Source organism: Carassius auratus, chromosome 30 (genome assembly GCF_003368295.1).
Source record: "Carassius auratus strain Wakin chromosome 30, ASM336829v1, whole genome shotgun sequence".
Lineage (NCBI taxonomy): Eukaryota > Metazoa > Chordata > Actinopteri > Cypriniformes > Cyprinidae > Carassius > Carassius auratus.
In genome coordinates this window covers 16,815,991-16,921,000 of record NC_039272.1, presented here as the reverse complement: position 1 = coordinate 16,921,000, position 105,010 = coordinate 16,815,991, and the positions used below count along the sequence as shown (strand labels likewise).

The 105,010-nt window shown below is 36.3% G+C and overlaps 1 protein-coding gene across 1 annotated transcript; it reads right to left on the bottom strand.

The window, feature by feature from the left end:
* Window positions 1–37,218: 37,218 nt before the first annotated feature.
* Window positions 37,219–104,764, bottom strand: zmat4a (zinc finger, matrin-type 4a). The gene is made up of 7 exons (XM_026211784.1): window positions 104,657–104,764; window positions 93,918–94,019; window positions 82,839–82,928; window positions 72,661–72,817; window positions 60,851–61,075; window positions 50,558–50,654; window positions 37,219–38,757 (listed from the first exon to the last, which is right to left on the bottom strand). Exons 1-7 carry the CDS (start codon window positions 104,741–104,743, stop codon window positions 38,730–38,732), a joined length of 786 nt encoding a protein of 261 aa, XP_026067569.1. The 5' UTR covers window positions 104,744–104,764; the 3' UTR covers window positions 37,219–38,729.
* Between the last annotated feature and the right edge of the window lie 246 nt (window positions 104,765–105,010).

Genomic DNA, 105,010 nt, shown 5'->3' with positions numbered 1-105,010 from the left:
TTTAATGTATAGTAATGCATTAAATAGTGTTAACAAATTAGACCTATTTTTAAAAACTACCAAAACTTGTAACTATTTAAAAACATTATTTAAATTATTTTAATGATCTAGTAGTGCAGAAATAATAGTATACTTACAGTACATACTAATAATAAATTAATAAATACAAATAATGTGTTGAAAAAAAAAACTACTGAAAGTTAATGAATATAACTAAATAAAAATTTCTGTCGTATGTTAAAGTATGTTTTGATCAACCAGTATTTTGAATCAAAACTGTTGAAGAAAAGTCATTAAGGGGTAAAAATAAAAGGATGTGAAAAATGTCCACTGTCCCCCTCTATTGATTGACAACTGGTTTCATGTCTGTGTCTCCTGCTGTAGAAAGTTATTACAAAAAAGAAGGTTAATTTTGGACATGCAATTCCCTTTCTACCAGTAGGGGTAAAAAAAAAGGTTGTGAAAAATGTCACTGTCCCCCTCTATTGACTTGACAGTGGTTTTCATGTCTCTGTCTCCCTGCTGTAGAAAGTTATTACAAAAGGAAAGTTAGTTTTGGACATGTAATTCCCCTTTCTACCAGTAGGGGTAAAAAGAAAGGTTGTGAAAAATGTCCACTGTCCCCCTCCATTGATTGACACGTGTTTCATGTCTCTGTCTCACTGCTATAGAAAGTTATTACAAAAAGAAGGTTAATTTGGACATGCCATTTCCTTTTTTACCAGTAGGGGTAAAAAGAAAGGTTGTGAAAAATGTCCACTGTCCCCCTCTAATTGATGGACAGTGGTTTCATGTCTCTGTCTCCCTGCTGTAGAAAGTTATTTCAAAAAGAAGGTTCATTTTGGACATGCAATTCCCTTTTTTTACCAGTAGGGGTAAAAAGAAAGGTTGTGAAAAATGTCAACTCTCCCCCTCTATTGATTGACAGTGGTTTTATGTCTCTGTCTCCCTGCTGTAGAAAGTTATTACAAAAAGAATGATAATTTGGACATGCAGTTCCCTAATCAGCCACTTGGGGTAAAATGAAAGGTTGTGAAAAATGTCCACTCTCTCCCTCTATTGATTGACACTGGTTTCATGTCTCTGTCTCCCTGCTGTAGAAAGTTATTACAAAAAGAAGGTTAATTTTTGGACATGCAATTCCCTTTTTTACCAGTAGGGGGTAAAAAAAAAAGGTTGTGAAAAATCTCTACTCTCTCCCTCTACTGATTGACACTGGTTTCATGTGTCTGTCTCACTGCTGTAGAAAGTTATTACAAAAAGAAGGTTAATTTTGGACATGCAATTCCCTTTTTTACTAGTAGGGGGTAAAAAAAAAGGTTGTGAAAAATGTCCACTGTCCCCCTCTATGGATTGACAGTGGTTTCATGTCTCTGTCTCCCTGCTGTAGAAAGTTATTTCATAAAGAAGGTTCATTTTGGACATGCAATTCCCTTTTTTACCAGTAGGGGTAAAATGAAAGGTTGTGAATAATGACAACTGTCGCCCTCTATTGATTGACACTGGATTCGTGTCTATGTCTCCCTGCTGTAGAAAGTTATTACAAAAAGAATGTCAATTTTGGACATGCAATTCCCTTTTCTACCAGTAGGGGTAAAAACAAAGGTTGTGAAAAATGTCCACTGTCCCCTTCTATTGATAGAAAGTGGTTGCATGTCTCTGTCTCCTTGCTGTAGAAAGTTATTACAAAAAGAAGGTTAATTTGGGACATGCAGTTCCCTAATCTGCCACTTGGGGTAAAATGAAAGGTTGTGAAAAATGTCCACTTTCTCCCTCTATTGATTGACACTGGTTTCATGTCTATGTCTCCCTGCTGTAGAAAGTTATTACAAAAAGAAGGTTAATTTTGGACATGCAATTCCCTTTTCTACCAGTAGGGGTAAAAAGAAAGGTTATGAAAAATGTCCACTGTCCCCCTCTATTGATTGACACTGGTTTCATGTCTCTGTCTCACTGCTGTAGAAAGTTATTACAAACAGAAGGTTAATTTTGGACATGCAGTTCCCTAATCAGCCACTTGGGGTAAAATTAAAGGTTGTGAAAAATGTCCACTTTCTCCCTCTATTGATTGACACTGGTTTCATGTCGATGGGCCCTATCTTGCACCCAGCGCAATTGACTTTGTTACACCGACGCATGTGTCATTCCTATTTTGCACCCGCGCAAAGCGCGCTTTTCCCTCCACAGAAGCACGTCGCTAAACTAGTGAATGAACTTGCGCTCCCTGGGCGGTTCAGCGCAAAAAAGGAGGCGTGTTCCGGCGCAAACAATCCCTGGTGCTATTTTGCTGTTCCATTAAACAATTGCGCCACTGACCAGAAAAAACCTAGTCTAAAGTCAGTGGCGCGTTGCGCGTTGTTCATTATGCTATTTTAAGGGCGCATGCTTGACCATAATGTATAGCGTGCACAACGCGCATACACTTTGCTCATGTAATCTACACAGATGCAACAGTTATTTTTGCAAATCATAAATTGTTACACTAAAAAAATATTAACACATGAGATGACGGAAATCATTGTGGTGTGACACGAAGATGTGAAAAAAATAGGCATAAATCTAGCTTACAAATTATTCAGGCTAATTATTTTCCCATCCCCATACAACACAACTTCTCTGTCTTTCACTGCTCTTACAAGAACATCAGTCTCCTCGGCTGTGAACCGCTCCTGGCGTGCGCCTGGTAAATACGCCATAATAATAGCAATCCATAATGGAACTTGCGCACCTGCTTTTAAAGGGAATGTTGGATGACGCTCTGATTGGTTTATTTCACGTTACGCCCAAACCACACCTATGAATAATGAAGCTACTACAGACCAACCCATTTTAGATTTGCGCCGGGCGCAAGAGCCATTTATCCCGCCGGGAAAATAGCAACAGCGCCGAGACCCGCCCACAAACTTACTTGCGCTTTGCGCTTTGACACTTGCGTTTCAGATCGTTAAAATAGGGCCCTATGTCTCCCTGCTGTAGAAAGTTTTTACAAAAAGAATGTCAATTTTGGACATGCAATTCCCTTTTCTACCAGTAGGGGTTAAAAGAAAGGTTGTGAAAAATGTCCACTGTCTCCTTCTATTGATTGACACTGGTTTCATGTCTCTGTCTCCCTGCTGTAGAAAGTTATTACAAAAAGAAGGATAATTTTGGACATGCAATTCCCTAATAAGCCACTTGGGGTAAAACAAAAGGTTGTGAAAAATGTCCACTCTCCCCCTCTATTGATTGACACTGGTTTCGTGTCTATGTCTCCCTGCTGTAGATAGTTATTACAAAAAGAATGTCAATTTTGGACATGCAATTCACTTTTCTACCAGTAGGGGTAAAAAGAAAGGTTGTGAAAAATGTCCACTGTCCCACCTCTATTGATTGACAGTGGTTTCATGTCTCTGTCTCACTGCTGTAGAAAGTTATTACAAATACAAGGTTAATTTTGGACATGCAGTTCCCTAATCAGCCACTTGGGGTAAAATGAAAGGTTGTGAAAAATGTCCACTCTCTCCCTCTATTGATTGACACTGGTTTCATGTCTCTGTCTCCCTGCTGTAGAAAGTTATTACAAAAAGAAGGTTCATTTTGGACATGCAATTCCCTTCTCTACCAGTAGGGGTAAAAAAAGGGGTTGTGAAAAATGTCCACTCTCTCCCTCTACTGATTGACACTGGTTTCATGTCTATGTCTCCCTGCTGTAGAAAGTTATTACAAAAAGAATGTCAATTTTGGACATGCATTTCCCTTTTCTACAAGTAGGGGTAAAAAGAAAGGTTGTAAAAAATGTCCACTGTCCCCTTCTATTGATTGACAGTGGTTTCATGTCTCTGTCTCCCTGCTGTAGAAAGTTATTACAAAAAGAAGGTTAATTTTGGACATGCAATTCCCTTTTCTACCAGTAGGGGTAAAATTCAGGGTTGTGAAAAATGTCCACTCTCTCCCTCTACTGATTGACACTGGTTTCATGTACCTGTCTCACTGCTGTAGAAAGTTATTACAAAAAGAATGTCAATTTTGGACATGCAATTCCCTTTTCTACCAGTAGGGGTAAAAAGAAAGGTTGTGAAAAATGTCCACTGTCCCCTTCTATTGATTGACAGTGGTTTCATGTCTCTGTCTCCCTGCTGTAGAAAGTTATTACAAAAAGAAGGTTCATTTTGGACATGCAATTCCCTTCTCTACCAGTAGGGGTAAAAAAAGGGGTTGTGAAAAATGTCCACTCTCTCCCTCTACTGATTGACACTGGTTTCATGTCTATGTCTCCCTGCTGTAGAAAGTTATTACAAAAAGAATGTCAATTTTGGACATGCATTTCCCTTTTCTACCAGTAGGGGTAAAAAGAAAGGTTGTGAAAAATGTCCACTGTCCCCTTCTATTGATTGACAGTGGTTTCATGTCTCTGTCTCCCTGCTGTAGAAAGTTATTACAAAAAGAAGGTTAATTTTGGACATGCAATTCCCTTTTCTACCAGTAGGGGTAAAATTCAGGGTTGTGAAAAATGTCCACTCTCTCCCTCTACTGATTGACACTGGTTTCATGTACCTGTCTCACTGCTGTAGAAAGTTATTACAAAAAGAATGTCAATTTTGGACATGCAATTCCCTTTTCTACCAGTAGGGGTAAAAAGAAAGGTTGTGAAAAATGTCCACTGTCCCCTTCTATTGATTGACAGTGGTTTCATGTCTCTGTCTCCCTGCTGTAGAAAGTTATTACAAAAAGAAGGTTCATTTTGGACATGCAATTCCCTAATAAGCCACTTGGGGTAAAACGAAAGGTTGTGAAAAATGTCCACTCTCTCCCTCTACTGATTGACACTGGTTTCATGTGTCTGTCTCCCTGCTGTAGAAAGTTATTACAAAAAGAATGATAATTTTGGACATGCAGTTCCCTAATCAGCCACTTGGGGTAAAATGAAAGGTTGTGAAAAATGTCCACTCTCCCCCTCTATTGATTGACAGTGGTTTTATGTCTCTGTCTCCCTGCTGTAGAAAGTTATTACAAAAAGAAGGTTAATTTTGGACATGCAATTCCCTTTTCTACCAGTAGGGGTAAGAAGAAAGGTTGTGAAAAATGTCCACTGTCCCCTTCTATTGATTGACAGTGGTTTCATGTCTCTGTCTCCCTGCTGTAGAAAGTTATTACAAAAAGAAGGTTAATTTTGGACATGCAATTCCCTTTTCTACCAGTAGGGGTAAAATTCAGGGTTGTGAAAAATGTCCACTCTCTCCCTCTACTGATTGACACTGGTTTCATGTACCTGTCTCCCTGCTGTAGAAAGTTATTACAAAAAGAATGTCAATTTTGGACATGCAATTCCCTTTTATACCAGTAGAGGTAAAAAGAAAGGTTGTGAAAAATGTCTACTGTCCCCTTCTATTGATTGACAGTGGTTTCATGTCTCTGTCTCCCTGGTGTAGAAAGTTATTACAAAAAGAAGGTTCATTTTGGACATGCAATTCCCTTTTCTACCAGTAGGGGTAAAAAGAAAGGTTGTGAAAAATGTCCACTGTCTCCCAATATTGATTGAACCTGGTTTCATGTGTCTGTCTCTTTGCTGTAGAAAGTTATTACAAAACGAAGGTTAATTTTGGACATTCAATTACTGTTTTTACCAGTAGGGGTAAAATGAAAGGTTGTGAAAAATGACAACTGTCGCCCTCTATTCATTGACAGTGGTTTCATGTCTCTGTGTCCCTGCTGTAGAACGTTATTACAAAAAGGTGGTTAAATTTGGACATGCAATTCCCTTATTAGCCACTTGGGGTAAAATGAAAAGATGTGAAAAATGTCCACTCTCTCCCTTTATTGATTGACACTGGTTTCATCTCTCTATCTTCCTTCTGTAGAAAGTTATTACAAAAAGAAGGTTAATTTTGGACATGCAATTCCCTTTTCTACCAGTAGTGTTAAAAATAAAGGTTGTTAAAAATGTCCACTGTCCCCCACTATTGATTGACACTGGTTTCATGTCTATATGCCCTTTATCTAAAAAGCTATTACAAAAACACCTACTGAGCTATAGCAAAAAACGAAGAAAGTTTGCACTTTCCCCACGGTCCCTAACTGAAGGCTCTGCTGAGAGCGTTCTCTCCCGGCTTTTTGCACATTGCCACGGCTTGCACGGGGCCGTGCTTATTATATCGAGGGAAAATATAGAAAAAGAAGGATGTGAAACATGATCAGCTTTGCCCTTTTGGCGGTCACACTGCTTAGATTTTTTTAGGGCAATTCGTTTTGGAGTTATTGGCGTTTACCGCTGAATGTGTCACGAATATGGAAAACAAAACCAACTTGACCCCGCTTGAGACTCTTCCAGAAAACTGGGGACATGAAAGCCGAGGAGAGAGTGAGAAGCATCTTCTCCTTCGCACACGACCCCGAAGAGACGGCCAAAGCTCTGATGGCTCTCAAGCAGAGGAAGAAGGACAAGTTCCTGCGCATCGCGGGGATGGTGCGACACTTTCTGAAACTGCGTTGAGCGACTTCTCGCGTTGACCTGCGTTTGCATGGTCGTTTATTTCAGACTGCCGGTTACATTTACAAGCTGGCGATAACGGACACGTCCAGAGTAGTCGAGAAGGAACCTCACGAGATGAAGGAAAGCCTCGTGAACGACACGAGTCCTTTCATGAAGGATGGGATGCACGAGATCTGGAGCCGTGGATGCGCTCGGTCTGAAGGAATCCCGCGGCGCGAGCTCGCAGAGCCCCTCGTGCATCATAACGTGAAATAAATGTCTCGTGAACTCTATGCATTTTAAAAATGGACATTATCACGAAATTCTTCGCCTTATAGGTGTATTTGTTGGTGCACAAGAACTATGACTGGAGACGGAAGTTATATTGCCTGAAAACTGCCTATGCATTGTCTCTATGCCAGTTTAATATTGTGATGTGTTAACACTCAACGGCCACTTATTTATTTGTCACAATGTTATAACACCAGTTATGCATTTTTCACAATATCATTTTCCATTGTTTATATAATAAATTATTAACTAAACATTTGGACTCTCTTCTCTTTCTTGACTTCATATTTTAAAAAATAAATTGTGGGTTCTCCTGGACCCATTGGTCCATAGAACTGATCCCATGTTTCACACTCAAAAGGGTAAAAGCTGTCACTGGGGTGGTAGTCTACTCTTTAAAAAGGTACTATTTTGTACCATTAAGTTATGAACCATTAGGGCTAAATTAGGTACAACATTGACACTGCCTTGCTTACAGTAGAAATGTTAAGGTACAGTATTTAAGCAGAGTTTAACATTGCTGTTGTGTTTAATCTAAAAACTAGTCATGGCATAGTGTAACCCACAAACCCAGCAGTCATCCTGAGAGATGTAAAAGATATTATCTTCAACAATACATTTTTTATTAGCTCTCAGGTGTATTTGTTTTTTAGCTTTCACTTTTTGGGCTGTTTTGCAGGATGGTCGCACCTGTCACTCACCACAAGGTCTGGTTAACGTTCATTCAGGCTTGTCTCCTTTGCTTTGCAGATTAGTAGACCGGCGAGAACCAGTTTCTGGTTGATTCAGCCGTGTTTGTTAAAGGTGTATTACATTACCATGGTGTGTAGATAAGAAGCTTTACCAATCTCTTTAGATCCTCCTCTGTGTTAGTTTTTTGATATATAGCGATAAGTAATTTAACAAATTCAGGTGTTTTGTCAGACTTTTGGCATGGTTTAGGATTAGGGATGGCAGAGGGGAAGATCAGTGGATGCTAATCTTAATGCTCTGATAGGTCACTGTACTGGCTCAAACCAGTTCTGATGCTGGGAATGCGTCATCTGACATCTGACTACCTGGCGGTCATGTAAGGTAACAGAGCCCAACACCTTACCTCTTCGTCTTCGCTGCCAAGAGGGAATTTCCTGTGTAAACATTCACCTGCAAAAGGTGACTGTTGGAGAGACACACATACATGTACATAAAACTTGATTGTTACAGGTTGTGTGAAGTGTGACCTATTATTATAACCTTCGAACTAGAGCAGCTGTGGGAGTTCAGTAACACAATGAACTGCAACATGATATTTTTATAAGACAGATAAATGTTTGAGTTATTCACTGTCAGCTTGCATCCAATTTTCCATTCAAGCAAACCACAATTTATGATTATTATTTATTGTTTTTAATTCGTCTGTCAGCTTTGATTTTCATGGTTTTTTTTTTCACCCTTTTACGGTAACATGCTTGTTTAGGTCTACTATGGCTAAATATTTAAGCCAATTGTCCTGTCTATTTCGTGTGCTGTATGAAATGCTTGACTCATGATTGTCTTCTCTCTCCCACCCATTTCCTTTCTTTCACTGTGTTCAGGGCAGGGGACTTTGAAGTGAACAGACTGTGTGGAAGCAATATGTGCGTGTGTGTAAGTTTATAGTGACAGGAGGAGCAAGGTACTGACAGCAAAGCTGCTTTTATCAGTTTACAGAGGAGTCAGGCCTCTCCGGTACAAACCAGTTCAGAGACTGACAACTGATAAAGGAACCAAAACTGCTTGTGGTGTTGCATCAGAGTTAGTGAGGAGGAAAAGTTCATTTAGACGAACAAGAAAATACATTCTAGTAGCATGTGGTGGTCTTCTGAAATGGAGCAGTTTTTTTCTTTTTTTTCTGTCCAATATAAAATTATTCTACACGTTCATTTGGTGTTACCTTGTTTTCCATATTAAATCCATGTGGATCATACTTTTGTTTAAATTAACACTACTGAATGGATTTAAACCAATCACATAACATTTTAAAGTTTACATATAGAGTATAAACCATTTAAAAAACCTTTTAATTAATAGCTGTTTAATTTTACTATTAATATTAATACAAATTTGGTGCAGGTGTATTTCATTTTTATGCCATTAGGCCAAAAAAATAAATATATCATATATATATATCTGGCTGTAACATTAAAATTCATTCGTAGCTTGGCATCCTATTGGTTATTTTTTGGTTCACAATCCAAAAAATGAGGTGTTAAAATTTTCACTAATTTTAATTACAATAATTTTGGTTTATTTTACCTAAAAAAAATGATCAATATAAAAGTGCTAACACTTTATGTCTGTGGTTGTCACATAAGCAGAACCAGGCAGCTTTTCAACGTCATCACTCAAATGCCTCCGTAAACAAGTTTTCCTCTGCTGACTGGTTAGAAGTCTAGTTTCTCTACCGGTCATGTCACCAGCCCAATCCAGCTGCTGACAGACTCATTTCTCTACACGCGAGTGCCCATTTACGCCCATTGTGACCAGGTTCCTCTATTTGCATCAAATAGCCTATAATGACAGTGATAGGGAAACATCCACCACACTGCGGGAGTTCAACAGACGTCAGTCAGGATGAGAAATGGCTGTTTTACAGGAAAGAAGGGCTTACAAGTGGGGCAGGCGATAAATGGTGTGTTCAGACTGCTTTCCGCTATGCACGCAGACATAAGTCTCTGTTTCCTAAACCACATACTTTATTTGTAAGTCACTCCAAGCCTAGATGGCACTGGGTGAGAGATGGCTCACATAGTGATGAAAAGCCCTTTGTTACCAATGGATGAATCAATTCTTTGTGTTTGTTTTTTTATGTTTATGTTTACATTTGTGTGTATTCATGATACGTCAGTGTGGTACATTGCATCTGACCCCTACAGCCCCGGTGTCACTCGAGACCAGCTATGCTGACTTACTGACGCAAAGTCCACATCCCAAACAAAATATCTGGGACATTTCAGCCATATTTCTGCAATTTCCTGCACACTGAATTTCCATCACTAGTGATGATTTTGATTTTTGCTGTGGATAAATGAAAAAAAAAAGTGAAAATGAAAATAAAAAATTGCATACAAGACAATTTTTTTAAGAATGAAAGTTAAGTAATTAAGTACATTTAAATTACACATTTTTACTACACAGAGTTCATCATTAATCAGTACGAATTCTTGTACATGCATCTACACCATACTTCTCAAAACTGGAGTCAGTAGGATTCTTAGAAAGAGAAAGATTTGTACTTTCATTAAAAAAGAATGCCTTGAATTGATCAGAAGTAAAGACTTAATTTTTCTACCAAAATTTTTATAAATGAAATAAATTCAGTAGGTGAAAATGAGAGACTTCTTTTAAAAACATAAAAGAGTTAAAGCTGCAAGCAGCATTGAAAAGGCCCACGCACACGTGCTCACCACCTCTTAGGAAAACAGAAAATGGTCAGCAATATGCATTTTAATTGATAAATATAGGGGGGATATATCGAAGTATGATTTTGCATGATTTTTTTAACAAAGTGCCTAAGGCCCTAACAATCATGGATCCCATATTTTTGAATTATAGTGTCTACAATTTATTTTATTGCATGAGGCATAGATAATGGTATCTATCTATCTATCTATCTATCTATCTATCTATCTATCTATCTATCTATCTATCTATCTATCTATCTATCTATCTATCTATCTATCTATCTATCTATCTATCTATCTATCTATCTATCTATCTATCTATCTATCTATCTATCTATTTACATTTACATTTACATTTATTCATTTAGCAGAAGCTTTTATCCAAAGCGACTTACATATGAGGACAGTGGAAGCAATCAAAAACAACAAAAGAGTAAGGATATATAAGTGCTATAACAAGTCTCAGTTACAGTAGGTTAACACAGTACACGTAGCATGGGATTTTAAATACTATAATATAAAAAAAAACAGATAGAATAAAAAAAGAATAGAGCAAGCTAGTGTTAGAGGTCTTTACACACACACACACATACAATTGCATAATTAATGAAAAGAAAATAGAATACAAAAAGATTAGAAAAGTAGTTAGATTTTTTTTAAAGAATAGAATTAGAATAGTGAGTGCTAAAGTTAGAGGGTCAAATAAAGATGGAAGAGATGTGTTTTAAGCCGATTCTTGAAGATGGCTAAGGACTCAGCTGCTCGGATTGAGTTGGGCAGGTCATTCCACCAGGAGGGAACATTTAATTTAAAAGTCCGTAAAAGTGACTTTGTGCTTCTTTGGGATGGCACAATCAAGCGATGTTCACGTGCAGAACGCAAGCTTCTAGAGGGCACATAAGTCTGAAGTAATACATTTAGGTAAATGGGTGCAGAGCCAGGGGTAGTTTTGTAGGCAAACATCAATGCCTTGAATTTTATACGAGCAGCTATTGGTAGCCAGTGCAAATTGATAAACAGAGGTGTGACATGTATTCTTTTTGGCTCATTAAAAATTAATCTTGCTGCCGCTTTCTGAATTAATTGTAAAGGTTCGATAGAATTGGCTGGAAGACGTGCCAAGAGGGCATTGCAATAGTCCAGCCTGGACAGAACAAGAGCTTGAACAAGGAGTTGTGCAGCATGTTCCCAAAGAAAGGGCTTGACCATCTTGATGTTGAATAAAGCAAATCTGCAGGATCGGACAGTTTTAGCAATGTGGTCTGAGAAAGTCAGCTGATCATCAATTATAACTCCAAGGCTTCTAGCTGTTTTTGAAGGAGTTATGGTTGATGTGCCTAACTTGATGGTGAAATTGAAATTGAAAATTGAATGAAACGATGGGTTTGCTGGAATTACAAGCAGTTCTGTCATGGCAAAAAAAAATACATATAGAATATATCTCTATCTATCTATCTATCTATCTATCTATCTATCTATCTATCTATCTATCTATCTATCTCTATCTATCTATCTATCTATCTATCTATCTATCTATCTATCTATCTATCTATCTATCTATCTATCTATCTATCTATCTATCTATCTATCTATCTATCTATCTATCTATCTATCTATCTATCTATCTATATTGTTATTTTAGAAAGTATGTGCTTTACACACCTTTTGACCTGTTTTGTAAAATTAGTTTCCTAGTATTTTTTTATACCATCTGTTATTTAATCTGAATTGTTTTTAAAAATCCACTGGAGAAAATACCCATGTCACATCCTTACACAATGCCTCAGAAAATATGATCTGAGATAGAACATCTGACAAAAACATTGTTCTCCAGTCTTCTATTAGTTCCTATCATTTTAGTATAAGTTCAATGTTATATCTTTAGGTTGAGAAAAGTAAATCTGCATGCAACATTCAAATTCATTCTTATCTTTCAAAGTTGTTGCTTTTTTATATTATGCAATATAATATATACAACATATTAGACTATAAACAATATAAAATATAGAAGAGAATAACGACAGTTACCCAAAATAATGGATTAAACTCTTGCATTTAATTTCCGTCTGATTTTGCTTACACCCAAAATTCTAAATCTAAAACTGATCTAACATGATTTTATTTGTATGTTCCAGATCAATCTGAAAGAAGGCCATTATTTGCCGCGTGCAATTACATGCATTGTCCTGTATTGCACTTTGACCTTGTGTTTCTGTAGGACCTCGGATAGACTCATCAAATGTGTTCTCTCTGGAGGGGATCTCCTCTCTATTGTTCTTTGCCTGTGGTGTGTTCTGGACAGAGGAGTGAAGCCTCTTCCTGTGTGGATCTTTTGGCTGTCCCCGGGGCAGGGCGGTTGTCGCGGCCAGCAGACTCTCTGTCTCGCTACAGTTCCACTGACCGGCCTTGCCATTGTTCAAACCCTCCTCTCCTTTGTCCTGCTCCCCTCTCCACCTCTCTCCCAACTCCCAGCATCCTCCTTTTTCTCTGCAGGTGTTGAGAAGGAAGCCCCCTTGATACCACACAATGGCAGAGCAACCCTCCTATTTATATATCCATTTCTCCTCTTATTTATTTATTCTTCTATGTATTTTTGCTGAGTGCTCTTGATAGTGATTTACTTATAATGGGCTAAAACTATGTTTACTTAATATAGAGAGACAGGCATTTTTTTGTTTTATACAGCGAATCTTTTCTTTTTATAATCCTTTATTATCTTTTCATTCCTTTTCAACGTCTCTCCCTCATCTATTAGTTAATCTTCATGGAGAACTGGAGAAATCACCTGTGGTTAACAGCTCCTGATAATATTATTCATCTGTATGGGCTTTACTCTTATTACACAGAATGAGGGAGTGTAGTTAGACACGTCACAGAGTGTTTCATTGTTTCTTCAGGACAAATGAAGTAACAGTCTGTTTCAAAACCGATGACAGTTAAAACACCGTCAGACTGCTGTCGTGTTAATCTTTTAAAGACTTTTGTGCTTTAATTTTGTGTTTGTTGGCAAAGAGCACTTTGTCAAGCACACAGATTCTTAAGCCTATATTCTGTAGTGTCTCTCAGCTTAGTAACAGAGAAGGTGTGGACAGTGTTAAATGTAATGGATAGTTTAGGTTTGGACAGATTCATGGGAATTTCAGAGCTTCTTAGAGATCTCAGTAACTTGCAATATAGAATCCTGGTTAAATCATAGATGTCATCACTTTTACGTTATACAACTCAGAGAGGCTATCCTTTGGCCCTTGTTGCGTGGCTGTGTTCAGTGACTCATTGAGCGCTGTCTGAGGAACCTGGTACATGCTGTGCTACTTATTTATCCACAGTAAATGATTTCATAGTACATCCTGTCTGCAGTCATCTAAACGTCTGAGGATGCAGCTTCACAAATGACACTCACTTAGGTGACTTCTTGTGACCATATCAGATGGCATATCTACATTGTATAACATCTCATGCAAGTGGAAACCAAGACAAATGTACCTGCAAAATGAGGCGTATTTTTTTTATTTACATTTTTTATAAAGCAGTTATTAAATGAAAAATTAAATTTTTGTAAAACGATTTTGGTAACACTTTACAATAAGTTTTCATTTGTTAATTTACTTATACAACATTGGAATCAAATGTTGTATCTATAGACCTTAGCTAACTAAAGATCAACAGTTTTATTTCTATTAACTTACATCAACAAATATTACTTAATACTGTAAAAAATGAATTGATTATTGTCAGTTAATGCATTAATTGGCTCTTTTAATAAAACAGAAAATACTTTGTACAAAATACAAAATGATTCAGATAATTGAAAAACACATTCTCCTCCGCTCTTGATAGCTGCACACATACGTAATTTCAGTACAGGTATGTTTCCATGTAATGCCTTAACATGGAAAATATCAGTGTGTAACATTCAAATTCTTAACCTGGAATATGTAAAGGATTTCCCTTGATGTGCACCAGAATCAAGATCCAGGCTAATAAGAATTCTTTCATTATTTAAGGTGGACTTCGGGAGAACTACACAGCTGGTCTCTGAGTTTAATACAGGAAAACGATAAAGGAAGCCGATGCTGATAAGATCCTTATGTACAGCGTTTGAACCTCAACGACTGGACAGGAAGTGAAAGGAGCCTGGCGCTGTCACCTTATTCCAGTTAAGTTCTGCGCCACTCTGAGGCCCTGCAAATGCTCTTAACTTCCTATACGTGATGCTATCGCACAGACTCATTGTTGTAGACTCAGGTGAAGCCATTATGATAACATCACAAAGAAAAGCTTTCATAAATTGTCAGCTATTGTGATCCTGCCTTTGTGAAGTACTCGGCTGTTTCCTCAGTGCGACTTCGGAAAGATCTAATCAGCGTCGATACTGATTCTGAGTAACTCTTCTCTATAAACTCTCACTCCCTTCACTTTCCACAATCTTTTGTCTGAGTTTACAAGCTGTTTTTGTCATTTATATAACTTGTGATATATTTTAAGAAATATTATGATGTCTTTGTATTTTCTTTCTTTGACTCTTTTGCACATTTCATCCATCTGGGCTTTTTTATCGCTGTTGCTGTATCTATATTCATTTAAAAGAAAATGTCAGAAGAGAGTGGGAGGAAGGAAGAGAGAAATCAGCAAGTAGGAGAATGAATGCCAGAGATGAGATGGATGCTGTAGTAGTTTGGGTGATGATGGTGAGGCATCTGGCAGGACAGGGAGGGCACATGATGAGAGTATGACCACTGCAGTGGGGAGGATTAGACTGGGTGACCAATGGGAAGTGAACCAGGTCACATCAGGGGCACCTATAAAACAATGTGACCTAAATTGGCACCAGCTGACAAAATTCTTGTATTTATTACCGGAACATTTCGAAGCCCTCCCAGACAGGTCAAATTAGATTACAGTTTCAAACAGCACAGACCCATTGTTTGACATTACTGTGAAGGTTAACTTCTGGGAGAAAGTAGGAGAGATTAAAATGGTCATACTGTATGCATTTTATTCCTCGACTTTGTGTTCCTGTAGCTCAGACAGAAGAACAGTGCACTGAAAAATGCTGAAGTCATGGATTGATTCATCATGGAATGCAAGAACTGATCAAATGTGTGCTTTGAATACAGTCTGAGTTGCGCTGATTTACATGCATCTGTCAAATAAAAAAAATCTGTGCTGTTTGAAGGAATTTTCCATCTAGGTTTTTCACAAGCCGTTTTGACTATATTTTTAATTATATATTGTGTTGTGTTTTAGAGTAAAAGGAAATGGAAAATATATCTGTAAACTTAGCAGATAATGGCCAGGAAGAAAACAAATAGTATATTTCTGGGATTTCTAAGTTTTTTTTAGAAATGTGTAAATGTGTGAATGACTCAGAGAAGCTTTACTACTAGTTGTGGCGTTGTTACTGTTAACTAAATACATATACAATCTGAATTAAAAATAAATAATTATATATATATATATATATATAAATCTGATAATAATAGATAAAATAATAGATAAAAATAACAAATAAAAAACTGTACTAATCATGAAATAAAAATAAATTACAACTACTTGGATAGAGACAAAAGCACAAAACAAAATAGGTAAAATAAAACAAAAATGATAAACTACAATTAAAAAATATAAAAATAAAGGCTTATTCAAAATATTAATTAAAAACTATAGAAATAAAACTAACATTGTAATGGATGATATTAGTTAAAAATTAGTAGATGTACTAAAAGTCCTTAAGTGTAATAATGGAGTTTAGGATTTCACACATATCTTAAATTATCTTTATTTTTTTACTAAATAAACCAAGTGTTTCTCGCCTGTTATTCATAATAACAGCCCTGTTCTGATTACATAAGTCTTGAGTGCCTTGTTTCAGTAAGCTTTCTGTTTAGTGCCTGGGAGGGGTCCCAGCATAACAAAACCTTGACTTCTATTATTATACATAACATCAACAGAAAAGACCACACTGAAATGATCAAAACAACAGACGCAGCCCTAACCACCCAGTGAAGCTTCTTGAAGCCATCGGAGATCCAGGACATCTGGCTGTGTGTTTCTAAGCAGGAGTCATAGTATGAGTGAGTGCATGTGATCTGGGCCTGGCCTGCAAAAGAACCGGTTTCAAACCTGTTCAGCTTAACCGTAGCTATAAACCAGGTCAGTCCAGCGAGAGTAGAAGGGAGAGGACATGGGCTTAATGCTGCTGTCGTCTGGTATCTAAATCCATTAAGCAGCTGAGCTGTCCGAGCCGTGCACTGTCAACTCCACTTCACACCCAACCTGTGCTGCGCTGTGCACATGAAACACAGCTACACACACACCAGCGCCTCTTGATACATTTGACAAGCCTGTTTGATATTGCAAAATCTAAATTGTGAGACAGTCCAGCTTATAGATTTCCTCCAATCCCCTCTATGCTAGGGAAGTCTCCTCGTGACTGAAGCTTTAGGTCCTTACCTCAGGCTTTCTCCTCTTCCTACTGGAATCTGATTAGCTGGGTTGGAATAACCTCTCTGACTTTAAAAGACACTTAAGTAATAATTAGTATTATTATTACTTATCGGATGAGAACAAAACTTGAGATGCATAATGACATTAATGTCTTCTGTAGAGCTGCTTCATAGTTGAATCGACATTTTGATTTGGCGAACTGCAACATTGAACTGAAATGAACCAACGCTGAACTGACTAGAGCTGAATACTAACGCTTGTCTTGTTAGAGCTGCTTTACGGCAGAATTCGGATTTGTCTTATATATATGGCATCACTGATCATGTTCCTTTCCTATTTAATATTGTAAAGATGCTTTACAACAATCTCTACTGTATGAAACACTGTAAAAATAGGTGACTTGACTTTTACGCTGAGATTTTAGGATATAAATTTTACTGTAAACTCGACTAGAATTCGATTAGTGTAAACAAGTCTTATATCAAAAAGGCAAATTTGGTAGGTGTAATTGCACATTTGACAGAGTGGAAAATGGCTGTAAAGTAGAGCAAGGGTTACTTTGAATAAAATGTACTAATAAATTGAGATTTATAGTTGATAGAAATAATTTTTAATTAAAGTTAATTAAGTTAAAGTTGGATAGGAGGGACAGTCTTAACCCTGCCTTAACCCACATTAGTTCTTTCCTAAACATGCATTTGTCTCATACATCTCAGAATATGTTCGTCCACAGAACTTTAAGATCTTTCTTATCCATTACAAAAACAACAATAAAAATGTTAATACATAAACTGGACTCCACACAAACTTGAGCTAAGTGTAACTAAATCACCCCAAGGTCTATAGAGAGCAAGTAAAAAAAAGTTTGTTTAACAAAAGAGTGTGGCGGTGATCCAGCAGGGGCCAAAAATAGTGTCCTCAGATTATTTATCAAACTGTTCATCTGTTTTGTATAGTCTATTCAACTGAATGTGCCAAAATTACAAGTGCTATTTGTTTATGTAGACTTTGTAGAAGGTCAGCAGGCACGTGGCGTCTGCTAAGAACATCCAGAAAGCATGTCTTTCACTGTGTGTTTGTGTGTATGAAGAGGAGAAAGAAAGAATAAGCATGCATAGCTATAAGGTTAAGAATGTGCTCCCTAAATGTGTTTTTGTTGACCTGTAAAAGAGCATACACAAACAGAAAAGAAAGGAGGGAAGTCATTAATATTTTAGGCAGGCCGTCCAAAATAAGACTGATCTTTCATCTAATCGGCATGCATCTTTAGTCCTGAATGTTCATTAGTGTTTGTGTCAAAGTCAGTCAGTGCTGTTTCTGTTCTTTTGTTCTGCTATTCTTTTGACTGCAATCAAATGAAATAACACTTGCTGCTTCTTGACTCCTTTTGAGAAATGGTCAGGGGAGCCATCTAGTGGATGATCAGAACAATTTTGAATCAATAAGTACAGTATATGAAAATGTTTTACCTATTTGTTGTAAACTTTCAAAAATGATAAAAATGTTAACTGATAAAAATGCTGCAGTACTGCATCAGCAGTATTCTCCATTAGTATTTTACGAAGCTCTTTTATTGTATAAATTAGAGCAACTCCTTTTTTTGTGGTTGTAAAATAATGAAGTGTAAAGTTCCCTTTCACAAGATAATTTCTGACTAGAATTGATATCAATAAACAGGTGTTGATTATGTTTGTGATAGGCTAGTTTTGTCAGATCAAGGGTCATGTTTTATCTGGTAACCGTGCTCCAGCTAAATTAAGCTCTACGTTTAGATTATAACAAATATCTGTCCTAAGAAACAGAAAAGTAGATTTTAAATTGCCATTTCAAGGCAAAACAAAATAAAACTTTTCAAGGCACCATAGACATATACTATATTCTAAATGTAATGATGATCCCTGAAATAACTGGTTGCTAAAATAAATTGAAGGCTGACCTACAGTGTTGTTAAGGTTTGGCTTGTTAGCATTTATTTGTTAGCCCATGAAGATTTCTTGAGTGAAAAAAGTGAAAGGAATATAATTTTGCGTGTTATAGCGGCATCTAGTGTCTGGAGAATGTGACTGCACCCACTTGCTTAACAAAAGCTTGAGTATGGCATGGGATTTTGGGACCAACCTACTCAGTTTGCTTTAAATGCTGTGACGCCCTGAGTCATTTTTAGAGCAGAAAACAATAAGGAGATGAAGGTCAGTGGTCACTTAACATTAAATGTCAAAAATCCAGTCCACACGTCATAGTAACATAAACAGAAGTTTTATCCATCTTTGAATTTGACCTTAGCTCACTTCCAGCACTGCAGTAATGCAGTTCTTCAACCCCCACTCCATCTGTCTCCTACCATTAACCTCAGCTTCATTTTGCCCTCAGCAAACGAGACATAATTGTACATCCTCCCCCTGGTTCAGGTCACCTAATCAGGGCAGCACTCTAAAACCTCCCACATCTTCACATCTCTCTCTGCACAAAACAAGTGAGAAGACATGACTGCGTAAGTGGCCGGATTACAACAATCAATGACTGAACAGCAATGGAACAATTATGCAGTGACTTTTAAGGGTTGTCTTTTTAGTGCCTCTAGCTCAGACAACCGAAACCAATGGTTCTTGACAGTTTTGCTTCAGGACCCAGACTTTACATTTGACAAACTATGTTTATCCTTGTTGCACGTGAACCTGTATTTAGTTATCGGAGTTGTTATATTTATTTTTTTACATTGCTTATTTTTATTCATGGTTTTTAAGGATCAAGATGATGTCACATTAGTTTCTAAAAAAGTGATACATTTGATGATAGCTGATATGCCTATGTACATTTACATTGCATTAGAACTTCAAATTAGAAATTAGAAAACTATTAAAGCAGTACAACTGTCAACACTAGTTACAGAAAGAATTCAGCGTATTAGTAAAATTTCTGAAGCATCATGTGACCGAAGACTGAAATAATGGCTGCCAAAAACTCTACCAATTCAAACCTTTATATTATAAACATTATAGTAAACATTACAGCACAGTAATGCACATTTAACATTGTATTTTCCTGTCAGAACAGATCCACAACCTGTTTTTGACTGATATAAGAAATTTAAATTAAATTAAACTGAGTGCCACAAGGCAAATGTGTAATATCCAGGGCCTGATAACCATTAGCTATTAATCGTAAATTTTGGATAAAATTGTCTGCTCAATGCATACTGTAAGTTTAAGTCAGCCAGCATGGAGCATTCATACATCTAAGAATGGTATACATACAGCATGCATTCAGTATGTACTGTAAATGCAGTGTATTATTTATTTATTTATTCAATTTTTGTGGGGGAGCTTGCTTTAAATCATGAAACTCAATCAAACCTTGCACAGGGATGTGAGGTGAATGTAAAATGTGCTGCATTTAAAGCATCTGTACATGTATCCATTCACCTCTTCATTAATGTAACTTCCCTGATCATCACTTCTGCTGGTAAAAAGTGCCTAGGTGGGTAGAAGAATGAAGTTTGCACTTAGTTTTGAGGGGTAATTTTTCAGATAATAATCTAGTCTCCTGCTGATTAATTATAACAGTAATTCATCAGTACATTAGTTTCAGATTTTCCCTCTTGATCTTCAATTCGGCCTATTAAAATACCATTGCACAGGCAGGCAGATGAAGACTTTGTTCAGTTTGCATAGTGCTGGGGGATAATGTTTCAGATAATAATCTAGTCTCCTGTTGATTAATTATAAAAATAAGAGGATTTAATTTCAGACGCAGAATACCAGGATAAGTTCATGCCAGGAATAGAATTATTATTTATTTATTTTTTTTTACTGAGAATATGATTGCCTCAGGTTAGACTTAAGATTGTTGTTCATCATGCTTGAAACTCCTGTTTACCAGTAATAATTGAACAAGAATGTTTGATTTGTATTTTTCCCCAAACAAGTCCAAATTCAGATAGTATCTACTTGTAACCTCAGGACAGGAACTGGCTATTGGATTTCTGAGGGCTGAGGAAATGTCAGTTCAGTACATAGCTACTATAACAGTGTGTAACATTGTAGTTGTCTTCTCATTCCCTTCCTGTCTCACTACAGTACATGTTTCCAAAATGTCTGTGACAGTAGCTGCATTACCTCTAAGTCATCATCCTTTGAAAAGCAAACAATGTGTTGACAAAAAAATCATTACAGAAGCACTGTTTGCTTGTTCCTCTCCTGTGTATCAGTTTGTGGTAAAATCTGAGGCAGCCCAGAGGCAACAACAAACAGTCAAGACAGCAAATCTCAGAGGAAGAGAAAGTTGTTGACTCGAAATGTCTAAAATCATCACCTTTTGCTTGTACACTACTTTTACTAACTGTGTGACAGCCTTGTGCAATATATTATTCACGATCTGTCTGTCTGAGAGATGCCTTGTTTTGTGTGGCATTCATTGCTGTAGTTTTACAAACAAATCAGTACCCTACGATATCATTTATTACTCTTACTCAGCTTGTGACAATGAGACGCTTTGTTTAGCAGAGCAAATATTCATGCTTATATCAGAAGCATTGCAGACAGTTGTTAAATATAATATGCAGTTGCAACTGTTTTATCTTCTGATTTTCTAAAACAACACCGGTGCTGGCGCTGAGTTAATTTAGCACAGATGTCTCCCTTTAATAAAGATGACTATTTGATAGTAATATTATATGTGATGGCTGGGTGCCTTACATTAGCTTAAACTGACACAGTCTAAACATCTTTTAATATACTTGGGCATATTAACAAGCATATGCTTGCTCCTCTTTTGGGTTATAATGAAAGTTAAGATCAGTATTGCATTCTGTGAAGATCATGGTGCTTACACTGTATGTGGTGTTAAAACACCTCTGTGCCTGTCTTTCAGCTTTTGACATGCAACTTTTGATTTTCTGTGGTAAAACAGGCTACACTGATGAATAGCCTTAGCATGCTAGTATGGCAACATCAAAGGTTTTCTGTCATAGTTTCTTGACCTCTTGACTGACAGCAGAACTTTTCACCAGATCAATACTTTGTCATTGTATTTATCCTTGTCACTGCAGAAAATACATGCTGTGATGCAGTATATGAGTCAGCGACCCACTTTTATATTCAAGAGAATGATGTGCACATTATGGTCAATTCAAAATGCTATTAGAAATAAATGTGAGCATCCCAAAAGGATCATAAACTGTGGCAGAGAGAAGAAAGTAATTCAAATAGATTTGAATTCAAAATATATCTGAATAAATGAGCTTACTGAAGATGTGCTGAAACAGCCTGTACTGTACAAGATAGTTACAATTTAAAGGGTAGGCCACCCAAAAAAAGTTCCTTTCCTCTGCTGAACACAAAAGATGATATTTTATATTATTTTATATTATTTCTCTCTTCTGCTGAACACATAAAAATATATATTTGAAGATTGTGGGTCACCATACAGTTCTGGTCCCACATTCAAATCCAGGCCTAGCATTCATTTATTCATTCACATTTGATTTTTTCTGTTTGCTCTTATTTGATTCCATTTGATTTTATTTAGTAATCCAAGCAAAAGAGCAGCTTGACGTTTTGTTCCTTGGGTAAATATGAATTGAAAGTGACATTAGGATGGGTAAATTATGACAGAACAATTTGACCACCCCTCCCATAATAATAATAACAATTAATAATAATTTATATTTCATTATATATCCATCCCTCCTTCCTCCCTTCCCATTTATTCTATTCCATCTTTTTTATTCTATTCGGAATTATTTTATTTAATTTAATTCAATATTATTTTATTTTATTCAATATACAAGCAAAATGGCAACTAAACCTGACAGCCAGGGATCATAATGTATTCTTGTCACATTGGAAGGAGCAGCTTTGATATTTTTGTAACAAAAGATTAAAAAAATTATATGAATTGAGTATGACATGAAGGTGGGTGGGTGATGACAGAATTTTGAAGTGCAATAATGTTGTTGACTGATCAAATGTATGTTCTTTCTTTCTTTCTTTCTTTCTTTCTTTCTTTCTTTCTTTCTTTCTTTCTTTCTTTCTTTCTTTCTTTCTTTTTCTTTCTTTCTTTCTTTCTTTCTTTCCGTTATATTTTATAATGCCTATATATATATCTTATATATGTGGCCTAATGGTTAGAGAGTTGGACTTGTAACCTGAAGGTTGCAGGTTCGAGTCTCGGTGCTGGCAGGAGTTGTAGGTGGAGGGAGTGAATGAACAGCGCTCTCTTCCACCTTCAGTACCGATGGCTGAAGTGCCCTTGAGCAAGGCACTGAACCCCCAGTTGCTCCCTGGGTGCTGGAGCAAACAGCTGCCCACTGCTCCGTGTGTGTGTGCACGGTGTGTGTATTCCCTTCTCCCTGCTGTGTGTGTGCACTTGGATGGGTTAAATGCAGAGCACCAATTCCGAGTATTGGTTACCATACTTGGCAAATGTCATGGCCTATATCTTATATATTTTATTTTATATTATTTGATTATATTGCATTTTATTTAATTTTTTAAATTCCATTATATTTTATTTGACTAGATTTGATTTTATTCAGTAATTTAAGCAAAATTGCAACTAAACCATGGGTAAAAGTGATGAATTAAGTGTGACATGAGGGTGGGTAGACGATGACTTCATTTTTAGTGTAAAACAGAACAAATAAAGACTTTTTTTTACTGATAATTAATAATAACTTTAGCATAATAATATTACAATAATTATTCAACTTAACTTTGAAATATTTTAGGAAGTTGCATTTAAAATCCACTTCAAGTCGGTTTGAAAAGTCATGATGTTCTGGCCTGCTGCTGGCACTTTTGGAGTTAGTGTAAAATGCTCTGCTCAATGGGTTCCACTGAGAATAATGTGCAGAGCAGCCAGATGGGCCCCTACAGCACATAAATCAAGATTAATGGCCGTGCACTATTGACTGCCAGATCCATCCATTATTTAAATTTTGAAAAGCCACAAATCAATTGTCTCTATGTAGGGGGAGGGAAGATGCTTATACACCACACAAGCTTTTTATTCCTTTTGGATGTCTAACATTTCGACAAGATTTATTTACAGGATGCATAACATGACAGGAGTTCTGCTACTTTGCAGCAGAAAAAGGAAACACTTTCACTGCTTGTGAAAATGTGTGTCTCCCGCAAACTGTGCAATTGTGCAGGGGCTTTCTCTACTCTAATCTAATCTATAGGAATTTCATGACTGTACATTATATTGTAATTAGGTTTTACCTAGTAACTTTTAGATTACCTGACAAAAAATTTGTACATTATATACTTGCTGAAAATATTAAAATTTAAATGACCCTCAAAGGTACGGTACGTGCGTACACCCGTAAATCTCTAATGCTGTGTTTGAACCATAGTTAATCAATTATTTTAAAACCTGTATTATAGGTTTCATAGCCAAGCAAACTGCACTTTATTGCTCTCATGGTCATTTAAATCACTAATTCTGACTGTGGTGTGCTGTGTAAAACAGAACCATCTGAAGAGAGAATGTGCATGCAATCAAAGGCAGAAATTGCTATTCCAAGAACTATGAGTCAAGCAAAGGTGAAAAAAAGAGAAAAACCTGTGGACTAACACTTGTGTTTTTGCTTCACCATCTCATTTAGCACACTTGGTAGATTATGCTGAATCTTCAAAACTTGATTAGGATGCATGTGACACAACATTTCTCATCTTGATCTGCACTGCAGTCGCTCTGCTTTTCTTCTTCTCTCTCACTGCAACTATTAATTTCACAGTCTGTGTAGATAAAAAAAAAAACCTAATAAAATAAATAAAATGGAGTATCTCTCCTCTTCTCAGCAGTGCATGTGACTAGTTAGTGATCAAACACGTATGCTAGAAAGGAAACTGGACTGTTTCTCATTGAATATGCAGTCCTCAGGAATATATAATCGGGGGCTACTGGTCTCAAAGGGGGGTCTGACTGAACATTCTCTTTAATGTCTGTTTGTAATTCGCTTGTATGGACATTGAAGATTGACTCAATGTCATTAGCTGATGCATATTTCCTTTTTTTTTTTTTTTTTGGTGCATGGAGTTTCATCTAACATTAAGAACTGCACTCGCTTCAACTTCCTATTCATACTGCAGAAAATATTAACATTTAAACAGAAAGACACTTATTAAAGACTAGTTCAGACATATCTGGCATGTGCTGGTGTTGTGTTGGTCTAGTCATAGCTGGTTGACCAAGGAAGTCTTGCTAGTTAAGCTGATTAAATAGCTTGTGGAGGCAATCAGCACACCAGCATCCCGTACTGGTGTTTTTTCTCAGGGTCGTTGGTCTCCTTTCCCTTCATGTTCTCAGGGATTGAATTTAAATGCTGTTTTCTTTATAAATTTCCCCCTCAGCATGTATAATTGTATTTCAATTACTCAGGCCTTGAGATCAATGGAAAGGTGTTTTAAGTCGCAGCCTTTGAAGTGAGAGCTCAGATATGTGGGTATCAGCGCAGTCCCGTTAGAATTTAATAACCCCACCTTTCCTGGAAGAGAGAAATGAGAGAAACATCGGCCTAGAATAATGGAGCACTACTGCAGGGATCTTTGAGACTCAACATACAGTACTGTCCCCAAAGACTAACAGCACAGCAGAATATGACTTTACATTCAATCTCTCGCAGAAAAATGGATTGTATCTGCTTTGCCTTACTGGGAATACTGTTTTCTTGCATTTTATATGGGCTTTTGTATTAAATGCACTTCATTTAAATTAGATTTAGGCTATTTTTTTTTTTTTCAGTTTAGATGCAATCATTGTTTGTTTGTATCTTGCATTTCACGCTTTAACTTCCTTGTTCTTTTTTTTTAAGAAAAAGGCAATGCTTTATTTTATAACATTTGCATTATATGGTACGACTTTACAATTTTATTCTGTTCGTTAACATTAATGCATTAGGTCTCATGAACTGAAAATGAACAATACTTCTACTGCATTTATTAATCTTGATGTTAATTTTACATATATGTTTCATGTTGTATAAATTAGCATGTAACATATAGCATATAATTCATGAACATTATTGTAAAGTGCTACCCATTAACTTGCATGAAATCCTGATAGTGCCGGTTTAGTTTATAGTGTCACCGACATAAAACACTGTTGTAAAGCGACATTGTTTAAAATAAAGCATTTTAGGTTTACGATTAAAACTGGATGAGGAAGTGAGGGGTTGTAGGTAATGGAACTTTAACCGACCTCTTCAAGTGTGACATATTGAAGGTCAGCGCACATAAAATTTCTCAAGCACAATTTTTGAAGGGGACACAAATAATCCAGCTCAAATTTTACTTGTAAGGATATGTACTGTATACGCAGAGGAAAGCCTTACTATTAGAGTAGCATGGAGACCATGCCAAATTAGACAACTTTAAGCCGTTGTGGTCACGCCAACAGCGTGTCAGCGCTTGTGTCCGTTATAGAAATTACTATCCATCACAGTGTTTTCCAGTGCAATTGGGCTACTTTATCACTGTTGTCACGGGTTGTTTTTCATGTCAGCGGGTTAAAGCGACCCAAATAACGTTTATTTAACGTATAGTTCATGCTAGTTTTAGGTTTGTTTTGATTAGCAATTTGGATGGGTTTTGTTGTGAAAACCTGGCAACCCTTTCTGCCATGCAGGTTATGTTATTATTATTGCTAACATAGCGGAGTCATCGAAAAAATACATTGGCATCATGTATTAAAGAGAAAATAATCACTTAATTCGATGTTTAAGTGAATAAAATGTCCTTGACAGCCTTTACTTACTGGAGATCCACAACTATTGACTTCTCTCTCACCTGACTTGTGTGTGTAGGTAAAGTAAAAGAGGAAAGCAGGCATTTGGACCAAAGCACTTTGAGGCAAGGGAGGGGAGACTCAAAATGTTTCTAAACTTAAAACACGTTTGCCCCATTTGTGTTGTTTTACAACTTTGTTATTTACAATACACAGCGTGGTTTTTAATCATAGTTTTAGTCCGGACAACCCTCAGACAACCCACCCACCCCCCACCCCCCGGGATTTCCGCCTATGCCCCTGCTCCACCTCCCTTATTCACGTTTCCCAAAAGAAAACATTTCCCAAAGTTCACAGACAAAATTGCATTCACAGCAAACATTTACGTGAATCAATATAATTCCTTCATACTAATTTAAGAGTTTAGGAGGATTTTCTCACAGTTACCTCTCAGTTTAAGTGTGTGGATCAGCTGAGCCATGCCCTCCATACTTGTATAGGTCATCATGAATGTTTGATGCAATTATCTACTAGCAAGAAGGAATGGGAGTGCAAGGAATAGTCAAGTCCCAAATGTCGTGATTCCACTGTGAGAAGAGCCTGGACAGAGCTTCCATCTGAAGCCTGCTGAGAGAACCTGTCACCTTTCCAACAAGTTTTAATTCACACCACTGTGAATGTTACTGAGAGAAGGAAAACCAAAGCTAAGAAAGAAATAAAGATGTTTTTCTATTTACATCACCATATTTGCTTCCTGTGCCACATGGTGCTGCCAGTCAGTGAAATCTAGTACACAGACAAGATAAAAACATCCAGTTTGTTTCATAATGTGTTTTAAAGTGTGATTTATACTGTAGTAATTGCCGAATCACTCAGCTGCTGTCAGATCTCTGCACTGATTGATCTCAGATAGGATTAATGGAATTGTCTGCTTGCAAATAAAGTGTCTCTCTAGCTTCATCTCATTTATTATCACTCTGCACTGCTTCTTCTAAACTGCCAGAAGTTTCTTTGTCATAAATCAGTTTGTGTTTACATTGGCCAGATGAGTCATTTTAAATAAGTAGACATTTACTGGAAAATTAATAGGTTTCGGGTAACACCATCACTAGGTATAATCTGGTAAAAATGATCACGGAGGCATCTATAAAAACAACATTATCTTAATCACTGGCAATAAACTTTAGTACATGGGTGCACTGATGATGCAGGAATTATTTATATTATTTGACTCTTTCTAAATGTATATTATTTGACTCTTTCTTCACCTCTGTCTCATCACACACAAAAAAAGCTTCACATCTTTTAAACTGCAGTGAGGGAAAACCCCCACCAATGTCAGATCACCACCACAATGGCACATACAGTACTAGCTTCCTGGCATTATAACTCATTACAACACTGTCTTTTTCTGACACAAAACTGCCTGACAGGCTGTGCAAAGGAAAGGCTGACATAAATGTCATTCAGAACAATTACTGAAACAACCTTCACATCAAATAGAGCTAGGAGTGGCTGAGTGGCCCTGACCAGCTACGACCCATTGCATAACAGCATCCTAGGGCCTACAGCTCTTTTAATGTTAGGAAAAGAAAGAGAGACAAAAAGACAGAAGGAAAGATAAGGAAATTAGAAAACTTATATATATATATTTTTTTTTAAGCTAGATTTATACATTTTCTCTGTTTAGGAAATTAAATAGTAAATGGTTGATTGACTGCTAGAGAAAACTAGTATTTGCATTCTTCTGTATTCTTACATGCATTCTTATTTAAGGATCCCTGGCATCAAAGGATTTGAAAACCCGTCTTAATTGTTTCTGATCTCTTCTTAATATGTTTTGTTTTGTTTTTTAAAAACAAACAATACATTGTAACTTGACCATTTAGCTAAATCTGATATTTTGTTTCAACTGCAATAAGATCCACCAACAGGTTCTATATAGACCTGGGCCTCAGCTATGTAATGTAGCAAACTTAATAAGAGTCAGTGTTCATCTATTCTCCTCTCACATCTAAAGACCACCTGATACTTGACAGGGCCTGTTCAAAGGGTCCAATAGCTCATATCAGCTATCCAGCATGCCAGCCGGTCAACTAGAAGCATGTCGACATGTTCCTTCCACATCACTGCTGGGGACAGTAACACAGCACCAATGCTGAGAGGAATAACTGGGCTCTGGAGCCTTTGTCCTGTATTATCCAAAGGTTATGTTATGACCTCGTTCTCTTAAAGCACACGTGACTTTAAAATACATCTGAAACAAGCGAATAACAAGCAGTTGTAGGCTAAATGATACCAAAACTTTCAAACTGCTAAAGACAAGCTTGGTCATTAATCTATTATTTGTTCTATTATTTGTATTATTATTTAATAAATAATATTGTATATAAATAATAGTTTTTATTGATAGTATTTAGTTTTGAGAAACGTTCATGATGGTGATTTTAGTTACGTATTCCACCATTTTTTAGTTTTAATGCTGAGTGACATTGAAAGAGACTGATACAGGGTTGTAATCAAGGAAGTTATTTTTACTTTTAACAACATCTTGTAAGATGCAGCCAACAAATCCACCAAGCAGTGCTGTGATCAGAAATTACCATAAAAAGATGAAAGGATGGTATGAAAAAGATATCGCTTTTCTTAGCGGACCATTCGAGAGACACTCAGAGCTAATGGCAAATTTCCAAACATCTGGAAGATGGATCCAACTGAATTTCTTGTGGCTCTGTTTAGTGTCTTTTTTACGGGTTTAATTGCACAACCTATGTAACCCATTTAAACATATGTCAATGTCTTGATTATCACCATATGAAATTGTTTAGGTTTAGAAGTAAATTTGTTGTAGATTCTTTTGTTTTTGCCTCTTGACAGAATTAAAAAGAGTTAACATTAAAAACATTGTTGTCAACAGCTTAGCATCTTTGTGAAAATTAAGATAAGGAGAAAGCTCACTATACTGATAACCAGTCTGATTACATTTAACAGTATTGTCCTGGACTGTGATACATTTAGTCATAGACTAAATCAATCACAACTCCAAGTGAAACAAGCCATTATATTAGCCTCCGTTATTTGAACAGATAGAAGCTCCTTTCCCATAATGGTTCAATATTGCAGTGGAGGAAAGAGGGCTGATGTAAAGCTGCAGTCTGAAAAGAAAGTTGCAGGGAGGACTGAAGTGAGACATGAATGTGAATGGATGTGACCTAAATCCATTACAATAACACGCTGTAAAATAAATCTGTATCTCATAAATGTATTTCATGTATCTCATAATGTGGCTCCTTAATGGCCCATGTCCTCCCTCTTATTGCTGATGCTGGATCCTACTGAAAAAAAAAAAACAGAGACCGTGTACAGAGACACTCACTGCTGAGTGGAAAAGTAACAACCATTTGAGAGCAAACCCAGCCAAATGCAACCACCCTCTTTCAATCATAATGCAATTAGAGGAGATTTATTTCTTTTTGATATGAAACATGTTAATGGGGCCATTATTTGTTATGCATCAGTTAAATGGCTTTTAATAACTAAAGCATGAGCATATGGCATCTTAATTTCAGTGAAATTCAGTTTGTGGAATTCATAATCACCCGGCCAACATGACACACTATAATAACATATTTTTGTGTCACCATACATATTTACAGTATCTGTAGATTACTGGAGAGAATCCAGATGTGAATGAAGGGCTGTGAACCACGGTATGAGTCTGGTAGAGATGGAGCATCTGTTTTAAATTAATGGTAGATTTCATATTAATGAAAATTTCCTCTTTCTCTGAAGACATATGCAAATCTTGCCCTGATATGATGAGGCGCAGGTTTATTCACAGAATATTATATGCTGGTAGTGAAATTACAGCAGGTCAGGTGTAGCTGATGCTGACTACTTCTATTATTCATGAAAATGTTCAATTTTAAAATGTTAATCCCGGTGGGCATTTGAGTGTCCAGCTGGGATAATTTACAAAAACTGCAAATGTCCTTCACCAAGGTCAAAAGCCCTCTATAGAGAATGCTAAGCCAAATATAATTTTACATTATACATTTATATACTGTCTGTGTGTGTCCTATTAATGTATGTAAAAATACATCCCACACAAATGTTTCAAAGCTCTGCCTGGGCTGCCTGCAACCAACCTTTCCAAAGGAGCTGAAGTCAAACAAGTTACACACACTGTATCTAATTTAACTCAATAAACCAACATTATGCCATAATGTTTGGTAAAAATACTCCAAATTAGTCTTTAATAACGCTTCCTACAGTAGAAAAATCCATCCTTTGTAGTCCTCTCACATTCAAAATCCACTGACATACAGTATTTGTTTGTAACTGTTTGTAACTGTTTTTGCTTGTAAACTGTGTTTGATCTGTCCATATTTCTCTCCTGATTCAGATGAGACAACTTTTCATTGAACAAAGCAATATTAGAGGGCACGTATTCAAGCCAGAAGCAACTTTTTAAGTTAGGAATGTCCTAATGATTGATTTGTTTCTTACAAACACGCAGCTTTTCATTTTTCACAAGATGTTGTCACGTGGATTGCTTGTGAATTTTTGTGATGTTTTTATTAGACTCGTTTTGATGGTACCCATTCATTGCAGAGGATCCATTGGTGAGCAAGTGATGTAATGATGAATTTATCCAGATCTGTTCCAATGAACAAACAAACTCATCTACATCTTGGATGGCCTGAGAATGAGTAAATTTTTAGCAAATTATCATTTTTGGGTGAAGTACTCCTTTAAGGCTTTGTGACAGTATAACTAGATGGAGGTGTGATAGAGAAGATGCACTAGATATATATGTGCATGAGAAATTACAGTTTTTGCAGCATACACTATACTAGGATTTTTCTGATGTAAGTAGACCTTCATTTTGCTGAAAAATAATGATTTATTGTGTCTCAAAGATTCATGACTTAAGGAATATGAGTGAATTATTAAAGTCTACAAAACCTTTGTTCTGTTACCCAGTGCTCGATGTTCATCTAAGCACATACAGTAGATGCATTAAAGTATTGAAAAAAATACAGATAAAGTGAAGTGGAATTAAAAATATAGGCTATGCTTTTAGATATGTAAAGTTCTGAACACCAGCACAGCACAAGCAGCTCGAGCTGACAGCTGAAACTTGCACATAAATGATGCTGTGCAGAATTATGGCCTTCATAAATTGAAAAATTAAAGGTTGCGATTGTATTTTACCTTTAGGTGACTCTGTTCTTGAATGCTAAGAGTGGAATACTTAAGCAGACAGATAGCTTGACCTTGATTTGAGGCCTCTATTATACTCCTGCAATAACAGCTTGTGAAATGTCTTGTGCTCTTCTTCAATTAATCCTGATATAAACTGGGATATATTATACAGAGATCCACTGCAGCTTGAGTTTGTGTAAGACTGATCCAGCAGGGATGATGGAAAGGGCAATGAGGAGAAGGAAGAGCAGTTGCAGTCTGTAGTAGCTGCTGGCCTTCGAACTACTGAATAATGGATGAATGGATTTATTTATTCTCTAAAGCTTGAAGAAAAGTTTCATAGACTAAGCTGAATGTTTTTCACTAAGTGATTATGAGTGAGTAATGCGAGTTATGAAATCAGTGCAGAGGAAAGAATTCTGGATCATTTTAGGGTTTTGCACTCATGATTTATTTGGTAGCGCTGAACTTCTGTGGACTGCCAGTGTAGTATGGTCTGCACAGCAATTAAAACATTTTTCAACCAGAGTTAAAATATGGTCAACCATAGTTACTTCTTCCGTACGCTAAAATTCAAATGATGAAATCATGTTGACTATGTTAAAAACATTTCCATAAACTGCAATACTGTAATTAAAAGAAAGAATAACCGAAATAATAAAATAATCAGCAAAATACAGTAATTTTATTTACTATTTTAGTTAGCAACACATAGTGGTTTGTTCCAGAATTAGTGTTTTGAGTATATCTATTGCGTAAATGATTCACTCGTAAAGACTGGATATGCACACATCCCTACAACATAGAAGGTAAAAAAGGGGGTGTTTTGTATTTTTACAACACCATATGCAAACTGTACATGGATGACCAACTATCAGCAAAATTACAAAATGTGCATCCAGTGCATCACTTTACCATCCAATGAGGCCACAGGAGAGTTGTGAATGGCAGTAAACACCACAGGTCATGTAATAACGACAGCTTGATGGATTTCATCTGGATGTCATTTGTACCACATACACATTCATACTATAAAACATACATTTTATGGACGAATCGGTTTAATGAGTAACTCCTATTTAGGACCGAAACAAATTTATTACTAATATGTGAAGTAATTGTACAAATTTAACACAAATAGTTAAATCTTCATGTTTTTCAGACATGCTTTCTTGTTCTCCATCACAAGTAGCTAAAAGTGAACACATGATTGGTTCTTCATTTGCATAATTTAGCAATTCAGCTTCGTAATGTTGTTGTGCAGAGCATTTCATCCTGAATAAACTGTGGTCTGGTGGAGCATTAAAAAGATTATTAATGCATGTTAGAAAGCCACAGAACAAAATATCTGCTACTCAGGGCAATTTAGTTCCCTGTGCTTCCTCACATTACGAAATAACTACCTTGTTGATGGTTTTTGGAGTTACGGACAGTCATGGAAAACCTTGGGGGAACGGGGTTAAACTAAGTCTCCTGAAGGCGACCCTGAGCTGAGTATATTGGTGCCAGGGTGAACGTCTCTGGCTCTCAGGAGCTGTGTGATGCTGACTGGCACAACAGCAGCAGAAACATTGCTCCGGTTTAGCCTCTGACTGCCGGCTCTGGCTGGTGGTGGTGAACTAACATACACTGACAGACATTCCACCCCCTCTGCCCACAGCATAGTAATGTCAGAGATGAGAGAGAGAGAGAGAGATTGAGCTGTTTACAAACACACACTCTAAAAGCAAATAACCACTATACTGCCGCAAAGGATAGAACCGCACAGGGGCAATGTGGGAGACTGTCCGGATGGATGTACCTTGACAACCTGGACGTCTCCCACTGGCTAAAGCCGGGGCTTCAGACATGCTAGACCTAACTGGAACAGACAGCAGCTAATCTATTCCGCTCTTTCCTCTTTTATAAACCTACTCTATATGACTCATTCCATTTACGCTCTGTGATTACGTATGAGCATTATGGTTCGTTGTTAAGCATGATTTCCGTGTAGGAACAATCAAAACCAATTTTTCTGGATAAGATGTGGGCGTCAATAAGTATCAGGTGTCTTGTCGGAGTCTTAAGGCAGTTTACATGATTGGACCAATGAAGTTTCCTATTCTGTATGGAGATTATCTACAAATATGCTTTTTTGAAACTTTTTTTCTGAAATTGGTTAATGATCACGCAACACGGTTAATAAATATATATATATATATATATATATATATAGTTATATATAGTAATTTTTCATCATTTTAATAATTGTGTTATTTAGATGTTTTATTTTAAATCTAATAATTTTAATTTGACTTTTTTATGATTTCATTAAATATAAGCTCTTTTTATCTTTGCAACCCCCTGCAGTTCCCTCACAACCCCTCTGGGTTTTATTCATAATGAATTTATGCATAAAGGGAAAAAAATATTAATGAATAATTAAAAACTAGATTCATGTTCATTTCTGATGGCTTGGATTTTTCAGAAACTTTTTAGGGAAAAAAATGAATTTTAATAGCATTAAAGTTTTAAATGGAAATTGTAATTTACAGTGGAAACAAGATTCCAAAATTATTATTTTTAATTTATATTTACCGTTAGTTTTCACCTGACCAAAGAATGATCTTTTTCAAGTTTATTTTTCTATTTGCTAGAAATATTTTTATTTTACAATAAATAAAATAGCGCTTTTCACAGTACAAATGGTTGCAAAGCAGCGTTACAGAAAATAACGTTTATACAATATATTGAGTAGTAGCTTATCAGTGGTGACTGTCAGTTAATGTACATATGGCCGAAATTTATGGAAAAATCAATTAAAGACGTAATCTAACAGACAATCAACACTATTAACACCAATTATTATATGTTGCAATCAAACATAGCAAAATTAGGTATAATCATAAGTGACTTCCATCACCTGGTATCTCAGGCCATTCTTGTTGCTATGCACCAGCAGACACTTTGGGTCTTGTTTTCAAACTACCTGCTCACATGCAGTTATTTGGTAGTGAAAAACCATCTTATGGTTTTGGAAGATTGTTTACATTATGCACATCTACACAGTCACAGGCATTCACTGTTGACTTGCTTTGACTTCCTGTTATTTGTTAGCTCTACACAATGTGGATATCCTATGAAAACACATATGTGGAAAAACAGATACTCCGATTGATACAGGCCTCCTATGGATCTGCTTTTCCAGCACAAGTGCAAAGAAGAGGTTCTTGGAGCAATGGATTATTTATGGCTTTGGTGAAATGCGGTCTATGGGGTCTAAAAGGCACTTACAGTCTTGTTCAAAATAATAGCAGTACAATGTGACTAACCAGAATAATCAAGGTTTTTAGTATATTTTTTATTGCTACGTGGCAAACAAGTTACCAGTAGGTTCAGTAGATTGTCAGAAAACAAACAAGACCCAGCATTCATGATATGCACGCTCTTAAGGCTGTGCAATTGGGCAATTAGTTGAAAGGGGTGTGTTCAAAAAAATAGCAGTGTCTACCTTTGACTGTACAAACTCAAAACTATTTTGTACAAACATTTTTTTTTTTTCTGGGATTTAGCAATCCTGTGAATCACTAAACTAATATTTAGTTGTATGACCACAGTTTTTTAAAACCGCTTGACATCTGTGTGGCATGGAGTCAACCAACTTGTGGCACCTCTCAGCTGTTATTCCACTCCATGATTCTTTAACAACATTCCACAATTCATTCACATTTCTTGGTTTTGCTTCAGAAACAGCATTTTTGATATCACCCCACAAGTTCTCAATTGGATTAAGGTCTGGAGATTGGGCTGGCCACTCCATAACATTAATTTTGTTGGTTTGGAACCAAGACTTTGCCCGTTTACTAGTGTGTTTTGGGTCATTGTCTTGTTGAAACAACCATTTCAAGGGCATGTCCTCTTCAGCATAGGGCAACATGACCTCTTCAAGTATTTTAACATATGCAAACTGATCCATGATCCCTGGTATGCGATAAATAGGCCCAACACCATAGTAGGAGAAACATGCCCATATCATGATGCTTGCACCTCCATGCTTCACTGTCTTCACTGTGTACTGTGGCTTGAATTCAGAGTTTGGGGGTCGTCTCACAAACTGCCTGTGGCCCTTGGACCCAAAAAGAACAATTTTACTCTCATCAGTCCACAAAATGTTCCTCCATTTCTCTTTAGGCCAGTTGATGTGTTCTTTGGCAAATTGTAACCTCTTCTGCACATGCCTTTTTTTTAACAGAGGGACTTTGCGGGGGATTCTTGAAAATAGATTAGCTTCACACAGACGTCTTCTAACTGTCACAGTACTTACAGGTAACTCCAGACTGTCTTTGATCATCCTGGAGGTGATCATTGGCTGAGCCTTTGCCATTCTGGTTATTCTTCTATCCATTTTGATGGTTGTCTTCCGTTTTCTTCCACGTCTCTCTGGTTTTGCTCTCCATTTTAAGGCATTGGAGATCATTTTAGCTGAACAGCCTATCATTTTTTGCACCTCTTTATAGGTTTTCCCCTCTCTAATCAACTTTTTAATCAAAGTACGCTGTTCTTCTGAACAATGTCTTGAACGACCCATTTTCCTCAGCTTTCAAATGCATGTTCAACAAGTGTTGGCTTCATCCTTAAATAGGGGCCACCTGATTCACACCTGTTTCTTCACAAAATTGATGACCTCAGTGATTGAATGCCACACTGCTATTTTTTTGAACACACCCCTTTCAACTAATTCAACTAATTGCCCAATTGCACAGCCTTAAGAGCGTGCATATCATGAATGCTGGGTCTCATTTGTTTTCTGAGAATCTACTGAACCTACTGGTAACTTGTTTGCCACGTAGCAATAAAAAAATATACGAAAAACCTTGATTATTCTGGTTAGTCACATTGTACTGCTATTATTTTGAACAAGACTGTACCTGTATACCAAAAATAACAATCGGGCAGACTTAGATAGCTCTGTACACCTGAGTGAGACTGAAAGTCAGGCCAGTCACAGCAGGACTCTTTTGGGATGGACATGGCTGCTTTCTTACACACTGTCATTCTACTTTAACATCTTCACACAGTCAGTTCACTTTTGGGAGAATTCTCCATTAATATTCCATTATAAAAATTTCCTCATGAGCAGAATTAATGACTTGGGCCTTCTGATGAGGTGCTGCCATTGCCGGCATCACTTAATTAGAATAATTTATCTCTACGGGTCAGAATGCATGAAAGGGGGGCACAGCATTGGAATGTTTCATTAGAAAAGTTCATTAACAGATAAATAGCTTTGACTCGCAAAGAGTCTGAAGGTGGAGAGGTGCTTGGAATGAACATGGCTGTCTGAATATCGGTCCTTTGAGAGGAAAAGGAGGATAGAAAAGAGTAGCAGCTGATTGTTTTTTATTATCAAAGGTAAAGTATCGGAAGCAGAGCGGGGTTCTGGCAGGCAATTTCATGTCATGCTGCAGGATAATTAGTGTCAAAAATGGGACGTCTAAATGTTAATTACATTTGATGAAGGCTTATGCTCGCTGCAGAGTGAATTATGAACCTGTGCCACTCCTTGCTGCTCAAATTGGGAAATAATGATGTCCCACCGAGAAATAAACCACTGAGCATATCTACTGTGCATTACATAACAAAAGAGGTTAGAAATCAAAACAGTGTAACGGAAGTGATTTGAAGTGCCTTTTATTTTTGTTTCAGACACCGTTGATCACACGACCCAGAGCACAAAGAGGGAGAGAACAGGAAGTTGCTCTCTTAAAGGGAACACACACTAGTTCCAATGAAACAATGCATAAATTGATACTTCCATCTTTGTGAAAGAGCGGTGATTGTTTGTGCACTGAATTGCTCTTATATTAAAACCTCAATATACATTATGACCGATTAAGTCCGACCACACTTGGCTAAATATGTCATGTTTAGATCTAAAGATCTGGCCTTGATAAAAATGTTTTAAGAGTCATTTAAGAGATTTTGCTATTTCTTGATTGTAAGAAAGAATAAACATTGTCATCTTTCTGTAATAAGGACCATTATCACTAAAGAATTAACCCTGTCTGGTGTCTTTATCACTTTAAAAGAGTTTGTTTTGTGATAATGACGATGTAACTGTACTTACATCAACATGTTTTTGTTTTGAGGTGATCTGGGTTGAAATAACTCTATATTTCTCACTTGTAGAGACAATAAAGAAACAGACTATGAGCACAGAGCAAAGAATACCTAAATGAATGGACAATATGCAGAAATATTTGACATTGGAATGCAAAAACTGACTAATCAGAATTAAGTATTTCATAGAGCTGTGCAATAAAAGGTCATAAATTCAGTTTTAAAGTAAATCTTCCAATTGTTACTTTAACAGATAAAAATACAGGTAGTGCAAATGAATAATGACCTTTGAATAACTATATTATATTTTAAAATACCTTTTTAAAGGATTAGCTGCTTGATCTTCTGAAGACTTGTATGACTTCATTCTGTTCAAAACGTCAAAAATGTATTAAAAACCAGAGCAGAAATCTGAATAGGCTCACATTAGCTTACAAATATTCTCAAGCGCCCATTCATCATCTACAGATCACACATACACACGACAAACACATCTAATACATTTTGTTTCATTAGAACCCTTCCCCAAACGCCCATATTAATAGACCAAAAACACATAGATATTTGTATAACGTGTATTGTTTGCACACAAACAACAAATAGTGCATTAAAAATGAGAGACATATAGAGTGCAATCTCTTTTTATGCTAAACTCTGTTATGTTTTTAACTATTAATTTGGCAGATTTTGGACAAATATTGCTTAGCTGAGAAAGTGACAATGAATACAGTATTCAGTCATGCACACAACAACTGACTGAGATTAGCTATATAAACTTCTGGCGTGAAAACAGAATAAGTAGCGGATGGGTGCCACTGGATGAAGTCACATCTCCTCAGAGATTCAGAGTCTGATGTCTGTGTTCGAGTCATGAGGAGGAGAGCTGCTGTAGAGGAAGGGTTCAGGATGACTAAAGGCTGACTTTAAGAGGATCTTCTTTTGCAGTCAAGTCGAGAGTAAGACAACAGCGTCGGTAGGAGAGAGAGAGAGAGAGAAAGGGAGGACAGAATAGAGGCAGAAAATCCTGGGCAAGCTGATCACAGCTTGTCTGACATCAATCCAATCATCTTGTTTTTCCTGTTGGTTCACTGGACACACAGCTGATTTTTTAGGCTGGAAAGAGAAAAAGAAGTTTCAGAAGATCAGGTGATCCAATAGGATTCTATGGTCACTGCAGCTGAGAACCACTTCAATGTAGAAACATTTAAATGTTCACTAAGCCTGTCATTTCATCCGAAAACCTTTCAGGGGTTGAAGTGGAATGGTGTTTAATCCGGTGTCTCTATCTGATAGGTTTAAAAGTTAAAGTCTAAAGTCAAAACACTGTAAATGTACTCCACACTCCACACAGAAGAACCCATCCATTTCCCCCTTTAATGACAGGGCTGTAAAAAATTTGGCTTGAACAAAAGATGATAATGTGTTTTGTAGACACATGAGGGTGTTATGCCATTACACATAGCCATAACTCTGACTTTAATGCTCTACACCAATGCAGCTATAGAGAAAAACAGGTTGAGATCTCACAGTAAAAGATAAAAGGGAAATTATGCTTGAGGCCTGTAATTTGCCAGCAGAATCATTTCTATATCTTGTAAACCATGTTAAAATCACGTTAAATATTTACACTGAAATATTGATAAGTGACTATCGCCCTTGCAAAAGAAAAATCTTCAGAAGGTACACAGTGGAAAATTGCTGTTATTTGTCTTGTGGTTGTCAGTAAATATTCTATGGCTTTGAACTGATTTTGTACCTGGTAAAAACTCACGGATGGTCAACAACTCACGGAATGAAGTTATTGCATGTTGTCTTCTAGTATTCTTGCAAGTTTCAGGTGTCTATAAAATATGACAATATATTTCATTTTCCGGATAATTCAAGGGTTCTTAAAGACAAGGCTCGAAGAACATTCCTTAAAGAGACCTGAGGGCACTGTTGATTTAACTAGCAAGAACAAGACGCTGTTATCTACAGTACCCAGATGTTGCTTACAACAGGTTGTCACTCTAAACTCACTAAACAAGATAAAGGCTTGGTCAGCAAGCTTAAGCGAAGTGATAATGAGCTGTAAAAGCTATGGAGGTGGTATAACAAAACAGAGGAATTCAGAGGTATAAAACTATTATTAAATCATATCAAGAGCCCTTTTTAACCTTAAATTCAGACTGCTTTTAATCAGCCTTGACATTGTGCATCTCTAACAGTGTGGATTAATAAATGGTTTTATTTGTTTTGAGACAATGACCCTAAATAGGCTACTAGATCATATGAACACTGGAGTAGCCCCAGAACATGCTACGATAATCCACATAATTTTCTGACATCAATCCAACTGAAAATCTGTATTTTGTAATTATAACTAATTTTTTCAGCTCTCAAGGCATCAAGGAGGTTAAATGAGAGACTTGCACTGTATGTGATATATAATCATGAACCAAAGTATGGCAGGTGAAATGCATTTGATGAAGAATTTTTATTGTTGCTCATTAGGTTAAATTAAGCACATGGTTAGAGTGGCACTGGAACTGATTGCATAGAGCAATAACAGCGCCAGTTATAGCACTTCAGGCTTTAATTACAACCTTAATCTTTGATGCACCATTGTTGCAGCCAACGTAATCCAAAGAACGGCCACAAAACCCTGCGAAAACACCACTTCATGTGACATTTCGAAGGACTGTGCTGAGGTTCAGGTCACTTGATACAGTGAGAGCGAGAGGACTGTTTATCTTTGCCATAATGAAATACCCCAGATGCCTCTTCAAAGGACAATTTGCATTTCAGGCCCTCAGCACTAAAATCATCCTTCAATTCCAAATGCCAGGCCTCAGAGGGTTATTCACATAAATTCTGCAGTACAAAATCTTTTTAAACCAGCCCAGCAAAATCTAGAAAGACCTCGCCACCACCTACAGTACTGTACTTATCCTATACTTACTTTATATATATATATATATATATATATATATATATATATATTATATATATATTATACTTATATTAGTTTCTATCGCCATCTGTGGTTGAAGCGTTTTATTCATCAGCTCTTCTGCATGGATGATCTGGTGGTTTGAGGTACACACATGATTGCCTGTGCTCAACATATCAGAGCAGATTTGTCATTTTACACCAAGACCCACTGACTTTAAGAAGAAAGTCAGTCCTAAAAGACTTGGATGTGAAAAATGTTGCCTGAGCAAGTAACATAAGCTGCCAGTACTCACTCGATAATAAAAAAAAATATTTTCACCTCAAAAACGCATGTAGTGTGCATTTAATGTACAACAAAGTTAAACCCTGGATAGGCAATGGTCTCAATGGAACTTGTCGATAAAGTAAAAAAAAAAAGCAAGATCAAACAGATTGTGATCACTCACAGGTGTATATTTATCCAGTTGCTGGGGCAGTTCAGAGCCCATGTGTATTTCGATGTGTTTTTATTAGTTTTTATTGCAATTTGCTTTTTTACCAGCAGCCAAAAAATCCAAGCAATCAAATCTCGTTGTTGCATTTTTCACAAAAAGTTTCACAAAAGTAAGCTTTATCTTACTTTCAATGTTTCTGATTACTTAACAGGTCAAGCTCACAAACTGACGTTTACTCAGCAGAAATCATATAGGCCTTGCTTCATCATAAGGTTGTCATACAGCGTTTGACTTGTTGCCACTCCACTTAAAATAGCTGTATCAAACATGCCATCCGTTGTTAATAATTTAGTGCTGACATCCCAAATTAAGCCAAAAGAAGTAGCCTGGAGCAAAATTTTACATAATAATCTTCACAGTTTTAGATCCCACGTTCAAATGAAATTGTTGTTGCCAAACCAACGCTGACCTCCATCCACCTCCTCCCTCCCACCTTCCATTCACTCCTCCCTCTGGTGTTGTTTTCAAGTGCTGAACTGAAATGTGACGGAACGGTCCAGTTTTCGCCCGTGTGGTGTTTTCTGGTTTCACTTACAAAGCAACTCAGACAAATACATTTAACAATATTCTTTTCTTTTTTCAGTTTTGTGAGTGAAATAATGTTAAATGACACAAACCTTTCATAAAATGTCACAGTGACATTGTACTTTTGATTCTGAGGCCTTTCAGTTCCTACCAGAATGACCGCTGGGTCATTCTTGTGCGATTTCAATTATCCAGACCTTTGAATGAGCAGGAATTGGGCAGTAGGACCCTGAAAGCGAGTGAGCTGCAGTAGTGATGATTCATTCTTCTCCTAAGGCAATGCTCAAGCAGCTTCCCTATTATGCTTCTGAGTGGAGGGTGGGTGTCTCAGGATAGAGACTTCAAAGAGTCATGGTCTGATCTTCTGCAATTGCAGCTGTGATGTAAAATGGAGGAAGCACTTGGGGCATACAATTTGCATAGAAACTGTAGGATTGTATATGTTAAATGGTACTCTTCATGTGTAGGGTCCTCCGAATGGATCAGCCCACTATAGTGATACTGTACCATTTTACAGTCATTTACTGTATATATTAAATAGTCAACACTGAAATAGTTTTAAGAAATTAAAGATTGTTTTCATTGAGACAAAATATAAGATAATATTTTCTCCTAAGTGAAGCTTTATGTTGGATAAAGAGGCTGTTTATTTGGGGTTGGTTTCCACAGACCAAGATGCTTATTTAGAAACTTTAAAGTCTAAAATCCAAGAGGCAATCCACTGGCAGAAATGACATATAACCATTTAATATTAACAATACATAATAATGAATAAACTGAACATTCTTTGGGGAACTAAAGTCTGTTATCTTTATTTTTAAAATTGAAGCTCATACTTAACTGTAGAAACACTACCTGTAAATGAGAGGAGGTAGAAAATAATATGTCAGAGCCATATCTTCATAAGGTAGTACACAGCTCTTGTCTAATTTTAGCTCATGTCAAAGCAAGTTCAAGTTCTTTCTCTCTCTCATCTTTACTTCTGTTTTAATGTATTTTCCAAAATGAGGCAGAAAGCCCATAAAAAGAAACCTGGGCATTCTGAGGTCAAGTTTTCATCTGATATTCCTCAAGACAACCAATTGTGTATAAAATGAAAAAAAATGCAAAACAAACCCACAGATTGACATGCTGATGGGAAACACATTTACTCTTCAAAGAAATAATGAAATGGATGAATCAACCGTGTCTGTATAAAACAAACAAGTCTATACAAAGTGTGGCTTTTCAAGATGAAGTACAATGTTTAAGGAATGAGTCATCTGAAAATGCTACATTAGGTTTTTCAATGTCACATTTAAAGCTTCTGAAAAGAAAAATTCTGTAGGTTAACTGGTGGATAGTGACACGATCAACACCAAGGTCAAAGATTTGAGAGAACACATAGACCGACTGATAAAATATATTTGAGTTGCTATGAATAAAAGTCCTGTCAAACCAATAAATGTTAAAGCAGAGTTGACGAAGCTCCAGCATCCGTGTGAGCCTGTACAAAGGATAAGTGGCTTGGAGAATGGATGGGGGGAAAGAGTTCACTCAAAACAGAAATTTCTTTGGACCCCAATGACTTTCATTGTATAGAGAAAAACAAAGAAGAAAGTAAATCATACAGGCTTGGCATAACATGAGTAAATGCTATATTTTATCCTTTTAATTTACAGCTGAACCAGGAACTTTGAACACAGCCACTATTAAACATTTGTATTCTCCACATTGTAGTTTGTCAAGAAAAGTACCGTATCTAAGTTAAGTGGAGAAGAGAGTTTTTAAATGCATCAAATTGCTCTCATTTTCCCAAAAAACTATAGTCATCCGATATGATATAAATCATGTCAATGCTACTGAGTTTTGGAAAAGCTTTTGTAAAATTAAGAATTTACTGTGATATGATATTGGGATTAATGAGACTTAAGAACAGTGTGACACTGAAATATTGTTCACCTAAAAAAAAAACTAAAAAACTTATAAATAAATAAAAAGCTCCATGCTCCACTTCTGTCTCTGTTTTTATCTTCTGTCACACAAAAGAAGTCCTCATCACAATATGATTTCAAAAGCAAACAATTTAGTTTGAAGACTGTCTTAGGCTATTTGTTCAGACTGTAACAAAATCAATGCTTCATGTTTTATCGGCGCTTGGAGTGTAGACATGTTTATTTTACACCGAAAAATCAAGATTACCCTAGGGAGCTTACTTCAAGTGTGAGACAAACAAATCAGCCAAGATGGTGTTTGGAAAATGGGGCAAGCGAGATTGAAGGCAAATAGCTTGTTGCAGACAGGATGAGAGTGAAATCAAAGAGCTGTCAGGTGGCTGCACGGAGACATATCCTCCTGGCTGTAAGGTTGCTGCGCTGAAGAATTGAAGGGGGAATAATGTGATGGACAGGAGAGGGACCCAGATGAAAGAATTTCATTAACCAGCAGGGTTAAAAGCAGCGGTTGGGGTAAAGGATGGCTGGGGGAGGGGGCGGTGATGAGAAGTTATAAGGCAGGCGTCTTACAGTGTACCGTTCAATGTGATGAAAAGCACCTTTAATCATCACTTCAGCTGTGATGAGTTCTATGGGCACTTTCATAACCTGTAAGTTGTTGTTTGTGACGGCTAGTAAATTGAGATTTATAGTCATCTTGTGTGGGAGTCTGTTGAAGCAAACATTTACAAAACAAATTAATAATGACAGGGTTTAAATAAAAAGGTGTTTGCGCGACAAATTAAGTTAAAAGTAAACACACTTTTGTACCAAATTAATACTGCAATATGAAAAACAGTCAAAGCTGAGGGTCTTTGTTATCGTCTTTCTGCAGTTGATAACATGCTCTGAAAGACTGAAAAATTTATTTTGACTGAAAGTAATCTGTATTATTAGGTATTACTATAAAACATTTTTTTAATACTTAAAGGCTACAAGGCTTTGTTTAAAAAAAAAATAGATTTCATTGTGGTTAAAATTTGTAAAATCATACAATTTCAATGGTATTTGTGCCAACTTTTATAAATTTTTGTGAAATCAGTATCGTAAATGGTATCACATCGTGAGTTTAGTGAATCTTTACATCCATAAGGGTAACATAAAGGTTCTCCATCAGAATGTCGTTAGTTCTGAGACATAGTTTATGAGACAACAGTTGCAGTTATCAGTCAAAAGGGCTGAACACTTGTTAAGAGAAAGAGTGTATTTGTCGATTAAGAGATAAAGGCATGATTCGGTATGTAGTAAACATGCTGTTCCTGTGTTGGTAAGCTATTTGATGGATGGTGCGGCAGGAATCTAGTGATGCGATGGTAATGAGCCTGTCGGCCATGGCTTGACCTATTGATACTGGAGTGGAGGAGGAATGAGTCTTTTACCTCTTTCTTATTCTGCACATATCCTATAGCCTCTGTTGTATCTTCATCATCTGTCCTCTCTGTGTTAATCAGGAAATCACATGTACACAAACCTTGTATCATGGTTTACTTGCTTGTGTGTTTATAATCAGCGTTACAAAAATGTGTATCTTACAGAAACTTAAGAATAAAGAGGCGCACTGAATCAAGAAAACAAGGTAACACTTTTTTTTTTTACGGTAAAAATTTCCACTACTAACTAGTTGCTTAATAGTATGCACGTTGAAAGCATATTGGCTGTTTATTTTGACTTATAAAGCACATATTAATGCAGGGCTCCAGACTGCATTTTGCAACCATTTTTTTCTGCCAGTGTGCGATACATTTTTGTGAGCGGTCGCACTGCCACGACCACCATGTTACCCAACTCATAAGCTCTGCCATTTCTGTTGCATTTGAGAAACAACAACTGGTAAACAAAATGAAAGTGAACCTAAACCGTACGCAAAAAAAAAAAATTGTTCAAGCTCAGAAGAGCTTTACTCGGGAGCCAAAGTTGATTTCGTGACACTGTTCCTGCACAGATGCAACAGTCTTGCGAGATCCAGTGAGAAGCGTTTGAGTTAGCCGCACAATGATAAGGTTAATGCGAGATCTAGTGAGAACCATTCAAATTCTGCAATGAAATCTCTGTTATATTCAGTGCTCACATACGTCAGGAAACCAGAAGTGGTAACGCTAACTGAAACCATGGTGTTGTGGTAGAAATAGTAGAATGCATTATATCATTCACTTCAGGGTATGTACAACCTTTTGAGATAAAAATTCAAGAACTTTTCAATTACTTTCACTTTTTTGTCGTTTTTAATGGGATGAACAAAATATACTTTGTGGTAAACAAACACTTATGTCAAATTTAAATCATATCAAATCATAATTATAACCAGTAAACAGCAGCAGAGGAGAACTTATTGGCTTATTAGTCATTCATTTCTACTTTTTCTCTATATTTTGAAAATATTAAATCTCTATTATAAAATATAAAATCTCAAGAAATCTGATTTTGTCAGAATTGTATACTTTCATTTATTTTGCTACTAAATCACACATAATAACTGAAGCTGGTCAGTTCCATATGCTAGAAAAATAATGGTACATTTAATAAGAGTGGAATATATACATTTTCTGTATATGACTGCTACCAAATCTGCTCCTGGCGCCACCATCTGAAGAACTTCGTGGCATTGGTGCCACGGCTCTCAAATGTTAGTCTGCAACCCTGTATTTAATGCATTATTCCACTTTACTATACTTCACATCCTTGATGAACTCCTAAAACTACCTAAACTTACCATACCTAAACTTAACAACTAAACGTAACAACTTTTATGTGTTCCCTATTCTAAAATGTTATCACAAGCATACTCCAAACCTTCTTAACCTTCATCCAACAAAGGCTATGGAAAGCCATTTTTATGGGATGCCCTAAATAATAAATCAACATTAAACTAATCATATTATGCATGCTTTATATTTGCTTTAATGATACTATAAAATGCATTAAAGTCTAATACATCTATTAATTTCTGGTTTCTTACACCTTATGTTTTTGAAAGAAGGAAATAGCCTACCTTTATTCAGCAAGGATGCATTACATTGATCACAAATGACAGAATCTTTCATAACGTTATCATTTTTTTACTAATTCAAAATAAATGCTATTCTTTTTAACTTTATATCTATCAAACAATCTTTTTTTTTTAATAATAACAAAATTAAAGCACAAAATGAGCATATAAGAATGATTTCTGAAAAATCATGTGACAGTGAAGACATGATTAATGGCTGGTAAAAATTCAGCTTTCACATCACAAGAATAAATTATATTATATTAAATTAAAATATATTCAAATCAGTTTAAATGTTTTAAATACACACACACACACACACACACACACCAGCAATAAATGCCCTCAATTAAGAGAAAGAAAAAAGTGTCTCCCCAAATTAAAATACTCTAATGAATGTAGATAATGCACGCATCCCTTAGAGCTAAACTGAATTACTGAATATAAGGTTGTTCTTAATTTGGCAGGAGAACAGTATTTGGCTTGTTGGCTGGGAGTGTGCTTGACTGAATTAAAAAAGGAAAAGGCAGGAGGCTTGATTAAGTCTGTCTGCGGATATGTGGAGTGTATCTATTGATCTGCAGACTTACTGATACTCTTAACACAAGATGGTCATTTGTTTCACCATCCCCCACCAAGAGTGCAAACTGAACTTCCTCAATGTACATGTGTGTGTATACTGTTGATGAGTTTCTGTGTATATCTGATGATTGTTTTTATCAAATTAAATGCTTGTGAAGTGAACTCTCAAAGCCGCTCCAGAGATGAAGTTCATGTGGAGTGTCTTTGATAAGGGGTGCTCCGATTGATCGGCTACTGATCACAATCTGGCGATAATCACTTTGGCATGATTTATCTGCGGTCTCTAAAAAGGCAGATCTCATAAAACTGATTTCAAGCTAATGATGCTGAGAGAGGTTTGGCATGACATGAGGTGACACTATCTCAGTCTCTGTCTGGCACGGGTGAAATAATTATAATGCTTCAGGTGAGGTACAATTCATATTCCTTTATTAAATAACTGTTAGTAATTTGAAAAAGTTTCTGTAAGACATAATTTCATAAACAGTGTGAATGAATCCCAGCATGGGCTCTTTCTCTCTCAAAATGCTTATGGCTTCAAATCACATCGCATCTGCACTATAAGTGAGCAGCATGCTGCACAGCCGACACAGGAATTGTCACTGCATCGAGGCAGTTTGCATCATCACAAAAGTTCTTTTTAATTCTTGCCAGTGTTTAAACCATTCAAGACTCACACGCTTTCCTGAAGACCATGATCATGCACACACATAATAATGCCAGGTTCACATTACTCCGTTTGTAGTGCGTATGTGGTGCATATTTTTTCTGCACTCATCTTAACAGATTAAAGATTTCACACTGCACACACGGATGTGGTCTGGCAGTGTGTTTAAGAGCAGTGCATCTGCAGCAGTGCAGAGATTGTGTCCCGAGTCTATTTTTTGTATGCACTAAATTAAAGTAACAGCGCATTGTTTGCAATAATAATAAACATGCATCGACACAAACATGTAGTAATTACACCATAAATGCATACACACACATAGGCTATGGATTTTTTTGATAGGTTTAAAGGAAAAGAGCACTTTTAGATAAACAAGGCAATAATTTAAAAGTTCTTAAAGTTCTTGAAGAGGTCATATGATGCTTTTTAGGAGATCATTATTTTGTGTATTTGGTGTAACAGAATATATTGACATGCTTTAATGTTCAAAAAACACAAATTATTTTTAAAATACTGTACATTACTATAGGTCCTCTGCCCCGCCTCTTGCAAACGCGTCATTTTCAACAAAGTCCCACCTTCCACAAGCGCAGTCTGCTCTGATTGGTCAGCCGACCCAGAGCATTGTGATTGGCCGAACACTCCAAGGACTCGTTGGAAATATAACACCCCTTTCCATTATTGCATGCTTCATCTTTCAAAATAATAATATGGTCATCCATAAAATGCGTTGCTGTTCTGTTGTAAGTAATCTTAAAGATTCCTAAATGCATCTACTTTCGGAAGACCAAATAAAGTGCTTTTGCTTTAACAATAACAAGAATAACTGCGGTTACTGAAACCACACCTTCTTTTCGTGAACACATGTGGTTGCCGCAAGCTCCTTCGTAGAATCCACCGTCCGCGTCGTTCTCAAGCCGGCTCACCTCTCAAGTCAGCCTCTGCTCACTATAGGCTACGGCTCACTCTAGGCCTCCAGCCTTCGCTCACTCAATGCCGCGGTGTGTGACGCTGTTTCGTTGAGAAAGCAAAACTACTTTGTTTGGCCTTACAGAAGAGGACACGACTAAAAATCAAGTTTATATCACGTTTATAATGGGGTTTAATGTATATGTCTCATCAATCAAAATGCACTGGATAGCTGGCCAATCACAACACACCTCACTTTTCAGACCAATGAGCCTTGTGCGTTTCAGAAGGTGGGGCATAATGGAGAAACAATAATGTACAGTATGTAAAAAATAATGCGTTTTTTTAACCTTAAACCGCATAAACACATTTCAGCATAACAAATACACAAAATAATGTTCTTATTAGCAGCATCATATGATTCCTTTAAGAAACTTAATAAATAAATCTAAAAGTACATGCAAAATAAAAAAGCATTGAATAATTTATTCACTATAAATAATTCAACATGATAAAAAGAAAGCTTTAAAAAGATCAGTATCATGATCGGATCAGCAGATACTGCTTTCTGTGATCGGTGATCGGTCTCAAAAATCCTGATCAGAGCAACCCTATCTGATGAAAACAGCACAAACATGTAGTAGACAAAACAAAGCATTAATGTCTTTTCACTGATTAATATTCACAAATATTAGACCATATTGTGATTTAAGTGTACAACACTTATCCAAATTTAGCCAAATCCTGCATCACAGAAATCATAGGGCCCCATATTATATGCAGCATGCTTTGTGTGTTTGACTATATGTTTGTGTGACAGTATGCATTAGTATCCCTGTCAACTCACTGAGGTGGTCCACACAAAAAACAAACCACCTGGATAAGGATCAGCAGGCAGAGTGCTGAACAGTACAGCCCCAAAACATATGCTACTGGACCACATGACAGGGAAGACATCCAATATGATGGCAGAAGGTGATAAAAGGTCTGGACATCTAACAGCTATGATGGAGTCAGGATTTACTTTATATTTTTTACAGGGCTCACAGTTATAGAGCAGCAGATTTTGTCTAGTGAGGAGCAACGGAGAAGGATATTTAATAAGTGATGGACAGCTGACTCACTAAAATCTCAATTTTGGATGTGCTCCTAATGTTTGCCTGATTAATGACCCGCATGTGTGTGTAAACAGAGTAACCGGGGTCAGCACCAAAATTATGGAGTAATTGCTTCAAACACGCTTGGAGCAGAGTTTTGAAAGAAGGGGTAAATTCAGAACAAACGGTCAGACTGCCAAAGCAGATGACTGGATGACTGTGAGCAATAAGAGGTATTATATCAAAGGGAAAAAAAACTCTACTTTAGGGATAAATGAAAGAAAACAGTCCAAAAATTCAATAACAATCAAGGAACTTTCAAAAATGCCCTGGAACCTAGATGTACCACCACTTCTAGGAAATCTATCTAGTAAACTAAACTATTGTGCTCCATTTGTATTAGTATTCATATATACAGTATATATACATTCACATACCATTTTGTTTCATTATATTAAAGTAAAACAGTTTGGTAATTCTTGGGAGTTTCAGAAGCTTTAAATACCTTATGCATTGAGATGGCCTGCATCAACATTGGCATGTGAAATTTTACGCAACATTTAATTTATCTATTTTACTTATTTACAAAATATTTAATTTGATTAATTAAAAAAATGTTTAATTTAGCTTTTTTATTGCTATTATCAAAAATACAAAACACATATTCAATAAATGAAAAAAATAAAGTAAAAAAACAACCTCAAAAACAAGCATTTTTTTGGCATGAGGTGCACGTTGGCACTTACTTGTTTTGGTGCTTGGAGCCCTGCAGGTGTGCATGATACTGTGCCACTGAATTCAGTGTGACGCTGCAGACATCACATGTGTAGCAGCGTTTTAGACCTACACAGCAAAGAGAGACACACAAATTTGTGTTTTTAGCAAGTGCAAAAACAAATACACATAATCTAACATTACAGCCGTAGTAAGAAAACTCAGCTGTGTAATCTCATTATGTATGTCTTTCAGTGACATCACCTTTACAGCATTTAGAGGACAAAATGTGGGGTGAATCATAAAAAAATAACAGTACATGCATAAATGCATACATGTCTTTGACTATCTTTTGTCCACGGCCTCTGCACCATACTAAGCTGAAAGCAGAGTGGTCAATAAAGCCTTATCATGTCATTCCCGAGAACAGAAGGACTAACTGGGGAATGAGATAACGCTGGTCTCTATCTCTCTCAGTCAGCCGAGGCTCAGCACGGGTCACTGCTCGGCTGTGTTTCGCAGTTCTGCCTGATCAACTCTCATGATTACCATACCCTGAGGGAATGTGTGTGTGGAGAGAATCAATTAAAGAGATATAAATATAGAAATGTCAAGCCTTTTTATTTATTTATTTGTGTTTTTAAAAACAACTATGAAATTACATTGGAAGGTATCTCCATGAAATGCGATCTGTTTCTAGGGAGTTGGACCTGTGAGGAGACAAGTTCCTCTGTTCTTGTGTGTGTGTGTCAAGTGACATTATAAATATTTGAGAAGGCCATGTGGCTTGTAATCCAGCTTGGGATACTGATGTTGTTGCACCCGTAAGGGCAAGAGAGGGGAAGCTACAAACTGTGACACTCTTGTGCAGCTATGCATCTCATAAGAAGAGTGAAATTTTGCCTAAATGAAATAACACTTCACATTATTATTCAGTGGGGAAGCCACTTTAAAACTTTAAAGCTTCTCTGAATTTTAAGTAGTTTATAAACAGCCAGAATATACTTTTAACATTAAATTGAACTTGTGCTTAAGTTATATTCAAAACATCCAAGAAAGCTCATTTATGTTACTGATTCAAAAAATACTACCTCAAAACCTAATTTATTTGTTGAATAGTTTATTTAAATAAACAAGCGTGTTTATTATATATGACAAAAAAGACAGAGCATGTCTGATCACAGCCTCAGCTTGCCCTGCTATAAAATAAAATTAGACAAAAAATAAAGTAGGCTAATATAGCATTCTGTCACACTTCTACCTGTTGGAAAAAGTATTCACACTGCTAAAAAACTTTACTTTCCTCTACCTATTTGTGTGTTGACTCTAGACAGCAAAAAGCTTGTTACTAATGCGACACAGTAACATTTTGGATCTCTATCAGTGCTGTTTCCCGTCTGCGCCCCCGTTATGGATTAAGCGTCCCGTGTAATTGCTGTCATGTTGCACTAATGATATTGCAGCTGAGAAATGGCCTTTGCAATCTCCTCCTCTCCAAATTGAGTTAAAACCATAAACAACATTTGCAGGAGAAGGACATAGAGAAATTCATGTCGTACTGTTGATTCATCATTATGCTTAATTTTACTTATTCTCATAGATCTAGAGTTTTCTGCCTCTGTTGATACGCGCTTGCTGTGTATTACAGCAGGCTGGCAAAAAAAAAAAAAAAACACCTGACTGACAGACCAGGAGCAAAGTCTTCCTTGTGTCTATCTGTTTTATACCCAAGAGTCTGATTATTTCTGCCACTGGGCAGCCAGCAGCAGTTTTTAAAACTTGCTAATCATATCAGAAACAGTGAAACTGAAAAGCACAGCAGAAATGGATGGCATTTCCCTCCACAACTTTAAAGCTCCTTGATACATGGTCATAAACAAAATATTTTTGGACTTCAGCAGTTTTAACATTTGTAAAATGTGCCCATGGTTTGTCTCAGGCTGAAGGCCCAGAAGGAATTTGCATATTTTTATTGTGTTTTCTGCAATAATTTTTTGGGTAGAAATTTCTGCATAATTCTACATAAAAAGTCTGCTGAGTTATGTGGGTACCGCTTCAGCTGACCATATCATCAACTGTTTAGTTCAGCTGGTACAGTATATTTTATTGGTGGGATAGATACACCCACTTGCTTTATTCCCCACACACACTCTCCTGGGTTGTGACACTGAGAGGATGTGGCAGAGCCGTTGAGCTTGTGGTGACTCCCAGCTGGCCTTTTGCCTCTCAAATGCTTTTTGAAAAGGTGAAATAATGGAGCAACGCCCAGGCATCCATCAATGTTAGCCATCCGTTCCGCTTGTCGCGCTGCCCACGGAACACATGAGCAATGAAGAGTCGACCAGTGGGCAGCTCCCATGAAGTCTCTCTCATCTGTGTCACCCCTGCCTCAGATTTATTACCTTTAGCACAGAATATCATCTGAATGGGAATAGAGGAACCACAAGTGGAAAAATGGAATGTTAGATGGAATGTTGCCCTTTTTGCTATACATATATGCTGTATATTATTTTTCACATATGAATGGAGCTGAACACTCACTTAAATAGAAAAGTAGAATTTAAGGAAATTATTTTTCTATACATTTGAAATGACATTTTGACCATTTGGCTGAGAGTGTTATTCAGAATAAAAATGTGGAGTAGATTGAATGGAACAAACAGCTTCCAGAATTCTTAGAGCACAATAAAGTTTAATGATGCCTTCAGGGATATTATCACCTTAGGCTTCTGGCATCGTCAAGGATCATAACACCACTGAACTGGGACATGCCCTGGGACATACTCACTTACTGAGATTCCCATCTGTCGACCCTACAGTTTATCCAAATTAAAGTAGTTGGAATAATAGTTAGACACTAGTCACTAATCATTACACTCTAAGAGTCGATTAATTTTGCCATCAATAATCACATAAGATACCAGGACACACTCACCAAAGCTGGGATTTCAGCAGACACTATTTTTTAGCAACTAGGTGCTGTAGGACTCTGCTTCAAGCACTCTTTCGTTACATATTTACTCTTTTAATTTAAAAGTTATTTGCTTAGCCATTTTTCATTTCCTTCTTTATATACAGTGAGGTTCCATGTTGGTGTCAGCTGTTTAGAAAGTTTTTTCTTTATGTAAAATGAATTACTATTCTATTTGAATATTTTTTTAAATGTAATTTATTTCTGTAATGACAAAGCTTAAATTTCAGAAGCTATCACAGGTGCATCTCAATAAATTACAATAAATAGTCATGGAAAAGTTCATTTTAGGGACCCACTTTATATTAAGTGGCCTTAACTACTATGTACTTACATTTTAATTAATAATTTAGTACAATGTACTTATTGTGTACATACATGTTTTTACATTGTACTTATATTTTAAAAAAACGACATGTAATTACATCTGTATTTAATTTCTGTAATTAATTTATAATTACACCGTTGACCCATACTTTACACCTTAACCCACCCTTAAACTTACCCATACCTCCAACCCTCTCCCTAACCTTACCCCTATCCCACCTCAATAGCAGCAAAAGTGTTTTACAATACAATATGAACACACTAAGTACATTGTACTTATTTTTTATGTAAGTACATAGTAGTTAAGGCCACCTAATATAAAGTGGGACCCATTTCAGTATTTCAACTCAAATTGTGAAACTTGTGTATTAAATAATTCAATGCACACAGACTGAAGTATTTTAAGTCCTTGGTTCTTTTAATTGTGATGATTTTTGCTCATATTTAACAAAAACCCACCAATTCACTATCTCAACAGATTAGAATTTGGTGAACTGCCACTCAGCTAATCAACTCAAAACACTTGCAAAGGTTTCCTGAGCCTTCAAAATGGTCTCTCAGTTTGGTTCACTAGGCTACACAATCATGGGGAAGACTGCTGATCTGACAGTTGTCCAGAAGACAATCATTGACACACTTCACAAGGAGGGTAAGCCCCAAACATTCATTGCCAAAGAAGCTGGCTGTTCACAGAGTGCTGTATCCAAGCATGTTAACAGAATTGTTAACAGGATTGGACTGATGGGCTCAAGGCATCAAGAGACACTACACACAGACGCAACAAAGGATTTGGCTACAGTTGTTGTATTCTTCTTGTTAAGCCACTCCTGAACCACAGACAACGTCAGAGTAGTCTGTTGCCCCTTTTACACTGCACGTCGACCCGGCAAATTGCAGGAACATTGCCGGGTCACCTTCTGTGGGAAAGCAAACACGTCCCGGGATTGATTCCGGCATTGAACCCGGGTCGGGGACCTAGTAACATTTCAGTCCGGGACGAATGTTGTGTGAACAAAAGCCAGATCTAATGCCGTGTCGTACATTACACGTCACACCCTGATGTCATGTGTCATTACGGGACCTTTAAAGATTGTGTGTGAACGCACGCAGATATTCCAAGTAATCACTGGAAGTGTGAAAAATCTAGCGACCCGGGAACAATTGCTGGAACACTTTTATGGAGTATTGTCAAGAGGAAAATGAAAAACATGAGACCAAACAATGCAGATGAGCTTAAGGCCACTGTCAAAGAAACCCGGGCTTCCATTCCATCTCAGCAGTGCCACAAACTGATCACCTCCATGCCACACCAAATTGAGACAGTAATTAAAGCAAAAGGAGCCCCTACCAAGTATTGAGTACATTTACAGTAGCTGAACATAATTTCCAGAAGGCCAACATTTTAATAAAAAAAAAAAAATTTCCCCCCCTTTTCTATTGGTCTTATGAAGTATTCTAATTTGTTGAGATAAAAATAGATTGGTGGGTTTTTGTTAAATGTGAGCCAAAATCATTACAATTAAAAGAACCAAAGACTTCAGTCTGTGTGCATTGAATTTATTTAATACATGAGTTTCACAATTTGAGTTGAATTACTGAAATAAATGAACTTTTCCATGACATTCTAATTTATTGAGATGCACCTGTACTCTCATTCTCTGTGTCACGCAATCCTTCAGAAATCATGAAATCAGAAATGCAGCCTTGGTAAACAAACTACAAACTACTCTGACCCTCTCAGTGTGCCAGAAAACCTAAGCATATGTTTATGGAGAAATTAGTATAATACGTAAAGTATAAGGGGTTCCAAATACTACATCATTTACATGGGCAGTGATCATGAGGGCAGAGGTCAAATACACAACATCCTGTCATATTCAGCACATTATAAGCCACTAACCTGTTGGACAGGCTTGAATCAGCATGTTTGCACTGTAAATAGACAACGTTTCTGCCTCAATTCGTCATCAGCTCTGCTGTGTGAATTCAGACATGAGCAAAAATATGCTAAACAACAATGAATGAGAAAAACATGCCCAGATTTGTACAGTGACACGCAGATGGCATCTAAATGGTGGGTAATTCAGCAAACACTGATCCACTTCTGCTCGAGAAGAAAATATATCAACCATATCAAATTGAAAAAGCCCACGGCTAGCGCCCGTATTTAGAAGTGCACATATAATAAAACAAAATTAATTTAGCATTTTCTGATTACATTCACATAATCACAGTATCTCAATTATGCGATAAAAGTACCTTATACAGTTTACCCAAAATGAAAATGTGGTCAACATTTACATGAAAGACTTTCTTTTTTTCTGCTGAAAACAAACTGACCCCTAAATGTAGCATAGTAGTAAGTGACAGCTGTTGTACCAGCTGTGTAAAGACACAGAGTGTAAAGACGTGTTAAACATGAGTATTTTCTTTTGTATTTTACAGATGAAAGTGCAACATAAGGATGAGTTAATGATGACGGATTTTTATTTTTGGGGTAAACTATCCTTTAAATAAATTCTGACAACTGCTGGTGCAAGATGTCTTAAATTAGATCTTTTTCAAGCATCACATTGAAGCTACAATAATAAAGTACTGCTTTTCAGGTCTTTCCAAAATCATTTTAAAAACAAGAGCTAACATCTTTCTTACCAATACAATACAACAAAGCTTAAAAGAATACAGATAACATGTCACCTTGGAATGAACTCCCAACCACCAACACTCCTCGATCGGTTTCAGGGTGGCATGTAAAACTAATGGCTTGTACACTGAGGCACTAGGCAGGAAGAATGTAATTGCACAGTCCTTTGGAGTGAAGATGCTGATTACCAGATGAGCCAAATTATATCTCCAAACTTGTCTTTCCAATTAACCAGCAGGACTGTGTTAGGATAGATGGAATTTGTCACAGGCTTCGCCTGACTGGCTTGGTGATGACAAAAGAAAAAAAGAGCCATAATCACTTCTGAAATCATATCAGCTTGAATTATATCAGTATTCTCTGTTAAAATGAGGACAGCTAAGCAGACTTGCTTACCAATAACTGTATACAGTTTAAAAAATTGTAATGTTCAACTGGTATCACCTGGATAGTGGCCTTTTTTCAACAATGTAGAAAAAATGTAGGAGAAGCCCTTGATGTTTACCCTCCCAAAAAATCTACAGAACACAAAAGTAACAGTTTAGCCCAAGAATACGTGCCATGCACTCACAGATATGCACACACAAATTCATCAGAAACTATGCAGACACAGTGCTCAACAGAAAAACTATGAATATTTCATGATGTTGCAGTCTTCAAAGTGTGACTGCTGCCACCCTCTCTGATGCTCTGAACATCAGACAACACAGGATGCCCGGGACAGATATATGCAAACAGAGAAATATGCAGAAAAATCTAAGGCGAGCAGACAGAAGGAGAAAAAACATGGAATGGATACTGAAAGAGAGACAGAGGCAAGTGTTGTAGGTGCTAACGCTTTGTGTGAAAGATGAGCCTGCCAGCAGCAGCTCCCAGCCCGATGAATTAGACAGCAAGTTCTCCTGCAACATTTCCCTCTCTGGCAAACTCTTTCTCTCTCTCTCTCGCTCTGGCTGTTAGGGTGATTTGCCACATCATTACTAATTGATAATCACATTGGAGAGAAGCCATCAGAGGCGTACTACTGAACACTGCAGTGTCTGTGCTGACATTTCCTGGCTGGAGTAATGACTAGGTGACATTAGTGAGAGACCTTTCAGGGCAGACAGTGAGAACGGGCAGCCGGGGGGAAAATTGCAGAGATGGTTGGCCCATCCATTTTTCCCTCCTTAACCCAGTGAAGAGGAAATGTGTGTGAAAGATATATAGGGAAGGCCAGATATAACTGTAGCACCTTGCATCAATTTAAACAATTTAAACAATGTTGTAAGTCACATTGGACAATTAGGGCTGGGCGATAATACGCTAACGTTAATTATTGCGAAACAATTATCCTCGATAAAACGATAACAAGAGTTTGATAAATGTTCAATGTTTATGCGACAAAAGGGGACTGAAACGGCGCAACTCATTTGAGCTGCACCACCAGTGTTGGCAACTTCTTTCAATGGAAAGTAGCTGAAGCCTGCTTAAAAAAGTTGCTAAATGTCACTAGATGACACTATATGCTAATTAGCATGTTCACAACACCATTACGTCGTATTTTCATTTACATTTTTTCTTCCTCTCTGTGCTCACAAACTGTATTTTAATGTAGCCAAATTCTCAATAAAAGAGTTTTCATTTATAAGTTTTACCGTTTCTGTTATCAGGTATCAAGATTAATTTGAAATAGTGACTGAAATTCTGCCCATTAAGATTACATAACCAACCAGCCAGCACTCCACACCGAGATCTGATCTGATTATCATCAGTCTGTCTGGAATGAAATGAAGAAACAGAACAAACTGAGGCAGACTAAATCCAGAAGAACTGTGGCAATGTCTCCAAGACGCTTCAAGACCTACCTGCAAAGCTACATGAAAAACTATGCGCAAGTGCACATAGAGCTAAAGCTGCTTTAAACACAAAGGATGAACACACAAAATGTTGATTTCCTTTAGTTAAAGCTGCGGTAGGGAACTTTTGACGCTCTAGCGGTTAATAAACAGAACTGCTTGCGTCTTGTGGAAGAACATCGTAGCCGGAGCTACCTCTCTCTGTTTATGTCTATGAAGAATCACAAAGGTACTGGGTTACTCCGCCGCGGTGCCCCCGAAGCAATCTAAAATAGTCCGAATATAAACACTTATTATAGGTGCAACCTTAGTGATTCCGGACAAGCCAGAAACACGATTTGGAAAATGGATTCATGGTGTACTCGCTTATTATAAACATTTTTCTACATTTTGAACACAAACAAAGTTACGGACCGCAGCTCTGATTGGTTGTTTTTTACCGGGAGCGATGGAGTTTCTGCAAATGGCAATAGGAGCACTGGGAGGAGCCAGAGGAGCTTGATTTTTTTCACAAATTATCTGTCTCATATTCTACTGTCAGGACATAATGACAGGTTTAATAAATATGTAAAAAATATATATTTTTTTTTACAAAAGTTCCCTACAGCACCTTTAATAGAAGTTAATTGATAAAGGAAATCTATTCATGACATTATTTTTGACAGCTTCCTCATTTTACAGCATTGTTACATAGGTGTCTAAAACTTTTAACAGTACTGCAGCTTTGCAGGAAGGTTTCTTGAAGCATGTTGACGTTGCCACAGCTCTTCTGAATATAGTCTGTCTCAGTTTGTTCTGTTTCCTCATGTCATTCCAGACAGAAATCAAATACACATAAGATAAAGACAATGCCTGTGCTGTGATTTCAGCTATACTGTAAGCACAAGCTTTTTTCTATTAAGATATTTATTATTTTGTTAAGGAAAAATGACTGGAAAAGTGTAAACAATTCAAAAACGTTCAGTGTTTGTCATGTTCTGACCTTAAAGAGTGGTTTAAAACCACAATTGTTTTGTTTTTCAGTTAAAGGGGAAACGTGTACCAAAAACAGTGATCTCCCCTACTTTAAAGTGTTACCTAAAACTCTGAGCTTTAATGTGAAGCAGGATGTATGACAAAATCAAATAATTCATAAATCTGATAACTTTCTCTTTCGGCACTCAGCCTAATTGTTTTCCATTTTAATCTTGTGCTGACAGAGTAATAGTCACTATGAGTCTGGCAAAGTCTTCAGCGTGTCTTCCATTAACAAGGCTGCTCAGAATTCACAATCCATCATGCTAAGCTAGGCATAACCTTCAGTCCAAACAAACTAAACCCAACTTCAGCTCAGTGTTCATCTCAGTCTCACAGCGCCAATCTCTCTGAAGCTTTATCTCTGTACTGCATTGAGTCCCTTTAGCTCTAATGAGTTGACACATCCCATGTTACTTAATAGTTCTGCTAGGTGGTGGAAGCCCTCGCAGAAATTACAGCTGGCATGGTCTCTTTCCTTCTCACCTTAGAGAAAATGTGTTTGTAATTGATATTGACATAATGTGAGCCATGATACAACGGGAGAGCACACTCTTCATCCCACAGAGATTAATAGCCTGTGTCGAAGTCTCTGGTTGAACAAACCTATTGCTTTTAATCTCTTGAAGCCCAGGCTGGAGAAGAGGCAAGGGAAGTAAAAGACACATTGAGAAGTTTTATTGTATTATGTGAGCACTTTCAATAATCTATCGAGGAAGTGAGCCCCATGGGACCAACTAACTCTCTGAGTTGGGAATGGCCTTCAATAAAAAAACACTGTGAAATATAACATGAGCAACAGAGGTCAATCCTTGTAACCTCACAGTTTGCCATTGAGCTCTCACACCTTTAGTGACAAAGTCATATAAAAAAAATCTCTCTTTTAAAAAAAAACTCTTTTTCTTTTCCTTTTTCCTTTTTCAATGCAGTTACTTTTGAAGACATCACAGCATCAAAAGATTTGTGACATAACTGTGCTGCGTGATTGACAAGTCTCAACAAAAAAATTAAAATAAAACTGAAGTCAGACACAGTTTATAGATAAAAAAAAACCTTTGCTATGCTGATAATATAATTTGTAATGATTTTATTTAATAAGAAAAATTTAAAATAGATCCATTTTGAATAATGGTCTCAGACTTTTGGACCCCATTGCAAATACTTCTGGGGTTGGTTGTTTCAGTGAAACATAAATTATTTAGGTAAAATACTGGAATGTTTTTATGAAAAGCCATAGGGAAAATGTATCCGAACAATTTCTCTGTAAACCTCAATGACCTTTCAATGGCATCATACGTAGTCATTTCAAGCTTAATTTTATGACACATTATCATTTTGCATAACCAATTCATTTCTAGGCAGTTGCACTGGCCAATATAATCAACATTCTCATTTCCATCAAAGACCTGCAGGACAGTAAAGCAATACAAATTTTTTATCAGTCAGTTCAGTTCTTCATTATCTAATGAACTAACAGACAAATTAATCATGCAGCCATAAACAGCCATTAACAGAGCGTTTAAGTCTGTACCTTTCATCTCTCCCATGTCTAAAGTCTTCCCTAGTTGTTCCAGTAGATCTGCGCGTGCTGCATTTTTCTTGTGCTTTTTGCCGTCGTAGTGTTGCTGTGCCATTCCAGGATTGTTGAACCAAGCATTGCACAGCTGACAGTAGCGATCAGAATCCCGGTGCTGACGGGTCGAGCTCACAGGTGAGGTTTCTGACGAGGGTGTTTTCACTGGACTAGGTGTCACCTCTGAAGAAACCAAGCAGAACAAGAATTAGAATGGAATAACGAATTAAAACATTATTTATTTAATCTGATCTTTTGACATATGAGGTCATTGTACTATAAAAATATCCTGTAAGTTTCAGAACTCAAAACTTGCTTGTTAGTCTAAAAACAGCTTATATTGAAGCCAGTCTGCCAAGACAACAGGCTTGTGGAATGTGCTGTTTATGACGTAATGGTGTGGCTAAACACTGCCTTCGCAGTAGAAGATCAACACCTGCATCCACTTCACTCCCTGTTTAGCCCCGCCCACCAATTCACACATGTATAGTAAATAACAAGAGAAGCAAATGCAGGTCTACGGAGCCCCGCAAATGACATGCAGGAGAAAATATTAGGCTAAATAATGTGCACAATTTACTAATTTGTTTCCTCAATATACTAAAATGTGCAGACGATTACTATAGCATTCACTCGATTTACTATTTCGTTCACTCGATTTATAAATAGTGCACACGATTTAGCAAATCGAGGGAACGCAAAAGTAAATCGAGGGAACCCAATAGTTATCGTGTACACGTTTTAGTACATTGAGGCAACGAATTAGTAAATCGTACACACAATTTATTTATTTTTTCTTGCATGTCATGTGCGGGGCTCCGTATAGGTCTATGCAGAAAGCAACTATAAAGATGGCTCAGAAGACAACAAGATGCTTTAAAGTGCAAAGTTGTGGAAAAACACAGTCTTCGAATCACCTTCATTGTTACCATAATGGTATAAGAGTGGATGAGTTTTATTTTTAAATAAGTTCCAGATGGCGTCAATAGAACTTGGTCCTTTTTTCACTTCATTTTACCGCAGATGCCTTTACAAGGGGATTTTTTTAAAGATTGAAACTAAAATGCTGTGCCGACTACTGTATATTGGATCCGATGGTAATGTTTTCATTCAAAATGTTAAAAATATTGATAACAGTATAAAAGTGGACCAAAGAGAGCAGTACAGGTACAAGATGGTAAATTATGTACGTAGACTGCTATATAAAGCTTTAGGCAATGGCCAAGATTCGATGCTCTGTGTGGGACATCTTTTGATATTCAAGAATCCTGAGAAAAAAATCTATAGTATAGATGGTTATATTTAAATTATATTGTTATAAATTATGTATATTTTCCATTCAAATTTAATTCACTTGCAACACTACGGTTTCAATCTTTCAGTGATATGAAAATGCAAAAAAAAAAACAGAAATTCTTCTTATTGCTGTTTTAGAAGCTTAACATGAAGAATATTCTATACATTTGTCACAACATGGTTTTCAGAAGAAAAATGCCTTTGTTGTAGTTAGAAGAGGTGAGGGTTAGGACTAAGGTTTTACAGTTTGTGCTGCTTTGATTCTACTGCTTACATCACAAGGGGCACACAATCAGTTTTAAATAGGGCTGGGCGATATGGAACAAAAAATATATCTCGATATATTTTGCTATATCTCGATATGCGATATATATCTCGATATCTTTACAGGAAATATAACCCCCCTAAAACTACTGCAAAAACAAATATGCCAAATATTACATGTTTAGGGCCCTATGAAACGTCTTATTTTTTTCTTCACCATATGCTTTATTGTTACCTATTCTGTGTATTTACATTTTTCTGGTTGTCAAATGAAGGCATAAAACATTTATTTAATTTATCTTTTAATTATTTAAAATTAAGCAAACTTTATTTTTTGGTAAACAAAGGGGATTTACTATTAAAAATAAAACATGGAAGAAATGTTGTGTGATTATTCATTAAAAATATATGTTTATTTCATTTTAATAATAGTATTAGTGAGCTATGTACATTCTGCTGAACAATAGTAAAATATTTCTGCCAAATACTTTTATTTTGACGGGTTTACCTTTACAGTTCTGTGTATGTGATACTACAGTCTATGATGTGATATGAGCTAGTTTTACTCAAATCAAATCTCTCGGTGCAGTTCTGGAGATGTTCCTCATGTGTTCACATCTTTATCAGTGATAGGAAAGACGCTGAAATCAGCGCGAGCATCACGCGCTTCCGTGTGTTTAATGAATGAAGACGCGCTTCTGCTCCATTCGTTAACACAGACACGCAGAACATGCATGATTCCTATTTAAATAGACTTTTCCGGGTTAATATTTGCAGATATTAGTCTATATCGCGATTTGATTTAAGTGCATGACCTACTTTTGATAATTCATTCAAAATTTCACCAATTCCTTGACATTCCGCGTTAAACTGTAAATACCGTTTTTATGACTGGATTCCGTCCGCGCTTTCAGCATCGCGGAAATCATTGGGCCCTACGTTAGACATCTTCCTTCTGTTCCTCCTACGCCTTAAAACCAAAGTATCTCCATATAATGGAGCCAGTTGTCCTTTTGTTTTTAGACTTTGTTTTTTAGACTAGTTCTATACACGCGAAGGGAGTGGGGACAAAAGCAAGGAGGCGGGGGCGAGCGAGCGGGGGCGAGCACAGCACAGAGAAGGCAAAGAAGCAAAGTGGCGGAATCAGAATTAAATATAAACAACATATCGATATATACGATATGTCAAAATCCATATCGTGTTTAAAAAATATCTCGATATATTTTAAATATCGAGATATCGCCCACCCCTAGTTTTAAATCATGTAATGTTGCTATTTCTAACAAAATTATCTGCCAGCTGGCAATTAATTTTGTTATATTCACTTCCTAAAGCCAAGTTTTACTCTCACTTGGCACTTTAAGTGTATGATTTTGAACCCTAGTTGCAATCCAGATAACTTGAGGATTTTTGGATTTTCTGTTAGTACAAGCTCAGAAAGCAAAAGAGAAACTCAAATAACAAATCATTCCCAGATATGTGATGACATTTTATGTTTGGATAACCCAGTGAAACAAACAAAAGTATGTCTTATTCTTGTTAACTTCAGTGATTCTAGTCAGAAATTATTTCTGATCTTGACAGCAACAACCCAATTACTGAGATTTCATTCAGCGTTGTGTTTGGATGTGTTCTCTGCTATATAACTAACAAGCTGTTGCCAGTTTCTTTATAAAGAAGATGATGCTCTACATTGTTTCTGACAGTCCTGCATTTGACCAACACACACAAAGCAAGCTTCTTTACTCATTTACTGTTGTGCATGGATGTGCAGCACCACAGAGCAGACCGAATAAACACAAAACACACCATAATCATAATGCCAGGCCAAACAATCAGTTTTAACACTTCAGTGGCTGTCCACTCTGCCATGGACAATGTTTACAAAAGCTCTTTTCAGCCTTGACATCACATCCAGTTTTTTGGCATAAGGGAAAATTTGAAAGAATGAGCCACTTCATGTCTGTGTTTATTAGTGTTCATAAGTGTTATTGAGCGGTGAGAGAGAACTGACCCAGTATCTTTGACAGAGTTTGTTTACATTTACACTGACTGCCTGTTCTTCATTCCTATTTGCAACTTTATATATGATTTGATACATAAGCTACACTAATAATGTCTGCAAAATCTATGACAGGGGCTGAAGAGACTCCACATAAGCTTCCTACAAAGGTTTGATTTATTAGCATATCTGTAAAAACTGGGATGTCCAAAAAACAAAGAGAAAAATATTGTTGTTGTGCCAGGAAATGTAAACCCAGCCAAAACACGTGGATTATTCCTTCAATCTGTTTTTCACTCTTCTTTTACATTCTTTCCAGCGGGGGTTGATAAAAGTAAAATGCATGCTTTGGATGGGACACAAAATTTAATTTAGGCAATTAACAACCACTGCTGCAGAAATTTAATTTGATACCGTAAATTAAAATTCTTCATGAGATGGAAATTTAAAGAAGATAAATGAGCTGCCACGAGAGTGGGCGACAGTACATGAGCAGGCAACTTCATTTTGAGAAAGCTCAATCTAGTTTATTTTTAACTGACGGTCATTCTCTGTGAAGAAATGTTGTTTATTGCAGGAGTTCTTGGCACAATGAAAGACAATGCATTTGCATTAAAGCCATTCAATAAATTAATACTGCATGAAGTGTGGTCATACAGGAAATTTACATAGCATTTTATGAGTGTCAAGGCTTAGCGCTCTATGAAGAACAAACTTTAAAAATGCAAAGCAAATACAAATTTAATAAAAGTGTCAGTAAAGTATAGTACATAATGTGTAATTCATAAAACTCCCTTAAGCCCTGGCTGCCGTTATTGGTGTATCTGACAGACTCTTGCAGTATAACACTATGGATATTAGCAGAATCCGGCACTGAAACATTGGAGTATTGATTTACAAGCTCAGGGGTTTACGGAGTGATATCCATCAAAATAAAAAACGGGAAGGTTTCTAGTTTCCTATAAACAGAAGACAAAGACCATCCCTATACAATATAAGATAGCTGTGTTTTATTTTAACACAGACATTTTTGCACAACTCAAAGTTTTTCATGCTATGTTTTATACAGTGTCACCAAGCTTTTTGACATAATTGACTAAATTATTTGCACTTGTTGTGTTCGTTGTTCCCTTTGAGCCATGTGTCTCATGATGACAACTTACTAGCAGTTCCTTGCTTTAATAGTGAGTGCCTCTGTGTTTTTTTGTGTGGAATGGAATGAATGTCTTGATTTATAGTTATAACTGTGTATTAAAATGCCATACATTTTACACCTGTTTCACACCGCAAGCTTGAGTTTTGCATTAGCTTCATGTCAGCGTATATATGTCACTGCAGCTGCAGGATCGCCAAAGTATTCACACTGCAAGCATATGTACAGCGCCACAGCAGCGGCTCCAAACCTCCATTTCTCTTGACAACTATATATTTGTTTTTAGAAGTAGGTCAAAAAGTTTTAAAGTCTTGAAAGTTTCATAATATGCACCGCGTTCATGGTTGCAGTGTGAAATCAGACCCTCATTATAAAACACTGCTCACATGACATCACACAGTTCATGTGTTTGGTGAATCATTCTAAATCTAAATGATTACAATCGAAAATAACTCGATAAATAACAAAATAACATTTTTAAATGACATTTATGACATTTTAAATGTGATGGCAAAGCAGCCTTTCCTCTAGTTTTCAGTGGCCCGTGATCCTTCAGGAATCATTCTAATATACTCACCTGCTGCTCAAGAGACATTTCTTATTATTACTAGAAATCTTGAACAGTTTAGCTGCTTAAAGGGGGGGGGGGGGGGGTGAAATGCTATTTCATGCATACTGAGTTTTTTACACTGTTAAAGAGTTGGATTCCCATGCTAAACATGGACAAAGTTTCAAAAATTAAGTTGTACGTTTGAAGGAGTATTTCTGTTCCAAAAATACTCCTTCCGGTTTGTCACAAGTTTCGCAAAGTTTTTTCCGAGTATGGTTCTGTGTGACGTTAGATGGAGCGGAATTTCCTTATATGGGTCCTGAGGGCACTTCTGCCGGAAGAGCGCGCGCTCCCGTATAGCAGAGCACTGAGAGCACAACAGACTTCACTGATCAGAGAGAGAGCGTCGCGAAATGTCACAAAAGGAGTGTGTTTTTGGTTGCCAGGGCAAGACAACCCTGCACAGATTACCTAAAGAGAAACAGCATTAAGGGACCAGTGGATGGAGTTTATTTTTACAGAGCATCAACGGAGTTGTGCAAGTGTTTGTGTTTGTTCCCTGCATTTCGAAGATGCTTGTTTTACAAACAAGGCCCAGTTTGACGACGGATTTGCGTATCGTTTATTTCTTAAGGATGATGCAATCCCAACGAAAAAGGGTCACGATCGTGTGTTGGAACCGCAGGCGGTGAGTAAAACTGCTTAAAATATCTCTGCCTCCTTGTTAGTGCGTCCGCCTTCCATGCCGGAGATGCGGGTTCGAGCCCCGCTCGGAGCGAGTCGTTGCTGCTGCTGCTCTCGTTCAGTTTCAGCCTCGGGATCTGATTCTGGATTATAAATAAAAGGCTGAATCTGACTGTTAGCCATGGTTTGTTTTGGATATTTTTTTCCTTACGGTAATGTCACAGCTTCCAAACGCTCTCAACACAAAAGCCTACTCGCGCTCGTGATTCTTTAGCTCCGCACATACGTCACGCCTCCAGTCGGTCGTGTTTTTCCGGGAAAAATCGGTACAGACTATCTTTCTCTTATGAATATAATAAAACTAAAGACTTTTTGGAGTTATGAAGGATGCAGTACTACTCTAAAGGTACTCAAGATTAACAGGATATTGAGTGAAAACGAGCATTTCACCCCCCCTTTAATTATTTGTGTTATACATTTCCTCAGAATTATTTAGGGAATAGAAAGTAAAAAAGTAGCACGTATTTGTAATAGAAATCCTGTGTGACATTATAAATATCTTTACTGTTACTTCTGAATAAAAAAAGACTTACTGACCCCAAACTTCTATATATATATATACTAACATTCATGAGGACAAAGTGGCAGTGTAAAGTCCTTCCAGAAATATCACACAGCTGTTCACTGGGTATATTTAAGCATATTAGCTAAAACCTTGAGCCTCACAAAAGAGATAAAGGATAAATTAATATATTCCCCGGGAATGTCCTCAATAACACCATCACTCACCATCACTATAGTCTCTCAATGCAGATGGCATTATCTTACCCAATGTAATTACTGCAACCAGACTTCTGCCTTAATAGTCCTTCTGTATTGCCTAAATTAAATTTGGTGCCACAGGCCTATGACACTAAAGTCATTCATTACCGCTATCGCAGTTTTACTTAATGTTCTCGTGGTCACCAGGGGTGGTCAAAACCTTGTTCAAAACTGTTACTTCTTGCTCTTTAACATTATTTCAGTGTATCATTAGCATCTCGCTGCCCTCTCCCCCACTGTGCCTCGTATTCTCAAGCTCAGGGAGGAGCAATGAGCATATCTGTTCCCCAAAAGACAGATAAATCTCCATCCCTCCATTTATTTCCTGCCCTTTGCCTACTGCAGCATAAAAGCACTTTAAAATCACTTAGAAGGCTCCAGAGTATCCCTAGTTAAGGAAAGGCTATATATATATACAGTAAGTGAAATTGAATTAGGGACCGAGGATGGGATAGCAGGTCGAGAATAGTGACAAACAAAAAACAACAACAAAACGTTCATATAATGCACTGCCTGAAATCATTTCAAGTCTCTCACATTTTAAAAAGTTCAGATCATGGCCACAGCTGCAGTGAAAAAGATTCACCGGTAATGCGTTTCCTGTCTTCTTTATAACAAACAATAGTCTGACACCAGCAGGCAGGAGATTTCAAACATTAATGAGATTCTGTGGGAGGAAATAACAGAGAAACTTCAGGTAATTCCAGGTGACAGTTTAGGCAATAAGGGAAGAGTCATCTATCAGGAGATTTACTGCAGGCAAAAAGACAGCTACTGGATTTGGGTGACATAAAGATGGAGAGGGACTTTCGGAGAGATCATTCACCCATGCAGAAAGCCTGCACAAGTCATATGCACAAACCTTTGCCTGATTTCCTAGCGAGAGCTGTTGCGTGTTGTTAGGTCTGAAACCACACACTTTTATCACATTTAACAGTAGGGGAAAACATGCAAAGCATCTGATGTATTTATTAAGCGAACATGCAAGGTGATGTGTGTATACCTTTAGAAATTATTCATTGTCAAACTTCATTGCTGTAGACTCCATACAGGCCTAGTTATGAAGTTTATGCTGCCTTCACATGTTACTTGATTTATCATAAAATGTATATTGTTTCTGACTCTCTTGACTGAAGTTGCACATAAAAAAACAACATAATTATGACATTTGTCTTTTCCAAATATAAATTTCTAAATACATTTACACATAACAGAAACCATTAGATGCATATTTAAAAAAAAATACACAGAAAAACAAAAACAAAAAAACAAAACAAGGAAATTCAAATGTAACAGATAAATTCCATTGAATAAATAGCAAAATTTATTTTAATGTAGGTTGTCTTATTTACATTCTAACTAAATTCCTAATACATTTTCCCCAAACACACAAATCATGCTAGAACCTTATAAACAGCATCAGTGCACAAAAAATGGCACAAACCACCATCCATTCCACATGCAATCTTATCCTAATGCAATGAAGGTGTACGGCTTGAGAGATTCCATTTCCGGATCAACCAGAACAGGATCAAAGGATTTTTTTCTATCTCTCTTTTTTTTGCAGTTATCCGCTTTCCTCTCTAAAACGTCAAATTTTCTCACTGCTGAATCTCATTCAGTTCCCTGCTTTATATAAGCTGGGAATTTTTGACCACAAACATTTTACAAGATAACAATTTTCATTAAAAAAAAAAAGCTTTTTTTTTTAGCCTTTTTTTTGAAAGGCAAAAAAAAAAAAAAGTGTAATTAGGTAGTTTGCCCAGTTTCCACAATTAACTGTTGTATATCTAGACTAGACACACGTTTGCACAAACAACATAGAATTTTCCCGTAATTTTCCAATGGCAAAGATGTTTATTGTAGTAACAAGATGCACAGGCAACCAAACCTGACTGCAAACTACCCTGCTGAGTAATTTAATAAGATAGATGTAGTACCCTTAAATGTCATGTAAAAACTAAATAAATGTACATGTAGGTCAATACACACGGCCTTTCAGTGGTTTCTCATTTGTCTTACTGAATACAAAAGAGGAGGAAGAACAGGAGAAAGAGACAGGATGTTTTGTGTTATAAGCTGATATCTGACTGAAACAATAGTGTTTCCCAGGAGTTGAGCTGGGCTCAGGTCACTGGCTTCACTCAGTCACGTCATTTACAGTATGTGTGTTATGCAGAAATCAATAAGGGTGGCCTGTTAATGGCCTGGTTTATTTCACACAAACTGCACTAGAGCCACTAACACGTCACACAATACAAGATAACTTCTTAAAACCATCATCATTAAGTATTAAATTACTTGAATGCACAAGTATTTTTTAACTTGATATATTAAAATACCTTAAATTAATGACTTGAAAATACATCTAGTTTCATTTTCAAAAATTATGTTGACCTTTTTTTCTTGTTGGGCTTAAAGTCACAATGTGACTGTGGTAATGATTTTTATAAAAAGCCAATCTAGACTTCTGCTGTTTTATAAGGCAAGGTTAGTTCAGATCAAACAAGAAAACAAATTAATGACATGAATTCATTATAAAATGATCACGCAACATTTTTAAAGTCAATAATTATATTTAAAAATGGTATAAACATGTTTTCAAAAATAAAAACCAACATGAATACAAGGATTGAATTTCTGAGAAATCAAATAATCCTTCCCTCTAAAAACACCAGCCCTTTTTTTGATTACTGTGAACAAATGTTGAAGTGGCACTGCAACATGTTTACAGTTTGTCCCCAGATTGCCAGGACATTCAAGTGAACTCCTCTCTGCTCAGTTAAGCTGGGCCTGAGCTAGTCTGTCTCAGTATGCCACACGTCAGAGGGATTGATGGTCTTCCTCAATCCCCTCGGAGTGGGACACAAGCCTCGTCTGTCTCTAGCCATCAGACGCAGATGGCACAGCTAATGATGGCATCAGTCAGTGACAGGAAACACGGGAGGAACAAGCAGAGAGAGAGAGAGAGAGAGAGAGAGAGTGAAGGAAAGACTACAGTGGTAATTCATTTTAAGCCAGATATGCTACACAGCCTTGCATTTAAAACCAGACTGTGAAAACAATGAACCTATGAATTTTAAATTAACATGGCAACACACAAGACCATTAAACAATCATTTGCACCATGAGGTTGATAAGTAATGAATAAATGTGCAATCATTTTCAAAGGTTTGGTAAGATTCAGGGTGGTAAGCACAAGAAGTGTATTTCAATAGTAATATTAAATAAAAAATATTATAAAAAATAAATAAAATAATGGTAAATATTTACTGTATTTAGACATTTTATAATAATAATAATAATAATAATAATGTATTATTCGTTTTTAGATGTTTTAGAATAATTAAATCAATTTTATTATAATGTCTAACATTTGAAAAAGCATAAGCCGAATTATTATATTAATAAAATATTAATAAATTGAAATGAAAAGTAAAAGTATATATATATATGAGAATAAAAAATATTAATTTTTATTTAGATATATTTTTACTTTGTTTTCATTATAACAATTATGATTGTTTTTCAAATTTCAAAACACAATATAATAATTAAAAATCAATGTAAATATAAAAATACCTCCAATAATATTAATAATGTATTATTAATTTTTATTTAGAGTTTTTTGTCATTGTTTTTTTTTATTATTACAATAAATGTGTAATATTGGTGTCAGCATGATTACAATAAAAATAATAAAATATAAATACATCTACATAAAATATTTTTATAGTAATAACATTATTGATTATGATAATACATATTACTAGTTGTTTTATTTAGATATTCTATAATAATAATAATGATAATAAAATATTATTACTTTTTATTTAGATGTATTTTTATTTACTATTTTATTATAATTGTTTTTCAAATATTAGACATTTATTGTAATAATATTATTATATTAAGAATTATTTATTATTATATTTCGGTGTTTATGATTACATTGATTTAATGTAATCATAAACACCGAAATATAATAATAAATAATTCTTAATATAATAATAATACTAATAATAAGAATTTTATTTAGCTGTATTTTATCCTTAAATATATTTTTTATTATAATAAATGTGCAATAATTGGCAAATCATTATCAAAATTATAATAATAAAATTCATCTAAATAAAAAGTCATACTTTTTTATACTTTATATTACTGTTAATAATAATATCCCACAGGATACACAGTGGTTTTCATGCACCAGTCTGCCTTGCATGCCCAATAGATTACATCAGTTTGACATAGATAGTGGACAGACTGTGACTCCATCTCAAGCGTTAGAATTGTGTAATTGATCCTAAACACTGGATGTGATGTGGTGGGCCTCCTAACTATGCCATATGTGGCACAGCTGCCCAGTGAAGAGTGTAATTAATAAACACATTGGGCATTTGGAGGCACAGCCAGTAGAAAAGCTGGTGACTAATGGATGCTGAACGGAACTGAAAGCCAGTCGCGCTCCTCATTGGCTGAAATGGAAATGACACACGAAGCCTCTCTCTACTGTACACACTGTATATCCTTTGTGTATCCTCCTACAGGCGAAGGATTTCTGAGAGCCCACATATCCAGAGTGTTTCCTGCTCATTTTGGTATTGTGCTGAAAACAGGTCAGAAACCTAACATGCACAGCAAAGCACAGCGTGACAGAAACCTAATGCAAGAACGAACACAGACATAAACACAAATATGCAGACAGTGTGACAAAAGCATCCTCAAACACACTGCTTTCACTCGGCTGCTTCTGTAAAGCTCATTCTAAGTCGCAGACAGATTCTTCCGCCTTTTTTTTTAGGTCAGTTACCCCTGTAGGCAAGTAGGTGGTGAGCAATGATGTGCAGTGCAAGACTGTGAGTGTCCGGCTCGTTCAAACGCCTGCCCTGATCCTCCAGCCACCCGCGGTCATCTCCGACAGATCTCCTTACACATAAACACCCCCCTAGAGAACTTTTTAGTGCTACGTGTGTGTTTGTGTGAGCAACACGTACCTTTGGCTGTTATGGCAGGCTGTTCCCCCAGCAGAAGTTTGAGCCTCTTAGCATGGATCTTGCCTTGGTAATGAGACTGCGCTACCACCGCTGAAGTAAAGGACATGTTACACAGTGTACAGCACTTGTTCTTATCCACATCTCCCTCCTCACTCCCCTGCAACACATCAGACACATTTATCATGGTCAGAAAGTCAGACGGAGCAAGGGAACCCAGTTAAAAGAGGAAATCGAGAGCTAAGCACAATATTTCTCACAGTAGATTTTCTCCTCCTACCCCCCAGCAATGCTTGAGGGTAAATGAGCAACAAATGTAACAGAGAGAAGAATGAGAGCAAGAGTCGGGGAAATGTCTCGGCTTCTTTGGGATTTCTTATGTGGTTACTGGTGGGATGCAAAGGTGCTGATTTAACAGTAATGGGGCCAGTTTGATTGAGCTATCACAAGCAGAAAGTGAGGCGATCACCCACTGCCTGCAGTAAAATCTATTGCATGCTTTACATCTAATACAAGATACGGAATCTATGGAGCCATTTCATGACCGTGTTCATCTTCCTTGTGATGCATTCATTAGTATATGCTTGGGATGAAGAACCAATAGAGTGCACAGCTTCTCGTCTACGCCAAAAAGCCTACAATTACTAAACTGTGTATGTGACTGTGATGTTGTCCAACAAAACAATATATATTAAAGGCCATGAAAACATATTGTTTCAAAATATTGCAGTTCACTGTATTTTTGATCAAGAATAAATAAAGCAAAGCTGTATTATCAGAGGATAACAAGAATTATGTCCTCTACATCACCCCTCAATGATATCCCAACTGTTACTGGACACTGGATTAACCCAATAAGGGCTTTAACATCACCAAAACGAACCTGAAGTGATGTATTTCTTTCTTTCATTTTCTTTTTCGTTGTTGTTGTTGTTCATTCCACTAACTTTTCTCTCCTCCTTTCCCTAAAACACTGTAATTTTGTTTAAATTCCACTGTGAAATTTTCTAGTCTTTGACCTTGTTAGATGTTCCTTACAGGCATTGTAAGCTGTTAACTGTAATTACAGGAAGAGACTTTATATTGATAGTAATCAAAAACAATGGTTGCCCTCCAGCACAGATTCCAGCTCTATGAATAAAACAAGGAGCTTATTTGCATAGATTTTCCAGCAATTTTGTTCCATTGCCACACAGAGCCTTGGACCATAGGAAGGGCAAAATTATATAACACATGTGGAGTGAAAACAGGCTTAAGTTGCGTTCTGAGGCATTCTTACACAAGCATGCAAACACACAAACTCACTCTGTGTCTGTCTTCCTAAACTACTAGACTTCAATGCTAACACCACTGAAGTATGTTAAAAAAAATAGTTAGACAACAATGAGGTCAGTATAGAAGTAAGTTCTATACATGTGGAGATATGTTATCAGACATACTACATCAGCCATGTTGGTTTTGTGCATTGAAGCTATTTTTGGTCTGTAGGTTGGCCTGCAAACATCCACTGTTTCCTCTGTTTGTAAGTATCATGGAAGCCAAGCACCCTCAGTGTTAATGGAGGGAGCTGAACACACAGCACACACCAACACGGCACTTCTCCAAATGACCTTGCTCTTTGCTTCGGTATGTGCACTGTACATTCAATATATCCATTACCACATCACCTGCTCTGAAAAGAAGAATCTCCCACGTAAGTCCTCATATAGTGCATTCAGAATGCTGTGCTCTTTGTGTTACAGTGACATTCACGATGAAACGGGAAAATAAAATCACTGACAAGAGCAAAACATAGTGACTCTCTATTAAAAGCTAATTTAATAAAGAACACAGGTGTTAATGACTGTCATCTGCAAAAGGGAAAGGTCACCATGTTGCAAATTTGCATTGCTCGACCAATTACAGCGTTTTAATGGGGTCATATGTGGTGCTAAAAAGAACATTATTTCGTGTAATAAAATGTGTTTATACCATTTAAGGTTCAAAAAGCACATAATTTTCCACTTACTCTACATTATTGTTTCTTCTCTATACCCCACCTTTCTGAATCATGTCGTTTTTTAACAAAGCTCATCGGTCTGAAAAGCGAGGTGTGCTCTGATTGGCCAGTTTTATGTTTAAGTGCTATGTCGCGATGATTTCATGTCACATTTTAATTGGTTGGTCAGCAAATGTGGATCATAGCAGCAAACACACTGATGCAATGATCATGCTGTATTGCAGGCTATCTTTGGTTGCAAGACGTGAAAAAAGCCTTCTTTGAACGTCTATCACTGTATGACACAGGACCACCGATTACAGCCAGGATCACAGAAATTGCTGTAATTGTTTTACAATGCCAATATTTCATTTGGGACAGCCAAAAAGTGTGCAGTATGTTTCTGATTTTAGCTCCAAACTGCTACAAATCACACCTCCCTGGAAGTTTCTAGTGATCCTGAAGACCTTGATTAGCTGGATCAGGTGTGTTTGATTAGGGTTGGAGCTAAATAGTGCGGCGCTATGGCTCTCCAGGAATTGAGTTTGAGCCCTAGGCCAGTGGTTCCCAACCATTTGGTTTGTCATTTAAAATTAGTCTCCATGGCCTAAGGCAGTGGTTCCCAACCACGTTCCTGGAGGCCCAGCCAACGTGTTGGGAACCACCCAAGGCCATGGAGACTAATTTTAAATGACAAACCAAATGGTTGGTTATTTTGGGTTTAAAGTATTTTGATGTGTAGGCCAATCAATTCTCTGTGGAGTGTTGAACTATATTATTTTCATACTGTCTTTATTCACTTGGAAATACATCAGATCATGGAAGTGAACTGTGCCATGTTAACAATTCATGTTGTCTTTTAGATGAATGGAAAATAAATGTATATATTTAAACATCAAATCCAGAGTCTAATGCAAAAATCCCACAAACATGTGCGTTCATGAATAATATTGATGACATTTGAACTGAAAAATGACATCCAGGACTCTTCTATAGGAGAACAACACAGAAAACCCCTGACTCAACTGTATCCCCCCAGATTTAATCTCCAATGTGATTTGTCAGATATGTGTGGCTCACATATTCTAAAGCCATGTGCAAAGCTGAAGATAATTACACGTCTGAATATACGTCTACACAGCAATTCAAAGCCTGTCACTAAGAAAGTCACATTGCTCTTCAGCAAAATGGATTTGTGTCTATTTCATTCATGCAATAAAATAATCTTTTTATCTGGAAGCAGAAAATTCACTTTACAGTCAATACAAAACAGTGTTTTCTGCAGAGCTACTCTCACAATAATGTCAGTGCAACTTCAATAAGCAAACAGGCAAAAAGATAACTTGTTGTCCCTACATATTATGGTTGGAGATGAGAAAGTATTTTAAATAACACCCATCACTTTAACAGAAAATAAACATTTTGCACATCTCTGCATTTCAAAGAACTGCAACTATGACCTATGAACACCAAACTAATATGGCTTCCTTACTTTTAAACAGGAAGTCAGGGGTGGAGGACTAGGAGGAAGTTCAATTCACAACCCAAAATTAATATAAAAATAAAAGTCATGAATTAAAATATTAAAGTCCAACACAGTAGTCAACATGGTCTTTAACGTCTCTCTACTCAAGATTATTGCTTGGTGAATGCTTGTTTTCTAATATAACCTATTCACACACAACAATGAAGCCTCTTTGCATTCAACCATCATCAGCTTCAGCAATAGCTAACATTTATGAATGCATGCATGCACGGGTTTTAGCTTTTATTGACAAAGACAGTTGATGGCAGACAGGAAGTTAATTTTTTAAATTTTAAATTATACATCATCCGAAAGCTGAATAAATATAAGCTTTCCATCGATGTATGGTTTGTCAGATAGGACTATAACTATAACTACAACTATTTGAATATCTGGAATCTGTGGGTGCAAAAAAATCTACATTTATTGAAATTAAGTCCTTAGCAATGCATATTTCTAATCAAAGATAATGTTTTGATGTATTTACAGTAGGAAATTTACTAAATATATTCATGGAACATGATCTTTACTTAAAAATCTAATGATTTTTTAATTTAAAAAAATCTATAATTTTGTCCCATGCAATGTTTTCTGGGCTAATGCTTCAAATCTACACGTGATATTCATAATATTCAGAAGTAAAATCAGTAGTTCCGACAACAACCCTGGAGCTGTTAAATGCCCACCAGGTGATGCAGATTTTGCTGACAAATACCATGCTAAAATAATAAACAATGTTCATTTACTTATATTACTGACACTCTAACTGCATTTCCATGAACTTATGTCTGAGACTGTATTAAAAACATGTAGCTCAAACTGAGTTGAAAGCAAAATTGAAATGAGTTAGTCTGTTGTTTTAGTGCTTCATTTATGCAGTAGTCCAGCATTTTGCATATCTCTGCTGTATCGTATAAAGTCAATTCAAAGTGACAAATGACTGCCTATTGCCCAATTAAGCAGAGACAGAACTGTTAAGGGTCTGACAGGGTTCATCAGGGCTGTGATGGAATAATCAGGAGGCTGATAACCATCTGATTGGAACAGCAGAACCAGCCTGGGGGAAAGAGATGCTAAATTTGTCATTTCTGTTCAAATACCAAGAAGAGAGAAGGAGATATGACTGTATACAGGAGATCAGCGAGTCTCAAATGGAAAGATTAAGTGCATTCTTTTATGTATATACACACTCTGTTATTTTATATTTTTATATAAATAACTATAATATACTAATACAATTTTAAGAATATCAAACTGCCAATAAACCAATGACAAAAATATAACAACTGTATGTAACTAATTCTATATACAAAGTAATAAAAAAAGTCAATTAAAATAATATATCAACTGCATATAATGTAAGAAATGCACATAAGTACAAAAAAAAAAAAACAGATAACAGTTTTTAACAACAAAACAAAAAATAGAATTTTTTTATTGTGTGTTCCAATTATTCTCAATCAAACTGCAGTTGGATTATTATGATTAGGTAAAAAAAAAAAAAAAAAGCAGCTAACTAACACAATATAACACAATGAAAACATAATTACATATTTTAAAATAAAAAAAATGAGTTATCTGTATTTGCAAATAAACTCTTCGATAGAAATACTGTATGAAATAATTTGGCTTGGGAGCAATAGTGCAATGACAATATCAAATTAAACGCATGACAAAATACACACTATCACACTATTATTATGCATTATTATTATTATTATTATTATTATTATTAACTTTCACACATTTTTTCAAAAGCCATGCATTTTCTTTTTGTTAGGTTTTAGATCTGATGGTTAAGCCTGTGCACATATATATATATGATCACAAAGCAGAATATATTTCTCTGAACAATGAAAGACCTCAATTCAGCACTCAGCACTGCGTCTGAGGCTTGCAGGCAGTAGTTGCTGGTGAAAGCGCTCTGGGGGCTTTGCAGAGATTGCTTTAGTGCAAAACCTTTTGAGACTTAATTATGTTTACACCGTATATATGGTTGCTGTGCAGCATGGCTATTGCTTTGTGGATTCCGAACGCTCAAAACCAAATGTTACAGGCACAATGTGCTATTAACTGGAGTTCAATTATGGATTACTCACTTATATTTCTTACTGTTTACTGCTATTTCTTACAGCAAGAATGGAAGAGTGTCCACTTTGAGAAAGAAACACAATGACAGAGAAAAAAAAAAGGTCAGAGAACCCATTACTCAGTTCGGTCTGCGAGAACAAAATGCTATGCCAACCAAGGCAAGCACAGTGCTGTCACATCGTATCAGTCAGGTTCCAATATACTTCAAAACCATCCCCATATTTGAGGCCCTTATCTTGTAAGCCATAGTGTTAATATATTTAATTCTTACAGCGTCATTCCTTAATAAGTAGGCAGTACTTATTAAGACCAGAAAAATACATTAGATCTTAGCTTTTGAAGACATGCAATATCAATATTAACAATTTCAAATCTGCGTTACCCACATTAGTGTCTCAAAACTGGTTTTGACAACGCAAAATACCATGTCATAAAAAAAGTGATAGACAGGTTTCAGTTTGTGTGAAAATAAAAACTACAAAAAACAAACATCTTGCCTAAAACTATGGCAGGTGATAAAGAGTCAAATCAGCAACAGTGTTGATATTGTTAACTAAAACTATTATTTGTATTAATATTTGTTCATTTTAAATCCAACATAGCAAAACAAAAACTTAATAATAAAAAACATGATAATACACAACTGACTCTATAACACTGACTAGACAGCAAGAGAGAACAGAGCAGGTTTAAACTGGATGAAATTTTCACTTTTTTTTTTTTTTTTTTGGTTTCTGGTGTGTCTGCCAGCTTCAAACAGCTGAAAAGAAGACATGCAGCCAGTTTTTTATGGGCCGTCTGAGTCTGAAAAGGTGTCATTCAGTGCGCTGGAGCTGTTTTTGACAAGGTAAAAAGGGTGTTGTTTTACACACATTTTACATACATTTTATGAAGACCCTAAAGAATCCGTACTGCTGTATCACTCTCATGCTGCCTGGACATTCCACACACTGTCACTGATCTGTCATTAACTGACTGAAACATTGTCTAGAACAAAAGCTGAAGATCCAGGCTCGAGTTCCAGCTCACTTTCTTCTCTCTACTTTCGTTCTTGTCCTCCACACACGCTCCGTCTGCCCTGCTCTCCCCCGGAAACACGAGCCCCAGCAGGGGTTGATTTAATCACCGCTAATTAAATAGGAGTAAGTATCCGATGGGCTATTCGATCAGTGCAGAAGTTGTCCCAGGCCGCTAATTGTATCCTCTGCCACAGCCCTTGCATTGAGTTACAGTGTGCTGGAGACTTGGGGAGAGCTTTTTAAAGTGTCCTTAGGGGAACATGTAGCTATTAGTAGCTGCTGCAGACAGCTGATTTGTGTTAAGCAGATGGATCTGACCAGTGATCTCCTGTACGATCTGCTGCCGCTTTATTAGGTGTTGAGAGAGCAGAGGACAGCTTGTTAAAACTTGGCTGCTTACTGACTCTTTAATGCAGGTGTATTTTAGTTCTCTGCTGGTCAAGGGCTAATTTACCCTAATACAACCCTATGCCCTAGGAAAGAATCTAAAGAAAATGCAGGCAGCACTTTGTGTGTAGCTTTGACTGACAGAAACTGTACAGTTGGACTGGTTGACAATATAATGAAATCACTTAACTTTAATAATCAAGCACTCCCCTCAACATTTAAACTCTAGAAGGTGTAGTTTTTGATTTTTAAAGAATGAGTTGGAAAAAAATGTCCACACAACATTGTTATTGAAGAAATCAAGAAAATCAGTATGTCCAAGCTTTTTACACTGTAGCAAAATTGCTGGCGCAAAACTTTCAGATGTTAGTTTTTTGTTGTTGTTTTTTTCTTGCTGTTGAGCCAAAAACATTACAACAGCATTCACACAACAGTAGTCATGCAGAGTTCACTGATCTATAAATATCAGAAAGAGCAATGTAGTGGAAAAATAATTGCTTTTAGTTCCAGTCTTTTTTTTTGCTCGGTCCCACTGTGAAAAGTGCTGATTTTGACTGAACGCCTCCTGACTTGATCACGTTTATAGGTTAATGACAGAGAAAAGGTACTGTAATCACAAAAATTCCACATCTTGCACTATATTTTTATAGATTTTCAGAAGTACATGAAATGATTAGTGATAAGAGAGTGTAAGAGGATTAACTCAATATTAAGTGGGGAAACCTACCCTAAACATTCAAATTTAATCAATTCAAACTAAAGACTTAAATGAACAGTTCTCGCTCCCCACTAAAAAAAAGTAACAAAGTGAGTTCATATGACTCAAATGCTATATTTCAGGTCTCATGGAGTCATAGGATTTGTTTGAGAAACAAACTAAACGGAGGTTTTACAGCTGGTTTCTATAGAACATTTGTCTTGGAATCTGGTGATTTTTTCACTTTAAGGCATATACAGTATGAGCATGACAATGTCTGACGTCAAATTCTGGAGGTGAGCACATCAATTATTACAGTTAAAAACCAATGAGTGTTTAATATACAGTTAATAAACAGCCAATATGCTGGTAATATGCATGATAACCAGCAGCTAGTTAATAGAGATATTTTTTCCTTTCAGAAAATCACCTTTAAAATTGTCCAAATTAAGTTCTTAGCAATGCATTAAACTAATCAAAAATTAAGTTTTGATATATTTATAAAGTAAATACTTTTATAAAGAATATCTATTTTATATATATATATATATATATATATATATATATATATATATATATATATATATATATATATATATAAAATGAATCTTTATTATAAAACAGTGGTTCTATAATATTTTGTTGCACCACTCGCACCTGGTGTAGACACATTGTAAGGAATCATCAGTTGTTTTCCCTTATAAGGATTCACACTTTGGGCACACCTCCCCCCAACCTTCACCCCTGCCGATGTCATCATCAATCGCAATGTTTCACTGTAGACATCGTCTGATGCCAAATTTGAAGACATCACCCAAACCCTATTCCCTACACAATAATTGTATACTAATCACCTTCTTTACTGTAATTCTCTGCCAGTGTCCTCACCTCAACTGCTTATCTAATGATGTTTATAATTACTGTGACCCTACAGAATATCAATAAAACATACACAGCATTCAATATAATTAAATTCTAACCGCATCCCATAGCTGATGGCTATGATTTTGCATTCTCTGACTCTCTCATAAACATTTAGATGTGCATTTGGCCTCCTGCGGTGAGAGCTTTGTTGGTCTGGAAGCTCTCTAAAGAACATGTAACATCTGCAAAAACCACAGGCATCATAGACTTTCTTTGCCCAACCGAGAGTGCAAAAAGGCTGATCCCAGCAACATTCACACATCCTTGTGTTTATGAACCCCTCTCGTTGTGTGAATAGCCCATCAAACATGGCAATGTTTTATCCTACTGAGAGAAGCAGAGCAGACAGACTATCATCTCAGCGAGGCTCATCTCAAAAGATGGCTGAAGTTCAGAGTTGAGTTAGACTTTCTTGAACTTTCTTGTTTGTTTCTTAAATTGAATTGAACTTTGTTTAAAACATGCTCCATTCTTAAAGCCAAGGTTAAACAAACATAAGATCAGGTATTAACTCAAAGTGACAATGCTGTACAAAATGTGCATCAAAACATTGTCTCTTTACGATGGACAGATGTGCTACAACCCTTGAGTCACCACTACAATCATCCATAAATAGTGCATTAGAAGTCACTCAGTCCACTCAGGTCCAATTCTCGCTATCAGCAAAGCATGAACTATGGGCGAATTATAAACAGCTTTTTTGCACCCTTGAAGGGCACTTCAGGAAGGGGACGCCATTTGAAGTGCCCTTCTAGAAGTCCATTAGTTAAGGGAACATGCGATGGTCACTTCACGGAAGTTATTTCTTTTAGTGATCATGTGATCTTCAGTTAGGAGGTCTTGCAATGCAAAGTTGTGGTTGAGTTCGACTTCACATACAAACGTAAGTAGAATAGGCTATTTAAATTTGTCTTTATTTTAATATAATACAACATGTTTTTGGCAGAAATATTATTTAAGATGTTAGTGTAAGCAATTTATTAGCAAGATTAGTTTGATAGTTAATAAGACACAATTAAACAATATCTGAATAAAAAAATAATAAAGAAAAGAAATATATATTTGCGACACCTATGGAGTGTTGAACGCTGCACGAACAGCATAGGGCACAGGGATGCTCACTTCCGTTTGGAATTCCCCCTATGACTTTTGCTTCAATAAACTCCAAATTTGCTGCTTATTTATAGTTAGTAAAGTAGTTGATAAGTTTAGGTATTGGGTAGAATTATGGATGTAGTATATGATCATGCTTTGTATGTGCTTCATTAGTACTAAAAAAACAATATGTTAATAATAGGCATGCTAATAAACAAGTAGTTAATAGTGAGAATTGGTCCCTATACTAAAGGGTTATCAGTCACTCGAAGTACTTACCACTAGGGCCGTCACTTTTGAGAAAAATCTAATTCGAACGGATATCGAATATCATGCAATGCATTCAAATATATTCAAATATCTACGTGCCCGCCACCCCCCCAGGGCAAGTAATTTATGAATACCGTACAGAGGTGTCATTTGTAAAAAAAAAAAAAAAAAAAAAGATTAAGATGAGGTACTCACGTCATCTGTTCTGAGCTTCTTAGCTGGACATCCACCATCTACTGGATGCAACATGTAATACAGACGCACTTTGTTTGCATGTTTCCGGCTCTGAAAAAGACGAATGAGGAGGGAAAAATTTTAATAAGTGTTTATTATTTTTGTACACAATCAGATGATTCTGCAATCTGAATATTATAAGATAATAATATGATTTCATGCATCTGTACCTTTATTAACTTCTAAGTTTTTATATTTTATGGTTTGTCTAATCAAGTTTACAGTGCTGGGACAGACTAGAACATTTAGTAATTGTGAATAAAAAGTATTAAATAAATACCAAAGAAAAATGAGCTGGAGCAGGAACTGAGTGAGAAGTGAATGGCAGTGCCATTCTCACACACAGGCCAATAAATAATTACTGTGGTTGGCGTTAACTGAGTGTGGAGCCACAAATCACAAACCCATCAATTACTTGGGTTTGACTGCACAGCTTTCATTGCAGTCATTTTGAGTGGGCCAAATCAATTCACTTCTCAGTTTACCTGAAAATGATGTTGTTTGACAAGAGGGTAATTGAACTTCATCCTCAACAGAAAGGAAAGAGGCAAAGTGTGGAAATGAAGGACAGAGAGTGACACTGGAATAATCTGAATTGAAAGCCACTCATTTCCTCTTGAAGAAGTGAAAGGTTTTCTGTCTGCTTTTCTTGGACTCTCTCTCTCAAAAAAAAAATGACACATGGACCTGGATGAAACAGACCTGACTGACTGCAGATGAATGTGGTTCAAATATATGATCTGTCATCTTGTGTTTGGAGATTGCCTGAGAGAATCTTATTACGGTGGTCCTCCTAGTTCTCCCCTCAAGAGAGTAAATATGAAATGAGACAGATGGAATTTTAGATTTATTGAGAATGGTGCTATTTCAGCACCTGAAGTGTGTGCAAATATAAACATATTTCTCTTCAACCTCTTCAGCTATAATTCTATCCACAATCTCTTAGTTCCCTATAACACTCGCAAGCAGTAAATATGCAAATTTGTCTGTTTGCATCTATTCTTGCCTGTCAGAGTGTAATAGCCAGTTGCTATCAATTGATTTTCTTTAAATAAATAGTTAAATAAGAAACTATTTATATTTATATTACATATTTAAATGACCTTTACACTTTTTAAAATAGTTTATTAAAAAGATTAATTGTCAGGCCAAGCATTTTAATATAAAATGTGCATAAATGCATACTATACAACATACATGTGTGTGTCATCATGTTTGAGATTAACTGAATTGACCCCAAATAAATCATCAGATGTAATCTCAATTATTATTTTTTTTAATTATAAAAAATCAGACGTTTCATAGCCACAATCCACAGCAACAAACAGTGGGCTTATATTTGAAGAAATGACACTTGTGGACTAATCTGACCTGAAGCTTACCATTAAGTACTCTTGAGTCCAGGGAGTCTTAGCTATGGTATTTACATGAAGGTAGACAAAACTAGTCTCAAAGGGTTAGGTAAACTCGGATTGGGGTTGAACTGTCACAACAATAGATTTAGAGGGACACAATTTAGCTCCAAGCTCAAAAAGCCCATGATGATCCAAACCAGAGCCAGAGGAAAACATCAAGCTCTACTCATGGGTAAGCAAAGGGGAAAAATAACTGGCAAATAGAGAAAGCTTTCAAAACTCATTACTGTTAAAGGACCCACACTCCACTGGCAAAGGACTGTTTACTGAGACATGTCTTCTTTAGGGTTTACTTTATATGATTTAAAGAGTAGATGGCCCTGTCAATACAAAGGGCAGAGTTTATTCACTATAAAAGACTCAATTTTAACTATGACATCATTTCTCAAACATTTCATCTTTTCTCAAAAATAGATGATGCTGCAGTTTCTGATACTCTTGTTGCGGATTTACTTTTTTAAACATGTACCAGTAGTGTAACCAGGGCTTTTTAATAGATTCATCAAAGAAAAAGCAGACTCTGCCACACTTAGAGATAACAACAGCATGTGTGCCATAAGGGCGCACAAATTAAAACCAGTCAAAAACTCTTTGGTGGCATGAAGACAGTTCTCTTCCATGCTGAGACACATTTCTGAGGAACACAGACAGCAACCGAGCACAGAGTTAAATTTTGTCTTGTAGCTTTTCAGTCTGACAACATAATTCGCAGGAAAAATTGTTTATAAGGAAAAGCCTACTTTATTCAACATATTAAATCCTGCTCATGCTGCGAGCTGCTCATATGTTGTTCTGGGCTTTGTCTATACTGGTTTACTGCATGGCTTTGAATCCTAGAGTTTTGAATCCTAATCTAATCAGTGGGATAATGTTTATGCACATTTCTATGAAGTACAATGTAAAGGTATAGTTCACCAAAAAAAATTGAATTCTGTCATTAATCACTCAGCCTCATGTTGTTCCAAACCCATAAGACCTTCGTTCTTCTTAGGAAGACAAAGTAAGGTATTTTTAATGATATCTGTAAACTAACCCTTTAAGAAAATAAATCTAATCAGCCACTCAAATAAAAATACCATCTTCCAGTTCAACTTCTTATAGTATACCAAGCTATTAAAAAATTGTTAAGGTGCAACAATCCAACAGATGGTGCTGAAAAATAAATGTTGTAGCTATAAATTTTAATTACTCATTTGCATCAAATAAACTAGGTTATCAACATGCCACAGATCCACTGCATATTATATTCCAAGGCACTATATGTATCCTCACTATCTGGCCTCTGGTTGCTTAGTCACTAGAATATGTTCAGACCCAGTTTTGGAAGCAGGAATACTATCACAGAATGACAGGAAACTGAGTGGGATTTCAGAATCTTACCAAAACCTCCTTGCACAATCGTATGCACTATGCTGATGGAACATTTGTAGACAATCACATCACCTCTGTAGATTACAAAAAAAGAAAAGAAAAAAACTACAGTAGGACAGGTTATTAGAACTTCATTTTGATTAAAATAACATTAATAAAAAGATAAAATACTGAAAAGGAGGAAAAAAAAAAAAAACGCTTTTAAATATTAACAGACAAAATGCCATTAGCATGAATAGGGAGATGAGAGGGTCTGCTCTGTATTACTTACTATAGGAGAAATCGTAATGGCTAACTTGGATCACATGTTCCGTAATAACCAATCACATTACAACCTTGACATTATTTAATTTCAGTCAAAGTTGTGCAAACCTCAATTGGTGTTTACGGATACCACAGGAATGAATGGGAAGTGTCGTAAACTGGTTCCCACCAGCTGCAAAAAGTCTGTGACTTCTCTTGTCGTGGTAAACTCTATAAATAGTTTAATCCAAAAGTATTGTTTAGTGTAAGACAAGTTGAAGATTATCAGATAGGCTGTTGATTCATTAAATGATAAGCCGTTTCCTCTAAAAAGCTCTTTATTTTTCGTAGTGAAGCCTCTCCTCCATTGAAATCCATTTAAAAAAAAAAAAAAACGACCTCGGGTCTCCTTTCCCAAGTACCAGACCAAAAGCATTAGCTTTAACTTTAGCCATTATGTTTTTTTTCAGTTAATGTTTGCAGGCATGCCTTCTAGTGGCTTTGAACTAGGGATGTCAAATTTCGATTATTTCCATGATCGATCGTCGTTTAAATTAACGATCAATTAATCGATTAATCGTTAACCATAATACTGCAAAATGCGTCTATTGCAGGCACGCAGTCAGCGGTATGACAGGATGTGCAAAAGCCACACACACACACAAAACGCTTTCTCACTTGAATTAAAGAGGTTTTAGTCTGAATAAAATGCTAGTAGCAGGATTATAAAATGAATAGATGCGATTATGATCATTTGATAAAATGAAGAGAGCGCGCCATACTTTTGAGGTCATTTTACTTTGTTGACAGTTTCCAATCCCGCACGGAGAACGCTGAACGCGCATCTTTAAATGGTTTTGTGGTGCTCGTTGTTGTATTTTAAAGCACAATTGCAATGTTTTCAACTGACATTATTGTATAAAATTATCCGAAATGTGGAGCGCGTGTGACTGCGCTGCACATTAAGTGAACTACATCGGCGCTGCTGCACCAAAACACAGTTGCTCACATTAATTTGATCCTGCTGGATTCTGTCCTAGAAAATGTCAGATTTTTAAAAATCCGGCACACAGCGCATTAGATCGTGACAGTGCATGCGTGCAGACGAGGATGAGCGAGCGCCGCTTTGGCTAGATTTATTTGGAGGTTATTGCTCATGTCTCATTCGGCACAAATCGAAATGTTTCCATATTCGCAATGTATTTGAATGTTAAACTATTATTTATAATGTAAACTAGGCTTGTACTTAACACGCATTCGCATATAGACGGAAAAGATGATCCTCTTCATATGAGCAAAAACGTCCTTGGCATAACAGCAGAGTGGACCGGTATACTACGGTCTATTTAAACTGACCAGTGTAACCTTTTAATGTTTAGTTGACATTTTATTTTGATAATGAACAGACTGCGATGTAAGTTTGAATCGCTAGAATATACGTGTGCAGCAGGCTCCGGGGGCGATCGAAACAGCTGAGACATTAAAAAAAAAAAAATATTTTCCGCAAAAGTGTTTACTTTAGTTTGTGCACACTCACAATAAAAACAGAAGATTTGTGCTCTTGTAAAATAAAGCAAACAAACAGAATGCGTTGTCATCCTTTTTTTTTTTTTTTTTTTTGTGAACTTATGGAGCGCCCACACTTCTGTTTTAAATCCGTTAATCTTAATTAGCCTATTTAAGTCGGATATATTTCGCATAGCCTATTGAAAAAAAAAAAAAAAAAAAAAAAACATGAAAACAAATTGTTATTTTTATGTTGGGCCTATTACTAAGTAGGCTATAAATTTTCCTTAAAGCATCCCATTTTGTCCCAGGGCTTAGAACCTGTGCCCTAGTCAGGTCCATGCAGAAACTTGTGAACGATGCTCGGCGTCACCGTTTAGTGACAGCAGTGAATGCTCCAGGAATGTGTCGGTCACAGCCCCTATTAATCGCTGTTTTGAATCCAGCAATTATTTATTTAGAAATGATAAGATCTGATTATGACAAGTGTGGTATAAAAGCTTTGTTTATTAGAGGAATAATAGGTTAACTGGAAAATGTTAGATCGCGACCATGCTTTTGGACCCCATAGTCTTCATTTACGCGGCTTTGTTCTGGTTTGCCGGTTGGTCACGAATTTCCACAAATTCAGTATATTTAGGCATCGTTTCTTTTCCTAAATCTTCATAGTCTAACCCTCTAATTTCCCAGGTTTATTTTATTATCTTTCGCTTTTAATAACTGTTTTCGCATCTCTTACTGTGGTAAACATGGGAAGGGAAATTAAAGATTTCATGAATTAAGAATTCGTTAGATTTATTAATTTGTTCCCTTATTTCACTTAAATCATGGGTTATTTAGGGAACAAAATTAATGAAACATGGACAATTGCCACATTAATAATTCGTAGGAATGAATTAACAAGTTGTAGGAATGAATAGACTACCTGTCCTGTCACTGTGTCCCGCAGCCCTGCAAAGCGCACGATATAAAACAGTTATCTGATGAAATGATTAGTAACTACATTTCTATTGCATTTAATGTTGAAGAACTTTTATGTTGTTTCTATTTTAATGTACTTTAAAGTTTAAATCACATTAAAAGCTTAATTTGTACATTGTGAATGAATGATGATGCTTTTATATATCGTCACCGTCACTCACAGCCGCTCGCACGTGTTGAGTGCGCATGAGCAGCACGCAGCACAACATTGAATCGGTTAACCGACCATCGATAGCCTTAATCGATTGCATCTCTTATCGAAAATTAATCGATCATCGATTAATCGTTGACATCCCTACTTTGAACCAAACACTTCTTTACTGGTAGTAAAAATCCTGAGCATCAAGCAGAAAGACGTGACTTGACATTCTGAAATCGTTGTGCATGGTGAATCTTAAATGGGGATCAAAGTGTGGAAAAGTGAGTTCATTAGCAATCAGACTTTTGAGTATGGAAGACTGTCTGATAGACCCAAGGACTCTTCACATGATAGGTTTTCGTGTTTTCTTTTTTTTTTCTGACAGGCCCTCATCCAATTTTAATCAGAGCTTTACAAGCCTTTGTTCTGTCCATTCTTCTTCCAATTTGTTTGCCACTCCTCTCCACTTCTAAGAGCTAAAGGAAGTATCAGCAGAGACAATGAAGAATTATCCTACCACAAGATAATCTGTAAGATCCTCAAAGCATAGGAATCCACTGCAACTAAATTTAAAATAAAATGCTTTCGTCAATAGATGGACTTTGCTTTGTGTCTTCAACTGCTATTTTACCTGTTTAGGAATTTGATGCGAAATAAAAATAAGAACAAAGAATCTTTATACGCATAAAAAATGAACATCATTAAAGGTCAAATACAACAATTATTGTATTTTGTTTGCCGTTTTTAATCTTCTATAAATATATGCTAATATTATCTTCATGCTGCAGACAAAATTCCCCCACTGTTATGGCTGGTTTGACCTTGCAAACCTGTAAAGTTACCGCTGTGACAATGAATCAACAGAAAAACAGTTATGGTGCAATTATGCTTTGTGGAGTTTGAAAAGTTATATATTGCCTTTACTATAATTGATTGCTGGACAATGGACAATGTAGCCTTTGAAAAACAATAAAAACTCTAAATAAAATGATCTAGACTGTTGGCTTGGCAAACATTAACTGCATTTGTTCTTAAATATCAGCAGGCAATGGATTCATCATGTTGTAACTGTACAATATGAGCTACTAAAAAATACAATTACTGGTGCCTTTTTCATGTGAAAAAAAAATTGTTGCATTTAAAAGAGACGCTGTGATGAGAATCACGTTGATTGGTTGGCCTGATGCATCCCAGTTTTATTCTATCAAGTTTTAATTAGCACTATCTTAAGAAGCGTCTGAAAGAAATTATTTCAACTCTTTAAACGACTCTAACGGCTGTTAGGCCAACGAGAACATCCCGATTTAGCCAACTGTACAGGAGCTAATTGAGGAAGCCAAATTTAGAGTCATATTTAAAGACATTACTGATCCTCACTGAGATAATAACAGAGTAGATGTGTTTAATAGAGATGTGCTGAATCAAAGTCAGATCTCTCACAGCTCAGCAACAAATTTAGCTGCTCACAACACAAGATTCACATTTGTAAGGCAGCCTATATTCTACAGCATGAGGCCATTCAACCTGACATTTTGCCTGACAGATTTATTTGTTTGTTTTTGATCACACTTACTCTACATTTATGGAAGTTGATTTCCACCAGAATGAAACATGACAATAGAAGAAATAAAGTCAAACGGAAAGATATCAAGTCACGATTTGGGTCACTATTACAAAATTGTTATACTCTGCTGCAGAAGGAGGTATATTATAATTACATTCATAATTAATATATACAGTACTGTTCAAAGTTTTAAGGTTGGTAAGATTTTTTTTGTGTTTTTGAAAGATTTCTCTTTATGCTGACCAAGTCTGCATTTGATTGAAGATACAGTAAAAACATTAACATTTAAAAACTATTATAATAAATTATATTTCTGTGACAGCAAAGCTGAATTTTCAGCAGTCATTACTCCAGTCTTCAGTTTCACGTGATCTTTCAAGTAAATAATTATAATATGCTGATTTTGAGGAAAGAATCAATCAACATCCAAGCAATACACAGTTGGGACTAATTCCTGTATAAGTATAATTATTATGCGCATTAATGTTACATGATACAATAAACGTTCACCTGTGATTATTGTCCTTTAGTCCTTAGTGTGAATAAGGAGTCTCATTAGAAACAAACTCACATGGACGATTCCAATCTTGTAGAAGAGGATCCAGGACAATGAGATGGTGGTTTGTCCTTGAACTCTGATAATATCACCATGAGCAAATGTAAATAAAAGTCTGCAGTCTTCCAGCTTTCTGCTATGCTGCTCATACATATGTAAGATTAGAGAACTCTGATTGGAATTGCATGGACGAAAGACATAAGCCAGGGGCACACAAACAGATAGAATGAGAGCGGGACAACAAAAAGAAATCAAACAGCATTGCGCACCAGAGAGATTACACTCAAAAGGAGACACAGGCCACAGACCTCGCTTACTGCTTAAAAAACACCAGATAACTTCTGTTTGCTTTTGGTAACGCATACCTTATGTCAGTAACGGAAATGTAGAAAAACAAGTCACCTTGAAGCATGGTGTTATCAATCATAACAGCACAGCAATATGCTTAGATTTAACATTAAAGGGATAGTTCACCCAAAAATGAAAATTGAGTCATTAATTACTCACCCTCATCTGACCTCAGTTCATTTTCGGGAAAACAAATTAAGGTATTTTTTATTAATTTTAGGCACAAAAAGTATTCCCTTAGTTTTGTAAAACTACAGTTAAACCACTGATGTCACATAAATTATTTTCCCTATATCCATGCTACGATTCTGGATCCTTGCCGTCTAAGGGAGGTCAGAAAGCTCTCGGATTTCATAAAAAAATCTTAATTTGCGTTCCGAAAATGAACGAAGGTCTTACAGGTTTAGAACGACATGAGGGTGAGTAACTATTGACAGAATTTTTGGGTGAACTTTCCCTTTAAAAAGATGTTTGTTTGGAGCTCAACGATAACATTTATCATACCTGTACTTGTGATAGTCTCACAGTCTTAGGTGAAAAGGTATGGCATAATCTTGAACACAAAAATAGAGTGCTTTGAGGACTATAAAATGAAACCCAACGCTGGAAGTGCTATTCCCGTCCATGATTGTCTTTCTGCATTATTAATGTCCTTTTAATACAGCTGCTGTTAAACTGTTTAGTTCAACTGCCTGGATTTACTCTCTCTCTCTTCTCCAATCTGTCTCTCTCTCTCTCTCTCTCTCTGTCGCTCTCTTTTTCTCTTTCTCTAAGTCTTTGATGTTTCAGGAGTGAGGATTAAAAGCTCATTGCAGAGGAAAAATTGTGCCCTCACCATCAGCATAATTTCTAAAAGACCTGAGTGCTAAAGCCTCTGTAGATGTTACAGCTTCTACGCAAAGTTCATAACCCTTCCCAATAAAATTAGATTCATTTTCAATGTAAACACTAATTATGTTGTTTTTAAATTAAATCGAATGCCAAAATTGTGACAAAGCCCCTCATTAGTTAAAGAAATCACATTGGAAGTTTCTTCTGAATGCCAGAAAGGACTGAGTAGATTATGTAAAGATTTCAAATACAGAATTTAGTAAATGAACCTTGTAAATAAAATGAAAAGTTTTTGTGATTTGTATAAAGTTTCAGTTTATTGATTACCATTAGAGTATACTTCAGACCCTTTGTTCACGGTTTATATTACATGTCATAAGTATGCTGTTACTCTGTTCTTTATGTCTGTTTTTTATTTTTATTTTCAAACTTACTTCCTCTTTTGCCGCTGCATCACGAGTGATAAGCTGCAAATAAACAGTGCTTTTCCAATTATTTTGTATGTCCCATGGCACTTTTTAAAGTCTTTCATAAATCCTCTAAGAAAATGCTTAATTAATAAGATGGAGAAATGTGACTCTCTAAAGTGAGGGTTCAATCTAAAGTGAAATCTGAACTTTAGTCACTATTGTTTTCTATGATCAACAGTCTGTGGATATTTGAGCTCACATCTGATAACACTTTGGAACTTGTCTGAGGTGAGACAGAGAATGAGAGACAGAAACTCTCCTCCACAAATCTGTGTCTCCTCTCCACACACACACATAAAAAAAATGTGTATATATATATATATATATATATATATATATATATATATATATATATATATATATATTTCTACATTAGCAGCATGACAGCATTTTTCATTTAATGCCTGTGGAGGTTTGCAAAGTTTAAACAAAAATCAGCAAAACGATTTTAGCTTTTTAGCAGCTTTTAGTAATTTACCCAGCAGCCTCAGATGCACCTTTTTTCACTGAAAAGACTAAATTAGTGATGCACCAAAACCACAACTATATTATTTATTTAGCCAAAAATTGAAAACAAAAATATCATTTTGGGTCATTTAACATTGTTCATTGGTCATTGTTCAGGGTGTTGTTCACATGTGATTATTAACCGTCGTGTGGGATTTTTAGTTTTTCACACACGTTGTTCTTGCCTCACTTTAGGTCATGATGAAGTATAGCCACATGCTGACAGGTTTACTTGTTGTAGCTTATCCACGTTTGGTGCAGATAAAAGACATGATTTAAAAGTGGTAACCATTTCTGGTTTCTGTCAATGATTGGAACTCCAAAAAGTACTCAAAATCTTTTTTTTTTCAGCTTAATATTTTCAGTTGCATCACTAACTGAAGCACAGCCAGAAGTTAGGATTCAATGCAATCAATTTACATTTGCAAACTAAATAATTTCAGATGTACAAAGAAAATAAAGTGGTCATTTGTTCAAGACCAGCAGCTTTTCTGGCCCAGTACTGTCTACTATTGAAATGCATGAAATGGTTGCAGATTGGGCATTGGCAGGGGACAAAGAGGCTCAAAATGTCAGCATCACTCAGTCCACATGGAACAATCCAGGCAGTAACACACTCGGCACAGACAAACAAAACAAACCCAGAATTAATATTTTACACTGATCAGCACACTACCATCTCCTTGCACTCTATGCCTGCCTGGACAGATACACTATGTTGCCATCTGGGCCTCCTCAGGTTACAGCTCTGTTGACGAGTGGCCATATAACTCACCGTTCAATGACCACAGGGAAACATTCTGCAATACAGCTGTTCTGCTAAAGTATTCCTCACAACACAGATCAGAGGACATGCACACAGAACCTCTTATGAGTAATCATAGAAGATGTCCAGAAAGCAGGTTAGTAGCTATATTTATTGCTGCAGTATATTTACTAGTTGTCAGTGTGTCCTTTAAGACACTTAACCTCTGATTTCTCCAGGGGGGTTGTACCTATAAATACACTTTGGATGGTAACATCTAAAATGACCGACATCAAACAAACAAAAGATCAGGGAGAGATTTGCACGTACAAGCAGACATGATGTAGACAGAAAGCGATCTCACCTCATAATGTGCCACTCTCTGTGACTCTGAGATGAGCTGAGCGCTGCACACTTTGCAGTAACTGTCTGTGAAAAGGCCTTGATCCACCTCTGTTGACTTCATCTGAACAACAACAAAAAAACTATGATTATATTTCAGCACTTTATCATACGCTTCCATCACTAAACACTGTGAATTTGAAAATGACAGGAGTCGAAACCGCTGCATGTACTGCACTGCTATTTTAGATGTACTTTTGGGGAAAACAGTGTCATGAAAATGTGTCACATGAATTATTCATAAAGACATGTTGTTTCTGTCACTTTAATTATTTCAGCATGCGTCACACATATTAAAACACAGAACCAGCGTGAGGACATGACATGCCTCTATTACAGCTGCAGTTCACTCCCAGAACGGCTTATAAACAGACTGCAGGGGTTGTAAAGCAACAGATGAAACCTTCATATGACCTTCATGTGATGAAGACAACATTGAAATGCTTGCAGATTATACATTTTACTTTCGGCAAATGCTAAGCTTTACTCGAAATTAGATCGAAATTTTTGTGCAATTTATTTGCGTGGGTCCCGGGTAATGAAGGAACTGATCACTCTGTAGTTGCCCTTTGCACACTCTGCCTTATAGACCAATTAGAGTGGTTTTTTTACTGCCAATTACTAACAGCTGCAATGATGTGGAGACCAGGTTTTTAAAAGCCTCCAGACTATGTTTGAAAGTAGATGACATGCTGCACAGTTGATTATTGTTTTAACAGACAGAGGATTTGTATGAAGGCACTTCCTAAGAAAACTCAGAAAGTCACAGGCCAAAGAGAGGGGTAATACCTGGAGAGAGTCTGCTTTATCACACAGACCCCTGCAAGACAGCAAACTATTTGTTTGTAACTTCTTGCCCTATAGTGTGATATCATGACACTTTAAAAGTTATTTTGAGGTTTTTGGTGTTGTACTTGAATGCTTAAAAATTCATTAGTCCGGTAGCCTTGTGGCAAAAATTAGTTCCAGCTGAATTTGTAATTTAACCGATCACCATAACTTTGATTGGCTAGTTTGAGTGTTTTAAAGTTCCTGTAAGAGAATCCAGTTCACCTGATGGCTATTTTTGTGATGATCTCGGGCAGCTACTTTTTATGTAACTGATAGAATACAAAATGCAGCTGTTTGAACGAATTGAAGCCGAGATAAAACAGAAGTAGCAACAGATCTTTTCTTTCAGTATTGTGAGTGAAAGAAATGATTGAAAGAGTAAAAAATTGATGCAGATCTGAAAGCAGTTGATTATAAGAAAGGTATGTTGTTTAAGCAGACTAAATGCTTTTTATACATACTTTAGTCTGGTTTCATCAGAAATTAAAAATTAAAGGATCAAACCTTTTTTTTTTATGGGAAATGCATGGACGAATCATTCACAGTTAGATCAATAACATGCATTTAAAAAGATGGGTGAATTTTTATGCCAGCAGATTGAGAAACTGGGATTTTCACATTTTGAGCGTGGCCTGATTTGCAAATGCTAATGACTGCAACTTCTCTAAAACAGAATAAATAAACATACTCAATAGTTTCCAGATAGTCTGTTTTCTACGCTAATTCTTGCATACATAGGAATCACACCATTAACATATTCAAACTATTCAAATAAAATTATTATAATCTTACATTCAGTAGCTCAAATCTATCCCAGGCTGTTGCTAATCTAGATATTTTCTAATTCTTCATCAGATTAAGAGTTTAGGTAAATCTTCAGTAGTGCTCAGTTGCGCTTTCTAAGATTTTAATTTCAGATTCTAACACTCTGCTCTCATACTTTATGAGGGACATGTGGAAAGTACTTTGCTGTTTTAAATTGTGATGCATCTGCAAAACCATACACCAACATTAAGGACACTGTCCACGGTTTTTCAGCTTTCTTTTGTTTGTGGCCTCAGTTTTACCATCATCAGAGAAAAGGCAACTTTCTCCAACAAAGGACTTTACACATGCTGAATTCAGACAACAATTTTCCACAGGTATTCCAGCAGCTTAAGTTTGCAGAGATGAAGATTAAAAAAAATAACTAAAAGATAACCAGAAGAGAAGAGAAGCCGAAAGAAGGTGTGGGGAGAGGAGCTCACTCTCCCTCTCTGAGGAAACTGTGCAACTGTGCAAAATACCACCACTGCAGCCCAAGCTCCATCGCGCTCATGAACACATACATACACACACCGCACACATCTAAAAAACAATTGCATTATTAATCAGTCTGCTTAGAGAGAGGAATGGGGCTGACAGTTGAAGAGTTTCCCCCTTACTTATTTGCCATGTGAATGTGATTAGAAGACAAATTTACCTTATTTCCTTTCTTAATAAAATGTCTCTAGCTTTGGTGTGCACAGTTTATCAGTGCATGTTAATCAAAAGCTTTTTTCATAATCTTTAATCAAAAACCTTCTTTGCCTCAGCTGCTGTCACACATCATGGATCACAGAACGAAAAGCACTATACAAATAAAAATAACTTGACTCCAACTCCTCTGCTGATAAAAACAAGAAAGTCTAGAACAGATTTTCAGACTGCCAAGGACCTTGAGACTTGCATGGAAAGCTTTAATAGAAAGTTCAGAATTAAAATGTTGTATTTATTTATTTTTGTAAAAACAGTAGTACAACCGTTTCCAACATTATTTCTTGAGCACCAAATCAATAAGAATAAAAGCTAATTATAAAAATATTGGAAACACTTTAGTATAAGGATCAATTCTCATTATTAACTAGTTGCTTATTAGCATGCTTATTCTGCATGATGATATTCTACATCCCTAATTCTACCAAATACCTAAACTAGAGCTTATTGAGGCAAAAGTCGTGGTTAATGGTTTGTAAATGGCAAGAATTGCACTTTACTTCATACTCAAAATAAAGTGTGATCAGAATATTATAAAAAAACATTATAACAACAATAATATGTGTATATTATACATTGAACAATAGTGTATGTTTTATTACATTTTCCACTGAACTGTATTTGTTAATGCTTTACATGTAGTCCAAAATCATCTTCTAAAGACTATGCAAAGCCGAGTGAACAGATACCGTCCATCACTCAAACTCCCAAGCCACACACGACTGCATTGCGCCTTAGAAGACGAAATATCATTTGGAGAAATACTGTGCACGTGTTTCCAAAGTGAGGAGCATGCATGTGGGCTGCTGTAGGAAGTGCAGAGAGGGCAGTGCAGTGGGTGGCCCTGAGAAATGTTCTGGCTGTCAAAGGTGTGCTGTAATCAGGGAGGGGAGGCACTGAGCTGGACGCCAGCTGCTCAAGGTCTTCTACTGTCACTTCAGTTGAAGAAAGTCCCGACACTGCAAAAACACTTTCAGATCTCACTCACTCTTTAAAACTGAAGAAAATAACTGTAGCTCTGCTCATAAACTCCATTCCAGTTTGGTGCTTTGGATTCTTTGACCTCGACCCTAAGGCCAAAAAGTGATATTCAAAACAACAGCAAACTTATTCATGAGTATACTGCATTTGACTGTTTTTCCAGTGATTTAAAATAGGTTCAAAAGGATGCAACCAAACACAGCAGCATATTAACCAAGTCAGTACATTTCCAATCCCTGCTGGTGCTTTAACAGGCATGCAAACACATCAGTGCTGGTTGCTGAGTAATGTCCTCATGTCCTACTTGAGCTCATTAGCATTCTGAGGCAACACATCCCAATGCACAGAGAAAAGCAACTGGAAACACAGTGTCTGTGTGTCCTCTATAGTAATAAGAAGAATTACAATAGGCAGCAGGTAGACATGGAAAAAACACAACTTTGTGGTTTTGTATTAGATTGTCTTAATGTAAAAAAAAAAAAAAAAACTGAAGAAAAGAAAAAAAAATGGATTAAATGAAATGAAAAATGATTTAGTTATCAATGAGTGTGCTGCAATCATACACTGTGAGTACGAGACTGCATTTTAATGAACTGATGAATGAGAGGTCTTGAGCAGGATGATATTCATTAAATTACAGCAACTCCAAACTGCTGTTTTGTTTGTCAAAACTGACTGATTATTAATTAGTTTGAACACTATAATAATTTCATTGTTTTAATGACTATTAACAATAGTGACTAACTATATAGTATGCATGCTACCACTGAAAAATTTGGGGTTGGTAAAATGTTTAAAATCTTTAAGGTTTTTATGCTTACAAAGGTTGAATTGAATTTATTTAACCATAAAAGTTTATTTGATCAAAAATGCAGTAAAACAGTAATATTGTGAAATAATAATATCATAATAAATAATAATATCATACTGTTTCATATATATATATATATATATATATATATATATATATATATATATATATATATATATATATATATATATATATATATATATATATATATATATATATATATATATATATGTGCGTGTTTTTTGTTTACATTTTTATTTTATTTTATGTAATTTATTTCTGTAATGGCAAAGTTACATTTTCAGCAGCCATTACTCTAATTCAGTGCAACATGATACTTCAGAAAAAAAGTGTATATGCTGATTTGCTGCTCCATAAATATTTGTGAAAATAGTTGTGCTGCTTAATATTTTTGTGGAAACGTTAACATTCTAAACGTCTCTAATTGCACTTAATAAAAAATAATAATAGTGACCCCAGACGTTTGAAAACACACGCATACACACAGGCATACACACACACACACACACACACACACACACACACACACACACACACACACACACACACATATATATATATATATATATATATATATATAGTCACAGACACTGACAGAAACACAAGATCACTATAAAGCTGAATTTAAAAAGTATAATATCAAAACCATGTTTTATATAACTTTGTGACAGTTTGCAAAATTTAAGTACAGAATCAACATCACTTAAGTAGGTCTATAAGCACCCAAAAGCAAACAAATCTTCAGGGCAAAACAACTAGATTTGTTCCATTCTGCCTAAACAAAATAACACATCCTGAATAGCTCCTCATACTGCATAAACAAGACTGACAGAAGAAGATATGTCTCAAGAAAATAAGATAAATAATGTAAAAGAAAGAAAAGAGAGTCTTGCACTGCTCAGCATCTTCCTGTTTTCATCTGCTAATCTTTCTAATGTTGTGTTGTATTCACACAGTTGTTCAGCCTGCCTGACAAGGCTTTGAAACTACCTTTGTAGTGCTTATGGATAATTCAGAACCTGTGTACAATATGTGCAGGGATAAATAATGAGAGGAAAATGATGCTATTTGACTTCTCACCAACTCCACAAACCGCTTCATAAGCCAAATGCTGGGTGGGACGGGTCCATTCCAGACCGCTGATGGCTTACAAAAAAAAAAAAAAGCGACAGAGGAGATTCTTTTACACAGCTGATGTTTCGATGCACAAGAACAAAGTATCTCTCTTTGCCAGACTCATGAATTTTGGATGCACCATGGACATGGGCTGTTATGTGGACCTAGAACAAAATGCTTTTTCCACCATCCTACAGAAGACAGTGGTGTTATGTGTCCAGAAGATGGGGAAAACATCTGCTGTCATGTGCAGAAGAGCAGTGATAGAATTTACTGAAGTGTGATGAAGAGATGCGACCTGTTCCTGACAGCAGATAATAAATTTGTCACAGTGGGTGATTGTCATGGGATAAATTAAGATGGCTTTATGTAATAATGTGGCCATGTTACAATAACCCAGCATCTAACTCATTTAAATGTGGTGTTGGTTGGTGAGCTAGACCTGTTTGCAATCAGCTTACAATAGAAACGATTACATATCTGCCCTTTTAAGCACATCTTAAAACAACACAAAACATAATTACTGATTCACTTAAAGGATTAATATTTATCCACTTATTTCCCTCCTCACCTTTGCAATTATTCCACTGCTTCAATGTCAGTTCATTTCTCATAGCAAAAACATTGCTTATTGCTTCTTCCCTGTGGCCAGCTGAAGGTCAAACATCATTATCCTGTTCTGTTGCTTTAATTGGAAGTCAGGCAACATTCAGATGGGTCTCATATGAGCAAAAAAAAAACATAAAATCAGAGAGACAGAAGAACTACTAATTATCTCAAAATCATTTCTGTGGGAAAAAAGTTAATAATAGTATAATAAAATAATTATCAGACTTACTGTATCGACCAGAATTTGAATATCATTGCATCTATACTATACACCTGGGAAGTGGTTTTCAACCAGCAGGCTGGGGCACACTAGGGGGCTTCAAGATAACTTGGAAAATCTTCAAAATTATGTAGGCTTTGAATATCATTGAAGATTGAAGTAACACATTAAATTAAACATAAACATTTTAAAGAATATAACTGAAATAATCATAAACCAATAATTTTTGTTTTACAACTGCTCAAGAGCAGCATTTTTTAGGCTAGCAAACTCATAAAATTATACACTCAAACTGGACAAAAAAAAAGCTTTTTGCAATAAATTTGGGATGTAACGATTAACTGCGAGCTGGTTGAAAATCAATCAAAATATGTGACTATTCAAATCAAGTTTAGATGGTATTTTTTCTTTACATCTTGCCTCTATATAATGCATATTAAAGTTCATAAATGCAGCACTGTTTTGTTTACAGTGGACACCAAGGAACCGCTTTAAGTTCCACCTGATGGCAGAGAGTGAATATGTGGCTCATTCTCCTTGTCTGCTGCTTTCATGCAGATATTTTTATGTAGGCCTATAGTTTCACAAAACTGAAGTCAAACCATTCTGTTTTTGCTTCAAATTTCGAAATTATAAAATCTAATTTCGATTAAAAACTGCTCATGTTCCAGAATCTTTGTTTGGATAATGATTAAAATACAGTTGTTGCCTCTAATTTTTGTTCATATGAAGAGATTTATTTTGTGTTACTTATTTATTTGATTTGGGGATAGTTTTCAATTTTCTAGTTTTGCTTTTTTAGTTTTGCTATTTACATGTACATTATATTTAAATTTTGCAATTTAGCAGGTCGCTTTATGCAAAGCGACTAACAAATGAGGATAATAGAAGCAATCAACACCAACAAAAGAGCAATAATATTCTACATTAGTATATTACATTATTATAGTTATATTTAAATTTCACAAAGAAATGTGCAGCATTTTGTCCAAGCAATTATAAAAGGACACATTTAATTTCTAATTTGTCTAAAATCTAATTTTGTTAAAATAAATAATAATAATAATAATAAAAATTGTGAATCGAATCAAATCAAATCGTGAAATCAGAATTGTGAATCGAATCGTATTTTAATCATACAACAGTCTAACCTGAATCTTTATCCAGTTTCCAAAGTATAATATGGAAACACCATTCCAATGCTGTAATGTAAGTTTAATAGAAGTATATACACCTTTTTCACACGTGAACTATGATTCAGCCTAGCCCAAAGCAAGGCAAAATGTGACTTTTTGATTCAATTCTACACACATCATGTTTTGCAATGTTTACTTGTTCATTGTAAAACAGTTCAGAACATGTACTGCAAGATTCTCTAACCGACAGTGCATTCACTGCGTGTAAGGACGAAAATCGACCTTGAACACCGCCATTTGGTTATGCATTGTGCCATTTCATTTAGAGCTACCTTTTTTGCACCTTTAATATCTGCAGGGTGCTTTCAATGCCAGCGAAGAATATACACCCTCACTGTGAAGCCGCATGACAAACTGTCCTACTCATTCTAGAAAAGGGCTTTTTTATCTGGACCATGTATTATAAATTCGATTAAATTAGAAAACTCATTTTCTTCATCACACTAGAACCCCATGGACTCCAACAACACCTGATAAAATGAAGGAAGGGTTCATATAAAGGACACTTTCCTCACTCCTTAAAAGCTAATAACCCTTACTTCCGATAAACAATATAAAAAAAGTTTGATATAAGCGGTATGTTTAGAAAACAACGGAATTTTTATTACAACCCATTTTATAAAATAGATGACTAGACAACACCGTATTTTCAATAAATAAGAACATGTCTGGAATTTAGGAGGTTTTTAATCAGCATACGTATTCATGGTGCATTGAGGAATGCTAGTATTGCTGTAAATATTGCTGGGAGTCTAAACTTCAGCTTTGCTACTTAATGCCTGTGAGCAGAAATGGAGATGGATTGTGAAAGATAATATCATATCATATCCCTGGGCTTTGGCAAGGCATTTTCCTCTCCATAAGCTTCTCCATAAGTGTGGGTTTTGTCCCTCCCAATGGAAAAACAGTATTGGAGAGGCAATGGGCTGTCACTTCTGCCTTGGGTTGCTCTGATTATGGAGACAGAAGATTCTTCTTCTCTTTTTATGTTAGAATAAAACTTAACAACTGCTTGTTAATACAAATGATATATGCTAAGATTTACATCAAAATCTATTTGATCACAAATTCTGATGTAATCAAGGCTCTCCATTGCTGTGGATAGGACAGTCCACAAAGATGAACCTCAACAGAATGTACAACTGTATTGCAGGCATTTGCACAGGAGTCTTGGAAAAATAAAAGGTTTAATCAGAGGTAATTCAAAGGTGATTCTACACTTACAGAGCCACCTTGTGGTGCACTGATGATTTTCTCTGCAAGTTTAGACAAACCAACCACCCACCTTGCGCAATTTCCTTGCCCCTAATACTAAGAATCTGGTTTAATTTTAAATACTTTGCATGAGGCAGGGAGGCTCACGTGTGAATGCTGATGGGAAATAATGTTCAAATGAGCAAACTTTGAAGTTGTTCTACTCCCTTATCATTGAAAACCACAGCAGGACGGTTCGGACTATGATGCATCTATAATGAATGAATGCAATAAGAGTGATGCTGTTATATCTGACATTCCTCTCTCCTTATACCATTTCCCACTGGCTAGCTGGCAACCAAGAGACTGCTAATTCGTAAACGCCATAATAACAAAAATTAAAGATGAGCCTCTTTTCTCTGCACAGAAAAATAGTGTCAAAAAACATCAATAATTCACATCTTACTCTCTCTCTGGTCTCTCCTAACTGTTTATTAGCCCACTTTGAAAAGAAAACTTATCATGTATTTCTCATCTTTAATCCTAAATTATAATTATAGAACTTAATACAGGCAAATAGACAAGTTCAAACTAAAGGTATAAGATTGGGCTCTTCACTAACTATAGCAAATGTCATCTGTAGCGGACAAAGTACATATCCAGTGTTAAAGAAAAGGTAAGCCACTTATTACGGAAAAGACATCTGCTTTTGTGTCACGTATTTGCACTCCAAGGAATATGAAAGAGAATATTAATGCTGCCATTGTTCTGCACAAAGATGATCTAAGCAGCACCTGGAGGAGAAACTTTAAAGGAACAGACTCATTTCAAAGGCTTAATGTACAAAAAAAAAAAAAAGATTAAATACTTATATAAGAAAATGCTTAATGCATTATTTAATTTAATAACAATGACTAGAAAAATAAAACAAATACCAATAGCTGTTCTTCAGTTCCTAAAAGCAATACAAGTCACATTTATGTATATGCTGCATTATATGCACACTGTTTTAAAGCAGCTTTACAGTAATGAAAATAACTGTTAATATTGTTACAACAAGTGTTCCTGTAGCTCAATTGGTAGAGCATGCACTGTAAGTCGCTTTGGATAAAAGCGTCTGCTAAATGCACAAATTTAATTTAATTTAATTTACAACTGTTAATACAAATATTATGAAAACAAAACATGCATTAGAATACTTTTGATTACTTATGTGTGCAATTGTGCTTTTATGGAGAGTGTCTACTAAACTTACAAAGACTGTAGAAATTAAATGGAAAAAGTTTATAAAACATTCTGCTTCTTTTCTTTGTTTATTCAATGTACTGTACAGAACAACCTGGACCCTAAATGTAAAGAAAACCTGCTTCAGCAAGATTCAATCAACAAGGATTCTGAAATGAAATAAATAATATAGGCTATGCACAAAACTAAACTAATTGGCTTTGCAAAATTGTTTTAACATGTCTCCTAGTAGAATACATAAAACTGCTGATTGTATTAAGTCTAAATCAATTGCCCGTTCTCTTGGCTAGATAAATGACAGGTAATAATCCCACAATTGCCTAAGGCACTACATTAAATCCTAATATATTCAAGAGGTGACACTACTACAATCAAACTGTCTCGGTAAATTACACAGATCACAACAGGTGAAAACAAAGATCAAAGCGCATTTGGCTGAAAACTGACACTGTCTGCATCGACGGGGTTCTCAGGACTGTATAGTGATACATAATTGATCGTTTGCAGTAAATGAAACAGCTGTGAGATTGACGAAACCGAGAGCAATCTGTCAACATTGCCTCGTGCCACAGAAATGTACCTTTTTGGGGTCACCATTGCTTCTTGGCAAAACAAAAAGCATAAGAAAATGATACTGATGAGGTCTCTCAAATGAAACGCCAGGTTTGACACTGTGAAGTGTATTTACTGTTCATGTGTCCCTTATCATATAAACGTCACAGCACGCAACACATTCATCGAATTCGCGCTACAACTGGCTTTCGTGCGTCACAACGTCACGAAATCAGAGAAAGTGTAACGCTACCATTTCATTTAAGAGTACGAAGTATCCGGTATACTAATGTTGTTAGTGTGTTTAACAAGTGTATCCAACAGTATCAAGAGAATGGTTCGTTTGGAGTCGCGCGTATCGCCGCTAAACAAACTAGCACGGACTTTGACTTCCGTTTTGATAAACATACCTGTAACTCTAAGCTGTAGTCCTCGTATAAGTGTGTCGGGTATACGGTCAGATGGTGCTGCACTTGGAGAGAGAAGGTGTAATCCATTGACTGTGTGATGTGGGCGCGTGTGTAGAATAGAGGATGCTCGTGTACAGCTGCCTGCGGTCCTTTAGTTCAATTGCAGAGCGTTCTCCGCCCCGCCGTCCTCCATTGGTTGGATGGCTGGAGTAGTTTTTTTGTGTGTGTATTTTTTCTTTTTCATTTTTTCTGCAGTGGTGGCATTACAAGATGGGATTTATTGCACAAATGACAAGGATCAGAGACAAATTGAAAGATGAATGTAAAATAAGCCAGCAGATTTATTTTGCTATT

Excerpts from the sequence above, each read along its gene's own strand:
- zmat4a (XM_026211784.1), bottom strand. The coding sequence starts at position 104,743 with ATGGATTACACCTTCTCTCTCCAAGTGCAGCACCATCTGACCGTATAC. Across the intron at positions 94,020-104,656 it reads ACTACAGCTTAGAGTTACAG|ATGAAGTCAACAGAGGTGGA; the intron begins GTATGTTTATCA and ends GTTGTTGTTCAG. Across the intron at positions 61,076-72,660 it reads GCCTGCCATAACAGCCAAAG|AGGTGACACCTAGTCCAGTG; the intron begins GTACGTGTTGCT and ends TGGTTTCTTCAG.